Source organism: Oculina patagonica, chromosome 12 (assembly GCF_052425735.1).
Source record: "Oculina patagonica isolate OP01 chromosome 12, crgOcupat, whole genome shotgun sequence".
Taxonomy (NCBI): domain Eukaryota; kingdom Metazoa; phylum Cnidaria; class Anthozoa; order Scleractinia; family Oculinidae; genus Oculina; species Oculina patagonica.
The window spans coordinates 6,968,852-7,110,433 of NC_135769.1; the positions used below are offsets into that span (position 1 = coordinate 6,968,852).

General features: G+C 39.8%; 13 protein-coding genes across 17 annotated transcripts in view; 10 read left to right on the forward strand and 3 right to left on the reverse strand.

Annotated features, from left to right (window-relative positions):
- Positions 1-8,847: 8,847 nt before the first annotated feature.
- LOC144632543 (uncharacterized) lies at positions 8,848-10,251 on the forward strand. Its single transcript, XM_078491209.1, has one exon. The coding sequence runs from the start codon at positions 8,848-8,850 to the stop codon at positions 10,249-10,251; it is 1,404 nt and encodes a 467-aa protein (XP_078347335.1).
- Positions 10,252-10,282: 31 nt separating this feature from the next.
- Positions 10,283-11,881, forward strand: LOC144632546 (uncharacterized). Its single transcript, XM_078491212.1, has one exon. The coding sequence runs from the start codon at positions 10,283-10,285 to the stop codon at positions 11,879-11,881; it is 1,599 nt and encodes a 532-aa protein (XP_078347338.1).
- A 53-nt stretch (positions 11,882-11,934) lies between these two features.
- LOC144632547 (uncharacterized) lies at positions 11,935-12,369 on the forward strand. Its single transcript, XM_078491213.1, has one exon. It carries the CDS (start codon positions 11,935-11,937, stop codon positions 12,367-12,369), a length of 435 nt encoding a protein of 144 aa, XP_078347339.1.
- A 310-nt stretch (positions 12,370-12,679) lies between these two features.
- On the forward strand, positions 12,680-13,394 carry LOC144632548 (uncharacterized). Its single transcript, XM_078491215.1, has one exon. The coding sequence runs from the start codon at positions 12,714-12,716 to the stop codon at positions 13,392-13,394; it is 681 nt and encodes a 226-aa protein (XP_078347341.1). The 5' UTR covers positions 12,680-12,713.
- Positions 13,395-17,616: 4,222 nt separating this feature from the next.
- Positions 17,617-18,405, forward strand: LOC144632550 (uncharacterized). Its single transcript, XM_078491216.1, has one exon. It carries the CDS (start codon positions 17,617-17,619, stop codon positions 18,403-18,405), a length of 789 nt encoding a protein of 262 aa, XP_078347342.1.
- Positions 18,406-18,442: 37 nt separating this feature from the next.
- Positions 18,443-18,892, forward strand: LOC144632551 (uncharacterized). Its single transcript, XM_078491217.1, has one exon. The coding sequence runs from the start codon at positions 18,443-18,445 to the stop codon at positions 18,890-18,892; it is 450 nt and encodes a 149-aa protein (XP_078347343.1).
- Positions 18,893-19,077: 185 nt separating this feature from the next.
- Positions 19,078-19,917, forward strand: LOC144632555 (uncharacterized). Its single transcript, XM_078491224.1, has one exon. The coding sequence runs from the start codon at positions 19,078-19,080 to the stop codon at positions 19,915-19,917; it is 840 nt and encodes a 279-aa protein (XP_078347350.1).
- Positions 19,918-37,852: 17,935 nt separating this feature from the next.
- LOC144631695 (low-density lipoprotein receptor-related protein 6-like) lies at positions 37,853-61,259 on the reverse strand. Of its 2 annotated transcripts, XM_078490195.1 has the most exons (18): positions 61,081-61,258; positions 59,486-59,900; positions 53,986-54,404; positions 52,233-52,361; positions 51,638-51,838; positions 50,207-50,402; positions 49,265-49,656; positions 48,839-48,961; positions 48,168-48,558; positions 47,173-47,558; positions 46,509-46,637; positions 45,671-46,255; positions 44,032-44,235; positions 42,962-43,081; positions 42,557-42,673; positions 41,833-41,949; positions 40,675-40,809; positions 37,853-39,973 (listed from the first exon to the last, which is right to left on the reverse strand). In XM_078490195.1, exons 1-18 carry the CDS (start codon positions 61,133-61,135, stop codon positions 39,084-39,086), a joined length of 5,004 nt encoding a protein of 1,667 aa, XP_078346321.1. In that variant the 5' UTR covers positions 61,136-61,258; the 3' UTR covers positions 37,853-39,083. The 2 variants fall into 2 exon arrangements, with proteins under 2 accessions (XP_078346321.1, XP_078346323.1); XM_078490197.1 differs by lacking the exon at positions 42,557-42,673 and having other exon boundaries at positions 61,081-61,259.
- Positions 49,350-110,363, forward strand: LOC144631719 (uncharacterized). Of its 3 annotated transcripts, none has more exons than XM_078490240.1 (17): positions 49,350-49,362; positions 93,031-93,124; positions 95,088-95,164; positions 95,610-95,729; positions 97,570-98,062; positions 98,698-98,763; positions 99,218-99,274; positions 99,958-100,122; positions 101,189-101,251; positions 101,363-102,343; positions 103,053-103,111; positions 103,602-103,800; positions 104,531-104,599; positions 105,403-105,734; positions 106,710-106,761; positions 107,013-107,115; positions 107,916-110,363. In XM_078490240.1, the coding sequence occupies exons 3-17, from the start codon at positions 95,111-95,113 to the stop codon at positions 108,061-108,063; spliced, it is 2,961 nt and encodes a 986-aa protein (XP_078346366.1). In that variant the 5' UTR covers positions 49,350-49,362; positions 93,031-93,124; positions 95,088-95,110; the 3' UTR covers positions 108,064-110,363. The 3 variants fall into 3 exon arrangements, with proteins under 3 accessions (XP_078346366.1, XP_078346365.1, XP_078346368.1); XM_078490239.1 differs by lacking the exon at positions 49,350-49,362 and adding an exon at positions 89,774-89,888 and having other exon boundaries at positions 92,783-93,124; XM_078490242.1 differs by lacking the exon at positions 49,350-49,362 and having other exon boundaries at positions 91,868-93,124; positions 103,053-103,113; positions 103,607-103,800.
- On the reverse strand, positions 69,778-89,418 carry LOC144633812 (cytosolic non-specific dipeptidase-like). Of its 2 annotated transcripts, none has more exons than XM_078492685.1 (17): positions 89,346-89,418; positions 89,210-89,228; positions 87,485-87,595; positions 86,530-86,649; positions 86,050-86,091; positions 84,971-85,051; positions 81,450-81,524; positions 80,842-80,922; positions 80,083-80,156; positions 78,612-78,686; positions 78,114-78,258; positions 77,731-77,830; positions 76,916-76,968; positions 76,000-76,118; positions 71,590-71,675; positions 71,306-71,472; positions 69,778-70,073 (listed from the first exon to the last, which is right to left on the reverse strand). In XM_078492685.1, the coding sequence occupies exons 1-17, from the start codon at positions 89,381-89,383 to the stop codon at positions 70,026-70,028; spliced, it is 1,434 nt and encodes a 477-aa protein (XP_078348811.1). In that variant the 5' UTR covers positions 89,384-89,418; the 3' UTR covers positions 69,778-70,025. The 2 variants fall into 2 exon arrangements, with proteins under 2 accessions (XP_078348811.1, XP_078348809.1); XM_078492683.1 differs by lacking the exons at positions 69,778-70,073; positions 71,306-71,472; positions 71,590-71,675 and adding exons at positions 72,151-72,641; positions 73,333-73,499; positions 74,186-74,271.
- Positions 110,364-117,288: 6,925 nt separating the features above from the next.
- On the reverse strand, positions 117,289-124,231 carry LOC144631832 (NADH-cytochrome b5 reductase 3-like). The gene is made up of 10 exons (XM_078490405.1): positions 124,070-124,231; positions 123,746-123,898; positions 123,252-123,324; positions 121,851-121,957; positions 120,980-121,109; positions 120,599-120,682; positions 120,164-120,249; positions 119,341-119,437; positions 117,547-118,846; positions 117,289-117,504 (listed from the first exon to the last, which is right to left on the reverse strand). Exons 1-9 carry the CDS (start codon positions 124,085-124,087, stop codon positions 118,674-118,676), a joined length of 921 nt encoding a protein of 306 aa, XP_078346531.1. The 5' UTR covers positions 124,088-124,231; the 3' UTR covers positions 117,289-117,504; positions 117,547-118,673.
- Positions 124,220-133,309, forward strand: LOC144631883 (myotrophin-like). The gene is made up of 5 exons (XM_078490470.1): positions 124,220-124,372; positions 125,625-125,738; positions 126,266-126,349; positions 131,911-132,016; positions 133,041-133,309. The coding sequence occupies exons 1-4, from the start codon at positions 124,301-124,303 to the stop codon at positions 131,995-131,997; spliced, it is 357 nt and encodes a 118-aa protein (XP_078346596.1). The 5' UTR covers positions 124,220-124,300; the 3' UTR covers positions 131,998-132,016; positions 133,041-133,309.
- Positions 133,310-136,300: 2,991 nt separating this feature from the next.
- The window catches only part of LOC144631324 (myotrophin homolog), a 5,729-nt gene continuing 447 nt past the window's right edge, over positions 136,301-141,582 (forward strand). The window contains exons 1-4 of the mRNA XM_078489734.1: positions 136,301-136,513; positions 137,061-137,174; positions 139,625-139,708; positions 141,485-141,582. The exon at positions 141,485-141,582 is cut by the window's right edge and continues 447 nt beyond it. Of these exons, the coding sequence (XP_078345860.1) occupies positions 136,436-136,513; positions 137,061-137,174; positions 139,625-139,708; positions 141,485-141,582 (374 nt within the window). The 5' untranslated portion in view covers positions 136,301-136,435. The remainder of the gene's footprint in view (positions 136,514-137,060; positions 137,175-139,624; positions 139,709-141,484) is intronic.

Below are 141,582 nucleotides of genomic sequence, written 5' to 3' on the forward strand. Positions count from 1 at the left end.
TGATGGCATTATTGTAAAAAGACCCAAACTGTACATTTCAAGTCTGGAGTGAAAGAAGGCTTGACTCTACGTGGTGATATTTGAACACAAGGGCCCAAAATCGTCATTTTCAATGGCTCATGTTACACTTTCTTATTCGATTCTTTTGGACCTGGAGTAAAAATTAGGATGAATCCACGTGATTGTGGATTTCAGAAAAGATCCGAACTATACATTTCAAGTCTCAAAGTGGCCGGTTTTACTGGATCTGGAGTGAAAATAGGCTTTAATCTACGTGGTGATATTTGATCAGAGGGGCCCAAAATCGTCATTTTCAATGGCTCATGTCGCACTTTCTTATTCGATTCCTTTGGACCTGAAGTGAAAATTATGATGAATCCACGTAATGGCGGATTTCCGAAAAGACCCGATCTGTACAAATCAACTCTCAAACTGGCCGGTTTTACTAGATCTGGGGTGAAAAAAAGGTTCAATCTACTTATTAGTATTTCAACACAACTGCCCAAAATCGTCATTTTCAATGGCTCACGTAGCGTTTTCTTATTCGATACATTTGGACCTAAAGTAAAAGTTAGGATGAATTCACGTGATGGCATTTTTGCAAAAACACCCAAACTGTACATTTCAAGTCTCAAACTGGCCGGTCTTTCTGGATCTGGAGTAATAATAAGCTTTAATCTACGTGGTAATATTTGAACACAAGGGACAAAAATCGTCATTTTCAATGGCTCATGTAACACTTGCTAATTCGATTCTTTTGGACCTGGAGTGAAAATTAGGATAAATCCACGTAATGGCGGAGTTCTGAAAAGACTCGAACTGCACATTTCAAGTCTCAAACTTCCCGGTTTTACTGGATATGGAGTGAAAATAGGCTTTTCTTTACGTGGTGATATTTGAACACAAGGGCCCAAACTCGTCATTTTCAATGGCTCATGAAGCACTTTCTTATTCGATTCTTTTGGACCTGTAATAAAAATTAGGATGAATCCACGTGATGGCGGATTTCCGAAAAGAACCGAACTGTACATTTCAAGTCTCAAACTGGCCGGTTTTACTGGATCTGGAGTGAAAATAGGCTTTAATCTACGTGGTGATATTTGAACAAAAGGGAACAAAAATCGTCATGTTTAATGGCTCATTTGGCAGTTACTTATTCCATTCTTTTGGACCTGGAGTAAAAATTAGGATGAATCCACGTGATTGTGGATTTCAGAAAAGATCCGAACTATACATTTCAAGTCTCAAAGTGGCCGGTTTTACTGGATCTGGAGTGAAAATAGGCTTTAATCTACGTGGGGATATTTGATCAGAGGGGCCCAAAATCGTCATTTTCAATGGCTCATGTCGCACTTTCTTATTCGATTCTTTTGAACCTGAAGTGAAAATTATGATGAATCCACGTGCTGGCGGATTTCAGAAAAGATCCGAACTATACATTTCAAGTCTCAAAGTGGACGGTTTTACTGGATCTGGAGTGAAAATAGGCTTTAATCTACGTAATGATATTTAAACACAAGGGCCCAAAATCGTCATTTTCAATGGCTCATATAGCACTTTCTTATTCGATTCTTTTGGACCTGAAGTGAAAATTAGGATAAATCCACGTGATGACGAATTTCCAAAAAGACCCGAACTGTACATATCAAATCTCGAACTGACCGGTTTTTTTAGATCCGGAGTGAAAATAGGCTTTAATCTACGTCGTGGTATTTGAACACAAGGGCCCAAAATCGTCATTTTCAATAGCTCATGTAGCACTTTCTTATTCGATTCCTTTGGACCTTTAGTGAAAATTAAGATGAATCCACGTGATGGCGGATTTCCGAAAAGACCCCAACTGTACATTTCAAGTCTCAAACTGGCAGGTTTTACTGGATCTGGAGTCAAAATAGGCTTTAATCTACGTGGTGGTATTTGAACACAAGGGCCCAAAATCGTCATTTTCAATGACTAAAATAGCACTTTCTTATTCGATTCTTTTCGACCTGAAGTGAAAATTAAGATGAAACCACCCGATGGCGGCTTTCCGAAAAGAACCGAGCTGTACATTTCAAGTCTCAAACTGGCCGGTTTTACTGGATCTGGAGTGAAAATAAGCTTTACTCTACGTGGTGATCTTTGAACACAAGGGCCCAAAATCGTCATTTTCAATGGCTCATGTAGCACTTTTATTATTCGATTCGCTTGGACTTGAAGTGAAAAAAAGGATGAATCCACGTAATGGGGGATTTCCGAAAATACCCGAACTGTACATGTCAAGTCTCGAACTGACCGGTTTTACTAGATCTGGAGTGTAAATAGGCTTTAATCTACGTCGTGGTATTTGAACACAAGGGCCCAAAATCGTCCTTTTCAATTGCTCATGTAGTAGTTTTTTATTCGATTCCTTTGGACATGGAGTGAAAATTAGGATGAATCCACGTGATGGCGGATTTCCGAAAAGACCCCAACTGTACATTTCAAGTCTCAAACTGGCCGGTTTTACTGGATCTGGAGTCAAAATAGGCTTTAATCTACGTGGTGGGATTTGAACACAAGGGCCCAAAATCGTCATTTTCAATGGCTCATGTAGCATTTTCTTATTGTATTTTTTTGGACCTGAAGTGGACATTAAGATGAATCCACGTGATGGCTGATTTCCAAAAAGACCCGAACTGTACATTTCAAGTCTCGAACTGACCAGTTTTACTAGATCCGGAGTGAAAATAGGCTTTAATCTACGTCGTGGTATTTGAACACAAGGGCTCAAAATCGTCATTTTCAATGGCTCATATAGCACTCTCTTATTCGATTCGTTTGGAAATGGAGTGAAAATTAGGATGAAACCACGTAATAGGGGATTTCCGAAAAGACCCGAACTGTACATTTCAAGTCTTAAACTGGCCGGTTTTACTGAATCTGGAGTGAAAATAGGCTTTAATCTACGTCGTGGTATTTGAACACAAGGGCACAAAATCGTCATTTTAAGTGCCTCACGTAGCTTTCTTCTTATTCGATACATTTGGACCTAAAGTAAACATTAAGATGAATCCACGTGATGGCGGATTTCCGAAAAGACCCGAACTGTACATTTCAAGTCTCAAAATGGCCAGTTTTACTGCATCTGGAGTGAAAATAGCCTGTACTCTACGTGGTGATATTTAAACACAAGGGCCCAAAATCGCCATTTTCAATGGCTCATAGAGCACTTTCTTATTCGATTCCTTTGGACCTGAAGTGAAAATTAGGATAAATCCACGTGATGACGAATTTCCAAAAAGACCCGAACTGTACATTTCAAGTCTCAAACTGGCCGGTTTTACTGGATCTGGAGTGATAATAAGCTTTAATCTACGTGTTTATATTTGAACACAAGGGCCCAAAATCGTCATTTTCAATGGCTCATATAGCACTTTCTTATTCGATTCTTTTGGACCTGAAGTGAAAATTAAGATGAAACCACCTGATGGCGGCTTTCCGAAAAGAACCGAGCTGTACATTTCAAGTCTCAAACTGGCCGGTTTTACTGGATCTGGAGTGATAATAAGCTTTAATCTACGTGTTGGTATTTGAACACAAGGGCCCAAAATCGTCATTTTCAATGGCTCATGTAGCACTTTCTTATTCGATTCCTTTGGACCTGAAGTGAAAATTAGGATGAATCCACGTGATGGCGGATTTCTGAAAAGACCCCAACTGTACATTTCAAGTCTCTAACTGGCCGGTTTTACTGGATCTGGAGTGATAATAAGCTTTAATCTACGTGTTGGTATTTGAACACAAGGGCCCAAAATCGTCCTTTTCAATGGCTCATGTAGCACTTTCTTATTCGATTCCTTTGGACCTGAAGTGAAAATTAGGATGAATCCACGTGATGGCGGATTTCTGAAAAGACCCCAACTGTACATTTCAAGTCTCTAACTGGCCGGTTTTACTGGATCCGGAGTGATAATAAGCTTTAATCTACGTGTTGGTATTTCAACACAAGGGCCCAAAATCGTCATTTTCAATGGCTCATATAGCACTTTCTTATTCGATTCTTTTGGACCTGAAGTGAAAATTAGGATGAATCCACGTGATGGCGGATTTCTGAAAAGAACCGAGCTGTACATTTCAAGTTTCAAACTGGCCGATTTTACTGGATCTGGAGTGAAACTAGCCTTTACTCTACGTGGTAATATTTGAACACAAGGTCCCAAAATCGTCATTTTCAATAGCTCATGTAGCACTTTCTTATTCGATTCCTTTGGACCTGAAGTGAAAATTAGGATGAATCCACGTGATGGCAGATTTCTGAAAAGACCCCAACTGAACATTTCAAGTCTCAAACTGGCCGGTTTTACTAGATCCGGAGTGAAAATAGGCTTTAATCTACGTCGTGGTATTTGAACACAAGGGCCCAAAGTCGTCATTTTCAATGGCTCATGTAGGAGTTTCTTATTCGATTCCTTTGAGCCTGTAGTGAAATTAAGATGAATCCACGTGATGGCGGATTTCCGAAAAGACCCGAACTGTACATTTCAAGTCTCAAACTGGCCGGTTTTACTGGATCTGGAGTCAAAATAGGCTTTAATCTACGTGGTGGTATTTGAACACAAGGGCCCAAAATCGTCATTTATAATGACTAAAATAGCACTTTCTTATTCGATTCTTTTGGACCTGAAGTGAAAATTAAGATGAAACCACGTAATAGGGGATTTCCGAAAATACCCGAAATGTATATATCAAGTCTCGAACTGACCGGTTTTACTAGATCCGCAGTGAAAAGAGGCTTTAATCCAGGTCGTGGTATTTGAACACAAGGGCCCAAAATCGTCATTTTCAATGGCTCATGTAGCACTTTCTTATTTGATTTTTTTGGACCTGAAGTGGAAATTAAGATGAATCCACGTGATGGCGGCTTTCCGAAAACACCCCAACTGTACATTTCAAGTCTCAAACTGGCCGGTTTTACTGGATCTGGAGTCAAAATAGGCTTTAATCTACGTGGTGGTATTCGAACACAAGGGCCCAAAATCGTCATTTTCAATGGCTCATGTAGTAGTTTCTTATTCGATTTTTTTGGACCTGGAGTGAAAATTAGGATGAATCCACCTATTGGGAGATTTCCGAAAAGACCCGAACTGTACATATCAAGTCTCGAACTGACCGGTTTTACTAGATCCGGAGTGAAAATAGGCTTTAATCTACGTGGTGGTATTTGAACACAAGGGCCCAAAATCGTCATTTTCAATGGCTCATGTAGTAGTTTCTTATTCGATTCCTTTGGACCTTTAGTGAAAATTAAGATGAATCCACGTGATGACGGATTTCCGAAAAAACCCGAACTGTACATTTCAAGTCTCAAACTGGCCGTTTTTACTGGATCTGGAGTCAAAATAGGCTTTAATCTACGTGGTGGCATTTGACCACAAGGGCCCAAAATCGTCATTTACAATGGCTCATGTAGGAGTTTCTTATTCGATTCTTTTGGACCTGAAGTGAAAATTAGGATGAATCCACGTGATGGCGGATTTCTGAAAAGACCCGAACTTTACATATCAAGTCTCGAACTGACCGGTTTTACTGGATCTGGAGTGAAAATAGACTTTACTCTACGTGGTGATATTTGAACACAAGGGCCCAAAATCGTCATTTTCAATGGCTCAAATAGCACTTTCTTCTTTGATTTTTTTGGACCTGAAGTGGAAATTAAGATAAATCCACGTGATGGCGGCTTTCCGAAAAGACCCCAACTGTACATTTCAAGTCTCAAACTGGCCGGTTTTACTGGATCTGGAGTCAAAATAGGCTTTAATCTACGTGGTAGTATTTGAACACAACGGCCAAAAATCGTCATTTTCAATGGCTCATGTAGTAGTTTTTTATTCGATTCCTTTGGACCTGTAGTGAAAATTAAGATGAATCCACGTGATCGCGGATTTCCGAAAAGACCCGAACTGTTCATTTCAAGTCTTAAAATGGCCGGTTTTACTGGATCTGGAGTGAAAAAAGCCTTTACTCTACGTGGTGATATTTGAACACAATGGCCCAAAATCGTCATTTACAATGGCTCATGTAGGAGTTTCTTATTCGATTCTTTTGGACCTGAAGTGAAAATTAGGATGAATCCACGTGATGGCGGATTTCTGAAAAGACCCGAACTTTACATATCAAGTCTCGAACTGACCGGTTTTACTGGATCTGGAGTGAAAATAGACTTTACTCTACGTGGTGATATTTGAACACAAGGGCCCAAAATCGTCATTTTCAATGGCTCAAATAGCACTTTCTTCTTTGATTTTTTTGGACCTGAAGTGGAAATTAAGATAAATCCACGTGATGGCGGCTTTCCGAAAAGACCCGAACTGTACATATCAAGTCTCGAACTGACCGGTTTTACTAGATCCGGAGTGAAAATAGGCTTTAATCTACGTGGTGGTATTTGAACACAAGGGCCCAAAATCGTCATTTTCAATGGCTCATGTAGTAGTTTCTTATTCGATTCCTTTGGACCTTTAGTGAAAATTAAGATGAATCCACGTGATGACGGATTTCCGAAAAAACCCGAACTGTACATTTCAAGTCTCAAACTGGCCGTTTTTACTGGATCTGGAGTCAAAATAGGCTTTAATCTACGTGGTGGCATTTGACCACAAGGGCCCAAAATCGTCATTTACAATGGCTCATGTAGGAGTTTCTTATTCGATTCTTTTGGACCTGAAGTGAAAATTAGGATGAATCCACGTGATGGCGGATTTCTGAAAAGACCCGAACTTTACATATCAAGTCTCGAACTGACCGGTTTTACTGGATCTGGAGTGAAAATAGACTTTACTCTACGTGGTGATATTTGAACACAAGGGCCCAAAATCGTCATTTTCAATGGCTCAAATAGCACTTTCTTCTTTGATTTTTTTGGACCTGAAGTGGAAATTAAGATAAATCCACGTGATGGCGGCTTTCCGAAAAGACCCCAACTGTACATTTCAAGTCTCAAACTGGCCGGTTTTACTGGATCTGGAGTCAAAATAGGCTTTAATCTACGTGGTAGTATTTGAACACAACGGCCAAAAATCGTCATTTTCAATGGCTCATGTAGTAGTTTTTTATTCGATTCCTTTGGACCTGTAGTGAAAATTAAGATGAATCCACGTGATCGCGGATTTCCGAAAAGACCCGAACTGTTCATTTCAAGTCTTAAAATGGCCGGTTTTACTGGATCTGGAGTGAAAAAAGCCTTTACTCTACGTGGTGATATTTGAACACAATGGCCCAAAATCGACATTTTCAATGGCTCAAATAGCACTTTCTTATTCGATACTTTTGGACCTGAAGTGAAAATTAGTATGAATCCACGTGATGGCGGATTTCTGAAAAGAACCGAGCTGTACATTTCAAGTCTCAAAATGGCCGGTATTACTGGATCTTGAGTGAAAATAGCCTTTACTCTACGTGGTGATATTTGAACACAAGGGCCCAAAATCGTCATTTTCAATGGCTCATATAGCACTTTCATATTCGATTCCATTTGTTCGCGCCAAAACTGAACATATTGAACACGTGATCTGCGTGTCACGCAATGACCTTTGCAAATGCTTTGAACTCGTGTTGTTGATGTTTTTGTAATTTCAAGTTAACCGTTTCGTCGTCGTTAAATCAAGTTGCACCCGTCTCGAAGACCCGTCTAAACATCTGGTAGCAGAGCGAGGCTTTTGCGGCACGTAAACATTGTGTGTTTTGCTGAAATGAAGTGTTTTGAAAGCTTGAAATGAAGTGTTTTGAAAATGTAGAAAGAAAGTGAAGCCGACCACGTGCATTTGCAGTATGTAAACGAAGAAGAAATGCGGGTCGCCGTTGGGCCTAGCCGCTATGAAAACTTCAGCTCCCGAAAGGAGAAGGCCAAAAGCAAGTTATCTCGTCGAAAAGCGACGCTTACGAGGCATATTAACGTGGCTGAGAGTCTTTTGAAGTCACATGGAAGTCGAAAAAATTACGCGAGCTGGCTGGCAAAATTGAGGAAGCGTTGAGAGAACTTGAGCGTGTCAGCGAAGAATACGAATCGTTTTTGGAACTTGAAGGATTACAGGAACACCTGGAGCTAACGGAAAAGGCCATTGAAAGAGCAAATCTATGCCTGGAAAGCATTGAAATTTCGCTAAACGAAAGGGAAAACGAACCGCCCTCAGAAGCTCGTAGTGAATACGCGCCTTTGCTCCAATTTGAGGCGGCCAGCGGTCAAAGCTCATCCTCGCGCGCGAGTGAAAGCGAGAGGCGTGCACGCGTGATGGATCTGCAAATCGAACGGCTCAACGCCGACTAGAGGAGGAACGTAAACGAGCCGAAAACCTCGAACAGGAAAGACAATTACAAGAACATCGCCGTATAACAGAACTTGAATATGATGTTGAAAGATTGCGGTTAGAAGCTCAGCTTGTCATTCCTGATAAAATTAAAGGAGATCTAGAGGATATCGAGAACCGTTTACGGGACTTTGAAGATGTTGAAATTGAAACTGCTTTCCGTGACATTAAACCCAAAGTAAAGGACAGTGTTGGCGGCGATAATAATCACGATGACTCTTTACCTCTGCAAAATGTAAAGTTGCCACCCCCGATTAAATCGTCTACGTCAAACAAGCAGTCTCCTAAGTCTGACCAAGCTTATTGTGACACGGAGGAGCGCCTTGATGTTTCTTAGATCAAGGAAATCTCAGCTGAGCAGAGTCTGACAAATAGTGCAGGAAAAGTAGAGGTACCAGCGTTTTTGAAATCGATACCACGTCTAAAATTGCCGCGTTTTTCTGGGGATCCGCTTGAGTGGCCTCAGTTTGTATCCCTGTTTAAGTGTTTAATTCATGACCAACCACTCACCGATACGCAGAGAATGACCTTCCTCCAAAGAGCTTTGACGAGAGATGCAAAGAAAGCGGTTGGAGGGATGCTCAACCATGGTCATCTCTATAAAGCAGCCCTAACAGAACTTGAGGAACAATTCGGAAACGAAGAAATTGTTGCTGGAGCCTTTATGAAAACTGTACTTGATCACCCGATTGTTGTTGAGGGAGACATAGCTCAACTTCGTTCATTCTACAACACCCTACATAATGCGGTCGCCACACTGAAGGGCTTGGGATACTCACACGATTTGATGTCTTCAACCAACACTCCTGCTGTGTTACAGAAATTACCTGACCCTTTAAAGGAAAAGTGGGGTGAAAGAAAGATTGAGATGCAACCGGCCATTCCCACTCTTACCGATCTTGATGAATGGCTCCGTGCCAGGCTTCGTGCAAAGACCACAGTCTGTGAACCCTTACCCAGCTTTGGTAAGCCATCGAGAGGTGGAAGAGCTCGCTTTAGTAGACCACCGCGAAAGGAAGAGCGACATGGCGATAGCATTCGTGAGCCTCGCAGATTCTCCACCTTGGCCATGGGTGCCACAACAGGCAAACAGTCCCAACCCACAAGTAAGAACTGTCTGGTGTGCAACAGCAAGCATGCAATTGAGAAGTGTGAGAAATTCCTGGCAATGGATGACCAAAGAGCGCAACTAGGTAAAGAAAAGAGGTTGTGCTTTTCTTGTTTTGAGTCAACGGACCACCAGTCTCGTGACTGTACACGCAAGAAACGCTGCGACATGGAAGGCTGTGACAAATACCACCACCCACTAATCCATGGTGCAGCTCCTGTTTTCGTCGAAATGCCATCTGTGAACAATCCGTCTCCCGTCCCGTCTTTGAATGCAGCAGCACCTGTCTTTGTTGGAGCTTTTTCCGTTAACTGCGTCCCCACTGCTGTCTTGCTGCAGATCGTACCGATAGTAGTTGCGACCCCCAAAGGGGTTAAAATAAGTACTTTTGCGCTGCTAGACTCCGGCAGCCAAACTTCGCTTATCCTGGAAAACTTTGCTGATGCTATTGGCCTTGATGGTGAGAATGGCCCGTTACAGCTTGGTACCATAAACTCGTCTGGCAAACCCGTGCGTTCGAGAAAGGTGTCGTTTCATGTTGGTGCCACCGGGGGGTCAGAAGCCAGTGCCCAGATAGCCGTAGAAGAAGCTTGGACTGTTCCACAGTTAAACCTGCCCCCACAAAAGGTTACTCGTGCCATGATACAGGACTTTCCGCACCTGAACAATCTGAGTATTCCTGAAGTAAACTCCGAAGACGTGACAGTTCTGCTGGGAGCAAACGTTTTGGATGCGATATTACATGATGCGATGAGGTTGTCCAGGGCAGCCTGTTGCAATTCCCACAGCCTTTGGCTGGACCCTCGCCGGTTCAGTTAAATCGGTTGTCAAACCTGAGCGCGTACATGTCATGCATGTTCACCGTGTCCTGAACGCTGAAGAATCATTAAACAAGCAAGTAGAAGACTGGTGGCGGACGGAATCCTTTGGCACGAAGTATGAAGACGTGACACCCCGTTCTCTTGAAGATAAAAGAGCTATTGAGACATTAGAAAGAACAGTGAAGCATGTGTCGGGCAGATACGAAGCCGGAATGCTATGGAGAGAGCAAGAAGTGGAGTTTCCTGACAACCGTCTCATGGCTGTAAAGCGACTGGAGTTCACCGAAAGGAAACTAAAGCGTGACGAAGATCTGGCGAAAAAGTATTGTGCCATTATTGAGGACTATGTTGACAAGGGTTACGCTAGAAAACTTAGCCCTGAAGAGGCAGCCGTCCCGACCCCAAAACAGTGGTTTCTGCCGCATCATCCAGTCCGTAACCCCAATAAGCCAGACAAAGTCCGCATCGTCATGGATGCTGCTGCCAAACATGATGGAGTGTCTTTAAATGACCGACTTCACATCGGGCCCGACCTCTTGAATAGCCTTGTGGATGTGCTGTTGCGATTCAGAGAACAGCGTGTAGGCCTAGCCGCCGACATCGAGACCATGTTTCACCAAGTTCAAATCATAGAAGAAGATCAGCCTGCTCTGAGGTTTCTGTGGCGGAACTTGGAACTGCAACGCCCACCTGATGTGTATCAGATGCTCGTCATGATTTTCGGAGCTGCGTCCTCCCCGTGCACTGCAAACTTTGTATTGAGAAAGACAGCACTTGACAACCGAGAAGACGTCTTGTTTTCTGAAGATACGATCAAATCAGTAGAGAAGAATTTCTACATGGATGACTTTCTAAAATCCGTATGTGACAAAGCCACAGCAGTGCAAATGTTCCGTGAAATGACTTCTATCTTGTCCCGGGAAGGTTTCAGGTTGACCAAGTGGATCAGCTCCTCGCGTGAAGTCCTGTCACAGGTCCCTCCTGAAGAGAAAGCTAGCCCGTCGGTTGATGTTAACTTTGATGAACTTCCAATTGAACGCACACTGGGTTTGAAATGGAACACTGAAACTGATTGTTTCCGTTTCTCTGTTTGCTCAAGTCAGATGTATGAGCCAACCAAGCGAGGCGTCCTAAGCCGTGTTTCAACCGCGTTCGACCCACTAGGAGTGTTGGCTCCATACATGCTGCCTGCAAAATGTCTTATCCAAGTGTTATGGCGTAAGAGCAAAGGTTGGGATGAGCCCTTAGATGAAGAAGACCGGAGAATTTGGGAAGATTGGCTTGGTGATTTGGTAAAACTGAGTGAATTTGAGCTGCCCCGCTGTTTCTGTGTTGACACATGTCCTGAAGCTTCGATACAACTTCATGTATTTGCTGACGCCTCCGAAATGGGGTTTGGTGCTGTGTGTTACGCTAGATACTCACTTCCTGATGGTACGATTAAGGTTTCGTTTGTCATGGCAAGGAATCGTGTTGCGCCCTTAAAGCAGTTAAGCATCCCTCGTCTAGAGCTTCAAGCTGCTGTCCTAGCCGTAAGATTGTACATCCAGGTCAAGCAAGAGTTGTCTGTTACTGCCAAAGACACCATCTTTTGGAGTGACTCAAAAACTGTTGCAATACATATCTAATGAAAGCCGACGCTTTCACACATTTGTAGCAAACCGGATGTCAGAGATTCATGATGCAGCCGACCCGACGCAGTGGAGACACGATACCTGGCCACTTGAACCCTGCTGACGATTGCACCCGAGGCCTTCGGGCGGCAGATTTGGATAAACACTGCCGATGGCTTAACGGCCCCGCCTTCTTGTCCAAACCCGAAGAACAGTGGCCTCAAGACACGTTTACTGGTCCTCTCCGTGAAAATGATGACGAAGTGAAGAACACGAAGTGGTCAGGCCATGCATCTGTTACTGATCCAAGGGCATACTTTCCAGACCCTGAGAAGTTCTCCTCTTGGACAAGATTCCGTCGTGTCCTTGCATGGATATGTCGATTTGTCAAAAACTGTAAAAGAAAGGCTGAGGACCGCATCCTCTCGTCTCTAACCACTGCAGAAATCAGCAATGCAGAGTTGATTGCCGTACGGAAAAGTCAAAGAGACTCGTTTGTCTAGACTTTGAAGCCTTAAAGGCGAACAAGCGTCTGCCAGTTAAGAGCCGACTCAGTGCGCTCAGGCCATACATTGACGAAGCAGAATGCTTGAGGGTAGGTGGTCGTCTTCGTAAAGCCCCCGTTCCTCAAGAGACACGTCATCCTTTGATACTGGACCCGAAGCACGAAATAACTCGCCTTATTGTGATGCACCACCATCTTCGTTTGTACTGCACAAGTAACAAGCATGTCTTGAATGAGCTGAGACAGAAATACTGGATCCTGAAAGGGCTAGCCACAGTTCAAAAGATTTCGTCCAGTTGCCCATCGTTTCGAAGACTACGGGCAAAACCCGAACCGCCCGTCATGGCTGACCTTCCCAGTTCGAGACTGGGCTATCAACAACCGCCGTTCACGAACACTGGTGTTGATTACTTTGGCCCCATGCTCGTACGCCATGGAAGAAAGACGGAAAAGCGCTACGGAGTGCTTTTTACGTGTTTAACCACCCGTGCGGTACATCTTGAAATCGCTCATTCACTTGACACTAACTCTTGCCTGATGGCTTTAAGAAGGATGATTTTCAAACGTGGAAAGCCAGCCAATATTTGGTCGGATAACGGTACCAACTTCGTTGGGGCCGAGAAAGAGCTTCGAGAAGCTGTCAAGCGCCTAGATAGCGAGCGAATTGGTGACCAACTCTCTGCCGACGGCGTGCAGTGGCACTTCAATCCCCCGTCCTCGCCACACTTTGGAGGCGTTTGGGAGCGCCTCGTTCAATCTGCCAAAAGAGCGCTAAAGGCGGTGGCAGGAAAGCAGTGTGTCAATGATGAAACGTTACTCACGTTTATGGCTGAAGTGGAGTCCTTACTGAATGGTCGCCCCCTTACTCATGTTAGTACTGATCATCGCGACGAAGAAGCTTTGACGCCGAATCACTTTTTGCTCGGCCGAGCAAACCCTAACTTCCCGCCAGATGTCGTCAATGATAGGGACTTGTGTAGTCGTAAGAGGTGGAAGCACGCGCAAGTAATCTTCCAGCGCTGACGGAACGCCGAAAGTGGACAAATGACGCCCGCAATGTTCGTGAAGGAGACCTCGTCCTAGTCGTCGATGAGAATTCCCCTCGCGGGTGTTGGCCACTAGCTCGGTATATACTTCATGGTAGAAAGCCACGAGTGCACCCGAGCTATATACCTCATGTAATAGTAATTGTACTGTCGCTTTCTCGGTGTATTGATGGTAGTTATCGTTTTTTTTTGTAATTGTTGGTAGTTGTTGGTAGTTGATGGTTATTACTGGTTGTTGTTGGTAGCTACTGGTAGTTATTGGTTGTTACTAGTAGTTGCTGGTAGTTGTTGGCAGTTACTGGTAGTTACTGGTAGTTACTGGTAGTTACTAGTAGTTGTTGGTTGTTACTAGTAGTTGTTGGTAGTTGCTGGTAGTTGTTGGTTGTTACTAGTAGTTGCTGGTAGTTGCTGGTAGTTGTTGGTTGTTACTAGTAGTTGTTGGTAGTTGCTGGTAGTTGTTGGTTGTTACTAGTAGTTGCTGGTAGTTGCTGGTAGTTGTTGGTTGTTACTAGTAGTTGCTGGTAGTTGCTAGTAGTTGTTTGTTGTTACTAGTAGTTGCTGGTAGTTGCTGGTAGTTGTTGGTTGTTACTAGTAGTTGCTGGTAGTTGCTAGTAGTTGTTGGTTGTTACTAGTAGTTGCTGGTAGTTGCTAGTAGTTGCTGGTAGTTGCTGGTAGTTGTTGATTGTTACTAGTAGTTGCTGGTAGTTGTTGGTTGTTACTAGTAGTTGCTGGTTGTTACTAGTAGTTACTGGTAGTTGCTAGTAGTTGCTGGTTGTTATTAGTAGTTACTGGTAGTTGCTGGTAGTTGTTGGTTGTTACTAGTAGTTGCTAGTAGTCGCTGGTAGTTGTTGGTTGTTACTAGTAGTTGCTGGTAGTTGCTAGTAGTTGCTAGTAGTTGCTAGTAGTTGCTGGTTGTTATTGGTAGTTGCTGGTAGTTGTTGGTTGTTGCTAGTAGTTGCTGGTAGTTGCTAGTAGTTGTTGGTTGTTACTAGTAGTTTCTGGTAGTTGCTGGTAGTTGTTGGTTGTTACTAGTAGTTGCTGGTAGTTGCTAGTAGTTGTTTGTTGTTACTAGTAGTTGCTGGTAGTTGCTGGTAGTTGTTGGTTGTTACTAGTAGTTGCTGGTAGTTGCTAGTAGTTGTTGGTTGTTACTAGTAGTTGCTGGTAGTTGCTAGTAGTTGCTGGTAGTTGCTGGTAGTTGTTGGTTGTTACTAGTAGTTGCTGGTAGTTGTTGGTTGTTACTAGTAGTTGCTGGTTGTTACTAGTAGTTACTGGTAGTTGCTAGTAGTTGCTGGTTGTTATTAGTGGTTACTGGTAGTTGCTGGTAGTTGTTGGTTGTTACTAGTAGTTGCTAGTAGTTGCTGGTAGTTGTTGGTTGTTACCTGTAGTTGCTGGTAGTTGCTAGTAGTTGCTGGTAGTTGCTAGTAGTTGCTGGTTGTTATTGGTAGTTGCTGGTAGTTGTTGGTTGTTGCTAGTAGTTGCTGGTAGTTGCTAGTAGTTGTTGGTTGTTACTAGTAGTTGTTGGTTGTTACTAGTAGTTGCTGGTTGTTACTAGTAGTTACTGGTAGTTGCTAGTAGTTGCTGGTTGTTATTAGTAGTTACTGGTAGTTGCTGGTAGTTGTTGGTTGTTACTAGTAGTTGCTAGTAGTTGCTGGTACTTGCTAGTAGTTGTTGGTTGTTACTAGTAGTTGTTGGTTGTTAATTATGTCACCAGCTTGCTGTTTCTCTTACGTCATACCTACAGACATTGGATTTTACATATGTAGAAGTGACGTCATACCTACAGACAATCATTTTATGCATGCAAAAGTGACGAAAGGTTGTAAGCTTATAAAAGTATATTTTGCACGCGCTCTTGTCTTTACAAGTGCAGCTCAGGAATGTGCATAATAAAACAATTATTGGATTCGGTTTTCGCATGATAGCGATAATTATCAAGGCCTCAGTTTCTGTTATCAGTTTCTTTGGCCTTGATAATTATCGCTATCATGCTCAACCTCATCCAATAATTGTATAATAATAGTAGTTGCTGGTTGTTACTAGTAGTTACTGGTAGTTGCTAGTAGTTGCTGGTTGTTATTAGTAGTTACTGGTAGTTGCTGGTAGTTGCTAGTAGTTGCTGGTAGTTGCTAGTAGTTGTTGGTTGTTACTAGTAGTTGCTGGTAGTTGCTAGTAGTTGTTGGTTGTTACTAGTAGTTGCTGGTAGTTGCTAGTAGTTGCTGGTAGTTGCTGGTAGTTGCTAGTAGTTGCTGATAGTTGTTGGTTGTTACTAGTAGTTACTGGTAGTTGCTGGTAGTTGTTGGTTGTTACTAGTAGTTGCTAGTAGTTGCTGGTACTTGCTAGTAGTTGTTGGTTGTTACTAGTAGTTGTTGGTTGTTAATAGTAGTTGCTGGTTGTTACTAGTAGTTACTGGTAGTTGCTAGTAGTTGCTGGTTGTTATTAGTAGTTACTGGTAGTTGCTGGTAGTTACTAGTAGTTACTGGTAGTGGCTTGTAGTTGCTAGTTGTTATTAGTAGTTACTGGTAGTTGCTAGTAGTTGTTGGTTGTTACTAGTAGTTGCTGGTAGTTGGTAGTAGTTGTTGGTTGTTACTAGTAGTTGTTGGTTGTTACTAGTAGTTGCTGGTAGTTGCTAGTAGTTGTTGGTTGTTACTAGTAGTTGCTGGTTGTTACTAGTAGTTACTGGTAGTGGCTTGTAGTTGCTAGTTGTTATTAGTAGAAACTCAGCTGTGTTCTATTGGAAATCCGCGAATCTGATTGGTTCTCCCACTGTTTTCTATTCGCCGATAGAAAACAGTCGCGCGCGCGTAGCTCTTTAAGCGGTAAATTTTCTTGATTTTTGTCTTCAAAGAGCACAATATTGTAGGTTTTGGACTGCAATCCTTTAGAGTTTCTACTAAAACAATAAGACTACTCGCCCTCGTTTTCTATGAGCGATAGTCAACGAGGCGCAGCCGAGTTGACTATTTGCTCATAGAAAACTCGGGCTCGTAGTCTAATTGTTAATTAGTAGTTACTGGTAGTTGCTAGTAGTTGTTGGTTGTTACTAGTAGTTGCTGGTAGTTGCTAGTAGTTGCTAGTAGTTGCTGTTGTTGCTGGTTGTTACAAGTAGTTACTGGTAGTTTCTGGTAGTTCTTGGTTGTTACTAGTAGTTGCTAGTAGGTGCTGGTACTTGCTAGTAGTTGTTGGTTGTTACTAGTAGTTGTTGGTTGTTACTAGTAGTTGCTGGTGGTTACTAGTAGTTACTGGTAGTTGCTAGTAGTTGCTGGTTGTTACTTGTAGTTGTTGGTTGTTACTAGTAGTTGCTGGTTGTTACTAGTAGTTACTGGTAGTTGCTGGTAGTTGTTGGTTGTTACTAGTAGTTGCTGGTAGTTGCTGGTAGTTACTGGTTGTTACTAGTAGTTGTTGGTTGTTACTAGTAGTCGCTGGTAGTTGTTGGTAGTTACTGGTAGTTGTTGGTAGTTACTAGTAGTTGTTGGTTGTTACTAGTAGTTGCTGGTAGCCGTTGGTAGTTACTGGTAGTTTTTTGTTGGTTGTTGCTAGTAGTTGTCGGTAGTTGTTGATAGTTGCTGGTAGTTGTTGGTAGTTACTAGTAGTTGTTTGTTGTTACTAGTAGTTGCTGGTAGTTGTTGGTAGTTACTAGTAGTTGTTGGTAGTTACTGGTAGTTGCTGGTAGTTGTTGGTTGTTACTAGTAGTTACTAGTAGTTGTTAGTTGTTACTAGTAGTTGCTGGTAGTTTTTGGTTGTTACTAGTAGTTGCTGGTAGTTGCTAGTAGTTGTTGGTTGTTACTAGTAGTTGCTGGTAGTTGTTAGTATTTGTTGGTTGTTATTAGTAGTTGTTGGTTGTCACTGGTAGTGTCTGGTTGTTACTAGTAGTTGTTGGTTGTTACTGGTAGTTCTTGGTAGTTGTTGTTAGTTGTTGGTTGGTACTAGTAGTTGCTAGTAGTTGTTAGTTGTTACTAGTAGTTACTAGTAGTTGTTAGCTGTTACTAGTAGTTGCTGGTAGTTGTTGGTTGTTACTAGTAGTTGCTGGTAATTGCTAGTAGTTGCTGGTTGTTGCTAGTAGTTGCTGGTAGTTGCTGGTAGTTGCTGGTAGTTGCTCCCCGTGCACTGCAAACTTTGTATTGAGAAAGACAGCACTTGACAACCGAGAAGACGTCTTGTTTTCTGAAGATACGATCAAATCAGTAGAGAAGAATTTCTACATGGATGACTTTCTAAAATCCGTATGTGACAAAGCCACAGCAGTGCAAATGTTCCGTGAAATGACTTCTCTCTTGTCCCGGGAAGGTTTCAGGTTGACCAAGTGGATCAGCTCCTCGCGTGAAGTCCTGTCACAGGTCCCTCCTGAAGAGAAAGCTAGCCCGTCGGTTGATGTTAACTTTGATGAACTTCCAATTGAACGCACACTGGGTTTGAAATGGAACACTGAAACTGATTGTTTCCGTTTCTCTGTTTGCTCAAGTCAGATGTATGAGCCAACCAAGCGAGGCGTCCTAAGCCGTGTTTCAACCGCGTTCGACCCACTAGGAGTGTTGGCTCCATACATGCTGCCTGCAAAATGTCTTATCCAAGTGTTATGGCGTAAGAGCAAAGGTTGGGATGAGCTCTTAGATGAAGAAGACCGGAGAATTTGGGAAGATTGGCTTGGTGATTTGGTAAAACTGAGTGAATTTGAGCTGCCCCGCTGTTTCTGTGTTGACACATGTCCTGAAGCTTCGATACAACTTCATGTATTTGCTGACGCCTCCGAAATGGGGTTTGGTGCTGTGTGTTACGCTAGATACTCACTTCCTGATGGTACGATTAAGGTTTCGTTTGTCATGGCAAGGAATCGTGTTGCGCCCTTAAAGCAGTTAAGCATCCCTCGTCTAGAGCTTCAAGCTGCTGTCCTAGCCGTAAGATTGTACATCCAGGTCAAGCAAGAGTTGTCTGTTACTGCCAAAGACACCATCTTTTGGAGTGACTCAAAAACTGTTGCAATACATATCTAATGAAAGCCGACGCTTTCACACATTTGTAGCAAACCAGATGTCAGAGATTCATGATGCAGCCGACCCGACGCAGTGGAGACACGTCCCTGGCCACTTGAACCCTGCTGACGATTGCACCCGAGGCCTTCGGGCGGCAGATTTGGATAAACACTGCCGATGGCTTAACGGCCCCGCCTTCTTGTCCAAACCCGAAGAACAGTGGCCTCAAGACACGTTTACTGGTCCTCTCCGTGAAAATGATGACGAAGTGAAGAACACGAAGTGGTCAGGCCATGCATCTGTTACTGATCCAAGGGCATACTTTCCAGACCCTGAGAAGTTCTCCTCTTGGACAAGATTCCGTCGTGTCCTTGCATGGATATGTCGATTTGTCAAAAACTGTAAAAGAAAGGCTGAGGACCGCATCCTCTCGTCTCTAACCACTGCAGAAATCAGCAATGCAGAGTTGATTGCCGTACGGAAAAGTCAAAGAGACTCGTTTGTCTAGACTTTGAAGCCTTAAAGGCGAACAAGCGTCTGCCAGTTAAGAGCCGACTCAGTGCGCTCAGGCCATACATTGACGAAGCAGAATGCTTGAGGGTAGGTGGTCGTCTTCGTAAAGCCCCCGTTCCTCAAGAGACACGTCATCCTTTGATACTGGACCCGAAGCACGAAATAACTCGCCTTATTGTGATGCACCACCATCTTCGTTTGTACTGCACAAGTAACAAGCATGTCTTGAATGAGCTGAGACAGAAATACTGGATCCTGAAAGGGCTAGCCACAGTTCAGAAGATTTCGTCCAGTTGCCCATCGTGTCGAAGACTACGGGCAAAACCCGAACCGCCCGTCATGGCTGACCTTCCCAGTTCGAGACTGGGCTATCAACATCCGCCGTTCACGAACACTGGTGTTGATTACTTTGGCCCCATGCTCGTACGCCATGGAAGAAAGACGGAAAAGCGCTACGGAGTGCTTTTTACGTGTTTAACCACCCGTGCGGTACATCTTGAAATCGCTCATTCACTTGACACTAACTCTTGCCTGATGGCTTTAAGAAGGATGATTTTCAAACGTGGAAAGCCAGCCAATATTTGGTCGGATAACGGTACCAACTTCGTTGGGGCCGAGAAAGAGCTTCGAGAAGCTGTCAAGCGCCTAGATAGCGAGCGAATTGGTGACCAACTCTCTGCCGACGGCGTGCAGTGGCACTTCAATCCCCCGTCCTCGCCACACTTTGGAGGCGTTTGGGAGCGCCTCGTTCAATCTGCCAAAAGAGCGCTAAAGGCGGTGGCAGGAAAGCAGTGTGTCAATGATAAAACGTTACTCACGTTTATGGCTGAAGTGGAGTCCTTACTGAATGGTCGCCCCCTTACTCATGTTAGTACTGATCATCGCGACGAAGAAGCTTTGACGCCGAATCACTTTTTGCTCGGCCGAGCAAACCCTAACTTCCCGCCAGATGTCGTCAATGATAGGGACTTGTGTAGTCGTAAGAGGTGGAAGCACGCGCAAGTAATCTTCCAGCGCTGACGGAACGCCGAAAGTGGACAAATGACGCCCGCAATGTTCGTGAAGGAGACCTCGTCCTAGTCGTCGATGAGAATTCCCCTCGCGGGTGTTGGCCACTAGCTCGGTATATACTTCATGGTAGAAAGCCACGAGTGCACCCGAGCTATATACCTCATGTAATAGTAATTGTACTGTCGCTTTCTCGGTGTATTGATGGTAGTTATCGCTTTTTTTGTAATTGTTGGTAGTTGTTGGTAGTTGATGGTTATTACTGGTTGTTGTTGGTAGCTACTGCTAGTTATTGGTTGTTACTAGTAGTTGCTGGTAGTTGTTGGCAGTTACTGGTAGTTACTGGTAGTTACTAGTAGTTGTTTGTTGTTTCTAGTAGTTGTCGGTAGTTGCTGGTAGTTGTTGGTTGTTACTAGTAGTTGCTGGTAGTTGCTGGTAGTTGTTGGTTGTTACTAGTAGTTGTTGGTAGTTGCTGGTAGTTGTTGGTTGTTACTAGTAGTTGCTGGTAGTTGCTGGTAGTTGTTGGTTGTTACTAGTAGTTGCTGGTAGTTGCTAGTAGTTGTTGGTTGTTACTAGTAGTTGCTGGTAGTTGCTAGTAGTTGTTGGTTGTTACTAGTAGTTGCTGGTAGTTGCTAGTAGTTGCTGGTAGTTGCTGGTAGTTGTTGGTTGTTACTAGTAGTTGCTGGTAGTTGTTGGTTGTTACTAGTAGTTGCTGGTTGTTACTAGTAGTTACTGGTAGTTGCTAGTAGTTGCTGGTTGTTATTAGTAGTTACTGGTAGTTGCTGGTAGTTGTTGGTTGTTACTAGTAGTTGCTAGTAGTTGCTGGTAGTTGTTGGTTGTTACTAGTAGTTGCTGGTAGTTGCTAGTAGTTGCTGGTAGTTGCTAGTAGTTGCTGGTTGTTATTAGTAGTTATTGGTAGTTGCTGGTAGTTGTTGGTTGTTACTAGTAGTTGCTGGTAGTTGCTAGTAGTTGTTGGTTGTTGCTAGTAGTTGCTGGTAGTTGCTAGTAGTTGTTGGTTGTTACTAGTAGTTGTTGGTTGTTACTAGTAGTTGCTGGTTGTTATTAGTAGTTACTGGTAGTTGCTAGTAGTTGCTGGTTGTTATTAGTAGTTACTGGTAGTTGCTGGTAGTTGTTGGTTGTTACTAGTAGTTGCTGGTAGTTGCTAGTAGTTGCTGGTAGTTGCTGGTAGTTGCTAGTAGTTGCTGGTAGTTGTTGGTTGTTACTAGTAGTTACTGGTAGTTGCTGGTAGTTGTTGGTTGTTACTAGTAGTTGCTAGTAGTTGCTGGTACTTGCTAGTAGTTGTTGGTTGTTACTAGTAGTTGTTGGTTGTTAATTATGTCACCAGCTTGCTGTTTCTCTTACGTCATACCTACAGACATTAGATTTTACATATGTAGAAGTGACGTCATACCTACAGACAATAATTTTATGCATGCAGAAGTGACGAAAGGTTGTAAGCTTATAAAAGTATATTTTGCACGCGCTCTTGTCTTTACAAGTGCAGCTCAGGAATGTGCATAATAAAACAATTATTGGATTCGGTTTTCGCATGATAGCGATAATTATCAAGGCCTCAGTTTCTGTTATCCGCCTCAGCCTTCGGCTTCGGCAGATAATAGAAACTTTGGCCTTGATAATTATCGCTATCATGCTCAACCTCATCCAATAATTGTATAATAATAGTAGTTGCTGGTTGTTATTAGTAGTTACTGGTAGTTGCTAGTAGTTGCTGGTTGTTATTAGTAGTTACTGGTAGTTGCTGGTAGTTGTTGGTTGTTACTATTAGTTGTTGGTTGTTACTGGTATTTGTTGGTTGTTGCTAGTAGTTGCTGGTAGTTGTTGGTTGTTACTAGTAGTTGCTGGTTGTTACTAGTAGTTACTGGTAGTTGCTAGTAGTTGCTGGTTGTTATTAGTAATTACTGGTAGTTGCTGGTAGTTGTTGGTTGTTACTAGTAGTTGCTGGTAATTGCTAGTAGTTGCTGGTAGTTCTAGTAGTTGCTGGTAGTTGCTGGTAGTTGTTGGTTGTTACTGGTAGTTGCTGGTTGTTACTAGTAGTTGCTGCTAGTTGCTAGTAGTTGTTGGTTGTAACTTGTAGTTGTTGGTTGTTACTAGTAGTTGCTGGTTGTTACTAGTAGTTACTGGTAGTTGCTAGTAGTTGCTGGTTGTTATTAGTAGTTACTGGTAGTTGCTGGTAGTTGTTGGTTGTTACTGGTTGTTACTAGTAGTTGTTGGTTGTTACTAGTAGTCGCTGGTAGTTGTTGGTAGTTACTGGTAGTTGTTGGTAGTTACTAGTAGTTGTTGGTAGTTACTAGTAGTTGCTGGTAGCCGTTGGTAGTTACTGGTAGTTGTTTTTTGGTTGTTGCTAGTAGTTGTCGGTAGTTGTTGATAGTTGCTGGTAGTTGTTGGTAGTTACTAGTAGTTGTTTGTTGTTATTAGTAGTTGCTGGTAGTTGTTGGTAGTTACTAGTAGTTGTTGGTAGTTACTGGTAGTTGCTGGTAGTTGTTGGTTGTTACTAGTAGTTACTAGTAGTTGTTAGTTGTTACTAGTAGTTGCTGGTAGTTTTTGGTTGTTACTAGTAGTTGCTGGTAGTTACTAGTAGTTGTTGGTTGTTACTAGTAGTTGCTGGTAGTTGTTAGTATTTGTTGGTTGTTATTAGTAGTTGTTGGTTGTCACTGGTAGTGTCTGGTAGTTACTAGTAGTTGTTGGTTGTTACTGGTAGTTCTTGGTAGTTGTTGTTAGTTGTTTGTTGGTACTAGTAGTTGCTAGTAGTTGTTAGTTGTTACTAGTAGTTACTAGTAGTTGTTAGCTGTTACTAGTAGTTGCTGGTAGCTGTTGGTTGTTACTAGTAGTTGCTGGTAATGAATGATTTGCCACTAATCGGATCCTGTGTTTTGCGTGGAGGATTCTGGGATCGCTAGGGGGCAAACATTGCAAGTCGCTAGAAGAAAATGTATGGCGAAAAGTTGTTTTGACGCTCAAAAATACGATTTTGGAGGGAGATCAAGGCTTTTTCACCAGTATTTTATCAGAAATGGATTTGGGCAATGTTGGTACGTTGAAAGTGTTAGGTTTTGTTTGAATAACCGTGAGATATGCGATAAAATCTACCGCTTTTATGAAGGTTTACATGTATTGTGAAATAGACATCGCGTATTAAACTGGGGTCTCAAAATATTATAAAATTGGTATTAGCTCAATAAAGCCCTTTCAGTAGTTGAATAATATTTAACGTTTGCACAAGCTGTAAATTTATTATATTAGTCACGTCTTTTATAAACAAATAATTAGTATGGCTTCGTAATATTAAAGGTGACAGACATTCACAGCCTCCTACGATCGTGACTTTTATAAATTTCCCAATCGCTTTTGGATTTGGTCGTTTATTAAATCTATTTTGTTTATTACTGGTTTATAACGGGAACTATATCCTGTCAGCTGTATTATTAAGAAGTGTTTTAAGTTGAGTAGAGCCCTATCAATGTCGCCAGCAAATGTGTAGAGGTCGAAGGTCTGCGTAGTTCCCCGGTAGTACATTTTTACACCTCTGCACTGTATTTATTGTTATATGAACTTTATGTATTGGCTATTGGAACTGTTGTGATTTATCTTGGCTCATTTATATTTGCAAAATGTGCTTTAAATTTGTTCTGGAAGGACAAGATCGTAAATTTTCCGTGGGGATGTTGATTAGTACAGTGTTGCGTGAATGTGTTGCTTCGTATCGCGGATGACATGTTTATTTTTGTTTAGCCAGAGGCTGCTTAGCTTTACTTCGAGAAAGATATAACCTTGTTTTAGAGCCGGCCATGCTCATGGCAAATCATCTTTCTTATTCTTGGGCGGGTAGAGTCTTAAAATTCCATCGCAAGGAAGAATCTTTTGCCTCTCTGGGTACCTTCGATAGTTATCACATACCGCACAATGATGACAGTGATCGCTACCGGCCGGGCATATTACTAAAATTATTTGTATAACTTAGCATAGAAATAATCCTGTACACACGTAAATGCAACCCAAAAGGCTTTATTATAAATTTCCTCCCGATATATACCTAACTTATAATATTTCGAGACCATTTTGAGATGTCAATTTCAAAATAAACTTTACGAAAGCAAGGAGGTTTATCGGTAAACTTGATCACATATTTCACGGTTATTCAAACAAAAACTTACACTTTCGAGTATCAACAATGCCCAAATCCATTCCTGATAAAATACTCGCGAAAAAGCGTTGATCTCTCTTCAAAATGGTATTTTTAAATGTCAAAACAACTTTTCGCCATACATTTTCTTCTAGCGACTTGCAATGTTTGCCCCCTAGCGATCCCAGAATCCTCCACGCAAAACACAGGATCCGATTAGTGGCAAATCATTCATTGCTAGTAGTTGCTGGTAGTTGCTAGTAGTTGCTGGTAGTTGCTGGTAGTTGTTGGTTGTTACTGGTAGTTGCTGGTTGTTACTAGTAGTTGTTGGTAGTTGCTGGTAGTTGTTGGTTGTTACTAGTAGTTGTTGGTTGTTACTAGTAGTTGCTGGTTGTTACTAGTAGTTACTGGTAGTTGCTAGTATTTGCTGGTTGTTATTAGTACTTACTGGTAGTTGCTGGTAGTTGTTGGTTGTTACTAGTAGTTGCTGGTAGTTGCTAGTAGTTGTTGGTTGTTGCTAGTAGTTGTTGGTAGTTACTAGTAGTTGTTGGTTGTTGCTAGTAGTTGTTGGTTGTTACTAGTAGTTGTTGGTCGTTACTGTTAGTTACTGGTAGTTACTAGTAGTTGTTGGTTGTTACTAGTAGTTGCTGTATTTGTTGGTTGTTACTAGTAGTTGTTGGTTGTTACTGGTATTTGTTGGTTGTTACTAGTAGTTGTTGGTTGTTACTGGTAGTTACTAGTAGTTGTTGGTTGTTACTAGTAGTTGCTGGTATTTGCTAGTAGTTGTTGGTTGTTACTAGTAGTTGTTGGTTGTTACTAGTAGTTGCTGGTAGTTGCTAGTAGTTGCTGGTAGTTGCTAGTAGTTGCTAGTAGTTGCTGGTAGTTGCTAGTAGTTGCTGGTAGTTGCTAGTAGTTGCTAGTAGTTGCTGGTAGTTGCTGGTTGTTACTAGTAGTTACTGGTAGTTTCTGGTAGTTGTTGGTTGTTACTAGTAGTTGCTAGTAAGTGCTGGTACTTGCTAGTAGTTGTTGGTTGTTACTAGTAGTTGTTGGTTGTTACTAGTAGTTGCTTGTGGTTACTAGTAGTTACTGGTAGTTGCTAGTAGTTGCTGGTTGTTATTAGTAGTTACCGGTAGTTGCTGGTAGTTGTTGGTTGTTACTAGGAGTTGCTGGTAGTTGCTAGTAGTTGCTGGTAGTTGCTAGTAGTTGCTGGTAGTTGTTGGTTGTTACTAGTAGTTGCTGGTTGTTACTAGTAGTTACTGGTAGTGGCTTGTACTTGCTGGTTGTTATTAGTAGGTACTGGTAGTTGCTAGTAGTTGTTGGTTGTTACTAGTAGTTGCTGGTAGTTTTTGGTCGTTAGTAGTAGTTGTTGGTAGTTACTGGTAGCTGCTGGTAGTTGTTGGTTGTTACTAGTAGTTGCTTGTAGTTGCTAGTAGTTGTTGGTTGTTACTAGTAGTTGCTAGTAGTTGTTAGTTGTTACTAGTAGTTACTAGTGGTTGTTAGTTGTTACTAGTAGTTGCTGGTAGTTTTTGGTTGTTACTAGTAGTTGCTGGTAGTTGCTAGTAGTTGTTGGTTGTTACTAGTAGTTGCTGGTAGTTGTTAGTATTTGTTGGTTGTTACTAGTAGTTGTTGGTTGTCACTGGTAGTGTCTGGTAGTTACTAGTAGTTGTTGGTTGTTACTGGTAGTTCTTGGTAGTTGTTGTTAGTTGTTGGTTGTTGTCGATAGTTGTTGTTAGTTCTTGATTGTTGTTGAATGTTACTGGTAGTTGTTGGTAGTTGCTGGTATTTTTGGGTATTTGTCGGGAGCGGTTGGTATTTGTTTCTAATATTTGTTTTTTCAGGTTCTTGTTGGTAGTTGCTAGTGATTGTTTCTGTTAGTTGTCGGTTTTGATTTTTTTTTGCTTACAACTTATTATAAAAAGACAAACGCTTTGTTGTTATGGTATGTTTATTTGAACGTTTAAAATCTTTATCCAAATTGCGATAAATCGTCACAAATTAAGGTTATTTCCTTCGGATCAGGTTGTTTGCTTTCATTATTACGGAGACTCTGCTTACTTCATCTACAGAACACAAACTAAAATACAGATAAAGAATTCAATTGTTTTTACCTAGTTATTCTTTTCAGTTCTGAATGATTGCAAACCTACCATGTATTATTTTCTAGTTTTCTTTCCAAATTAATCAATGATAAATTATGGGCATCGGACAGAATGTAAAGGCAAAAATATATGTTCGTGAGTACACATGAGTGTACATGCATATTCGCCTAATAAATTCGGATTTATTGTTTACAAAAATAATTGAGTTCGCTAGGGTGAAATCTCAACCTGTTCAACAACTAAAGCTAAATTAATCATTTGAAGTATTTATTGTTTACTGAACCTATTTCATTAAATACGCTTAGTGACAACAAAATTAACATTTTTCACAAATACCATATTTTTTTCTTTTTTTTGGATTCCATAGCGCTGAAATTTTTTCGAAATACCATTTTTTTTTGACAAATTCACACATAATTTCAAAATTGTTTAAGTTTTGATCGTATTCAATGGACACTGATTATGATTATCGTGTAATGTTTTCTTTTAGTCTTCAAGATTCTGTTGTGTTCTTCGCACCTTACTGCGGGTCACTGTCGACGTAAGTGTTGCTTGTTCCTTTGGCCCTTTAAAAAATTCAAGTAAATTAAAAAGCAATTAGTATACGGATGCTATTTTAAGTTTCTGTTATATTTGGTAACCCTTTTAAAAACCTTTTTTACAGGTTATAATTTGGTTTAGTCTACGAGGTCACTAATATGAGGTTATCTTATTTTATCTTTATCTTCTCCAATTAGCATATTAATAACTTGAATACCTCTGGCAAGAAAAGCGCTATTTGAAAACATCGAATGACGTATTCTTTCATATGTTAATGTCATAAAACTGCTTAAGGAAAAATGCGAACAGTTCCCTCATTGTAGCACTTTATTAAAATCTGCTTGGCCGACAAATTTAACTATTTAGAACGCCATTATATATGACTTGGTTTCAATTACCTCTTTTCTTGCGTTTCTGTTTTGGTTCTTCAACCACACAGGTGTGGTCTTCGACCACTGTTGCTTGGTCATTGGACTCTGCCATTGGCATGGTGTCTTGGTCATTGGACTCTGCCAGTAGTAACAACCAGTAACTACTAGAAACTACCAGTAACAACCAACAACTACTAGTAACTACCAGTAACTACTAGTAACTACCAGTAACAACCAACAACTACTAGTAACAACCAGTAACTACTAGTAACTACCAGTAACAACCAACAACTACTAGTAACAACCAACAACTACTAGTAACTACCAGTAACAACCAACAACTGCTAGTAACTACCAGTAACTACTAGTAACAACCAGTAACTACTAGTAACAACCAACAACTACCAGTAGCTACCAGTAACAACCAACAACTACCAACAACTACTAGTAACAACCAACAACTACTAGTAACTACCAGTAACTACAAGTAACAACCAACAACTACCAGCAACTACCAGTAACAACCAACAACTACCAGCAACTACCAGTAACAACCAACAACTACCAGCAACTACCAGTAACAACCAACAACTACTAGTATTTACTAGTAACTACCAGTAACAACCAACAACTACTAGTACCTACTAGTAACTACCAGTAACAACCAACAACTACTAGTAACTACCAGTAACTACAAGTAACAACCAACAACTACCAGCAACTACCAGTAACATCCAACAACTACCAGTTACTACCAGTAACAACCAAGAACTACTAGTAACAGCTAACAACTACTAGCAACAATTAACAAATACCAGTAACTACCAGTAACAACCAACAACTACCAACAACTACTAGTAACAACCAACAACTACTTGTAAATACCAACAACTACAAGTAACAACCAACAACTACCATTAACTACCAGTAACAATCAACAACTACCAGTAACTACCAGCAACAACCAACAACTACTAGTAACTACCAGTAACTACCAGTAACAACCAACAACTACTAGTAACTACTAGTAACTACCAACAACTACTAGCAACTACCAGTAACAACCAACAACTACTAGTAACTACCAGAAACTACCAGTAACAACCAACAACTACTAGTGACTACCAGTAACTACCAGTAACAACGAACAACTACTAGTAACTACCAGTAACTACCAGTAACAACCATCAACTACTAGTAACTACCAGAAACTACCAGTAACAACCAACAACTACTAGTAACAACCAGTAACAACCAACAACTACTAGTAACTACTAGTAACTACCAACAACTACTAGCAACTACCAGTAACAACCAACAACTACTAGTAACTACCAGAAACTACCAGTAACAACCAACAACTACTAGTGACTACCAGTAACTACCAGTAACAACCAACAACTACTAGTAACTACCAGTAACTACCAACAACTACTAGTAACTACCAGAAACTACCAGTAACAACCAACAACTACTAGTAACTACCAGTAACAACCAACAACTACTAGTAACTACCAGAAACTACCAGTAACAACCAACAACTACTAGTAACTACTAGTAACTACCAACAACTACTAGTAACTACCAGTAACAACCAACAACTACTAGTAACTACCAGTAACTACTAGTAACAACCAGTAACTACTAGTAACAACCAACAACTACCAGTAACAACCAACAACTACCAGCAACTACAAGTAACAACCAACAACTACTAGTAACTACTAATAACTACCAGTAACAACCAACAACTACTAGTAACTACCAGAAACTACCAGCAACTACCAGTAACATCCAACAACTACCAGTTACTACCAGTAACAACCAACAACTACTAGTAACAACCAACAAATACCAGTAACTACCAGTAACAACCAACAACTACCAACAACTACTAGTAACAACCAACAACTACTTGTAAATACCAACAACTACAAGTAACAACCAACAACTACCAGTAACTACCAGTAACAATCAACAACTACCAGTAACTACCAGCAACAACCAACAACTACTAGTAACTACCAGTAACTACCAGTAACAACCAACAACTACTAGTAACTACTAGTAACTACCAGCAACTACTAGCAACTACCAGTAACAACCAACAACTACAAGTAACTACCAGAAACTACCAGTAACAACCAACAACTACTAGTGACTACCAGTAACTACCAGTAACAACCAACAACTACTAGTAACTACCAGTAACTACCAGTAACAACCAACAACTACTAGTAACTACCAGAAACTACCAGTAACAACCAACAACTACTAGTAACTACCAGTAACTACCAGTAACAACCAGTAACAACCAACAACTACTAGTTACTACCAGAAACTACCAGTAACAACCAACAACTACCAGCAACTACCAGTAACAACCAACAACTACCAGCAACTACCAGTAACAACCAACAACTACTAGTATTTACTAGTAACTACCAGTAACAACCAACAACTACTAGTACCTACTAGTAACTACCAGTAACAACCAACAACTACTAGTAACTACCAGTAACTACAAGTAACAACCAACAACTACCAGCAACTACCAGTAACATCCAACAACTACCAGTTACTACCAGTAACAACCAAGAACTACTAGTAACAGCTAACAACTACTAGCAACAATTAACAAATACCAGTAACTACCAGTAACAACCAACAACTACCAACAACTACTAGTAACAACCAACAACTACTTGTAAATACCAACAACTACAAGTAACAACCAACAACTACCAGTAACTACCAGTAACAATCAACAACTACCAGTAACTACCAGCAACAACCAACAACTACTAGTAACTACCAGTAACTACCAGTAACAACCAACAACTACTAGTAACTACTAGTAACTACCAACAACTACTAGCAACTACCAGTAACAACCAACAACTACTAGTAACTACCAGAAACTACCAGTAACAACCAACAACTACTAGTGACTACCAGTAACTACCAGTAACAACGAACAACTACTAGTAACTACCAGTAACTACCAGTAACAACCATCAACTACTAGTAACTACCAGAAACTACCAGTAACAACCAACAACTACTAGTAACAACCAGTAACAACCAACAACTACTAGTAACTACTAGTAACTACCAACAACTACTAGCAACTACCAGTAACAACCAACAACTACTAGTAACTACCAGAAACTACCAGTAACAACCAACAACTACTAGTGACTACCAGTAACTACCAGTAACAACCAACAACTACTAGTAACTACCAGTAACTACCAACAACTACTAGTAACTACCAGAAACTACCAGTAACAACCAACAACTACTAGTAACTACCAGTAACAACCAACAACTACTAGTAACTACCAGAAACTACCAGTAACAACCAACAACTACTAGTAACTACTAGTAACTACCAACAACTACTAGTAACTACCAGTAACAACCAACAACTACTAGTAACTACCAGTAACTACTAGTAACAACCAGTAACTACTAGTAACAACCAACAACTACCAGTAACAACCAACAACTACCAGCAACTACAAGTAACAACCAACAACTACTAGTAACTACTAATAACTACCAGTAACAACCAACAACTACTAGTAACTACCAGAAACTACCAGCAACTACCAGTAACATCCAACAACTACCAGTTACTACCAGTAACAACCAACAACTACTAGTAACAACCAACAAATACCAGTAACTACCAGTAACAACCAACAACTACCAACAACTACTAGTAACAACCAACAACTACTTGTAAATACCAACAACTACAAGTAACAACCAACAACTACCAGTAACTACCAGTAACAATCAACAACTACCAGTAACTACCAGCAACAACCAACAACTACTAGTAACTACCAGTAACTACCAGTAACAACCAACAACTACTAGTAACTACTAGTAACTACCAACAACTACTAGCAACTACCAGTAACAACCAACAACTACAAGTAACTACCAGAAACTACCAGTAACAACCAACAACTACTAGTGACTACCAGTAACTACCAGTAACAACCAACAACTACTAGTAACTACCAGTAACTACCAGTAACAACCAACAACTACTAGTAACTACCAGAAACTACCAGTAACAACCAACAACTACTAGTAACTACCAGTAACTACCAGTAACAACCAGTAACAACCAACAACTACTAGTTACTACCAGAAACTACCAGTAACAACCAACAACTACTAGTAACTACTAGTAACTACCAACAACTACTAGTAACTACCAGTAACAACCAACAATTACTAGTAACTACCAGTAACTACTAGTAACAACCAGTAACTACTAGTAACAACCAACAACTACCAGTAACAACCAACAACTACCAGCAACTACAAGTAACAACCAACAACTACTAGTAACTACTAATAACTACCAGTAACAACCAACAACTACTAGTAACTACCAGTAACTACTAGTAACAACCAGTAACTACTAGTAACAACCAACAACTACTAGAAACTACCAGCAACTACTAGTAACAACCAACAACTACTAGTAACTACCAGTAACAACTAACAACTACTAGTAACTACCAGTAACAACCAACAACTACTAGTAACTACCAGTAACTACCAACAACGACTAATAGCTACCAGTAACAACCAACAACTACTAGTAACTACCAGTAACTACCAGTAACAACCAACAACTACTAGTACCTACCAGTAACAACCAACAACTACTAGTAACAACCAGTAACTACTAGTAACAACCAACAACTACCAGTAGCTACCAGTAACAACCAACAACTACTAGTAACTACCAGTAACTACTAGTAACAACCAGTAACTACTAGTAACAACCAACAACTACCAGAAGCTACCAGTAACAACCAACAACTACCAGCAACTACTAGTAACAATCAACAACTACTATTAACTACCAGTAACTACAAGTAACAACCAACAACTACTAGCAACTACTAGTAACAACCAACAACTACTAGTAACTACCAGTAACTACTAGTAACAACCAGTAACTACTAGTAACAACCAACAACTACTAGTAACAACCAGCAATTACCAGTAACAACCAACAACTACTAGTAACTACCAACAACTACTAGTAACTACCAGTAGCAACCAGTAACAACCAACAACTACCAGCAACTACCAGTAACAACCAACAACTACCACCAACTACCAGCAACTACTAACAACTACAGAAAATAACGATAACTACCATCAATACACTGAGAAAGCGACAGTACAATTACTATTACATGAAGTATATAGCTCGGGTGCACTCGTGGCTTTCTACCATGAAGTATATGCCAAAAGAAAGGCGGTGGCAGGAAAGCAGTGTGTCAATGATGAAACGTTACTCACGTTTATGGCTGAAGCGATAATAGAAGCGATACGTGTACCTATTCACTGAGAGGGTCCGCGGGTAAACTAAATGTTCCGCTCCCCCGCACTAATTTTCTTAAAAACAGTTTTAGCTATAGAGGTGCGGTGCTGTGGAACAGTTTACCTGTCGACCTTCGGCAAGCACAAACTCTCACAAGCTTTAAATCCGGCTGCAGCAATTTCATTTTTGGCTAAAATCAATGTAAATATTAACATCACACGGCATTCATGGAAAGCAGGCATTTCTTTTATTATAACTAATTGTAGACGACTAATGTAATTAAATTTATTATGTAAAATAGGTATTAAGTAATTTTAAATTAAGTAATTTTAAGTCCTGATGATTTTTACCGTGTTGAAATAAAGATTTATTATTATTATTATTATTAAGTGGAGTCCTTACTGAATGGTCGCCCCCTTACTCATGTTAGTACTGATCATCGCGACGAAGAAGCTTTGACGCCGAATCGCTTTTTGCTCGGCCGAGCAAACCCTAACTTCCCGCCAGATGTCGTCAATGATAGGGACTTGTGTAGTCGTAAGAGGTAGAAGCACGCGCAAGTAATGACCCAGCACTTCTGGAAACGCTGGCTCCGAGAATATCTTCCAGCGCTGACGGAACGCCGAAAGTGGACAAATGACGCCCGCAATATTCGTGAAGGAGACCTCGTCCTAGTCGTCGATGAGAATTCCCCTCGCGGGTGTTGGCCACTAGCTCGTGTACTAAGAGTGCTTCCCGGAGACGACGGAAGAGTCAGAGCAGCCGAAGTCCGTACCAACAGTGGGACCTACGTCCGTCCTGTTGTTAAACTGTGTTTACTAAAAGGTGCGAAGTAGTGTTCGTCAACCTCGCCCCGCCGTCGAACACGGGGGGGGGGGAGAATGTTCGCGCCAAAACTGAACATATTGAACACGTGATCTGCTTGTCACGCAATGACCTTTGCAATCGCTTTGAACTCGTGTTGTTAATTTTTTTTATAATTTCAAGTTAACCGTTTCGTCGTCGTTAAATCAAGTTGCACCCGTCTCGAAGACCCGTCTAAACACCATTGGACCTGTTGTGAAAATTAAGATGAATCCACGTGATGGCGGATTTCCGAAAAGACCCCAACTGTACATTTCAAGTCTCAAACTGGCCGGTTTTACTGGATCTGGAGTCAAAATAGCCTTTAATCTACGTCGTGGTATTTGAACACAAGGGCCCAAAATCGTCATTTTCAATGGCTCATGTAGCACTTTCTTATTCGATTCTTTTGGACCTGGAGTGAAAATTAGGATGAATCCACCTATTGGGAGATTTCCGAAAAGACCCGAACTGTACATATCAAGTCTCGAACTGACCGCTTTTACTAGATCCGGAGTGAAAATAGGCTTTAATCTACGTCGTGTTATTTGAACACAAGGGCCCAAAATCGTCATTTTCAATGGCTCATGTAGTAGTTTCTTATTCGATTCCTTTGGACCTGAAGTGAAAATTAAGATGAATCCACGTGATGGTTGATTTCCGAAAAGACCCCAACTGTACATTTCAAAACTCAAACTGGCCGTTTTTACTGGATCTGGATTCAAAATAGGCTTTAATCTACGTGGTGGTATTTGAACACAAGGACCCAAAATTGTCATTTTCAATGGCTCATGTAGGAGTTTCTTATTCGATTCCTTTGGACCTGAAGTGAAAATTAAGATGAATCCACGTGATGGCGGATTTCCGAAAAGACCCAAATTTTACATTTCAAGTCTCAAACTGGCCGGTTTTACTGGATCTGGAGTCAAAATAGGCTTTAATCTACGTGGTGGTATTTGAACACAAGGGCCCAAAATCGTCATTTTCAATGGCTCATATAGCACTTTCTTATTCGATTCTTTTGGACCTGAAGTGAAAATTAGGATGAATCCACGTGATGGCGGATTTCTGAAAAGAAGCGAGCTGTACATTTCAAGTTTCAAACTGGCCGGTTTTACTGGATCTGGAGCGAAAATAGCCTTTAATCTACGTCGTGGTATTTGAACACAAGGGCCCAAAATCGTCATTTTCAATGGCTCATGTAGCACTTTTTAATTCGATTCCATTGGACCTGTAGTGAAAATTAAGATGAATCCACGTAATGGCGGATTTCCGAAAAGAACCGAACTGTACATTTCAAGTCTCAAAATGGCCGGTTTTACTGGATCTGGAGTGAAAATAGGCTTTACTCTACGTGGTGATATTTGAACACAAGGGCCCAAAATCGTCATTTTCAATGGCTCAAATAGCACTTTCTTATTCGATTCTTTTGGACCTGAAGTGAAAATTAGGATCAATCCACGTGATGGCGGATTTCTGAAAAGAACCGAACTGTACATTTCAAGTTTCAAACTGGCCGGTTTTACTGGATCTGGAGTGAAAATAGCCTTTACTCTACGTGGTGATATTTGAACACAAGGGCCCAAAATCGTCATTTTCAATGGCTCATGTAGCACTTTCTTATTCGATTCTTTTGGACCTGGAGTGAACATTAGGATGAATCCACGTAATGGGGGATTTCCGAAAAGACCCGAACTGTACATATCAAGTCTCGAACTGACCGTTTTTACTAGATCCGGAGTGAAAATAGGGTTTAATATACGTCGTGGTATTTGAACACAAGGGCCCAAAATCGTCATTTTCAATGGCTCATGTAGCACTTTCTTATTCGATTCTGTTGGACCTGGAGTGAAAATTAGGATGAATCCACGTGATGGCGGATTTCCGAATAGACCTTAACTGTACATTTCAAGTCTCAAACTGGCCGGTATTGCAGGATCTGGAGTGAAAAAAGGTACAATCTACCTTGTGGTATATAAACGCAACTGCCCAAAATCGTCATTTTTAGTGGCTCATGTAGCACTTTCTTATTCCATTCTTTTGGGCCTGGAGCGAAAATAGGATGAATCATGGCCACGTGATGGCGCTTTTCATAAAAGACCCAAATTGTACATTTCAAGTCTCAAACTGGCCGGTTTTGCAGGATCTCGAGTGAAAAAAAAATGTTCAATCTACATATTAGTATTTCAACACAACTGCCCAAAATCATCATTTTAAGTGGCTCACGTTGCACTTTCTTAGTCGATACCGTTGGACCTAAAGTAAAAATTAGGATGAATTCACGTGATGGCATTTTTGCTAAAAGACCCAAACTGTACATTTCAAGTCTCAAACTGGCCGGTTTTACTGGATCTGAAGTGAAAATAAGATTTAATCTACGTGGTGGTATTTCAACACCAGAAACCAAAATCGTCATTTTCAGAGGCTCATGTAGCACTTATACATTCGATTCTTTTTGCCTGGATTGAAAATTGGGATGAATTTACGTGATGGCATTTTTGCAAAAAGATCCAAACTGTACATTTCAAGTCTCAAACTGGCCGGTTTTACTGGATCTGGAGTGAAAATCTACGTGGTGGTTCGATATTTTTGTACCTGGAGTGACAATTGGGATGAATCCACGTGATGGCTCATTTTGCTTTAATCTTCTTGGTGGTATTTCCACATCACGGCTCAAAATCGCCATTAAAAGTGGCTCATGTAGCCCGTTTTTTCGATTCTTTTTGCCTGGAGATAAAATTGCGATGAATTTACTTGATGGCATTTTAATTTTGCAAAAAGACCCAAACAGTAGATTTCAAGTCTCAAACTGGCAAGTTTTACTTGATCTGGAGTGAAAATAAGCTTTAATCGACGTGGTGGTATTTCCAAATCACGGCTCAAAATCGTCATTTTAAGTGGCTCACGCAGCACTGATTATTCGATTCGTTTCGACCTTGAGTGAAAATTGGGATGAAATCACGTGCTGGCATTTTTGCAAAAAGACCCAAACTGTTGACCTCAAGTATTAAGTGGCAGTTTCTCTTAAAGCGGTCCATCGCATTTCGGGTTCGGAAAAAAGTTTTCCCTCAAACTTTGCCCAGTGAACTATCTTAGGTTGTAAGTAAATGCAACGACTTTAGTTTTTGGAAATACGTTAAAATATATTTTTTAGAGTTCTCAACAGTGAAGGCTGCAAAAGGCCTAATTTTGAGCTTGGCCAGAACGAGAAATTTCATAAGTTGACGAGCTCGCCGCTCAAAAACAACCAAACGCACCAAATTATTATTCTTATTCCTAAGTTAAGTGGTCCTTCAAAGGTTGGAAACGCATGTTAATTTTGATACATTTTGATTTACGGGTCCGTGAAAATTTAAATATCAGCAACCGTTAGATCGCTTTTTGTAAACATGCAAAAGTATGGTGTCTTCGCCGGCCTTTATTTCACGAGTCCAGACCAGACCATTCTAAATTCCAACTGAATCCTACTAAACAGATTTTAAGAAGCACAGAAATATAAAAATACCTTGCACTTTTTATCTTCCTTTGCCACAGCGACTTCGAAAATTTCGTGCTTTTCGTGCGTTTGGTTGTTTTTGAGCGGCGAGCTCGTCAACTTATGAAATTTCTCGTTCTGGCCAAGCTCAAAATTAGGCCTTTTGCAGCCTTCACTGTTGAGAACTCTAAAAAATATATTTTAACGTATTTCCAAAAACTAAAGTCGTTGCATTTACTTAAAACCTAAGATAGTTCACTGGGCAAAGTTTGAGGGAAAACTTTTTTCCGAACCCGAAATGCGATGGACCGCTTTAAGAGAAACTGCCACTTAAACTGCCCGGTTTGCTGGATCTGGAGTAAAACTAAGCTTTAATCTACGTGGTGGTATTTCAACACAAGGGCCCAATTTCAGTCATTTTCCGTGGCTTATGTAGCACTTTCTTATTCGATTTTCTTGGACCTGGAGTGAAAATTAGGATGAATCCACGTGATGGCGGATGTACAAAAACAGCCAAACTGTACTGTTTTTGCTGGATCTGGAGTGTGTTGCGCAAGAACACAACACAATAATGCATATCTCACGATCTCATATGAGGAAATCAGAAAAAGTACAAGGAATACCGCTAAAGATCGTCGAAGAGAGGTACGCAACCCTTTTTCAATTGGGATTATCTGACCGGTCATTACTCGGAGGGGTGAATTAATGAGAAATCACATCAAGGTTTGGTTTAAATGTTCGCCAAACATAGAAGGCGGCAAATAAACCTCGATTAAATATAGAGGCGTTCATTTATAGCCTGACCGTGTGACATACATCAGACGTCTAATTTGAGCCCAGTTTTTTTTTCAGACACCGGCGTTTAATCGAGATACAGTAGGAATCACTCGACCTGAAAAAGAAAACCAACCAAAAAAAATTGGCTCACAATTTTATTATTCACAAACTGATTGAAGCTTTTCACGCAGAGGATCAAACGAAGCATGGGCGCAACCTAATGGCCATGGGAACGGGTTCGTCATGTGACATGAAATTTGGCGCCCAATACAGTGTCTAGGGGTGGGCCGGGTGTTCTTCCAGAGAAAAGAATATTGTATAACAAAAGGAAAAAACACAGTCATTTATACAAACATCTTTATTAAAAATATATTAATCTAGGAAAATTTAAAAGTCATCAGCAAAACTGCTTGACAATAGATACTCTTGGTTACAGGTAAAGCACCATTTACAAATTATGTACATTATTTACAATAAATAATTTTGAAACAGTTTAAAGCCGTGTTAATGTTTCTACTTGAAAGAGCTGATAAACGCAACAGTGGAAATAATTGAAACTCAACTGACCTCACAATGATTGAACGATGATCGCCGACGATTCACCGATGATCGCCGATGATTCATTGATGATCGCCGATGATTCACCGATGATCGCCGATGATTTGCTTATGATTCACCGATGATCTCCGACGATTCACCGATGATCGCCGATGATTAATTGATGATCGCCGATGATTCACCGATGATCGCCGATGATTCACCGATGATTTGCTTATGATTCACTGATGATCACCAATGATTTAACAATGATCACCAATGAAATTTCACTGTGCACTGAAACCACCAATGATTTTTGCTAACGATTCATAAACAATAAAGACCAGCTCCACATTGATTTGATAATTCAGTGACAAAAAAACCAACGCAACTACAAAAAGCAAATTTGAAATATAAAAATTCGTCAAGGAAAAACTCAACACTACCAAACACCACCAGAACGCCAGTTTCGTGAGCTGGACTTGTATAAAAAATATTCAACCAAAAAGACTGAACAGCTCAAAGGAGCAGAAAACATTTGCAGGCTTTAAACTCAAGATCTTTGAAAATTAAGACTTTCAGAGGATTCTCCAGGGCTAACTATAGTGTACAACGAGTTGCTGTTTATTTCGATGTAACAGACTCAACTCGATACAACATGAATCATTCCCTTTCTGATTCGAGATAACGGCCCTACTGTAGCGTAGGGGAATGTTAATTTGCTTCCATTATAATATGGTTGAAGATACTTCAACTTTTTGTTAGTCGCTTGAGGGGATATACAACATCGTGGTCTTTCTTCACTTTTTCTCGCGAATAACACGCGCGAAACACGCGCACGTTACGCGTTGTTCTTTCACCACGATTGACACTCGCGCGGCCACGTACCATTCTAACTCTTGAGGTGTAAGTGAGATACGACCTGTAATCGATCAGTATATTGTACGTGCTTCATTCCTCCGAACGTGACGCGAACGTGACGCAAACGTGACAAGAGTCACGCAGGACTTCCATCCACTTTTGTACTAATGCGTTACAACACCACTGACGGAGCATCAGTCACGGGAGAAGGTGGTGGAGGGTAAGGATGCGGATGAAAGCTCCTTTCAGTCATCGTAGGAGAGGGGGGCGGACCCTCCTGATCTGAAAAATGCGTCGCCTCCGAAAGATAGTTCGTATTTGGCGTGGGAGGCGGCGCGAACAAATCTGAATCATACGCCGCCTCCGTGCACGCGTATGATTCGGACGGCGTCGTGTACCGTTGGTGCCGACACCGATTGTGTCTACGACAACGATGCCGACTCGCTATAGACTCAGCGTCCGTTGATGCCGGCGTTGGAGGCGGAGGCATTCTGGGCCGGTGATATCTGTGTGATGTACAAGACGATGGTGAAATGAGAGACTCGCAATATGGCCGTGACCGCGAAGTGTACTGGGATCGTTCCGTCACAGGTGATGGTGGCGGGTTCAAAGGCTCGTGAAGGTACGCCGTGACCACAGTAGACGCGGTCGATGAGCATGAAGCTCCAGTTAAATTGTTCCGGTCATAAGCAGTTTGTGACGCACTTGAACGGTTGCTTAAGCTCGGAGCTGTGCCGTTTGATTTTGAGCGCTTATTCGACGACCCGGCTGATCCGGGACCTTTCCGCAATGGCGCAGTCACAAACATGTCATGGCGGGAAGAAGCTGAGGACGACGATGATGCGGACGAGTGTGGCCTGGGACGGATCACTGGAGTCACGACCAATCCAATGTCGTGAGTAACGTCACAGTCAGGGACATGTTTGAGCCTGCGGCATATCAGTACAGCGATAGTTAGGAAGATGACGCAAACAATGATTGACGCTACAATCACGCCCACCATTTTACCGCTGAGATTTGACGGATGGAAAGCACCAGGGGCTCCAGGGACTGTTGAATTTCCTGAAAATGGACAGTGAGAAACATACATCAGTTCTATGGTATTGATATTGACAGTGTTCAAACTAAGCGAAGCTGCCCGTGAGGAACCCTAATCAATTCAACGCATGAGCCATGCAGCGCAACGTCTGTCAGTTGATAACTAATCCTTTTCTTTGCAAAATCTGTCTTAAATGTAAAATCCCCAAACTAAAACTATTCCTTGATATCCCGGCCAACTTATGTTGTTCACAATTTAGTAAGTTTTCATATTCTTTACGGTTTTTGGAACAAGAAACGTCAAGTCTATACGCGGGCAGAGTAGTAGGTTTTCGTAACATGAACAGCCTGCGAAAATTGCTTCTCTGCCTGGATGGAATGCTTTTCAATCGCGTTATCCCAGCTTTTTTGCCACGATGTTGGTACCCAGTTAAACTCCAGGAGGGGCGAGAGCCTGTGAGCGATAACCATCGTGAACCAGGGCTCTCACACCTGACCCCAGATGTGAAATCTCACTCGCAGCTTGAAATGCTAGTCGTAGCCTGCGAGCAGTTCTGTCTGTAACCCCAAGCCTGCTGCGGACTGGCAGCCGTTTCGACCTCAGTTTTAATCTTTGGACGAGAAGATTGATGCCATTTTAGCCCGGCTTTTTAACGTTCATTCCAAGCGAAAACCAAAACGATTGCGTGACAATAACACAATGCTGAATAATATTCCAATCATACCTTGAGGAGGGCAGTCGATTTCATCCGCATTGTCAGCGCAGTCCATCGATCCATCGCACACCCAGTCCAGTGCAATGCACTTAATAACGATATGATTATCAACACATCCAAACTGGTTCTTTTCACACTTCAATGCTAGAATGAAAAAGAAAAAAATTACGTTAAAGATTCTCGACACAGTCACTAGAACTCAATTTGTGAGTGCTTAGAAGTTGCGTCTCGTCAACGAAACAAGTGGTTCAATGAGTTACAACAGAAGCGCAGCGCCTGACCGAACGTGATTCTATTTAACAATTAGACTACGAGCCCGAGTTTTCTTTGAGCAAATAGTCAACGAGGCGCTGCGCCACGTTGACCATCGCTCATAGAAAACGAGGGCGAGTAGTCTAATTGTTTTAGTAGAAACTCTATAGGATTGCAGTCCAAAACCTACAATATTGTGCACTTTGAAGACAAAAATCAAGAAATTTTACCGCTTGAAGAACTACGCGCGCGCGACTGTTTTCTATCGGCGAATAGAAAACAGTGGAAGAACCAATCAGATTGGCGGATTTCCAATAGAACACAGCTGAGTTTCTACTAATAGATGTTGATAATGTACGTAAAATTAAACCAGCCAGGCCACCAAAAACACTTAATGACTGGCCCCAAGGGAAAGAGTAAATTTTGTTTCCCAGAAACCCCAATGCTTCGCGAGGTGGAGATTAACTGGTTTCCTGAGGGAACAGTCTTCTATTGATTTGTTGTATAGCATAACGAAGACATAAGAAGATGCAATATGAAAAACAAACGACAACGGGTAACAGGCGGGTGGCAGTGCACTGTTACCCTCTGACGTCATAGATTTTGCAATGTTGCTTGCTTCGAGTCTTTTGGCGGGAAACAGTTTTATTGTCAGATGTCATGTGACCTCGAAAAAACCAATGAGAGTGGACGCTGTCGGGGAAAAATTCATGCTATATACACTTTCTTTACGACGTATAAATTATCTTAAAATTATCACAATTATCGAAGCAAACCTAAAAATAATTGTTTTCTAAGGTAGAAAACACTAAAGAGGTTATAATTAACCCAAAAAGGGACAAGGATGGTTTGGATTGTAGAAGATTAACACGGATTACGAATGACGAATGCGTAAACTTAAGGCGCAACACTTACGGCAATTGTCCTCATCCTCGTCAGATGCGTCATCACAATCTTGTACATTGTCACACAGTTTCTTCACACTGATGCACTTGCCTCCACTACACCGATGTTCTCCTTCTTTACAGGGTGCTATTGAAAAAAAAAAAAAAAAAAAATCGTTAAGGCTGAAAGATTTCCTAGCACACGGAGTTCCCGGTGATGTGGTCTGGCCTTGTTTCACGGGTTGCTGCTTCACTTTGGGTAAACCCCATTGCGCCTTTCCAATTTGGACAGAATTGTCCTAGAAAAATTGCTATACGATATGATATATTTCTGCACAGATATTGAAGGAAAGCACACAATAACTAAACTTCTAAATTTTCCCGCATTTTAAGACGCGCTAAAATTGTGGGGAGAGCAAAAAAAAAATTGGAGGGAGAGGGGAGAAAAGGGAACTTTCCTCTCCCTTTCCCCCCTGCCTTTATTTTTGCCCCCCCCCCCCCCAATTTTCGCACAGCCAAAACATAGACACTCTTTATTCATAGGTGTGGAGAGAAGAACTCAAAAAAACATTTTTAGTTCACAGATGGGATTTGAACCCACGACCTTCTGTACACTAGTCGGATGCTCTAACCACTGAGCTACTGAAAGCTCTAGTGGTGTGCAGTGGTTATTTGTGGGCCAGGTTACACAACGACTGCATCACACAATTACACTGTAATCAGATAGCTGCAAAGAAAATAGGAAGGTAACTTACTGCAATTTTTTTCGTCACTGCCATCAATGCAGTCCTCACGGTCATCACAGAGCCAGGTGTTCCTCAAGCAAGCTCCATTGGAGCAAGCAAATTCTTCTGGTCCGCAAGTCTTGGGAGCTGTAAAGAAAAACAACATGAAAATTTGTCACCAATCCTTATCCTTCAGTCTGTGACAAAATCCTAAGGGCTAAGTTGACCCTTTTTACAGCAAGGAACCCAAAAGTGAGATCAGAAGCCAGGCATAGCTTCCAGTTGACTTCCGATTGGATTAAATCTGCACGAACGGTGGTCACACTTTTGGGCTCCTTGTTGTAAAAGCTTTCACTGCAGAGTTGAATTCTCCCGCTTATTTTCCTCTTTCTCGCACTTGGGCTATGTTAGGACAATAAAGATAAACAAACTTACCTCCACAAGTGGAATTGTCTTCACCAAGGATCATATCCATAGGGCAGGAACATTGCGCGCGACCATGATGCCCAACCAGACAGATATGAGTACAGCGGTTCCTGGAGCAGGGGTGATCAACTGAAAAATCAACACATGCCAGTTACTCTTATTATACATTGTAGTCACTAGCTGTCTTCTCATTGGCTAAGAGCTTACAGCTACATTGTAATTTTGGGAATCCGCGCAACCTACAGATTAGCGAATAATCTGCTAGCAGATTATTCACTAATCTGTAGGTTGCGCGCGCAATGCATGATTTCCAAGAGCAATGTGTCAGGCATCTGGCGGCGAAGATAAGTCATACTTCGTGGATTCACTTCTTCAATCGCGAAATAGTTTGACCAAAGTTCAAAAATTGCTGGACAGTTAAGTCTCGGAAAACACAAAATGACTAACAACAGTTGGGAAGGAACTATTCCACGAATTAGTACGACGACCAGCTGGAATTAGCACACGTTTTGAAACAGGTTGAAATCGTTTGTCATTACTTCCTTTTCCAGAAAAACAATGTATAATAAAACATTTTATTATTACATTCGGTTTATGTGATATTCAGAATAATCAAGGTCTTGGTAAGTGTTATCAGCTGAAGCCGAAGGCTGATAACACTTACCTTGACCTTGTTTATTCCGGATAACACAAAAACCTCATCCAATAATTGTTTAAAATCACTTAAAACCATTTGAATTAATTAATTGAGAATTTATAAGAACCTTTTACAATTTTTAATTGCATGCCAACCCTATTTCATCCTTGGTTATTCGCGTTTTAGAATTCTCCCTTTATTTTTTTTCAAATAATTTTAAATTCTAATTGAGATAACTTTCTTTTTCATGAATTCGAATTGTTTTACATCATTGTTAGAGTGTTATCTTCAGGTTGAAACAGATTAATCTAGGTTAGAAACACAAATTTAACCTGAAAACCAATTTGACCTACAACATGGACACAATTCTCCTGAGTTGCACAATAAAGAATGTATGAAGACAAGAATTTGTATGTAAATCAAGCACCAGACATGTCCCTACCTGTTGTCTTCCTAGTATCAACCACTATCATGTCAGACAAGTCATCAATGGCTCCTTGCACCACACGTCCGAGGACTTCACCGCTCTTCTTGATTCTCATGAGATTACGAGACATGCCATCAATCCAATACACATAGTCTTCAAATACGACTAAGCCAACAGCATGTAACACATTCACATCCACCAGAGTGGCACGATTTGTTCCTGTAAAAATAAGCAAAGTCATTAAGGCTAAACCAACTTGCTGGGAATGATGAATATTCTTTTCTTTCCTCTTTGATTCTTGGTCACAGAAGAGTCATCCCCAGGGGTTTCACGGAACAAAGGAACATTACAACCATAAACTTTTTGTGAACATGGGAACATCAAAATTGAAGAAAAACATTGTACCTTTAGGGAACAGGGAAAGACAAGGAAAATTTTGTAGGGAACAAGGACACATGGACCCCCACCCCCGACCCCCCATGGGAGGCCCTCACAGAAATTGTACAACTTGTAGCTTGACTAAGATCAGTATATTGTCTCATTGTGTGCCTTTAGGTTATACATGTTCATAAGTAATTAAAAGTCATTCTGAGAAATCACCAGTTTCATTCGAAACTCAAACATCTTTCTTATCAGAGATAATGTCATTGTGTATAGTTTACTTGGGCTTACTCAATAAAATGCTGAGAGAAATCCCTTTTACTGAGAAATGCCTGTTTTTCAAAGTAAATTGGTGCAACAAATTTCTATTGTCTACCATATTTCATATAGAAAATAGTTTGATTTAATAAAATACCAATATCAATGTAAAACTCATCTTCATAATCAAGGGTTTTGTGCTGGATGTCATTTTAAAATGGGGGCAAAAAGCAACTCAGAATTTCACTACTAACAACAAATAGCAGATATACTCTATACATAGCGAGTCGTCGACATAGCTCTTCAGTGAGCACCCGCCAGGGACAGTTGGTAGGTCGTTGATATAGATGTTAAACAATGCAGGTCCCAATATCGACCCCTGAGGAACGCCATGTGCTACTATATGGGAATCTGACAATTCACTTCCTATTCTCACTGACTGACTTCTAGCTGTCAAATAACTCCTAAACCATCTCACGGCATCTCTCGAAACACCCAGTGAGCGAAGTTTTTTCAGCAAGAGTCCATGTTCAATACTGTCGAACGCCTTTGATAAATCAAGCAGTACTAAGGCTGTAACTTGCTTTCGATCCATCGCCTCGAAGAACAAATCTGTCATAAAGATATTCAGTGTTTCTGTAGAGTGTTGTTTCTTATTTCCGTTCTGGTGTTCGGTGAGACAGTTCCTACGTATCATGTACTCTGTTAGCTGGTTAAGTGCTGCACGCTCACAGATCTTAGACAGAGCTGGCAGGAGTGAGACAGGTCGATTATTATTAGGAATCTCATGATCTCCATCTTTCAAAATTGGTACAACTTCAGATTCCTTCCAAGCTGAGGGAAAAACTGATGTTAAAAGTGAACGATTCACAATGTCTGTTATGACTGTCAGAATCACAGGGAGGGCATCCTTTATTACCGCCATACGCCATACTTTTTTTTAGCTTACACTTAGGTTCCCATAGCAACTAAAGCACTGTGAGCCCCTTTAAACTGAGAACTGGTCAATACTTACCTTTCAGATCACCATACTCAATCTTCTGCAGATCTGTATCAGTCCAGTAGAGTCTCTTGCCTTTCTTGTCTATTGCCAAGTCGCCAGGAGACTTTGCACTGAACAGCCTCACCTTGTCTGCACCACCCATTGTTGCTTGCATGATGGACTTTTTCACAGGATTTTCGTTAGTGAAGTACATTTGCCCTTTCTCAGTATTCAACACAATAGACCGGGGATACACATCCTTTTCCCGAAACACTACACCCAGGTTTTTCTTGGTCTTCAAGCTGTAAACGTTAATGCTATTGGACACAGTGTCTGTCCAATATAGTTGCTGCCCGTAGGAGTCAATGGCTAGATCGTATGGTTCAGCACCCTCATCCAGTTGAATTACTTTAGCATTGGTACCATTTTGAAATGTGCATCTGATGGTCTTGCTAGAGCCGTCAATCCAGAAGACAAGGTGACTGTTAATGTCATAATCAATAGCAAGAACATCTGACAGACCACGGACAGGTAGAACGACATCAAGATTGTCTGATGAGTTGAAAAGAATTCGGCGAATGTCCTTTTTTGTGCTGTACAGCATAAAAACGCGAGGAGCTGCCAACGAAAAAAACACATCGTGAGGGTGAAAAGTGCAAGACAGCAAATAAAAAGGCATTTTGTGTTCAAGTATTAAACTGAAAATGCAGGAAATTGAAAGACAGCTGGTTGAGCTGTAGGACATGGCAAATCTATGATTCTAGTTAGAACATAAATGAAACCAGTGCTTAATAACATGTTTCAAACAATCCTTAGATTACCTAGAAGTTAATACTTATGAAAAACATTAATACAGTGTACGTAAACTCACCTTTGCAAGTTTTATTGTCAATAGCCGATAATGTGAAGTGTGTTGGGCAGGAACACTCTATTCTGTTTCCAGGTTTAGCAAGGCAGAGGTGGCTACACTCTCCATTATTGAAAGCACAGGGATTCCAACCTGCAAATGGAGATAAAGTTGCAAACCAAATAGTTGAATCTCTGCTTTAAGCTCAGTAGTGAGAGAGTTAAACCAACCATTGGTTAATAATGAACAGTTTATGTCAATAGGCCCTTTGCAGAACACGGTCACATGATCTTGTCAATCATAAAAAGATGTGGTAGTGCAAAATGAATGCCAGAAATGGAAAAAGCATGATATAATTAGTAAAGTCGCCAACTTTGAGACTGCTGATGCTTAAGCGTGATATTTTATGGTGGTTTGAAAGTTTAAAAAAATTTGAAGGATTTGTAGGAAAAAGTTGCTGGATAGCAAGGCTTGCCATCCAGCACACAAATCCTTTAAATTTTTGAAACTTTCAAACCACCATAAAATCTCTCGCTTAAGCGTCAGCAGTCTCAAAGTTGGCGACCTTACTAATTTCATAATGCTCTTTCCATTTTGCACTATCACATATTTTTTATGATTGACAAGGTCATGTGACCACGTTCTGCAAGGGCCTATTACTGTAATGCCAGAAAATTGTTGTACAAACCTTCTTGTCTACTGCCGTGAAAAACCAGAATATCCATAATGAAGTCTATGTTGCCCTTAATTTGCGTCCTGCCCATTCCACTGGTTTTGTTAGCACGGTAGATTGAGCTAAGTTTCCAGTCTGCCCAATATATGTAATCCTTGTACTGTGTCAAGGCAAAAGGCTTTGGAAGTTCAGTTGCGACAGTTCGCCGATTTGTGCCATTTAAATATGCACACTCGATCACCTTGTTCTCACCATCAACCCAGAATATCAGTCCCAGAGAGAAGTCGATCGTCAAGCCAGTTGGACGTGTGACGTTGATGACAACTGTACGTCTGTTTGAACCATCCAAGTCTGCTCTCTCTATTTTTGGGTCTTCTCCACCATTAGCCCAGTACATATGCCTATAGCAGAAATCAGAGCAACATTAAGTCAAGACACAGGCAAGCTAGGTTAAATTTCAGAGAAATTTTGCTGGTTTGCACTTGGTACACGAAGTTTATAAAAATTAATGTTAAACTTTAGGGCCGATGAAGGTTTTTAAGACTACAGTTAATAGTGTTGTTCCAGAAAATATCCATACACCTCCCATGGAAGGTTTTTTGGTTTCAATCTCCCACACCTCAGGAAAATTCCAGTAAAGCCCTTTATTTTCCTTTACAAATTTTGGCTTTTGAGACCCCTTACCCCCTCAGAATTTCCAATGACCTTCCACAGGGTGGGTATGGATATTTTACAGAACACTACTGCACATTCTCTCAAAAACAGTCACCGTGGAAGCCAACTTCAGTTGTCCGTTTAGAAAGGTGTCTGCGATAGAGAGAGTTTGGTTACAAACAAACCAACCCCAGTATGCATCAGTTTTGATTGGCTCATTTAAAACAGAACATGGAAAGACAATGACAAAAGATGGATGACGAAAGATAGCTATGCATGTAACTCTGAAAGTGAGTGTAAACTAAAAACCAATATTAATAACCTTTAATATTGCCGCTGGTGCCCTGCGCACTTACCCTGACACTGGATCAAGAGTCAGTTCCCGCGGCTCCCACAAGTCTTTCCAAATCAACATCTTCCTGTGCTGACCATCTAGCCGTGCCACTTCTATTCTCTGAAGCTTTGAATCCGTCCAGTACAGATTCTTGGCTATCCAATCAACTGCTAAGCCATCAGGAAAGTCTAAGTCCACCATAATCAAGTGCTCTATGCTGCTGCCGTTCAGGAACGCTCTGCTTATTGACTTGAGGGTCACATCTGTCCAATAAATCTGCATGTCGTGAACACTGAAGTCAAGAGCGTTTGCTTCTTTCACACCAACCAAGGGAATTTTCATGTCATTATTGGTGTCAAGAGATATTCTTGTGATGTCCTCAGGATTGGAGAACAACAGGAATGCTTCTGGTACTGCAATAAAAACGGCAAATCAGACTATTAATGTTACTTTCTTGATCACAAGTGTAAATGCAGTGCTTTCAATATCACCAGGCACATATTCTGTTGTGAATTGCTAGCTAAAAAAAAAAATTTAATGCAGCTTCCTATAAAGTGAAAATATATCAGCCTATTTTAACGTTTTCTGATAGGTGACATGCAAAGGCAGCCACTGACTTCACATTGTATTGAAAGCCATAAGAATGTACTTCCTCTTTGCGATGACGTTGTAAATTAATTTACAAGTACTTACAGATACAATTTTTCTTGTCAGCAAGCAGCTCCATCCCTGTTGGACATTCACAGTTAACTCCCGAAGGCCTGTATAAACACAGATGACTACAACCTCCATTGTTACGCTGGCAGGGATTAGAACCTAGAGCAGAAATGCACAAATTAGCTACGTACATGTTGGCCTGTAATATGTAAACCACACTCAAAAGAGATGTAGATACAAACAAGGGATGCCTCGAGCCATGTGGCCCATACTGCCTAAGCTTATCCCGGTTTCGGTAGCATTAAGCAGCTAGAAATATTTTTACTCTCCCCTGAATGGGATGCTTGTCCATCGCAGGGTACCCCCCCCCCCCAGCATTATGTCGCTGGTACCCATTTATACACCTTGGTGGAGAGATACAAAGAAGCTGCTCTCTAAATACACTGATCATCTTTTTCTTACCATAAGTAAGGTTGAGGTTGACAGCTTTTAATCCCATCAAATCAGGCAGACTGTCGATGATAGTTTGCCTGTCATCACGGGTTTTCTTGTTCACACTTTCTATAGCCCTTCTCTGCCAGTCTGTCCAATATAGCCGATCACCAAGAACAGTAAAACCAAAGATGTGTGGCAGTTTGTCATCCAGAACTACTCTGCGATTACTCCCATCCAAATTCATGACCTCGATCTTGTCCAGCTTGGCATCAGCCCAGTAGATTTTTTGAGAAAGATAATCAATAGTGATACCATTCGGCCATGCAACAGATGTGTTGACCAAGGCAATGCGTTCACTTCCATCAAGTCCTGCTCGTTCAATCTTTGGATGTTTTCCCCAGTCAGTCCAGTACATATGCCTGCAAAAGATACATTTGCCAAATTTTAGTGTGAGAGAAGTTTTAAATCATCAAAGCCAAGGACACCATATGGCAAACAAGAACAGCAAGGGTTATGGCGTGAAACCTTCCTGTTCTCAAAAATTACATCACACTAGATTTTCAAAGCTTTCAACTGTCCATAATCTGCTTGATACTAGTATGGACATAGGACAATCCTTGCTGTCACTGTTGGTTATATTTCACATTTAATAATGTATAAAATTCAGAAGAAGTTTGATTTGCGGGGTTAAACCTTTCTTCAAAATGATGCAACATAAACAGATTTTTGAGATGGACATGGATCTAGATAAGTGGCAACTCTCATCTGTTAGTTTTTTCCAATGTTTGTAAGAATGACACTTTTTAAAAGGAAATTATATTGTTTAGTAATCAATGTTCCAGGTTTCTTGTCTTTCCCTTCATTAATATTTGTTGCAGTTACTAGGCAGCACATTCACTATCAATTAACCATATCTATATATTTGCCAGTCAAACTTGAAAAAAAAAGCAAAGAAAAGTCTGTATTTACCCATTAGCTGGATCCAAAGTTATCGCTCTAGGTTCATCGAGATTTTCACTAATAAGAACTTTTCTTGACGAGCCATTCAGCCTGCTGACTTCGATTCTATCAGTGCCTGTGTCTGTCCAGTACAAATTCCGCGCCACCCAGTCAACTGCGATACCATCAGGATGTTTAACTTCACTTGAAACTATGATCTCAACATCTGAACAAGAAAACAACAGGACATTAAGAATATAATAGCTGTGGCTGTAAATACTTTTGCCCGTTATTCTAGTAGTATATCAAACAAGAGAGGCAGTGTTTCATCGGGATATCCAAACACCAAGACGAGAGTTGAAAATATGAAGCGCAGCGGAGTATTTTTGAAAACATTCGAGGTTTTTTGATAGCCAATGAGACACTGTCTCGAGTGTTTAATATATCTTCTCAGTCGAAACAAAAACCAAGGAAACTAACAAATGAAATCATAAAAATCTATGCTAATTAAGATCGGGTATCCCAACCCTCCAAGTTTATTTTTTTCCTTAGTGGCCATTTGGCCACTGACTGCTCAAGTTTGGTCGCCACTGAAAAATTTTAGTTGCTAAATTAAGCTCACGATTCAATCCTTCTTCTCAATTTTGGTCGCCAGTCTGGCGACTTCGGTTCCAATTTAGTCGCCAGCTCCAAAATTTTGGTCGCCATGGCGACTAAAATGGTCTTAACTTGGAGGGTTGTATCCAAACCACCGTCATGGTTATGACTTTCATTGTTTTAACTTGTTCAATTATTAATGAGTTTGAGAAATATCAGAGCATATACTGCAAGAAATTGTGAACTGTGGAGCTTTTCTCCATCTCCTCAATTAGCCATGTTCTAAACAAGCAGGAGACTGGGCACGAACATATTTTCCCTTCGGTACAAACATTCAATATCGATTGAATTGAAAAATGGGGCACGTCATCTGAAAGAGCATCCAAAAATTAGTAAACTCACTAAATTTGACGGTTATTGGTTTAAACCCAAAGGCATGGTATACTTAGTATGGATTGGAGGGACAGGAGTCCTCCAATCCATACTAAGCTCTCTTATTTTAAAAGTGTACCATGCCTTTGCGTTTAAACCAATAACCATCAAATTCGGTAAATTTACTAAGTTTTGGATGCTCTTTCAGATGACATACCCCATTTTCAATTCAATCGATATTGAATATTCGTACCAAGAAAAAATATGTTCGTACCCAGTCCCCTGCTCGTTTAGAACATGGCCAATGGATCACTCTTTTAAGGTGAGCATGTAAGCTTTCCACAAAATTGTTAGTGTGGTGGTGCCTGGTGGTTGCCACTCAAGGGTTGCCATGGTTACTTGCAACTGCTAGAATTCCAAAGCAATCACTCACAGCAATCATCAAGACAATATGACAAACTGTCAAACAACGTACATGCACAATAACCTTACCTTGCCCATTCATTCGGCATCTCTTTATTTCAAGTTTCTCATCATCACTCCAATAAACAAATTTATCAGCTGGATCAAAATCGATGGCAACTGCATGTCTAATGCCAGAAACTGGCACAACTACATCAGTAAGATCGGGTGTGTCGAGTGATATGCGCCGCAGGTCCTCTTTCCTTGCCAGCAATAAGAAATGTACAGGACCTGTGAAAGAAACACACACGTATTCAGTCAGTGGATAACTATGGAACTACAAGCAGCACACTTGAAGAAAAAGAAAACCCTTTTTTGTCAAGTAATGTTTAATAAATGAGCAGCAGTGTTTTATCAAGTTTAAAACACGAGGCACAGCCGAGTGTTTTAGACTTGATAAAACACGAACTGCGAATTTATTGAACGGCTTAAAAATCTTCTGATGTAGATCAACTCATTCTTGAACTAATATTTAGATTTGGGGTTATTTTAGCCTAGAAAATTGGACGTAAAGTTAAGCCGTGTCTTTATCAGATATAAAGACACTCATTTTTAAGAACATTTATTTCTTTTGTATTTTCTTTATGGATTATTCATGAGTTTTTTAAACTACGTTTATGTGTACCTTGCTCGCATGTTTTCCCATCGGACAAAAGCTTCACACCAGTTGGGCACGCACATGAGTGACTACGAGTATTTAACAAACACAGATGACTGCATCCACCATTAGTGGTGGAATTACAGGGGTTTTCACCTGTTAACATAAGAAATTTCAGCAAAGTAAGTAACAAAATCTCCAAACATAAAGAACCCTGAACTTGCACACTTCAGAGATGTAGATTAAAGCCAGGAGCCAGGTAAAATACCGATCTGTATACCTGCCAACTTTTTCTGGGTTAAAGGCGTGAGGTTTTTATCCTAAGATTGCTAGGATTTCGGAGATGACACAACCATTTCCGAAGATTCCCGAAGATGTCCGAAGTATTCCGAAGACGTTCCGAACATGTCCCGAACACAGTCCCAAGACTTGTTTTGCTAAACATGACAACATTCTCAAAGCTTTTCTTATCAAAACTCTGAGATTTCGTGGAAAGTATCGTCATAAACTCAGTTTACATGGAGTTTTCGTTTCTCACATTGGTTTGAGTTCACATATTTTTGGAAAGTGTGCCATTTATGGTTGTAATAACTCACATTTTTCGACTAGGCGTGAGAAATTGGTTTGTAAGCGTGAGTTGGCATGAGATCGAAGTTTTCAACTCACAGGAGTGAGACTCACGCCTAAGGTGTGAGAGTTGACAGGTATACATCTGTTGCATGAATTTTACTGCTGAAGAAGGAGCCTGGTGAATGGGAAAATTGGGTAGTTTTCAAAGGCCTTTCCTTAACTAGTACTTACCTGCCTACTGCGAAGACATTTTTCACCAGTTTCCAATCTTATCTACATTCTTGCATTTCAATGTGTGCATCTTAAATGCTCAAGAATTTTTTTTAAAATTTCATGGTAAAAATGTTATAGGCCCAGCTGTCTTTAAAGGGGCTAGGTCACCGTATTTTAGGTAATTCTTACTACCGGTATTTATTTTGATTCGTAACTTAAGAGCTCTAAACGTCAAATTAGCAGAGCAAAAGTCTTTTATTGGCAAAATTACGGCCAAATAACAAACAAGAATGATTTTTGAGCATTGTATATGACACTTTCAAACAAATTGAGATACACTTGAAAAAAGTCAGGCTGACGTTTTTCAAGTTTACCCGAACACAATCCGTTTTTAATCTTCTTGAATTTTGCCCATCCATGCCCCTTTCTGTGTTTCTTTTGAGTTCTATTGTGATATTTCAGTTAATTCTATGAACAGTTGGTCAGTGCCAAAATTGCGTGACATAGCCCCTTTAAATATAATTTACCAAGAACACACAGTATTTCCAATCAATGATCTGGAGATGATTACTTTACATTATTATACGGCTACAATAGTACGCGCGCTCTGTTTGGCTACTGAGCGGGCTTTTTTTTTTTTTAATGACCGGGCATTATGAATTTTTTTTTCCGCCCGGCGTTTTTTTGTGTTGAGAAAAAAATATAAGGGGGGGGGAAAAAAAAAAAAAAAAAAACAAAAAAAAAATATATTTTTTTTTAAAAAAAAAAAAAAAAAAATATATTTTTTTTTTTTATTGAAAAAGGAGAAAAGCCCAGGGGGGTTTTTTTTTTTTTTTTTTTTTTTTTTTTTTTTTTTTTTTTATTAATTTTAAATAAAAAATAAAAAATAATTTTTTTCCTCTTTTTTTTTCTCCCCCTCTTTTTTCCCCTCCCTCTTCCCCCCCCCCCTTACCCCCCTAGTGTATGTATGCAATAATCAAAGGTCACTTCAACTTACCTGGTCTCGGCAACTGTCTTTTCGGTTCAAATGCGTGAATATCCATGGGTGAATAAGCATTTGACCAAACCATTTGACACCGTGTACCAGTATTCTTGTTCGTAGAGTGAATGCCTCTGGTTTTCCAATCAGTCCAATAAATTTTGTTCTCATATAATGTCAAAGCAAACGGATGACCCAATACACATTGACTGGGCATAGGAGTTCTGAATATTCTCTGACGGTTTGAACCGTCATAATTAGCTTTAGCTATATAAAACAATTTTGCATCAGTCCAGTATATTTTCTCTGTACTGTAGTCTATTGTTAGCCCATTGGGCCAATGAATATCTTGTCTGATTATTACTCCACGGTTGGAGCCATCCATTTCGGCTCGCTCTATTTTGGGTTGTTCACCCCAGTCCGTCCAAAACATGAACCTGAAATGATAGATACATAAAGTTAGAAATGACTGCACTTTGAAACATTTAACAAACAAACAAATTATTATAAATATAATCATAATTTGTGACTTAATGTTCCAACTATTACCAAACAGCAAAGTATTACAAAGTCGACTTAACAATACTATTTTTGACAGTACATGTAAATACAGAACAGGGCAAAATGTATATGTTGCAGCTAATTTTTGATCTCAGTTAATTTTTAATTTTAACTAGTTAGTTTTTTTTTCTAACTAGTTTTTTTTTATTCTAGGTTAATAAGTAGAAAAAGTAGAACACCCCCCTCCCTTGATATCTCATACCCCCCCCCCCATCCTTACTAACCCTTCCCTACTATCTGCTCTTATCCCCCTCCCCTAAGTACTATCATTTATTTATTTTTTTTTTTTACCAACCTGCACTGGATTTGAACTCTCAACCTCTGGATTTGCTGTCCAACCCCTTATCCACTTTGCCACGTAGGAAACGTTGGGTGAACCACTATTTTTTTTAAATATATGATACCCTTACCCTAACCCCATTATTTAACTAGTCAAAAAAAAATCAACTAGTTTGAAAAAACTAACTAGTTAAAATAAAAAATTAACTGATATCAAAAATTAACTGCAACATATATCACAATGACAGTAGTGAGTTACATGAGGAACGGGATTCAAACGAAGACAACATTTAAGCAGAAAAGTCATGATCGCTTCTGATAGCAACTGTAGGATAAAGACTGATCTAGCCATGGGTCATCTAAAAATGCTAGCCTAAGGTTAAACAAGAAAAAAAAATCTCTCTCTTCTTATGAGGATTTAATGACCATTTTTCTAGTCAACTATCTTTTTGGGTAACCAAAATTCAGACAAAATCTGGGCACTGCAAGCTTTTGAAGATGCCATGAATAGGGTATCTTTAAAAATTGCAAGTTGACCTAATTTGTTCTTTTTCTCCTAAATGGCGAAGTTTGTTTTTAATGTTACAAGTTTAGTTTGAAGGTAATTGTGTAAATCACCAAAAAATCACATAAAATTATAAATAGTTCATAAAGTGCATTGAACTCTATTTCTCAAACCTTCAAGGGAAATTAGGAGTTCAAGAAATAGGGTGAAAATGAGTTTGACTGAGTGAAGCAAAGCGAAGGGAAACGACTATTGGTTTGAGTTAGCGAGAGGTTTGAGAAATAAGGATTACACTGTATATCACAACAAAACAACGCTGGGATAGACACCAGAAGGTCGAAGGGTGAGAGTGAGATGGAAGATCACTTGAAGAAGGACTGTTGAGATTTAAGGAGAACAGACCTCTCGACCTCAAAGAACCGGAAATCTGGAGATCTTTGTCAAAAAACCGGGAGATTGGAGTAAAAACCCGGAGATTAATTAACTGACAGACAAAAATAACTAAAACCAGGTGCTAAATAAGAGAAATAGTTTTTTCCTGTTTTAGCAACACAAAAATTAACGTTATTTTCACGGCTTGTGTCTTTTATATATGGTTATCGATTGCGTGTCTAGCGAACAAACTAATGAAATACCTTTGCTGGCTACGGATTTACACAGAATTGGCGCAAGACAATCGCCGTAGTAAGCCAAAAATGACATTATACAAGAAATTGTATCCTTACAGCTTGTGACTCTGTTTATCGTGAGATATTTCTGTCTTGTCGTGAGACCGTGAGATTGAATAAAAAATCGTGAGTCTCACGGCAAAATCGTGAGACTTGAGAGGTCTGGGAGAAGTAAGGTGGGTGGAAGAGGTGGAGTATAGCCAAAGTGGTGGGCTGAAAAGAGCATGTTGGATTGAGAACGTGACGACCTTATGCACCTACTGGCATGAAGAGATGAGATGATCATAACATAGCTGCTTTTATAATAATCTAAATTCCAGTTGGTATTTACTATTTTTTAACTGCCAACTACACTTGGTTTAGAGAAGGTAAAAATTTATGACAGCCAGGGATTAAAGGAACTATGTCACGGACAACCCATCTTGAAAAAATTGGCCAAATTTTTTCAAGCTTGTCGTTCGTAATCCATCATAATCTTTGTCTGTGGAAACATCCTTGTTTTCTTTAGGTTTTTATTACAAAATTATAATTTTGAGGTTTCCATAGTATAAGTAGTAGTAGTAGTACTTTATTTAAACACATGTCCCCAATGAGCCTGGGGCTTGTTAAAAAGTGAACATGTATTCTAAAAATTACAATGTAAAAAATTTAAATATGATTATCTATTCAATAAAAATACAAAAATTAGACTATAAAATTTAAAATTTAAAAACTAGACTATAAAAATTTGAAAACTACGTAGACAATAAAATTTTAAAATGTAAACTAATCGATACAATGATTACAGCAGCAGTTGGCCTCGGTGGTCAGGTTAACATTGTTCAGTAAATTTTTAAAAATTCTAACTAAAGAGAGGACGCTCCTCTTATATTGTCAGGTAGGTTGTTCCATAAATGTGAAGTTATGTAGCGATAAGATTTATGTAAGAACTTTGATTTAAAAGCAGGCTGATTAAGCTTACAATAGCCTCTTAGATCTTAATTGCTAGAACGCAATGAGAACAATTCCTTGATGTAGCTTGGCCCCATAATAAATAAAGATTTATAAAGGAGGATTAGGGCTTGCATGTATCGCCATATGGAGACTTGAAAGTGATCAGAATAATGACCTAAAATACTGTGACATAGCTGCGTTTAAGCCTTTATTGGAACTGCCCACCCAAGTTTCTCGAAGCTTCTGATTTTTCCAAATTTAAGCAAAGGACAACGGACAATGTAGAACTTGCTATGAAACAAAATAATATTTACAAACTAAATAATAAACTTGGTTGTTTTTTCACATTGTTTCTTTTAACATTAAGAGCGACAAACAAATTATTTCTCCCCACAACAACAATATAATGTCAGCAGAAAGGTAATGGAAACATAGAAGATTATCAAACAGGAATAATCTAGTAATATTGTCTTGGCAACAATTCTCAGAGCTTGCATGTAAAAACAACATGTGTGAAAACTTAGATTAATATTTTTAGCTTGTTAAGACAATTTATTTGAGCTGTACGACTCTGAAAAGCCACCAGTGTAACTGAAACTTTAGAAACCAAAAACAGTTTTTATTAGGACTAGTCTACAAGTAACACACAACACTCTGACTAGAGGAACTAAATAGTCATTCATACCGTTAAGTATTAGGTACTAAAGTAATGAAACATGATGTCAAATTAGCTAAGGGTCTTTTCATAACTTATGACTGTTATCAGACAAATTTACACTTTATTGTATGATTGAGAATTCAAAAATGACCCCCAATTTGCAATACACAAATTCCAGACTTGAAAGAATAAAGACACATCAATTTTAATCTGACAGGTCAAAGAGGCAGAGTCTAATATTTCCTCTTTCCTTCCTCCAGTGGAGAAGATCTACACAACTCGTCAATTTTCCTTTAATGGATTAAGCAAGCAAAATGGTAACATCACCCAAAAATAACAAACTTGCCAAACACAAGGTGGCCGAAATCTCTTAATAGGATAATAAACTTATCAAGCCCTTTAGCTTTCCCCAAACAAGCATAGCTCTCCCATTTACTGGCTGTCAAAATTTGAAAGAGCTTTTAGCAAAGGTATGCCTGGTCAGATTCAATGGTTGGGCATTTAAAATAATTCTGTAAAATGTATTTGACCCTTTAAGATACTTGAATAGCAAAGAACACACGACTATAGAAAAAAGTATAAACATCGCAAAAATGCATAATTTAAGTGAAAAATAGACAAATAACTATCTTCTCCACTGCCAAACAATTTGTTGAGAAAACACAAATAAGACCAACTAGTGTCTTAATAATAATGATAAAATGTATAATAAAGAATGGCTTAAATTTCGCTTCTTAAACAAATCACAATTTAAGATTTTATCTTCAGGGCCCTCAAAGAAAAGGAAAATCATGTCAGAATTAAGGTGTTTCATAGATTTGAAATGAAACTAAAAACAAGCTCTAAAGGTGATTATTGCTCATCATCAAGACAACATTACATATTTTTCTCTCCTTCCTACTAATTTACACGACCAAATTTACACTCTGTTATTACACAGTGTAAATAAATCCTCTGAAACAATGGATAATTAGGAAAACATTCATTGGACCTTGATTTAAGAAAAGGTCAAATGAAACGTTGGGCTGGCCTATTGTCTTTAACCATTAACAAAGCCTTCTTCAAAGCCCTTTTTATATGGGACCATAGATTACTCAAGAATGGATATTGCACGTACAGGGATTTTCAACAAAAACCCAAGCCATTTACTTGTGCTAAGGATTTTTTCACAGCCAAACAGCCACTCATTAGCAAGACAGAGATGGAAAGGGCTTCCTTTAGAGCACAATCAACACTGAATTGCTAATTAGCCAGTACAAGTGATTCTGGCATACAGAATTTTCATTCTCTCTCTCACTACTTCTGACAAATAACTGAGATTTTTTGGTTTAAAAAAAAAACACTACGAAATGATTCTTTCTCAAACAAACTCTCAACTTCAACTTCTCTGTCATAAAATGACACTCTCCTATAGCTAGTCAGTACAAAGCAACGGGGGGTTATTAAAACAAAGCAAGCTTAAATTCCAGTAAAGATTTGTAAGCTGGCTTCAAAAAAATGGTATTGAATTCTAATACTCAATGCCTGCAATACATTCCTTGTGGCATATTTATGGCTTAACAGATCTTCAGTATGAAACAACCAAGACAAGATTTATGATCAACGAACAACCCTAAAAATAGGTCAGCGAAAATATGCTGAAAGATCGCTGTTTGCTCACTGAAGCTCAAAGCTTAATGTATTTTTAATTGAGCATAGTTCATTACTCCATCCTCTTTAAACTTTACGAGTTCAAATCTCTTAAAAGCACAAAACTATTTAATGCTACCCAAATTACAAGCTCTGCCAAAGGCAAACCGAGCGCATTGCAATCTGCTCCGGAAATTGCTGAATATTTTTAGTCAGAGCAGTGCAAAAATACCACCAAGCAAGCTCAATGTCTTCAAACCAGCAAAAAATATATTTTCAACTTACCCTTTGAGTGGATCCACAACAATAGCCCTTGGAAGTCCCAAGTCTTTCCAGAAAAGAACTTTGCGATTAGATCCATCAAAATTTGCAACTTCAATTCTATTCGTTTCCCAGTCAGAATCTCGACAGTCAGTCCAATACAACTTTTTCGCTATCCAGTCTACAGCCAATCCCTCGGGTTTCTTCAAACCCACCGAGATCACATCCTCGACTTTTCTTGTATCTCCTGTGACACGAATTCGCTTGATTTTCTCCAAGCTAACATCGGTCCAAAACACAAATCCTTCCGCAAAGCAGAAATTTACAGCGATGGCATCTTCTAGGCCATCCACTACTATAGTTTCATTCTGGTTCTTGTTGTTCGTACGAACTATTCTAATGTCTTTTCGGTTGGCGTATAAAAGCCTCAGAGAATGAACTGTGGAGAAAAAAGACACTGAATTAGCAAAGACGATGGTATAAAGGAAGAATGGAATCGAGAATGTCAAATGCATTATAACTGATTTCACAAAGATGAATCGAAGATAATCGAGTTATTCACCGCGTTTATCGAAGGGAAGCGTGAATGAATAATTTTCTTGTCCAACCTAACGGCTAAAACTTATTAAGCAGCTAGAAATCTGGATGAATACGTGCCAGAAATGTTTCTATAAACGAGCACCATTGCCCTGTACTAATTCATCGCCAATGTTCTCCGAGGATTTGCTAAATGTTCTGTAAATAAACATGATAATATAAGCCTACAACTTTTCGGACACGACGCACGTAGGAACTAACGACCTTCGCTCAAGAAATCACTCAAATTAACTGGCTTTCTTTGACCCTGATTTCTTCCACGAAGTAAGAATGAAAATTCTATTTCCTTAGTTCGAATAATACCGTGAATGGGAGAACAAGCGAATGCAAACGTTTAGTCTAAAATGCTGCATACCAAACTAAGAACGATCGATCGAACTTCGCGTGGCAAGGAAACGGGTATTCTTGTAACATAAATCTTCAACTTTAATGCCATCACGCAATTAGGAATTATACTCAAATAAACCTCAAACAAGCCTTTCGCCCTCGTTTAACGTTATTCTGCATTCCTAAGCAAGTATCCGAAACATACAACAAGCGAAAATGCATTAAGATACCACGTGCAAATAAGTTTATGAGCGCAATGTTGTTGTTGTTATTAGGTTATTCGGAATGCTCTCGTTCGCTTTTACTGGCGCTAGAATTTTTACATGCAGGCCAAAGAGTTTTGAGACATCCAAGCTAAAGTTTTGGCACAAACAAGGCGAGAGATCGCGATCTAAAGCAGCTGTAAGCACGCCATTTACAATCTCTACACGTAGTTCAATGACGGATCAATAATAGAACAAAATGGACGACAACTGCGGTGTAAATTACAAGTTTTTAAGTACTAAAGATTTCTCAAAAAGGATCTAGTTCCACCAGTTATGAATGCAAGTGCCTTTCTTTGTTCCAAGGAACATTTGGCCTCACATGAAAATCAAGTATTCATTACTGAGAGAGAAATCTTGTACTCAAAGCGCAGCAATATCATCAAGCAGCAAAGAACAAGCTCGCATAGATACCCTTTCGAACGCACTTACCTAAACATATTCTGTAGAGTAGGCAAACCAAGCAAATTAATGCTTTGAATTTCATCCTACGCTATCGGTTCGGTAGCTTCACCATTAGAAACAGCGGTTGGATGCTCCGAGAGGCGAATTAAACCACATACAACCATGAATCGGTTTTCAAGAACGAACGCAAATCAGACACAAATAGCTTTCTACTCGGGCGGTTCAAGAGCCATTGTAAGATGACGAACGCTTCCGACCAATAACGACGCTCCTTTCGGCTTGAGTCACGTGAGCCGATCATGCGCCATTGGTCCGATCGGGCCCGAAACGGGGGGGTGTATGAAAATTGTATTACAGGCAAAATGCCAGACAAAATAGCGACACAAAGACAATCTAACAATGACTTTGCAAATGCAGCAACATATTTAGCTCAGTATTTGGAAGATTGAGCAAAGAGGCTTTTTTTTCTAAGGAGTTTAAAGATGCCTGAGCTACAACCAAAGTAAACATCCTTTGATGTGCTAATTGCGTCCTCAGCATAAGAGTTCCGAAGTCACGTTTGTGAATGGGCAATAGGGAACGGTCCAATGAAATTCCCAGAAGTACAGTCTTTTTACTTGTGCTATTATGCTCGCTCAAATCCTCTCGGGAGCACAAAAACAAAGGAAAAATGCTTTCTTCAGAGACACAAAAATTACCATCTGCAAGACTTGACAAGGTTTTCAGCTAATGAGAAGCAACTTCAAAACTAACATGTCCTAGAAACTCGCTATAAGCTACAACAGCTTTTAGCATAAATCACTTTTTTCACCGTTAATTAGTGAAATATTGCCGCACAACAGTGTATAAAAAACTCTCAAAAGTTTTCCGCTTAGTTTTGAATATATAATTGCGCGCCAAAAGCCGGCCACCGAGCTAGAGCGGCGAAATCTGTCAAATTATCTTACAGTAAACCGCTTTATATGCGGTTTTATAAGCCGTGAACGGCGTTGATTCTTTGGCGATGGTAGATATTTTGCTAAAATGCACTTTGAGAGCCAGGCTTGTCGTGTTTTGAATAGCCAAAGAGCTTTCGTGTTTAGCATTGACCCACGTACGACGTACGCTTGCTTGCTTCACAAGTAGAAGGGGCGGAGAATAGCAAGTGTTTTCATAAGAGCTCTCCAAACGCCCTCGATTGTTCGCTAATATGTTTGGCAGGTTGAATAGAGGCAGCAATTAGCTAGCGATGCGGGCTTAAATGATCACGGTAAACTGTGTTTAGAGAAACATCAACTAAACTGAACTAAGCGGCTTTTGTTGTGTGGCAAAAAGTGAAGTGATTTGGGTAAATAAATGACTTACCGCCCTTTGCAAATAATTTAGAATATTTTACCAGTAACAAAATATCAAAATTCTTTTTTTATCGACTGGGAGGCAGTGATATATCACCTGCCGATAGAAGAATATAAGTTATTCAAAAGTCGAAAAAAGTGATATTTTACATCGCGCGGGGGTTAATAACGAGCAACAATTTTTGTTCCTCAAAACACACACCAGTGAGAAAAAACATTTGCTTTTAATTCCGTTTAACTGTCGAGATCGAATGGAACGAAATTGTAATGATATAATAATAGACTTCTTGCGTATTTGTTGTATTTTTTATTCAGGCTTAATTGCGCGATATGGCTACATTCATGAATTTTGTATGTGTTATATACATCATGATCGCTATCAGAACGGGCTAAAAATAGTTTTTAAGTTTAGAAGCTTGAAAGCTGGTATTTGAGTGCATTTGAGACAGTACAAGTGAAACAAACTATATGTGGTCAGTTTATAAGAAGAAATTGACACCGTGAATGAAACAAACGAAATGCAATATACACGAAAAATGGAACTAAAATCCTCTCAAATTGAGGTGAAAAAAATGAGGTGTCGAAAGCACAATATTATTTGGATAGATAAAATCGCATTCAATTCTATGTGAAGAAAGCGTTATGCAACATTTTTCATAGGTGGTTTATTTTAGTTCAGTATGCGGGAAAATGTTTACACTATTTTTTTAGCTCAATTTAACGTCATTTTTATATTAAACAAGTTTATTCAGTTGTTCAAAAGTAATTTAATGCACTTATCAGTTCTCTACATCTAGCGATCAAGCGTTAACTATATTGCCTACGGAGAATATAGTTCCAGATTTTATCACAAAGTTGTCCGTTAATCTCCGGCTAAAAAGTGAGCAAAAAGGTTGAGATAGTTTTTCACCTGTCAAAAAGAATTAATTTTATCTGCTCTTCTTTTTTAGCTACCCAAAAATCAATCACCGAAAGATATTTTTAGTCATTTTTCATTTCACAATTATTTGTAAGCTCCTTACGATTAGAAATAAAGGGCGGGGCTTACGATGCGACGAGGCCAGGGTTACAAATTCCACGAGGTGTAAGACTGGGATAATATAAAAATATACCTTTATACCTTTGTAGTTTGTGATTTGTAAAAATTGATCAAGAGTTTTACATTTTCGTTCACCTAAGAAACAATTAACAGGTGAAACGCGACCCTCACTTAACTGCGGCTTTATCCATCGTGCTAGAATAATCTAGAATAAATCCGACACTCTTTGGATGTTATGTCGAACTAATATTATTATTTTGAGTTAAATATCGCGCTAAGATATCTTTATGCGTCACTTCTACTTCGCTATCAAGTTTGAACGGTTTCTTTCCTTTTGCGTCAGTTTCCTCTATCGTGCCGCGCCGATGGGACTAAATTTTGTATTAATCCGGATTCCAAAAGATTAGTCGGCCCTTTTTGATGTCAGGCAGGACCTGTTTGGGCTCCTCGTTTCGGCAGCGGCGATTGCCAATCGGCAGAAACGTTGCCGAATAAAAAAAACAAGCACAGGTCTAGCTGTCGCCGTTTAATCTCTCGCGTGGCACTGCTTACCACCACCGGAATGTAGTCAGATGTTGAAAATACAAGAAAGTAAAATGTCAAAAATGCTGCTAAGGTGGGCGATACAATGTAACCAATATTAAAAGCGTTATCGATCACTGCAAAACGTAGAAACATGGTTTCAATCTTAGTGATTGAAGACTGAGCTGGAAAAGAGGGGGTGGGGGTGAGGGGGGAGGGAAGAGGGAAGAGGGCTAGGGTGCCGGTAGGAACGTCACCTGATCCCAAGCGAAACGTGTATTTTTTATATTCCCCATTTCAGAATTTTATTATAACCCCATTCCATGGCGAAATTGAGAGCCAGGAAAATTACGAAATGGGGCATACAAGAGAGAAAAATGTTGTTCCTTCCTTCGCGTGATGTTACATCACAGATTTATTTTTAAAATAAGCTAAGATAAGTAATCAATACTGAAAATAACCAGCTAATTATGTTGAACAATGGCAAGTTTAATTTCCTTGATCCCTTTTTTAAGACTTTTGACATGGACTTGGCACCAAACCTACAAAACTTGGGAACATCGTTCCCAGAGCCCTCTCAATGAGGTTGGGGGGTAATGGGCTTTGCACTAGTAGCTTCCTTGAACACGTGATAAAGTTCAAGCCTTGTGCGATCTAGATATAGACTCAAAGATTTACATGGGTCAGGGGAGTTAACCCTCTCTTGCGGTCAGTTATTGCGAGGTCTGACCCTTAAAATTAAACCAATTGTGTTTGGAAATCGACACTGCCTACTAACAATAAGATTATGTGCTCCAGATTCCTATGAGGCCGTGATAGTTGATTAGGCCGAAGGCCGAACCATCTTTCACCTTATAGGAACCGAGACCGAAGAAGAAGAGAAGAATGGTTAACAATAAGTTTCCAAGCTCGTTGGTAGATGATTCGTATAACTAGGAGCGTATATTCCTGGCAATGGTGCTATTTTTAAAATTGTTCCCGAGAACTGTGTGTTAGGTTCGGAACCATTTTCAAAAGTGACTCGTTACATGCTAACAACAACTCATTGTCTTACTCTTAAATTGTAAATTGACTAAGGGTGGTTCACAGGAGCGATGCAAATGCAAACGCAACAGAGGCGGCGGAGAGTTTTGGAACGTGTGTGTGTGTGTTTGTGTGTGTGTGTGTGGGGGGGGGGGGGGGGGTGGGGGAGGGGCTAAGACTGTCCCAAAATTACTTGGCAGGTTTTCATATTTGCAGCAACTTTTTTTGTTCTAGCAACGTTTTGTATTCTGAGCAAGTTCTAGACAGACGATTTCCGAAGATTATCTGATTGTTGTTCGGCAGCAATACGAACGTTTCCGATCATTTTCTAACTTTTCCGAAGATAAACGAAATTTCCCGAAGACTCCCAAGAAAGTTTCGAAAATGTTTGAACTTTCGATCGTTCAGCATTAAAATTCGTCAGCAGACAAGACGTCATCGGTTTCTTCACGATTGGTTCCAGTGAAAGAAAAAAAAACTTTAATTTTACAAGTTTTGGACTAAATTTTTTTAAATGTCAGTTTCGACGATCCTACTTCATGGTGCTTCTTGGATAGCTCTTTTGTCCTTGGAGGGCAGAAAATGTAGGCTCTGAAATTGCAAATGTCAAAGATAACGTCGAAAACAATCTAAACAGTTTGTGGACCTCTACTGGTGCCGTTCTGGAGAAAGGAGGTTTGTTGTCCAACAACATATTTATACTTCGCCAAAAGCAGTCCTGTTGAAACGATTTGCGAAAAGATCGCGAGACGGAATTTTACCAGTTTTACTCTGCGCTCGCTTGCTTGTGAACGAGTAGCACAACGCAAATGAAAAAGCAAAGAATGGAGAATTGTCCTGCACTTGCATGCACTTGCACTTTCTTCACGTTCGAACATTGCTAACGCAAATGCAAGCAAGCGAAGTGTGATTTGTCCGCAAACTTGGAAACAGACTTCAACTGCGTGTCAGTGCGTATCTCACGTTCCTTACGTCTGCGTTTTCCACGTGAACGTCGTTTGCACTTGCGTCGCACTTGTGAACCACATGTTATAATTTTTCGTGCACTGTGCCAAGAAAAAAAGGCCAGGCTCCCGGCACGTTTTCTTGATGTGGACGTCTGGTTGAGAACACCAGTCTGTAGTCCTGTGGTGTTCAAGATCAACTGAGAGCCGTTATTGTAATGTTAATCCTGGATTAAAAGCTGATCCTAAACAAGTAGTTCTACAGTTCTGTTTCCAGCTTTTCCTAGTTTTATAGCCTACGTAGCAGGCGCCTATGTAGTTTTGGAGTGCGCATTAATTTGGTAAGTGTCTTTTGCATTTCCCAATAAAACAACACAGGCTACCTGTTTCTAGACCTGACTTATTTAAGTCGCGCGTGGTCAATCCGTTTTGGGTCACGTGGTCTGAGTGAAAATGCAACCGTTTTGGATACGTCACGAGATGAATTGACCGTGAAGGCGTGAGAGAAAGAAATCCGGCGACCAATATTTGGGGAAGTAATATTGAAAAGGGCATTAACTTTAGAACGTCTATCCTCTTTCTTATCCTATTTCAAGGTTAAAGTTTCAGGTCAGGGAAAACAATAGAGTAAAATCAGTATCTTGGATAAAAATGTCTTAAAATTGGGTATAAATTGACCGGGCCTAATCCAAAAATTAGATTAACCCTGATTCCAACAACGGAACTCTTTTGCGTTATTGATCTTGGCAAGATCTCCTGCGCACATTTAAAACGGGATAGGTCACAGTTTATCTAGGGGATTCTTTTGCTGCTTATTCAAAACATCGAGTATAAGTAATTTTTCTTTAAAGTCAGATCCTCGGCTTCGTTTCCAACAAAGCGTTTTACATATATTTTCTTGCATACATCTCGGTCAAAAATGTTTTGCCCCTCCTAAACTGTTGTCGCCACGAAACCAAGTTGAATTTTGCAATGCGTGTTTCAATCTTGACCAAGTTATTATCATTTTTAAACGCCCAGATCCTAGTACCTTTTCAAGCTATTAGTTATAGCCCAGACAGTTAAAGGAAACATATTTTCTCTAAAATAAGTTCTTTATTCTTTTCTTTATTCAAAAGACAGGCGGGCAGCATACCCTGGTCTCAAAGGTTTTTAATTTCTTCTTTCTTCAACTGAAGCGGTACTATTTTGTCGACGTTTCTTGGCTTCAGATGAAAAGAAGATCTCTTAGTCCAGGGAACGAGTAGCCTGCGAATACAGCCGCCTCTCCGCCCTCCGACCCGCTTGTTGCGTTCGTTCCCCTCTGAACGCAACAAGCGGGTCGGAGCGCGGAGAGGCCGCTGTATTCGCAGGCTAGGGTACGAGCAGCATGACTCAACGACCTTTTAAAACTAGATTAGAGGCTGTCAAGAAGGTGCCGGTATAAGAAAATGCCGCCTAATATTAGAGAGGTTAAGCAAACGGCAAAAATCGAACTTTTGGTGTCTGATTTTAGCCGTTTGTACAATTTAGGGAAATTGTTTGCATTTACTGTGATTAAGGGATTTTTTTCCGATTTTTCGACTGGCTTTATTTAAGTGCTAAACAAAAAGCAAGCAAAATCAGAATTATTTTTGCCGTTTGCCGTTTGCCGTTAACGTCATGCTTAACCTCTCTATTATAATACGAAAACGTCTTCTTAAATTCATTAATAATTCATGAAGTTAAAACAAAGAAAATCATAACCGTGAAGGAGGTTTGGATACCCGGTCTTTTAAACTAGCATAGATATTTACGATTTCATTTCTCCGTTTACTCTTTGGTTTTTGTTTCGATTGTGAAGATATATCAAACACGCGAGACAGTGTTTCATCAGCTATCCAAACGAAACATCTCTCTTCTCGGAGTTTGGATATTCCGATGAAACACTGTCTCTTGTGTTTGATATACAACAGCAAGATTCCGTTTTCTTTGGTTGCAAATATAAAATGATTTTCTTCAGAAAGTATCCAGACAATGAAACAAAGCCTTTTTTATTTCACATAATAAGATTTATCTAAGTACAATCAGAATTAACCAAATCCGATTTAGAGTAACTTCATAATCGGACTTTATGAATTACTAAAACTCTGAGGTCTTCCGAAAATTGTTGAGTCTCTGAACAAGAGATGGACGGAAATCGTACCAAATCATTAGAATCAGTTTTCCGAAGTCATTAAGGAATTATTAAAGAAAAGTTAAGAAAGTGAGTGAATTACCGACTGGGGTCGTGTCACCAGCATACTGGCTTATTTTCAGTACTGGCTACAGTACTTTTGTCATTTTAGTTGTTGACCTTCAGTCCGGAAATCGTACCAAATCATTAGAATCAGTTCTCCAAAGTCATTAAGGAATTATTTAAGAAAAGCTAAGAAAGTGAGTGAATTACCGACTGGGGTCGTGTCACCAGCATACTGGCTTATTTTCAGTACTGGCTCCAGTATTTTTGTCATTTTAGTTGTTGACTTTCAGCCCGGAAATCGTACCAAATCATTAGAACCAGTTTTCCAAAGTCATTAAGGAATTAAGAAAAGTCAAGAAAGTGAGTGAATTACCGACCGGGGTCGTGTCACCAGCATATTGGCTTATTTTCTACTCCTCAACAAGTTCTTGTTCTACTATTATAATTTCCTCATAATTCAGGGTCCAATTGTTCAAAGGGTGCTATCTATCAGATAAATCACTATCCAGTGGATAAGTATTGACAAAACAAATAACGCTAGCTACTAGACTGTGATTTAGAGTGATTTAATTAACCGTTTTTCTTTATTTTTTTTTTTTTTTTCAAAAATGGAACTGGTGGATGGCATCATCTACCCCTTGAACGACTGGAGCCGGCATTTCTCGAAAATATCAACTTTCGTCATTGCGAAATGTTACAGTTTATAAGGAAGGCGGTCCAAAGTTAAAGTGCATATATACAGTACATGTAGGAAGCTAAGGCTTTTTCAACTCTGCGATCAGCAACTAATCCCCTTTTAGATTAAGTCTCGACAAAAAAAAAAAAATGGTGGCGTTGAATGAAATGAATTTTGCGATGAACCTTTGTTTGTGTGAATTCGTTTCGGATCAATCAGCTTTCGAAATATTTAGATTTAAAAGTATGCGACTTTCATTTGGTTTCCAATTGCTTTGATGGAATTTTTGTGAATCGCAATTCAAAAGAAGATAATTGGCCTCCAGTCCGGGTTTAAATTATAATCGGTTTTGCCTTTCGTTGGGATTATAAAAGATAACATTCTCATAATTCCCGGTCTTTGAGTTACAAATTGTTGAGTTACAAATTGAAAAACTGTTGATTGCATTATATCGCCAAGGGTAGGGAACAACATTCCAGAGCCCTTTTGAAAATTTGTCTTCCGGGAAACCGTCTATTAGAGTAAAATTAATTTTGCAGTGTCCATTGCAGCTAAGCTAATGGAAAAACAAAATTCGGAAAATTACAACCTCGTTCCCAGGGCTTTTCCCTTGGTGATTTGGAGAAAAGCCCTGGGAACGAGGTTGGGAAAAGTACAGAGCTTTGTATGAGTCCGCCATATTGGTGTTCCACTTTGGTACACCAACATGGTGGCCAAAACTGTCTGCGAGGAGAAAAATGATTTTGCTGCCAAAGTCATGCGTTACACTTCGGAATGCTTTGGTTATCATTTTTAATTTATAAGCATATCTGAAAAGCATTTTAAACGTGTGGAAATCTTAGTTTCTGCAACATCTGAGATCACTTTGTAGGTTCAATAGTTTTGAATTTAGAATTTTGATGAGGCCACATAAAACTGGCTCTCTAAACTAAGCTCAGGGTTAAGCATCTCCAACGAAGACAAAAGAAATGTTTTACACAACAGTCTACCGAAGTACTTTACTTTTATTATTCATTTCACATTATTTTAAGCAAAAAGATGGCGTCTCAAGAACAGCTTTTTCTACAGGCACTCGTATCCAGGCAACGCTCGTACACATGTCAGATCATCCTTGCGCATGCGTCTGCCCACTATTCAAGCGTTTTTCACTCTAGCTCTGTTCTGCTTTGAATCGTTTTTAGAATCATCTTGAATTGTCCTCAAGTCTACTCTATCTGGTTCTTGGGCTTCTCCATTACTCTATTTTAGCCACTTCCTCCATGTAGGCGGCAAGAACTTTGGTCTGTTGATAACAAAAAAGACGTCATGATGGCTATGCCCTCAGTATTTTCGTACAAAATATTCTGAGGTTAGATTGCGCTTTTAAAAAACAATAAACAGCTTACGTAGTTGACAACTCAAGGCATTGAGTACCTATTCCTAACTTACTTACCACAATAATGAAACCATATTCCATAATTTGGCTTTCAAATACGACAATGGTACAGCTACTTCATTATTATACGAGCATATTCCCTAAGGTTTGCCCACTAGTAGATCACATGGCTTATTTTGATGGCGGCTATTATGAATATGGTCTATTGACTTTTGGGAATTTAATTCATTTTTGTGACGTTATTCCTTTCAAACTGAAGGAAACCTTAAAAATAGTAGTTGGTAGAAAATCACCAGAAGAAGTCAAAATGAACCAAAATAACCAAGAATAGCTACGACTAAGAAAAAATTGAGGCAGATTAAAAAAAAAAACTTGAAAAAATTGGCCATTTTTTCAATATTCGCCGTACGTGACCCCGGTACCTCAAAATTTGCTTCCTCAGAAATAACAGGCTTAACTTGCATTCAAATGTGAAAACAAACATGACGGCTACCTTGCACGAGGCCTAGTAATATGCTTTTACATTTTTTTACAACCACGTTAAAAGAAGGTACGTGAGAACACTTTGAGAGTAAGATAAAGTCTGTGTCCAAGCCAAGTGGCTCATACCGCCGGAGCTTATCCCGGTTTCTGTAGCATTAAGTGACTAGGAGTATTTCTACTTCCCCCTGGATGGGATTCTAGTCCATCGCAGGGTTACTTCCAGCATTAATTTGCCAGTAGCCATTTAAACACCTGGGTGGAGAGAGACACCATAAGAGAAAAGTGTCTTGCCCAAGAACACAACACAATGACCCCAGCCAGGGCACGAACCTGGCTACTTTGAGTTTCATTTGAATCTGATCGCAGGTTAGTTTTTTTGGTTGATTTGTGTTCTGTTTTTAAATTATTTCTGTTAAAATGAGGCAAATTTCGAATGATAGCCATAGGCCACCAAACAAAAGATAATAGCTGACATAGACCACTAAGCTCAAATGCAGACTCCACCTTTACCAAACTTTGAGAAAGTTTCTCAGTGACATCGTCGGTTATTTCGAAGAAAAATTTGAACAAGCAACAGCGCACCTATCCTCGTTCCGACGCGGGAAGTACCGCGGGAAGGAGAAAGGAGATGATTGAACACAGGTTACGATACTCACTCCCTCGATGTAATTTTTCCGGTCCATCTTCTCGTTCTGTGAGTGCGCGCCATCGTCACACGCTCCAAGTGGTAGCAACATGACATTCTTTCCAGTGGCTTCCTGCAAGGTCAGGGTCACGGGAATACTTCCCCCTTCTCGGGTCATGTCGGGCTCAGTTTGAAATACTGCAACGGAGAGAAGCAAACAAGGTGTTGCGTTACATCAGTTACTTGCGTTACATCTGCTACTTGCATTACATCTGCTACTTGCGATTGTGTGACTTAAACTCTGTCACGCGTTACCTGTTTTCAGAGCATTCCTCGCCGCTTGGTAGTTTCCGTGGTTGTAGTCGCTCACCCATGGTCGGCCTCCATGACCCATTGTCACTCTGAAAGAGATAAATAGGATAAATAGTCTGTCCCCGGCGTTTAGCTAATTGGGAAGCAGCGCGTAAAACAGGATTAGGAATGAACAGCGAGTGGATAAAATGGCGAGGGGTCTGGGCTGCGGTGTGGGGGGGTGGTTTGGTTCATTGCCGTTCTTTGCGCTGCGCTAACATGCAGTATTGTTTACGGGCTTTTATTTCCTCAGTCGTTTTACGTCTTTTGTGTAGTGGAGAGGCACAGAGGCGGGGGGGGGGGGGGGGGATGCGAAAGTTAAGAGGGTGGGTAGACTACGGTTGGCCGTAGAACCCTCCGCTACTTGCACTCGAACATTCTCCGTTAGACACAGAGGAAACAACAACATGTAGATAAAAGCACACCTCAAAAAAATCACAAACGTACTTTTTTAAAAAGCAGGAAATCGAGTTTATTGCAACATTCCTCTTATTATTCACACATATTTCAATATTTATTTATTTAATTATAAATTTGCCACGAAGTACGACAATATCTTACTACTCAATTACGTAGAAAAAAAATAAAATTTGATGTTAATCAATCATTCACTTTAAAGTGCAACCCGACATGACCAACATATCTGATCGGTTTTGATCGAGCTATCCTCGGTTATCTCCTGTGTGTGTGTGTGTGGGGGGGGGGGGGGGGGGGGGGAGGGGGACTTGTGACCGGAATACTTTTTGTTCGCAGACAGATGGGGCTATAACCAGAGGAACATATAAAATAAAGGATTTATTACTGGCATTTTTTACTGGATTACGATTCAGAAAGTGTCTCTGTCATATCGGGATTGTACAGTACTTCTTGGTTTGATTATGAAAACTATTTTTCTATTTTCCTTAGGTCTATTTCAAATCACAACATTTTCTTAATATGTCAATGTTCCAAGATAAGCTTTTGAACTATTCTTTAAGTTGACCTAGTTCTTCTAGGTACGCAACCAAAGCTTTAGTCTGCAAAAGAAAGGAGATTACAAAAGGAAGACATTTAATATTTTGACATAATTAATCAGGTATGAATTATTAACTACAATACAGAGTTTTGGGGTAGTAAGGCTAGTTTTGCCGTTGGCCACCAAATTTCTCAGCTAGTCATTTAGATAGAGAAATCATTCATTTGAATGATCACACATTACGATACACAGACTGAAAAGTTAGAACCACATTGTTCAGCACGATGAACGGTACCACATGAAAGTACTGCTCAACAGCTATCATTTGAATGGTCACACACAAGGGTTTCATCCACAGACTTTAAAGCTGGAACCCCCTTGTACAGCATAATAAACAGTACCGCATAAAAGGCTCAAAAGCGTTCATCTAAATGGTCACATACTAGGGTTTCATCCACTGACTTAAAAGTAGAAAAACCTGTACAGCATACTAGCCCCTATGGTTTCATTTACACTATTAAAAGTTTCAATAAAGATATACAATTGGCCTGAGCACCGAGTCTGGCTCATAACCCCCACAAATTGCGTGTATGGTTGTCCTGCCGGCGTTTTGGCTGTTTGTCAAAAAGGGACAGTCGAGCGTCCGACTCGATAATGCTGCGCTCCTATTGCGCTGTTGGTGTCAAAACGGAAACAATCTCGTCCAATTCCTTCGTCTAATTTTAACTGAACAAAGACGAAGCACCACTCACCCCTTGGATGTAGTTAATGCGATCAATCTTCTCATTCTGCGAGTGCGCGCCATCGTCACAAGCTCCGATCGGTAGAAGTACGATGTTCTTTTGAAGGGCTTCCTGCAAGGCCAGTGTCACAGGGATACTACACCCGTCACGTGTCAAGTCGGGTGCCACACCATGAACTGTTCAAAACAAAAGAGGATATCAAAACTTACGCTGCGTTCTTTTGATTTACACGCTATTCCCAGAAGGGAACCTAGCAATAATGACTTGATTTTCTGGAACAGAACTTGACAAATGAAAGGAACTCATTAGGAAGTGACGATGCTTGACGATGGCGAGGATGGAAATGGATTGCTTGTGATCTTTAGTGTGACTACGAGAACGACTACGAGAGGGTACCACTATATCTAGATCACAGGAGACCCAGTAATGATTTTCGGATTTTTGTATAACAGTACTCGACAAATGACAGGAACGCATAAGAAAGTGAGGATGACTAACAATGGCGAAGATTGCCGAAGCGCATTAGTGTGGATAAATATGAAAAGAGGCTCACTCTTTAAAGTTGGGCTCGACATTCGTTGAAATTTTGAAACAATCCTTAACATTCCATCAGTTGGGAGGGACCATTTTGCTATCAATTGCTTGAATATGGAGCACCTCGACAATCCCCACACCAAACCCCCAACAACCAACCTTCAGCCTAATGACTAAAAAATTTTATGTTGTACTTTTCCATCTCTATACCGTTTAAGAGCAGGAGCCATTATCAGGATTATGCTAGCTTAGGAGTATTACTACTTTACTTGCGTTACACTAAAGGCGTCACGCTAGTCACAATGAAAAAATATCAACTGTCACTCACCGGTGGTCAAGGCTCTTCTGGCCGCTTGATAATTGACGTGGTTGATGTCACTGACCCATGGTGGACCACTGTGGTGTAAGCTGACCCTAAAAGTGCGTCATGCACACTGTAAGGTCTTTTGTTAGATCCAGGATGAAAAGGAGCATCCTGGTTGGTTTACTGGGCGGTCCAAAATTTTGCAATTCACTGAACGTTCCGCTAAGAGGAATTATTTGGCCGATTTTCATTTTAAACACATTTGTGTATAGGAAATAGGAAAAGGAAAACCTTTTGTCCGTTATGCCTCCGACGGGCAGTTTTCGATAAACTTTTCCAAAGTGATTGAAAAATTTAAGTTTGTGGTTAAGTTTACCGCGCCCGTTTGCCGAGAATGGATGTATTTATAGTAGTTGCCTTTAGTAGTTGCCTTTATTTATAAACACGATATGGATAAAAGCTTACAGCTTGTGGGGTCGTGTAAATTAAAATAGAAGAGCCATTTATAGCACAAATTTTACCAATACATAGAGCTTGTTTACTCAGCATTAGGAAATATTGGTCTCACTACTCAGCAGTTCATCATCTACGAAAAAGACTAACATAAGCACTCTGGGCTGATCATAGTTGGATGAAAGCTTATTCGCAGTGCCATGCACAAAACGAATCAGTAAAGGGATTTATCGCTGAAAGCTCGCTAGCATTCTTCACTGAAGAACGTACTCTGCCTTCTTTTTTATTCTCGAGTTCTTGAACTGGTACAAAACTGTCAGTGCCAAATTTCCGACGACAAGAGTAAAGCTGTGCTCTTAAAATAATTGCAGGGTGCCCGAAGGTTCTTCTGTAAGAAATCTTGGGTACCCAGCTCTTAGAAGCTTTCATGATAGAAAAGCTATATAGGTAACCCAAAGGCAAAAGTAAGTCGCCTGAGGCAACTGGGCTCTGCTAGAGCACAACCCTGAAGAGGCGGCGTATCCGTCTAAGTCTTCCCTTATTCTTGTATGGTTTACTGTTTTCATTGGCCTTCAACCGGAGGAAATGTTTATTTTGACACGTCCTCCTATCTGGGAGGTAATTTTGTTCATACCATCGCAATAATGTGGCATAGACCTTCTAAGAGAGGAGAAGCAAGGTACGCCAAGCAATAGCAAAGAACAACGAGAATTGCCGATTGAGGAAAGTGGAGTAAATTCAAATATCATGTAGTTCCACATATTACAATACAAACCTTACTTTTGAAACAAAACAAATGGCAATATTTACTGACAAGTATATACCTGATTGAAGAATCGTTGACCCATGAAAGCAAAAACCATGACAGATGCGAAACAAATGTTTAATGGCAAATTGGATAAAATAATCGTCGTATGTGACAGAATAAACACGATAATAAGACAGGTTGCATAAACATGCTCTTAAGGCTCTCAAAGGAAGAAAATATCTTAAAAATATTGCTTGGCTTACCAAAGCTGTCTACCCAGAATACCATTAGGTCGTATCTTTCATGGTTTATGCTATTCACAGGATCAACGTTTCTTCAATTAGGTATATTTATGTACGCCATGAAGATAAGACTCGGACCAAAAGAGAAAGAGAGCTGGCGAGGTTTAAAGCTAATCTCTCATTTGGCCTGAACTCTGGGCGACTCTCGTGCGCTCCCATCAAATTTCTCGAGAGTCGTCGCGAGTATTCTCTTGTTTTGTCCATGCATGTCGAGAGTTAATAGACATCTTACAACTCTCGGCGAATCATGTTCTCGTTTGGCTCGGCCTTTAGAGATAGAATTAATAAAGTTGACTGTAAACCCTACTGTAAAGTTACATAGTTAATTGACTTACTTTAAAGTATTTGGGCTCCCTCTTTTCTGGTGAAGTTTGGTTAGATATTCACAAACGTGTTTCTCGACTGTAGCCGGAGTCATATCAGGCACCAAGCGGATGGAGAATTTGCCGATCACCTGAGGAACAAAAAACACAATAAAAATAACCAAATCAAACATAATTTACTTCGCTAATGTAGTAGTGTTGCACAGAAAGGAAGAGAAGACACTTTGGCCTGGTCCACACTTACGCATTTTCTCCTATCGTCTACACTGATAAGATGGAAAGCACAGTGTGTTTTAAAGCCTCCGTTTTCCCCGTCCACAATAGGGTTCCGTTTTCGATTGTATTAGCGTGGACGACAGGAGAAAACGCGTTAGTGTGGACGGGGTCTTAGGACTTGTAGTTGGGGTCAGTCAAGAGATTAAATCTCATTTGTACGGTCTCCTGTAGAACCAGTTCTACGAGTTCTACGGGGCGCGAGGCGCGGGGCGGGGTGCGGGGCGGAGGGGAAGGGGTACAGTTTACCCCTAGGTGCAACGGCTTAAAGCTGTTGAAGACCTTAAAAGAAAAACAGAAAAGCAAGAAGGGGCATGGAGTGACAACATTAGAGGCAGGCCTGGATAGGCGCTATAAAAATATATTTATTATTATTATTATTATTATTATTAAAATTAAAACGGTTTGCATTTGGGTAATCTTGAAAACATTGGCCCATCTTTTCTCAAGTTTATCTCAATTTGTATTAAATGTCATTTGTAATGCTCGGAAATCATCCTTGTTTGCAAAATGGCTATGATTTTGCCACTAAAAGACTGTTGCTCTGCCAGGTTGAAAGTTGAAGTAATATCTTTGATCTAAGCCCCTTAATCAGTGCTTTCCTAAGATGCGACCAAGAACAAACTAAAAAACATCTACATGTAGACATACAGACCTTCCTGGGAATGACAGTTTTTGAACCAGGCTCGTAAAAGGCCCCTTCGATGCCTGAAACAGAAGAAGATTAGAAAAGTCAGAAACATCAAAATACATTTAACATTGTTAACTTTAAAATGTTTTGAAACTGATGTGAAAACGTTAAATTGATCTTATAAACACTTTTCAGAAACTAAATTTTCGACTCTCTGTTGCCTTCATCAAAGTTAGTTTCAAAACAGTGTCACTGCATGCATAATCGGTTCTTATTTGCTGCTGGTCTCCAAGGATGCTGCTAAAGGTAAATAAACTTGTGGGAATTTTTTGTGTTTGTTTACGGAGTTGCAGTCCTGGATTGAATGCAAAGCTTCCAGTAAAAGGCATTCTTGCCACGGAGGCAAGCGTGGCGGTGTTTGGGGGGGTTTTTTTCGGGGCCGGGGCCCCCCTCTTTTTGCTTTCTTTTTTTTTTTTTTTTTTTTTAATAAAAAATTTTGCCTATTGTTCAGGTTCCTTTCTAGAATTTCAAAGTAGTCTAGATGGATGCCGTGATCTGTTGTTTCGGCATGGTGCCTAATAATTGCACATTATTGCTCCCATTTAGTTTCTGCCATGTCTTGTCATGTCAACGTCATGTCATGACGTTGACAGTCATGGTAATGCAAAGCAAATAGTCAATGCAACGCAAATAAAAGTGCAGTTTGTTCCTCAATTTGGTGACTTACCAAGCATAAACTGGAGAGGAAAGGCACTGCATATACAACAGGTAATTGGAGGGCAGGGTAAACTTTAATGCTATTATAGACTGAATAGAATGCAATAGTGATTCCTATGTACCATGTATAGAAAGAGATGGATAGCGCCAGCGATGCATCAGTACTTCCTCCTTGGTGTCATGAATCAGTTTGTTATGACCAATGTCTGCACGGTACTCTTCCTGAAAAAATACCAGTACAAACAATTTTGTATTGTCAATATCCCAAGCACTGAATAAATACCATAAATGAAGTGAAATGCTATGCCAGAAGTGCAATGATGCCCTAAGGCTACTGAAAAGCGAAAACATTAAGAGAAGGATCGAATAACAAAGGGGATAGACAAAGGCTGACGAAATGCTCAAACTTGCCCACCATTTTAACTCACAAGTGCTTTCATTTGAACCTGCTAAGAATCTTCAAAAGTCAATGCAGTTTCCTCTGACTGTTAAATTTGTTACCAACCTTGTCAAAATCAATATCTGTGTACGTTGCTCTCTCGTCATCAGTCAAAGGAGCAACATCTTCGTTGATCTTCGGGATGATAATATTACCCTTAAGGTCAACCAACTGGTCTAGCAGGTAAATAAGGTCAGACATTGCCTCATGTCTGTGTAGAAGTACATGAAAAAAAAGTGCATGATCAGAGTTTTAATGTAGATCATTATTAACAAACGATATACTGGTATCAGTTAGGGTACATATAAAAAAATAACGTTGTCTTTTTCCTGTTTTAGTGCCATTTAGTAACACTTTCACACACAAAAAAAAAAACAATAAAGAGTAAATGTGGAGTCGTTACCTCATTTCTTGTTTATAAATTACCATGACCTACTTTCCAGGGAAGAGGGGGTTTATGAACAACAATGAACTTCCAGATGGGGATTAGAGGGAAGGTTTAAGTTTACGGTAGTTGAGAGCCAAACAAAACTAAACTAAGACACTTGAATTTACAGTACTCACACAGTGCCGCCAAAAACACCAGAGTGTAGATCCTTTGCTGCACAAGCAACCTCTGCATTGAAGTAACAGATACCTCTGAGGGACAAAAATAAAGACAAAGAAAATGAAAAATTTGTATTTTAAAGCAAGATCACTTCCTACAGTGTATATTGTGCACTACTACCACTGGAGACAGTTAGAATACTGCTGATTCATATGTTGCAGTTAATTTTTTGATCTCAGTTAATTTCTTATTTAAACTACAATAGTTACTAGTAACTTTTTTCTTACTCTTTTTTTTATACCAGGTTAATAAGTAGAAAAAGTAAAACACCTCTCCTCCCTTGACGTCTCATACCCCCTACCCCACCCACCACCACCCTTACTAATCCTTCCCTACTATCTGCTATTATCCCCCTCCTTTAAAGGAGAAGTTCACTCCAGAATGGCCATTTACTTTCTTTATGCCAATAAAAAGTTTATACAAAGATATGTTACAAAGATATGTTATTCAGCCTGAAGTTTGGTGGGAAAATTTGAATACTCAAAACTCCCTGTTTCTTTGTAGTGGCTTTTATTTGTCAAAATGCCTGTTTGTGCAGCTCCATTTTGTTCAAAGACAGCTCCAAGAAATACAAAAAACAAGGAGTTTTTACTATTAAAATATTCCCGCCAAACTTCAGGCTGAGCTCTTTGACGTCATGCATACATTACCAGCTCCAAGATGGCGGCGTTCAGTTGTCGAGTTTTGGAAAAGATTTCATAGGGTTATAGCGCACGTTGGAGGCTGAAATTTTGGTGAATAACATAATAACATATCTTTGTGTAAACTTTTTATTGGCGTAAAGAAAATAAATGCCCGTTCTGGAGTGAACTTCTCCTTTAAGTACGATCATCTTAGAGTATTTTCGCGATTTTTTTTTTTTTTTTTTTTCGTTTTTTTTTTCCTATTTATTTTTTTTTTTTTTATTTTAATCTTTTACTAACCAGCACTGGATTTGATTTCTCAACCTCTGAATTTGCTGTCCAACCCCTTATCCACTTATCCACCGTAAGGTGACTCCAACCCATACCCTAACCCTAACCCTATTATTAACCTAGTTCAAAAAACAACAACTAGTTAGATAAAACCAACTAGTTAAAGTGCATATGAAGCGAAATGTTTTAATGCATATTTTTAAAGTTTAACATCTTATAAGAAAACCCTGAAAGTTTGAAGAGAAAAGAAAATAAATTGACGATTTTACAACCCAAAAAAGTTGCAGCATTTGGCTCTAAAATTGGCCGGAAAATCAGATCAAATCAACTGCAACATTATATTAAATTCTAGTGGATATAGAGGACTGACAGGAGAAGAACGACATGATCTGGGATTGAGTTGCTTGAGTGAGAAGAAAATATTATTCCCATAATTCTTGAATTTTACCTTAACTTACAAGAATTCAATTTATTTATTTTAATAAAAATTCATTAGATGATTCAGTACCCTCACCTCAAGCCATAGGTAATGCAAGGCTTCTTTTTACCCAACCAGTAGTTGTCAGATATACAAACATAATCAACAGACTGGAAAAAAAAAGAAGTGACATAGAATGTTATGTTTGAAAGTATGGAAATCACTAGTTTTGTGCAAAGATGCATGTTAACTAGCAAAACAAATGAATTATTGTAATGTGACAAGTAACAGGTCATTCTTGCATGCATCAAGTTCATAAAAAGCAATAGTCAAGGCAGATCTGAGTACATTTTGATTGGCCATGTGTTTTTAATCTACAGGACTGATGCATGACTGTCTGATGACAGTATATTATGTGATGCGGCTTATGTATTTGACCTGTTATATGGGGCTAACTGAAATTAAGCCAAGGTTAAACTCGAGACAATTGGTGGCCAGTGGTCGCTCTCCCTAATTTGGAGAGGTCTCAGGGTTTTGTCAGGGCTTCAATTAATTTACAGCTCTCCTGTGGAGGTCAAGCCATTTTACTTGCATAATGCCTTTTCAAGCAAGTGCTTCCAATCGCCTTTCATTCCCACCCTCCCTTTCCTCTAGGTAAGTATCAGTAAGTATTTAGTCATGCCTTCCACTAAGTTTTTCTCTCAGTGTTGCTGCTCACAGGGTTGTCATGGTTACCATCCATGCTCAATGGCGGCTCTCACATAGATTCAGGCATCATCTCCACACTCATCTAATGGTGACTTGTTGATCTGGCCCATTTTGCAAAGCTATTTTGCACCATTTTATTCAACTAACCTTGAAGAAGGTATCCTTCCTTGCAAAGATCAGATCATCCAAACCTTCACTGCCAGATTCTTCCATTCCTTCAAACACAAACTGGTAAAAAAATAGTTGGTCAACCTGTTTGTTGGCAAAGTCCCCAAAGGGCAGAGGAACTTTTGAATACAAAAGAAACCATTTGTGCTATGATAAGGGAAACCTAGGTTTTCTAGGGACACCTTGTAAAATTTATTGCACCAATCTAGCAATTTTTATTTTTGGAGCAATGCCTTTTGTGAGGTCCTGCAAGAAGGGGAGGGGATGTTTAAGCTATGCCTGTTATATATAATTTGTCTTGGTCATGTTTTTCACTCCTCAGCCTAATGGAAATTGTCAGGTTGATATATAACCCTTTCCAGAGGCTGTGGAGCGATTTAAAAGGTGTGTGTGTGTGTGTGTGTGTGTGTGTGTGTGTGTGGGGGGGGGGGGGGGGGGGGGGTGGTCATCGTACTCCAAGCCAAGTGCATCAAAAACATATTCATTTGTGAAAATATCCAAAATGTTTAGATTGAGAAAAGGTATGGTAAGGGTAACCCAGCCAAGCAAAGAAACACCAAGAGTCTGGTACCAAGGTTTGCTCTTACCCTCAGGTTGATTGGCAGCTCATTACCAGTCTCCTTGTAGGCTTCAATAGCATTCAGCCATGCAAGCACTGGACCCTAAAGACAACAAAAAAGAGAATTACATAATGCAAAATAATTCATTAAAAACACCATTGTGATGGCCAAGTCAGGCTTAAGTCAGGCTCCCAAAGAAGGTAAAGTTAATATTAAAGGGTTCCTGGTCTCTGACCAAAACAAAACATGGTGCATGGTTCCAGGACTCCGCTGCATTGCCTCAATGAGAAATATAGTCCATTTTACAGTTGCCTGCTCAGTGACATGGCCGTTGAATAGAAGTGAGGCTGGATCCGGAGGTGACCTTGTTTTGATAAAGACCTCACTGCTTTTGTTGTGTTAATCATGCTGTTTTGATGCAAACTAGTTTGCATTTACATGATAAAGCAGAGACGTTTGTATCAATGCAAGGTCACCTCCAGCCTCACAACCATTCAAAGGCCAGGTCATTTGGCAGGCAACTGTAAAATGGACTATTGGAGCCTTGAGCTCCAGGCTCTAAAAGTGGCTGAATACCACTGTACATGCAGGTGGAACTGGCAGGTATACTAAGAAGGCTTCTTGGCAAATGCACTCAAGAGCCTTAAATCTGTGCATTCCACCCATGGAGAGAAGTCATACCCAGGGGGGGGGGGGTACTAGAAAAAGTTTTGTATGGGGAGGCTCCGCCCGGAGATCCAACCCCTTACCCTTTTATATACCATTTTGATAGTCAGAAAAGGTACCCCTTTTTTCGACTTTTTTTGCTTGTTTACAAGCAAAAAGTAGGAGAATAGCGTTTACATGGGCTAAAATCTGAACCGGAAGGGATCGCATTCTAATGTTAACTCTCAAGGGACTGTTTTCATTTCTCAAGGGAATACTTTCCGCTGTGGGTGATCAAAGCGCGTGACTTGTAAAGTGTCACTCTATAGTTGTGCTTCAGCACTTCCGTTCTTGTAGAAAAAACGTGACTTGTCAATTTACAAACATTATATAAGAATCAAAAACGTGAGTAGCCCAAATCTTACGTCACATAACCAATTAAGAATGTAAGGGGTTCAGCGCTCGAAGGCAGCGAAGTTTAAAACGATTAAGAACGCAATTTTTAATAGTACAAGTCTTTAGGCGCTAATATTAATTTAACCTAAAACGATATAACAACACAAATTTGTACTCGTACAAGTCTTTCACATATTTAAACGTTGCTAATAGTTAACCAAAGGGAACTCATTTCGTGACAGTTGATTATTTCTGCTGAGTTCACAATTTAGAATTGCAACGTATCTAGCGAAGCGCACTATTACTAAAAATAGATTTCGCCACATGATACCCCCCCCCGCGTGAGTCGAACAACAATTTTAGTTTCGGCAAAGGCTTTGTATGGAGGGGACGCACCCTTGACAAGAAAAAAAGGGCGAGAAAGGCACAATTTGAGGCCGAGATTCTCGAAAGGCTCGAAAAATGATAGATTCCAAACATTTTTGCTTTAGTAATTGAAAAACAGATTGAAGGTATCCAAAAAATGGCCCAAAATTGAATTTAATAGTCGAAGATCCGGCAATGACACCTTGATTCCCACTGCAAAATTATTCAGGCTGCCGAGAAATTTAAGCGGCGGATAGCGAATTACTATCGAATTATATAATTGCGAAGGATAGCACTTGTATGTTTGCTTCATTTAGGCCCTGGAAAGATCGTCGGTTGCAAGAAATTTAGAATTCTTCCCGAATTTGACGGCACTGATCACCGGCCATCCGATCTGTTTCGACACATGATAGATAGAGGGCGAAAATATTAATATGCTATTCAAACGCCTTTCTAATGGAATTGACGGGGGGTTTGATTTTAATAAAGCTGTTATTTATCCCCATTACTATTACAGACTGCAGCTACAGCTGCCGAGCTCGATCAGTGTATATTAAATAGTATTTGCCGCGACAATTGTGTAACGAAATTGACCTCTTTAAGTATTCGGGTCAAGCAGGGGGACCGATCGGACGAGCGTTTCTTTGTGTAATTTTGTGGTGGCATAAATCTGAGGTTAGCTCTGTTGTGTTGCAAAATGTGCCACTAAGAACAGTGTACTAAATGTTTTGCATTTCTCGTAAAAATAAATGTTTTCTTTCAGCAAATCCCGGCAGCAAATCGAGCCTTTATAAACCATTCAATAACTGAGAGTAAAACATTTTACACATTTATTGAATAATCGCTCTGTTTGACAAACCTTTTGTTTCAAACCACGGTTTGAGCTTTCTACGTTGCACAGGTAAGGCTTTCCGAATTCCGAGCCAATTTGGCCATGGTTTTGTGAAACAATCGCTAAATATGCCTCCAAAGTGGTCGCCAACCATACATTGCTCTTACAGAGAGCGGTTTGTTTGTCCGAATTTTATCTGACTCACACCGGGGGTCAAATTCTGTGACGTCATTAGTGCGCTTCGCTAATTGCAACATCATTAAATGTGTTTAGTGATATTTATAAGTGTTTTTGTAGCCTGTTGTGAAATTACTTCCGGTGGAAACAGTAAACGTTAAACGTTTCTTCTGTTCAGAAGTTAATGCATCGCCATTAGAAAAATAAACAGCAACTGTTTTGCTGGAAATGTAGTCGTTAGAAATGGCATGTGTAGCCGTAAGGTAAAGAATAACGCGAGGAGAAGCGGCTTTTGGTAATATGCAAACGAAAATTTACTTCTCAATGTGGGGTTAAGATTGCGTGACGAGACAAAAGGTAACTCTGTCGTGCTTAACCTAACCTGCGATCAGGCGTTATTTTTCTGCATTAAGCCGAGTAGAAATCTTTCTAACTCGAAAGGAAACAACTATTTCGATTAAACATGTTAAAGGCAAATGTCAAAGTTTACCTTTTTTAACCAAGCCAAAGTATATGAGTCGCAAAGCACCCAGCCGTCGCGACTGACAAATACAGCATTTACTCCGCGAAAATAAAAAAAATGCTTGAACTGAAAGACGTTTGAATTCTTCCATGATATATTCGAACAACAATGCCCAGGATAAACCTTCTACTCATACTAACTTCATGCAAAAAAAGTCGATATCTCGAAGAGATCTTTGATTATACCTTTTATTGCAAAAAGCCACCCCTTTCATATACCTACACGATGTCACATTTACCAAAAACGGGAAGTTTTCTTGTCATTTTTATGTAGCGCTTAATAAATTAAGACGATACAGCCAAAAGTTGCGTCTGCTTGAAATATTTAATGTATTAAAGGCCTTTTAAAATATCATTATGGCAGATTTCCCTACCCTTTCATATACCTATATTTGTGAAATCCCTACCCTTTTATATCCCTGGAGCCTGAAAAAGGTACCCCTTTCAGGCGGAGCCTCCCCGTATAGGCCATTATAGGGAGTAACCCCCCCCCCCCCCCCCAGAGTCATATTAATTTATTTTTGGTACCAGAACTGCCTCAGGGCATGACAACTTTGCATGATCTCTTTTCATTCTTTTGAACAGCTTTATATCTGACTGTATCTTTTACCTTATCGTCAGTCGATCCTCTGCCGTACAGCTTGCCATCAACTTCTGTCAACACAAAAGGCTCTGTGTCCCATCCATCATCCTAAATAAAACAATTAAACAAGAATATAATTTATCACAAATAAGCTAATAAAAGAGTGTTTTAAAGTACATATTTACTTTCATTCCATTTTACTCAAAGCTGCACTGTTGCTGTAATAGTATGTGTAGGGAGGGGGAGGGGGGAGGATAATCAAGAGTCCACTTTCAATATTAAATAACTAATAAAATCAATTTAAATAATGAAGCCTTTGCCATTTTTCCCCTATCTTCCATCTTCTCGATACAGTCTTAGAAACACACTTACTGGCCCTCCCTCTTTTTAATACCTTGGGCCTCCTGCGTGCCCCTTTTCTCTTGGGCTCCCAACCACACCCCCTTCCCCCAACTGAGCCCCTAACTTTCCAAAAAGAATGTCATGCATGCGCAGGTCTCTAGATTTCCATCTATAGGTATTTGCAACAAATTTGAAGTCAAGAATGATAACTAGCGATAACACAAGGATCCCAGTGACTGGAACTCAAATTTAATTTATGTATTTTTCCTTGTATGTGTAAATTATGGCAAGTTTGTTTTGGCTTCCATAGGCAGCAGAAACAAAAATTTGGGGGGCTCACCCCCCCCCCCCCCCCCACGTTTTGGTGCCGAAAATATCGCAAGTGCATTGTAAAATTGGTTTGTCAGGTTATACCGTCTCAAGAGTGAGCTCAAACATCTTTGAAACTTACTTGGAAGTCTTCGGGAAACTTCGTTTATCTTCAGAAAAGTTCGAAAAATGAGATCGGAAACGTTTGTATGGCCTTCGAACAACAATCGGATAATCTTCGGAAATCTTCGGTCAGAAAATAAAAAGTTGCTCCAAATTTTAAAACCCGCTGAAATTTTTTTGGATAGTCCTAGCCCACCCACGTTCCAAACTGCTCCGCCGCCTCTGTCTCCATGTTGCTGTGACACATCCCTTTGTGTGTCAGCAACTTAATAATGAATAATAATAAAATATTATTGTGCAAAAGAGATATTAAAAGTACAGGGTGTACTTACCAGCTTTGCTGGTTGAACATCAAGATGTCCATAAATGCACAGCTACAAGAAGCAAATTAATTAAATTGGAGATAACTGAAAAATTTAATATACTGGTGCTTTTTTCATTAGTTATCAGTTAAGACTTTGTATGAGCTGAAAATGTGAAACTTTACCTTAAAATTAACAGACAGTAAAAATTACTTTAAATGAGAATTTTTGTTTAGCCATTAGATGGGTCATGTAAACCCTAAAATTCATTTGTAACTAACTTTAATGTCTGCAAGGCAGGCGGCCAGGAGGCGACAGAAACGAGGCGCAGAAGGACAAAGGGAAGAAGGAAAAGCGTACGCGTAACTTAGCGACTAAAGTTTTTCATTCTGGCAACCAAACTTGGTGGGTCCAGGGTTAAAGGGAGAAATAATCTTAAATTATTTTTAGCATGATAATGAGAATCTCAGGAAAAATATATATTTAAAACTGCTGACATTATGAACTTACTGTTTTCTTGGCAGGATCCTTTCCAAGTATTCCCAGGAGAACAGGTGGCAGCTGAATGCCAACACCATGCTGAGGACCAAGGTCAGCCAACTCAACTTCTCCACCAAGACGAATTATTTCCTGTTAAAAAAAAACAAACAAACAAATAATAACGGTAAGACATGCCTGTCCTGCAGACCTTTATCAACAAATGCCTGAGATCCATCATGGGCATCCACTGCCCAGAGGTCATAACAAATGAAGAGTTTGGACAAAAATGAGGAGGAAAGGATCAACATCCAGATAAGAAGGGGAAAGGGGGTTGGTTGGGGCCCCCCCCAAAAAAAAAATCAAAAGGGGGAAACAAAAGGGAGGAGGGGGGGGGGGGCCCAAAAAGGGGGGGGGGGGGGGAAAAAAGCATGCCTGTCCTGATCATAAAGTCCTGAGTCCTCCATACCTGGCCCAGCGGGAAACCCATGGTATCTCTTTGGTCTTTGCGACATACATAGACTTGAGCAGTTATACCCCCAAAATGTCTGTCTGTCTGTCTTCCTGCCTGCCTGCCTGTCTGTCTGTCTATTGGTCTGCCTGTCTGTCTGTCCATCTATTGGTCTGCCTGTCTGTCTGTCTTCTTTGGTCTGCCTGTCTGTCTGTCTGTCTGTCTGTCTGTCTGTTTGCCATCACAATTTATAGGTAGTTTTTTCCTTCACATATGAGAAATGGGGTTGGATTTATGGTCAAGGTTAAGGATTAAGGGTAAGTCTGCAATCTGCATTTTATACCTATCAATTTGTCTTTTGTCAATGCAATTCTGTCAATATGTAATGTGTTTTAACCTCTATGAATAAATGTGATTTTTCGGTGCTCCATGTCTCTTCTTGCAATGTTCATGGTTAAGGAAAAGCATGGCACATGCATGGATCTTTTCAGTTTATTGAGTTTATAGTTTTAATAGAGAAAACAAAGTCATACATACATCTTTGGCATGATTGATCATCTTGACAATCTCATCTCTATAGGGCCCCTCTGTCCAAGCTGACACACTCTTGATAGCAACAGCATCACTGAGCCTTTTCACATATAGGTCCTATAAGTAATAATTATTTCCTTGATCAGAATTTACTTTCTCCTCAAGATATTCTAACCAATACGGGACGTCAGGTCTATAATGTCCACCTAATGTCACACACAATAGGAATTACCAAGACCCCATTTATGTGGGAGAAAGGTCCTTTTACCACAGGGCAAGGCCAGTACTTAGGGCTAGTGTCAGCGAGTGGCATATAAGACTGGGGGATGGGTGTCACAAGGCACAGAGGCAGGGTAGCATGTACCTTTGCCAAGCCCCTGGAGGGATGATAGCAAGGGGAAGTGGATGTGCCCACCGTTTCTCACCCAAGCTAAGGCAACCCAGGCATCCCTTCAGTGTGGGACTGAAGGGTTTTAAAACAACAACTAAAAACGGTATAACAAGATACATTTCTTTTTAAATTGACATAATGTCTATATAGTATAACAAATGGAGCATTGCGATACCAGCCTATGTAACAATGCTATGTCTGAGAGAAAAATCCTATAGATGTGAGATAAAAGTGGAGGGTGGGTGGGGAAATAAAGGCTTGAGTCAAGGGCAAGAAACTGAGCTGTGAGCAGAGATCAACTGTGATCTATGAACTTGAGTGTGAACAAGGTGAGTCGACTTGGAGCTGATTGGCTGGTGATCTGTAAACATGTGTAGGCTAAACTTTTTGATTGGGCGATAAGGATAGAGGGGGAGACCCAGTGGATATTTGCATGTTCAAGGCACGGGAAATTGATTACCAGAAAAACATACTACCGATAGTAGACTTTTTTGAGACGCACGAAACAGTTGCCGTTGGCGAGACTCGTCTTTGAATTAAGCCCACGTGATTTACAACTAACGCCACATTGGTATGCGCACGTGATCACATTCCTGAGGCAAGAGAGATGGGGTTTTCTGTTAATAGCAAGGGAAGTCTTTTATCCGTGGAAAAAGTATAGACGACAGCCTACGAGGCAGCATAGTCAATTGCATTATAGCTGAAGGAGGGGATCCTCCATCGGGTTATTTTCGAGGGCATTAGGAGTAGCCATGTCGAGTCACAGGTCCGTTCGTTTCAACTGGGAAGCGCGAGCGAGGACAAGAGTTCACAACGAGTGAAGGAATGTGCTAGTGGTTTCCTTTTCACTGACAGCTGTAACCCACTTGACCCAAGACACACGTCGTCGCCAACGGAACTGTTTCGTGCGGCTCCGAAAAAACAATCTACCTAATTCGGTAGTATCTTTGGCAGGGTTAACAGGGACACCCACCCCAGACCTAGGATGTCTACCATTACTCATCCCATCCTGAAAAGCATCCCCACCCATTTTACATTGGACCCTTTCCCCTCCCCCTCCTCCCCCTGGGAAACACCCCAGAAGAATATCCTGTCACATACATTTGAAGAGAATGGGGCTTATCTCGTGACCATAATGAGATGGAGACCATGCCAATATTACAATATTAAATTCGAGATAAAGGACATTTACTCTGTGAAGTGGCACATTTATTTTTGAAATGAGGCTTTGTTGTATTTTAACTACTCACACTTCTCTCGGTTAAGTGGTTTGTAAATGCAAGATGATAAATTGTAATGCATATAACTTTAAATCAAATAAAATTGAATGACTTAATCACCTGATGGTTGTCCACGTATCTATGGAAAATAAAATCAAAAACCGTTACAACGAAGAACAAGAAATATGCGATTAAAAATTTTACAAATTGTCTTCTTATTTACGCATTTTGTTATGAACAAATCCACCAAACTTACTTGAAAATGGCCTCGAGTTTTGGAGAGAGCGACGCCATCTCGTGCCAGAGAAAGAAGGAAGTCCCGTGAAGAGGCCGAGCTGAATGGGGTTCAATTACGTATTTGCTAGGGAGGGGTGGTGTAAAAATTTTTTCGGTGGGGAGGAGGGGGGATGAAAAACGTCATTATTTCTCTAAGGGTTTCACTAAGGCTAAACAAGTAGATAGAGAATATACTAAGATAATTCTTATCCCTAGTAGACGATTTAAAGTGTAATCCTACATTCCCTTTTTGGAAAATTTTAGCAAGTAGTTTTTCAGACAAGTATGTCAAAAGCCACCCCCTCCCCACCCCAGCTCCTTAGATTTTTCCGCAGTGAAGCCTCGTTTTCACGTTCCCTCGTGACAAGTTCCCTTCCCCTCCCCGTTGGAAAATTGTCAATCATCAAAAAGAAGGCCGCCATCTTGGAAGCGTGGAGTGAATGATCGAAGGGAAAAGCAAGATTTCTTCAGCATCCAGCCATCAAATAACCAATCTATTCAAGTCCCCGCGGAAGGCTTCGAAGTAACCAACCTTTTTTATGTGTTTTTGTAGTGTTCCTAATGGCGATTTTTGTTTTCTGCGGCTTTCCATAGGTGAATTCTAGATCGTAGAATTTGTTTTCAATGCGTGTTCGCTTGTTCTGCTGTTGTTTTCATATTATTAGTGAATGAGCAATAAGTCGTGTGTCTAATTTTCGACGATCTGTTAACAACGATCTGGCCTGGGGTATCTAATTCTATAATTTAAGCTTAAATTTTGCGCTTGTGTGTGAGTTTCTGAGTGTGGAGCAAATTTTTCAATATTTGCTCGAAGCTGCGTGATCAGCAAAACATGGACAGTTCATTACTGCGTTGGTTGCTTGCCTTTTTGTTTCACTGTGTTCCTCCTTAAGAAAAATGATTTTTGTGGTTGTGTTCTATGTTTATATCGCTTTTAGTGTATAAAAGTGGCTAACATAAGCTTGGCTTCAAGAATGAAAGGTTTTGGGGGGCAAAATTGAACTTTACTTGAGTGGTAAAAAAGGCAACCTCACCTGAACTAAATTGAATGAGATAACGGTAATTTATTGTCGCAAGGAGTGTAAGATCTTCATGATCTTGTGTGTGTATGGAGTTAGCCATATTTCATTTCCCTAACAATGAATGAATTCTGTTACACTGTATGCAGAGATGCCACCCTGTTTTGCACGGAGATACTTGATCTCTTCTCTTCCATTCAACCACAGAAACACAATAAACATGTACACTCAAATAAGCCAAAATATGTGAGAAAAAATGTACTTAAAGAAAGTCTTTCCATTTCCCTTTGTATCAGGGAGATTTAGTGATCTGTATAGGAGATAGTGCGATATGTGGGTAAGGGTACCAATGGGTGAGGACCTTTTAACCATAGACAGGAAAAAAAGAACAACAATTCAAGCTATTGTGTAACAACATCTCTTGATTTGTAATCTACAGATATATGTTGATGCATATAATTCTATTTTATTTTATTAGAATCTGGTTTGTAACGTGGGTGCTAAATGTGTGTTCTCTGTACATTATGTAACCAAATGTTAACTGTGGTGTGTTGTCACTTAAGCTTTGTTTTACACATGTTATTGTCTGGTACAGATGTAGTTATCCAGCTTTAACCTACTCCTAGCAAAAAACCTTACTATTAATTATAGTCATTTTTAGGGTGCTTGTAGGCGGGAGGCTACAGGCAAATGTTTGCATGTTCCACTTATAAAAATTATTTCCTTTGACAATTCGGCCTGCCAAAAAAAAAAGTCCCTTTAACTAACACCTTTTATTTTAAAAGTCTTAGTTTGTATGTATTTAATGTTATAGAAACAAAATTAGTTATTTTAAGCTCTTGTTCCCTTTGAGTTGTGATCCTCTTGAATCTCTGTGGTAAAGGCACAAGCTAAGGAAAGCTACCTTTATCAGAGAGATTGAGAGATCAATTCTTTCAGGCTGCTAAAATGAATAATTACTGTACATTCAGTTGCAGAAAAAAAGTTCTCTAAATAATAGGACGGGCGGATAATAAAAAAATAATCATGTACATGGCGTGGTTCAGTTTAACCCTTGGTGTAATTTGGTGTTTCCATTGTTATGTATACAGCTATTTCAGATAACGTTGTCCGGATCAAAGCTTAAAGACAAGACTGAAAGGGAGTATGGGTAGAAGAAGAGAGCAACTGTACGTGCTGAATATTAAAATATATATTGAATGAAAAGCGATTTTTTTTTTTTTTTTTTTTTTCGGTTATGTAAAAAAAGGTGTTTTTGGCCACAATGATTTAAAAATATTTTTAAAAAAAAAAAGAAAAGGAAAAAAAAAAAAAAAGTAAAAAAAAGGCCTCCGAAAAAAAAAAAAAATTTTTTTTTTTTTTTTGCTGTAAATAAATATTTTTTTTTTTTATTTATTTTTTTTTTTTTTTTTTTTTTATACCCCACCCCCTCCTCTTTTTTTTTTTTTTTTTTTTTTTCCCCATTTTATATAAAATGTATGTTCATTATCATATATTATGATACACAAGAAGAAAGAAAATACCAAATTGTACCAAGGATAAAATTGTACCACAACATATACCTTATAAGTTTACTTGCTGACTTTTACATACATGTACATACTGATTTGATTTTAATAGTGCTTGGGTGTTAATTTGATTTTGGAGCTCAAAGAAGGATGCTTGTTGGAGGCAAGCACTTTTGTCAATTACAAATCAGATTTTGGTTTTGGCTACCGGTAATTGATAATGGCTAAAAAGTGATGCCTGAGAACAAATCATTTGCAACTAAAAATAAGTTAAAACTCTACACACAAGTGTTAGGTATACAGTGGAGTACATATTGCAAATGTTCATATTATAGGGGGTATCTATTGGAATGGGGCTGTTATTTCAAAAGACGGCATGCTCATTTGAAAAGGGGTGCTTGAAAGGAAGGTGGGCAGTTAATTCAATCATGGTACACATCACTATGTGAAGTATTGCGTTATAATGATGTTTGCATGTTTTTCAAGTTATTTGTTACTTGTCTGTACACTTGTTTGGTTAGTTGAAAATTGTGATATTTTTGTCAAGTTGGCTTTTTGAAAAGTATGGCAAGTTGTTGGGAGAGTGGCAAAGGGCGGGGGAGAGATTTCATTGTGAATTAGCTGTTGCATTTTGAAAAGTGCATTGTCATGTGATGAGTTGATGTCAATCCTGTTGTCAAAGGGAAAGGAGCTTTAGGTTATAACCAAAGATCATTTTACTGGACTCCTTGCTTTTAAAGACAATTTTACCCTGTAATTAAATTGAATCATGGACTCGCTTTCACCTCGCTTGGGCTGTGGACTCCAAGCAATGAAGTTCAGGGAGTCAGAGCCGCTTCAATGGAGGATTATTTGGAAGAATATGTTGCCATCAGCTTATGTTTTGTTAGCCAGGAATTAAAAAGACTTGTGAATTTCTGGAGAAGCACTGAAGATCAGCATTTCAAGGACGTTTCCAAGACCAGTGTATTCAAGAATCAAATAATGTGCATATAAGATTGTGTAACAACAAAGGATCATCCCTGTGACATAACTTGATTGCCGTCATCTGATCTGTAAATGAAAGTAATGGCCTCTAAGCTTGCCAGTTGTGAAAAGTGTTATCAGTAACTCATTGTTGGAAGCTGCTTGTTCACACCTTCTAGCTACATTAGGTTGAAGTCTTCATTGTGATTAACTTGTGTTGTTGCTTCTGGATTCTTCAGTCTTCATAGGATAGCTGGGAGAAGCAGGTAAGAAATACTAAAAATAAAATTTTGTGGTACTTGTAATTAATTTTATGTCGTCGAAATTTACTTGAAATACAATGATATCCTTCTTTTTCTCCCCATTTCTTGAACAGCCTTATTTTTTGAACCAATTTTCATTTCCCTCAAAAGTACGAAAAATGGGATTCCATTGTAGTTTCAGCAAAAATAATTATGATGGTTTCAAAATAATTGTTTTTGGTTTGAAATTTCAAACAACTTACTGGTATTTTTCTTGTTGTCAGATTTTTTATCTTCATCTAAAACAAAGGAAAACAAAAGTCAAACAGGTTTTGAAATACCAAACCAAAAACAAATTTAACTAAACAACATGTACGTAATAATATGTAAACAAGTGTTGGCTACTGTAGTCAGCTGGTGCCATCTGTAAGCCATCAGTTGTTACGATATTAAGGTCATTGCCCTGTATTGCATTGCGCATCCTCACTGCGCAGAATTTTACGCGTAATAAGCGCGCGCACATAAACAAAATGGCGGCTTTTTTCTATGCGGCTTAGTCCGCGAGAGAAGTCAATTGTCGCTTTCTCGTAAACGAGTCTGGTAACCTATCAATTTTTTCTCATATTTTGGGTGTAGCGATCAAATTCTTTCTGTAAAATGAAAACAGATCAATTTTTGTGTTTGAAAAATAAATTACTGCTAAAAACGTGTACTTTGCTGGTACTCGCAGAGGAATTTTAAAGGAATTATATGGAATATACAAGGTCTTCCTGCTCCTAAACGAATCTGGTGACCCCCCTTAGTCAGTAATAAACCAGTAGGCGAAGTTTGGTAAAAAAAAATTGTGTTCAGTTCTATTTCAGGGTAATGACCTTAACGTTGAAGTAAGATGTTTCTTTGGTGGTGTTTTTCTTCTCACGTATGTACAAATAGAGTACCGTTATTTAACCCCTTGCCTACCAGAGCCAAACACACTAAGCGACCGGCGGCCATATTGAATTTTTAATGAGATTCTAAATTTGGCTAAGCAATGACATATTTTCAGATAAAATATTAAAGTACACCTGGATTAAGCATTTAAAATAAATTCCTCTCCCTTTTCCGCATTCTCTTACTGTACAGTTGACTCGTACAGCTCCCTAGCGAACTCCTTGACCATGTGCATTTGGAGGTTCAATTTCTTCGATCGATCGAGGCTTCTTCTTCGCCACTTTCTTCTTCTTTTTGTTAAGACTCATCCGAATCACTTGGCTCAAACTTGCTGTGACTTAAATCGCTTACATCAAAGTCGCGATCGGCAAAAATTTCAGCAATAGCTTCACCTATGTCCATTCGGCCTTCACGCACACGAGCCGCCATTTTGAAAATTGTCCGAACAGAAAGTAATTTTATTGGGTCAGCGGTGTTTCGAAAGTAGTGCCAGACCTTTCTCAACAACCGGGGATGATTTATTCAAGGCATCGCAAACAACCAGGCTTTCAGTGGTGTCCTTTGGTTGAGGACGTATATATACGTCCTCGGTCGTTGCGTGACAACAGAGGGGACGTATATATACGTCCTTGGTAGGCAAGGGGTTAAAGCCTTTCAATTCTAGGGAAAATGGTAGACAGATTATTCAGGGATGTAGCTAAGAGAACACTATGCCAGCTCATCAACAAGCCTAGCTGGCCCTTAGCGACATCCCTAATTATTGTAATAAGTAACCTGATCATCTCATGAGAGATCTTGTTTGAGAGCCAAAATCTCTCCAAAAAAATATTACTAAAAGCAAGTTTTAATACGGTAACCAATTAATTTTTGGCTCCTAATAAGACAAGAACAGAATATTTCAACTGAGACCACTGATTCCTATCCCACCCCACCCTTGGGCTCATAATGGCTTGTTTCGCACATTTCTCTCATACCATACCTTTAAATGAATTATGCTGTATGCCTGTAGTGTTCTTGTTTGTTTTAAATTGCCATATGTTACCAATGTTATTGTCAGCCATTATCAAGAGGCCTGTAGTGATGACATCACAAGGGGATGACTGTTATTTCTTTTACTACTCCACCTGTGCCAAGGTATGTAACAGATATTTAGGGGAGAAAAACAGATGTGAGGAATTCAAACAACTGTAGCTTATGTTTGTATGTTCAGCTGTAGTAACAAAGCTGTGCTCTTAGAAGAATTACAGGGTGCCCGAATGCTCTTATGTAAGAAATCTTGGGTGCCCAGCTCACACAAGCTTTTATGATTGCAAAGTTATACAAGTCACCCAAAGACAAAAAGAGGTCACCTGTGGCACCGGGGCTTTGCTATGAGTTAGATTAAGATTGAGCTTGATTAGTGAGAGGTTTCTGCTAAAAGATATAATAATATTCAGATACATATTGTGAGTACTCTTTAAAGAAATAACGCCTTACGGTAGGTGTTTACTTTAAGGGGTGGGCAAAACATGTCAATTTGTAACAGTAGCTTGTTACATTGTACATGTACCTGAAGTTTGACAAAGATTGATTTTTGTAGGGAGATGAATGTCCATTCCGACATGAACCAGCCGCATTACGAAATGAGTTTACTTGTGAACAGTGGGAGAAAGGAAGATGTACAAAGCCAGTCTGCAATTTCAGACATATGGTGATTGAGGTACAGTACAGTATGTTGCTGTTCATGAATTGCATTCTACACTCTCATGCCTATAATAGTACTAAGTCGAGCTTCTTTTTGTGGAAAAAGCAATGACTTGGTTTTATGTGTTGAATTAAACACAGTTTTTAAACTTAATGACTGGTCCACTCATAATGGCATGGCCTTGCTAAAATGTACTGTACTACCTTATTACATGAAATTTTCGCGACACGTTAATTTCGCGATTTTGAGGTGCGCATATTTCGCGACACTTAAATTTCGCGATTTTGCGAAAATTTTATATTTTGAATCACATTAATTTCGCGTTTTTGAGTAAGACACAATTTACATTTCTTTTAAAAACGACTTCATTAGTGAAAAAATAACGTCAAAATTAACAAAAAAGCAAGGGTGGGACTAAATCTCGGCAATAGCTACAACAGAGCAGCTAATGTCCACAAGTAGGTCATGCTTGTATGTGCATGAGTTATTGTTCTTAAGTCAATTGACGACAACGTCCATTTAGATTGGTAATTCCTTCCTTCAGTGGCACTAAACTTATTTTTTCTTAATTATTGATATAATGTGAGTCACTTAATTTTCGCGTCATGTTATGTTCGCGACACTTATTGTTCGCGAAATTAAAGTGTCGTGAAAATTTCATGTAATAAGGTAGTCTCCAAAATTGTTAAAAAGTGGTGTGGCTATGGATGGGTTGGAAGAAAGTGGCCTAAAACTTGAAAAAGTTGGGCTGGCATTTTCACGTTGGTAGTGTTACTTGGAAGAAAATCACATAATTTAAACAATGATTGGGGTTTATTCACACCTTAGAGAATCAATTATGTGCCATTCTTTTATTTTCTTAAAGGAGAAGTTCACTCCAGAATGGCCATTTTTTTTCTTTCACTAATAAAAAGTTTACACAAAGATATGTTATTCACCAAAATTTCAGCCTCCAACGATCGCTATAACCCTACAAAATCTTTCCCAAAACTCGACACCTGAACGCCGCCATCTTGGAGCTGGTAATGTATGCGTGACGTCAAAGAGCTCAGCCTGAAGTTTGACAGGAAAATTTTATTGTTGAAACTCCTTGTTTTTTGTATTTCTTGGAGCTCTGTTTGAGCAAAATGGAGCAACACAAAGAGGCATTTTGACAAACAAAAGCCACTACAAAGAAACAAGGAGTTTCAAGTATTTAAATTTTCCCGCCATACTTCAGGCTGAGCTCTTTGACGTCACGCATACATTACCAGCTCCAAGATGGCGGCGTCCAGTTGTCGAGTTTTGGAAAAGATTTTGTAGGGTTATAGCGCACGTTGGGGGCTAAAATTTTGGGGAATAACATATCTTTGTATAAACTTTTTATTGGCGTAAAGAAAATAAATGGCCATTCTGGAGTGAACTTCTCCTTCAAGGTTATTTGTTAATCAAGGTTATTGTTGATCAGTGAGTGTACCCTCTTAGTTCTAGTATAGTTTACACAAAACTTAGAAGACTTTTTGTGACACTGTTCCTTTACACCCGCTTTCAGTGTTTTGCGCATAGAGGCTTTTGACATCCATCTTTTAATGTGCTAAACAAACAAGACGGAGCAAAATCCGCCAATCACAGCCCACTTACATGACCTTCTGAACTTGTGGGTGCATTTGCATGAAACCAACATCGATTGGCTCATTTTAAACAGCACGTTGAAAGAGGATGTTGAAAGATGGATATAGACAGATAGGTATGCATATAACACTGAAAGCGGGTGTAAGCAACTAAAGTTAGTTTTGGCACTGTCTGGTCAAATCCCAAAGGTTAAAACAGACTTTATCTTACCTTTCTATTATTGTTACTATTATTATATTTACAGAAACACAGATCACAAACCCCATGTTACTGGGAGTCACAGCCAACTGGTTGCCTAAAGCCATTTTGTCCCTTTTTACACACCAAACCAAGACCCAATGAGCGCCCACCCATGAATGTCACTGGAGTTGCTCCTGTTGTACGCCAAGTTCCATCCCGCTCAGTCGCACCTGTGTCCGTTACCCCAGTGCCTGTTGCCCCTTCTTCAGTTGGTCAACCAGAAGTGAGGAACATTCCCACCATATCGAGTCCTCCTAGACCAAGACCGCCCATGCCGCAAAATGTTTCTATACCAAGGCAACCAGTAGCACCCATTCCATATTCTGTAGCCACTAGCAGGCCTATGTTAGTGCCGCAGCCGCAGCGACCACCGCCTCAGATGATACGGACACCTCAGTTTACTGGACCTCCAAGACCAGCAGGGATGGTACAGCCAGTACCAGCAGGAAGGGGATTCCCGCCTATGCTTTCAGGGGTTCCAGTAAGATATGGGAGAGGTATGGACTATATAATTATAAAGGAGCACATGTACTATGCTTGTTGCTCAAAGTTTCAAACATATAGGCTTGAAAAGACATAAAATTAAACTGATTGCAAATTATTAGTACAGTCCACATGTAGAACCATCAATGCTTAAGAAAATTAATAAGAATCTTGTGCACCGTAAAATTCTGAAAATAAGCCCTAGGCTTATATTTGCTAAATGTTCAGTTCTGTTATTATCAAACACACAAAAGGAGAGAATTGTGAATGCAAAGTACAGTGGAGTATTTTTGATGAACTTCTAAGTGTCTGGAAATGTGATGAAACACTCTTGAGTGTTTGATATATTTTCTTCATCAAGACTAAAACTAAGTAGTAAATTGGAGAAATGAAATCATAAAAATCTGTGCTAATAAGGGTCACAATCCAAACCACCATTGTCACTGTTCTGATTTTTGATTTCCTTTGTTTTATTTTGTTGAATTATTAATGAGTTTGAGAAGTAGTACTGTTGTTCAAAACCTTCCAATGTTGGTGTGCCATGCGTGAAACTGCTTGTACAGTACACTATTAGGGATAGGATCTGAACTGCAAAACGCTGTGTTACATGTTATGTAAATGACCACACTTCATTTGGTTTTTCCTACAGCCATGCCAACACCTCATGTTCAGCAGTCATATCACCATCCTCTGATGTACGCTGGAAGACCAGAACGTAAGACAACAGATTTACATTGTTGGCTGTTGTATTGCTAGACTTTGTAAAGTGCGATGTTACAAGGACAGCGCCGCAAATAACAGTTGGTCATCGGACAGTGGCCGACCAAAATTTGCTAATGTCTGACAAATTAATCCCAAGTGTGGAATGACATGATGTCCAGACAATTTTTTGATCATAAATCATTTTAGGCAATGATGAATAAAAATCTGTCCGACCACATTTTTGTTTTGTCCGACCGAGATGGTGTCTTAGTAGGACATATGTCCTTTCAAGTGAAAAAAATTATTTGCAGCCCTTAAAGATGTTTTTGTTTTTCATCGTCTGTCGGCGTAATAATGTATGGAAATTACTTAAAAATACATGTATGTTAGGTGTTGATAACAATGACTCTTAGGACCCCATTTGATTAATATCATAGTTAAATTATTGCCTTCAATTTTTCTTTCAGGTTCAGCAATGCCATTCCTACCGACTAAAATTCACGAGGACAAATTTGACCACCAAGGTATCACACAAAGTCTAGTGCATATTTTTTATTAAATACTTATATATAATGCACTGATTGAACTGCCACACTGTAAGTGTTTTGCTTGACAAAAAGTAGTCATGGGTATATTGTAAAAAAGTAATAGAAAAGCACTCTTCTGTGTGTTTTCACAGCATGATTTTTCATTCAAAACTCTCTCCATTAAAACTTTTGATTCCTACCAAACTCACTTTTATTAAAGGGACTATGTCACAGATTTTAACTGATTTTTGAACCGCCAAAATTTATATTTCTGTCACAGGAAACCTAAAAATAATAATTCGTTTTTATTAAAAATTGCTTTATTAGAGCAATGAAACTGTTAACAAGCATCTTTGGTTGCGGATGGCTCGGATGGAAACGGATTGCAATTTGAAAACTTTAGGCAACCGCTTTCAAATTGTTTCTGCACGTCTTCGAAATATCGATATTTATAGCCGTAGCTTGATTTCTATCCGAAAATTAAGGTTGTATTTCCTTTAGATGTTCAAAGATAAGGTTTATTTAGGATTAAGTTGCCTATCACTAATTTCAGAACAGTTTAGAACACAAATCTGCGAAATCCCAGTGACACAGTCCCTTTAATGAGCTGTGAAGGGGAATTGGAAGGACAAGAGAAGGTTATGTGTCTGTGTGAAACCCAAATCTCTTTGCACTTTTAGATTCTGACTCGTACTCCAGCAGTGAAAGTGATGATGAGAGGAGAAAATCGCATGAAGCATCTCATCGAAGAGTACGCAGCAGTTCACACAGAGAAGTCTTTGCAAGCAATAGGAGAGAGATTCGCAGTAACAGGAAACAGCAGTCCAACAAACAACGTCATGAGAGTGAGTTAACATGTTGTGTATTTCTATGACAATGCCAATGGCATTGTGATTATGAAGAAGCTGACAAACTTTATTTTAGTGGAAACTGATACAAACTCAGCATTTAAGGAGAAGTTCACTCCAGAATGGTCATTTATTTTCTTTACACCAATAAAAAGTTTATACAAAGATATGTCATTTACCAAAATGTCAGCCTCCAACGTGCCCTATAACCCTACGAAATCTTTCCCAAAACTCGAGAACTGAACGCCGCCATCTTGGAGCTGGTAATGTATGCGTGACGTCAAAGAGCTCAGCCTGAAGTTTGGCGGGGAAATTTTAATAGTCGGAACTCCTTGTTTTTTGTATTTCTTGGAGCTCTATTTGAGCAAAATGGTGATGCACAAACAGGCATTTTGACAAACAAAAGCCACTACGAAGAAACAAGGAGTTTCAAGTATTTAAATTTTCCCGCAAACTTCAGGCTGAGCTCTTTGACGTCACGCATACATTACAAGCTCCAAGATGGCGGCGTTCAGTTGTCGAGTTCTGGGAAAGATTTCCTAGGGTTCCAGCGCACGTTAGAGGCTGAAATTTTGGTAAATAACATATCTTTGTATAAACTTTTTATTGGCGTAAAAAAATAGATGGCCATTCTGGAGTGAACTTCTCCTTTAAAAAGGGTTTTTTTATTGAGTGTTGTAAAACCAAAACCAAAGTTATCACTCTGACCAATTACAACGGACACAGACAATCCAGTGAACCAATCAAAACTCAAAGCAATTACATGTAGCTGTTACAAAGTGTGTGAAAGCATGTGTTCAAGCGAATCATGATTAGTTTTTGGTTTTACTTCTGATTGGTTGAGAGAATGGCTCAATTTTTTTCAACCTATCAGCGCTAAGCGCAGCAGTTCAAATCAAAGTAAACATGAATTACTTTCAGCACTCAAGTGAATATCACTCTAACACTTCCCTCATTGGACTGTATACAGTTTATTGATTTATCTTGTCACATCATTTTTTTTCTCCAACAGGATTAGGAGAAACCCTTCTTTTATGTTTTTTCCTTTACTCTTTATTCTTAGGGTACAAGAGTAGTGAACGTAGAAAACCCAACGTGTCAAGAGACAAAAGCAAAGATTCTTCAGGTATTCTATTATCTTTTTTTGGAGATTCACAATTTGTTTTTGTTTTGTTTTTATCTCACCCCTAGTGCTATTATTATTCACTCATCACGATTTGTTGACTTTTGTTTGTAGAGGCTGAGCGAGAAAGGTCTAGAGCAAAGAGGAAGCCTTCAAAAAGATCTCGAGACGAGAATGAGGAACTAGACAGGAGGGACAGTAAACAAGAAAGAAGGACTAGTCCAACAAAAGACGAAAATACAAGCGAGAAAGAGGACAAGGAAGAAGAAGAAAAGTCAGATCAGGCAAAAGATGCTAGTAGTCCAGGTATCAAAGTCAAAACACTTGAGGAGATATTACGTGAGAAAGCACTGAAGAAACTTGAAGAGAGAAGAGCACAGGGCAAAGTACAGAAAGATGCCAAAGAGGGTAAAGTAGAGGACAATTTGAGTGAAGGTGATAAGGACACTGAAAAAGCTGATGAGGAGGAGTCTAGTGTAATAGAAACAGAGAGTAAAGAGAAGTCTCCTGTTACAATTGACGGAAAAGACAATGACAGTATTGATTCTTCAACAGAAAAGTTGACTGCTACAAGGAAGGTTTCAACAAGTGACAAAAAATCTCCTGTGAAGAAAGTTATCAAAACAAATAAGATTTTATTAAGTAAGGACAATAACAGTGTTGAATCTTCCACTGAAAAGACATCCGCCGCAAAAAGGGTTTCAGCAAATGCTGAAGACAATGAAGGTGGTGAAGGGAAAGTAAGCAGTAATGAACCTCCTTCTCCCTTTCAAGAAGTTAGGGTGAAATCATTTGAGGAAATAATGCAGGAAAAAAGGAAAAGAAAATTAGAAGGAAGTTCGAGAGGATCGTCTGAAGATGTGAGTGAAGAAGTGCAGGCTAGTGTTCCAGGGGAAGCGAACAGCAGTACTGCAGCTGCGTCGTCAATTCCTCCAAAGAGGTTAAAAAGATTAGTGCGGAAATCATCTGGTGATAGTGACAAGGAAGCAAAGGTTGTGTCTTCATCTGGTGCAGAGGACACTGTGAGCAAAGTTAAACCTGCAAAGAAGAGAATGGTTTATGTCATGGATAAAGCAAGTCCAAGCAAAGAGAATGGTGTGTATCTATGGGGTTATGTTCACTTTGTTAAGACTGGCATTGTGTGCAAAGAAAGTCCTGTCCAACAGCGCAGGGCTAGTGGATTTTCCTTTCAGGCTAGTTGATTTTATCCTTTACCTGCCCAAGGGGCAATAAACATTTTTGGACTTCTCATTTGGTAGATGAAGTAACGCCACTGAGAAAAGCCTTCAGGCTAGCACACAGAGTTTCTAATTTGCCTGACAGTGAAGCCAGAGAATCCACTTTCTTTGCACCCTGCTCTCAGTGATTTTCATGCCTTATTAAGGATTGCCAACAAGGATGACTCCTTGTTGGCAATCTTTGTTTCTACTTGAACAAATACTATGCAAACAGCTACAATGTACATTGTGTCTGCTTGCCAGTATAATTATTAATAAAATTATTTAAAGTAGAAATAAATGAAAACTAGTCCGCCCTTCGCTCCTTTATCAAAAGAGACCATTAGATCAAAGTACAAGTATGATCCACAGAATCTCTGTTGCTACTGGGAAAACAACATGTACTTGTAGCTGCACAAAGAGGAGTAACAATTTGTACTTTGATCGAAAGTTTCTGACTAATGGCTTAGCAACAGCTCAGGTTTGGAGTACCATCAGTGCCATTTACCACAGATATCCAGGCATACGTGATGACATTTATAATAATTATATCACATTTTTTTACTCCATGCTTCTTTCGCTTTCAGGTGTCTCCTCCACTGCCAGTAAGGAAGACAACAAGCCAAAGCAGATTACCTTGAAAAAGGTAATTAAAAACTTTTTTGTGTGTTTAAAAGGAACCATGTGTCCTGGAACAATTATTGTAAAAGCTGATGGAGTAACCCTATTTAAATAAAGGCTTTCTTTTCTCTCTCTTTCGAGAAAAAAATCATAAAAAAAGCCTTCATCGTTAAAGTTCATCAAAAACACAGCTTGTACCTTTGCAATCCATTTCAATCTTTTCCAGATTTAAATATCCTAATTCGTTAATGTCTTTCTGTCACATCTTTGGTGTTTTTTCATCCTTTTCAAACTGTTTTTTCAGATTTTCTACTTTTAAGTAAACCCTTATGTTTTAATTATAAAAAATAACTTGATATTCCACAACATTGCTCCCAATGGAGATGTCCTAGTTTTCATGCTACATAGCAGTATCATGTGGAGAAATAAAGAAATGCAACAGAACAGGACTTTTTTTAACCAAAGTGAGCAGTGCAACCAAAATTCCTTTAACAAACAAGGATATTTTTTATTAGGCTGCAGTCGCTGAACGTCTTGAAACACAGCAGGTCAAGGTGAAAACCTTTGAAGAGATAATGGCTGAGAAGAGACAGCGAGCATCACAGGAGAATATTGAGGTTCAACAGGGCAAAGAAGTTGCTGATGAAGATGAAAAAAGACCCAGCAATATATTGTGGAAAAGCAGACAGTCTAAGCCGTTAAAAACTACAACAGGTAAGAAATGAGGATACCTAAACTTCAAGCCAGGATTCGAGCCAGGATCCGAGCCAGGATTGAGCCAGGATCCGAGCTAGGATCTGAGCAAGGATAATTAAGAATGGCACTGAATAATTAAGCGCTTCGGTTAGCCTGAATGGCACTCCGGTTAGCCTAAATAGCGTTGGGTTAGCCTAAATAGCGTTCGGTTAGCCTAAATAGCGCTCTGGTTAGCCTAAATAGCGTTCGGTTAGCCTAACTAGCACTCTGGTTAGCCTTACTAGCATTCTGGTTAGCCTAACTAGCACTACGGTTAGCCTACTTTAGCTTGGGTTTCTTGCGGTTAGCTTTTATAATAGGGTTAGGATTTCTATCTGAAAAAAGGTTGGCTCCTAGCTCTGATTCTAGCTCAGATCCTGGCTTGAATCCTGGCTCGGATCCTGGCTCGAATCCTGGCTCGAATCCTGGCTTTATTATTAGTTTATCTCGTAAGAAATTTGCTGAAAATTAGCTCTTGTATGTTGTTGGAGGAAACAAATTTTAGAATTATGTTTTGTTTTACAGACCTAAATTTACACGTAGTTAGCAAAGTTACGTGGTTAGCGTTCAAAGGCTTGTCTTGATTTTTCATGAGCAAATTTAACACTTGTACTTATTCTCATTACTTGCTTTTGTACTTAAATTTCCTATTACAATGCTTTATAGAGAGAAATTCCCAATTAATTTACATTAATTTATAATATTTTAGCACATGTAATAAAACCAAGAAGAATCAAGGTCTGGGCACAGGGAGCTTCAAAAGTGAAGGCAAAAGAAGGTGAGATGACCCTTGATTTCTTTTAACCCGATTCTAAAGTCACTCAAATATTAATGTGCAATTCTGAAATCCAAAGTTGAAATTGTTGTTGTTTCAAAGTGTGACACCGTCCAAAGTACAAGATGTTTTCCCTAAGCAGTGATAAAAGGTTTGCCGACCACCTACGTTATTAAAACTAAATTGAAATAATCCTGCTTTAAAATTAATGACCAGGCCCTAAAGGTGACTTTGAAGTTATTTTCCCTTACATTGTACATTGGTGGTGCAGTGGGGTAATGGTTAGTGCACTGGCCTCCAGATCAAGCTTCCTTGGTTTGAGCCATGGCCAGGGCTATTGTGTTGTTAATAATGATAATCAATTTATATAGCGCATTTTTCATATGTTCAAATGCGCTGTACACATACTGTAATTTACTACACAAAGACCAGACCACAACACCGGGAACTTCGTGCCCTACTCTTTGCGAATAGTGTGTGGGTTCTTTAACTTCCCCTGTTATTAGACTGAGGATACAGGAGACGGGACCTACGGTTTATCGTCCTTTTCCGAGAAGACTAGAATGTCCAACCATTTGCAGATGTAATTACAAAGGCAGCACATTCTCCTCAGTTATTTTAAGACCCTGAGTGTTGGTCCGGTCTGGGGTTCGAACCCAGGATCTCCCGCACAGCAGTCTGGCGCTCTACCAACTGAGCTAACCAGGCGGCGGTTTTTGTTGTTGGGCAAGACACTTTACTCTCACAGTGCCTCTCTCTCTAAGATCTACTTGGGTTTAAAAAGGCTTTATGTTGATTTCGTTTAGATGATGTAAGCAGTAGTACAACAGATGTATCACCAAAAGAATCTGAATCACAGGATCAAGCTGTTCCAAGTGCCATAGAAACATCAAAATTGTCCAGTCTTCAATCTGAAACCAGCGAGGCTGAATCACTGGACAGTCCTGGACTTTCACAAACAATGGAACAAACACCCATTTCTGATCAAAGCATTCCTGAAAGAGACAGTTTTGGCAGTGATGCTACCCCAAGTGTGAATGCCAGTGTTAGGCTTCAAGAGTATGCTGATGATAAGGACGTGGTGGATGCAGCAAGTAAAGAGATGGAGCCTAGTCCAGAGATCACTGCAATGGAAGAGGTAATTGTTAATCTTGATTTCAAGAACTTGATCATAAGAAAGCCAACAATAATAGTTTAACTAAGTTGAATGAACTCTACAGTTAAACCCATTACATACATGCAAAGCTGTGCTCTTTTTTTATTTTTTATTTTTTATTGCAAGACACAAAAAAGAAGAAGTTACATTACATTGCATTACATTACACTACTTACACAAAAACGCTATTTACAATACAACATGTTACATTACTCTAATTACGATACTCTACTTACAATATAGTATTTAAACTTATTACACCTAATGCTTATAATTACACCTTTCAGTTTACACCACACAGTGACACATATAGACAATGCAAAAACCCAATTAAATTCTCTTACAAAAATTAACGAAAACAACTTAATAGTGTGTCAAATATTTAAGCTTAATAAAACCAACGGACATTCCATTTCTTTCCTTGAATTAAAGTTAATTTAAGATTACAACAGAAGTTCCCATCTTGTGTTAAAATCGCGAAGCTTTTGGTTCCTTATTGCAATTATCTTTTCGACCTTGAAAGCAAAGTTATACTAGTCGCCAAAAGACAAAAGTAAGTTGCATGTGACACTCAGTTCAGTTAGAGTGCAGCTCTGACATGTTGGTAGTGAGGATGGTTTATGAAAACCTGGTTGGAAATGTACTACTACATGGATAAACTTAAAAATGCAAGGATAATGTTTTCAAGTTAAGATGAAGAGACATGGAGTTTATTTTAACAGCTTATGTCAGCTGCTACTCGACAATACCGTGTGTACCAAGTACAGTGATGGAAAACTGGAAACCTGTATTTTTAAATGGGTCAAATTAAAACTTCATGTCAGTAAACCTCAGTCAGTAAGCAACTTTCACATGTATGCGTATTACATTTAAGGGACGGCGGGGGGGGGGGGGGCACCCCCCCCCCCCCCCCTTATGCACAAGTGAAATTTATGATGGGCACCTTCTGTTTCTTAGGAGCCTGAAGGAATATCCAGCAGCCTCGATAAACCACAAGATTCATTGACAGGTAGGGTACAATACAAGTAATGATGTTACATGTATGTCATTCCAGGAAAGTGTTGTAAGAAAGTTGTTTGGACTGAAATTCCAGACCACGATGAACATTGTCTGATTTGATCGTGAGTTTAGAATTGGAGAATGCTGTGCTGTTAAGCCTTGACACCAACATACAAGATCTCTTTGTGGTTCTATCTCCATACGCTTGTGATAGTTTTGTTTATATGGAATTCATAATGTGATCACATTTATTCCCCTTAGATCATCCTGTTATAGAGAACTCAGACCAGCCAATGGAGCTGCTATCAACTGAATCAAAAGTTTCAAAGGAGCCGCCATCTTATGACGAGATCAAACAAGCAATGTAAGTGAAGTAGATATTCTGTCTTTTTTGTGCTTGGATAATCATATTTACGTTGGGTCTTTCTCCCAGAACGGGCAACAAGTAGTCTGTTGTCATTCAGTGGTTACTGGAGACACAGAGAACTACAAGAGACGAGATGTCACATCATGTGTCCAGTGTTCATACGTCCCCGTTTTTATCGCACATTTCATTTTTTGCTCGAGGCAGTGATGCTTCTTACTCAACAGGGGGCTATTCATAGTCTACATATCCCTGTTTTCTTTAGCGCCCTCCTTATGAGGTACATATGGGAACAAGCAGAATTGCTACACCATTGCAGCTCATGAATGAGATGCTCATATATACATCATAGGTTATCAGGGCTGCAAATAATTTTTTTTCACTTGAAAGGACATATGTCCTACTAAGACACCATCTTGGTCTGACAAAACAAAATTTTTGTCGGACATCACCAAAAACAAAAAGTTGAAATTTATTCATTGTTGCCGTAAAATGATTTACGATCAAACAATTGTCCAGACATCATGTCCGACCACACTTGGGATTTCGTCGGACATGAGCAATTTTTGGTCGGCCAATGTCCGATGACCGACTGTTATTTGCAGCCCTGGGTTATCCTCCAACCCACACCCAACCACAGCAGAGGGGGGAAGAGGCATTGTAGAAGTAAAGTGTTTGCTCAGTGACGTAGTGTTAACACTGGTCAGATTCGCCAAACTTTTGAACTGGCCTGTCTTATATTCTGTAGTTACTGCATTGTGAAGTGTATTTTAAATATCAGTGTCTTTCTCTTTTTACAGAGCGAATGAAATGTCCAAGAAGGATGACTTCTTTGCGGAGTTTGGTGCTGATATTGATTTGGGAGAGGACGATGGGGATGTGGACTACGCGTATGACGTGAATGAGGACGATCTGCTCATGGAGCTGGATGAAATGATTAATGATTAGTGATTAGTGAAGAAAAAAAAGACAAAGGCTTCCAAGGAACTAAACAAGGTCACAAGAAGAAGCTTTTGGCTTGAGAAAGAGTTGCTTTGAAAATGTGATTAGATGGTTGACGATTGAAAACAAAAATTGCGAGAAGCTAGACAGTATTAAGCGTTTTAACACGTGGGATAGATGCTATAATGACGGATGATAAACGACTGATCAAAGATGATGATTGACCAGTGGTAATGATGATAATTGACCAATGACGTTGATGATTCAGATTGACAAATGATGGTGATGATTGGCCAACGACGATGATGCCTGATCAATGATTGTAACGATTGACAAATGACAATGATGGCGATTGACTAATGATGGTGATCTGATGATTGTCCAATAATGATGATGATTGACCAATGATAATGATGATTGACCAATGATGGCGATGATTGACCAATGGTGATGATGACGATTGACCAGGATGATGATGACGATGATGATGACAACAATAAAAAGTACATTTACCAAAGGCTAGCAGAGATGGATGTGATACTTGCAAGTTATTTATATGAAGAACATGAAGACCCCGTGTTACCTATTAATGAATCCAGACAAATGCAGTGTTTAACTTGCATGACTGACTGCTTGTCACATGATCATAAATTGAAATGAAAAGTAAGCTATATACTTTGAAACAGTTCGCCACTGTGAGCTAGATCCCTTTATGTAATGGGAAGTAAACGTACTGCCTAACACCACCATGGAACTATTGTGTAGTTAGTGAATTTTTTGACCATGTTGTGTTGCGTTAGTTGACTATGTTGTGACCTAAATTGAAATGAAAAGTTAGCCACTACTTTGGAACAATTCGCCACAGAGAGCTATATTCATTAAGTAATGGAAACTAAACGTACTACCTTACACCACCATGGAACTATTCTAGAACTTGTGATCTTTCATATGGCTACTCCGTCTTGTTGACCATGTTGTGTTAGTTGACTGCGGATGTGTATTTGTAAAAAGCGATCTCTATTAAAAACGCCAGACTGCACTAATTTAGTTGGAATTCATGGAACGCTGCAAGCGATGGGCCTTGTCAAGGGATAATGCAGTTTTCAGTCGCTTGGGCAAAATTGCCGATCAGCTATTCACGAATGCAGTGATTAGAGAAGTGTGAAGATGCAACCTGCAGTATTTCAATTAATTTCAAAAAGATACGGCTTAAATATACGACCTGTGCTCAAGCCTGGTATCCCCTTCAACAATGTGTGCCCTAACTTACGTACCAAGCTATTTGCCTCACGGACACATCTTGCCAAACTGCTGCCATCTGATGCGCAAGATTGTATTTTACCGTTTACCAAGATAGCTCCTTGTCGCTACCAGTCTAGACAACTCTGGCACAGTCTATCGCCCTTACAACAGACCTAACAAAGTTAGCAGGCCTGTGCTCCATGTTTGATGCTGTGACATCATCTCCTTTCAAGAACAGATCAGCAAAACCTCCTGCATTACTGATTAATTTACACTCCTTCTTATCAGTTGATGGCCCTCCTGATCCTCTTTTCACGGTTCAAAGTAGTTGATGTACTTGCGTGACACTGACACACTTAATTTACCAAATTTGCATAAAGTATCTACTGGCGTGACACCGTATTATCGATTGACGTGACAGCGAATTATCTGTTGGCGTGACACCGTATTATCTATTGACGTGACACCGAATTATCTTTCGGCGTGACACACTATTATCTTGCCATGACATATTTTGTATTGGCGTGACACCGTTTCTGTATCGGCATGACACTGTTGTATCATTTAAAACTTTACAAGAAAGGGAAATGGTCCCTGATATACATGGAACAGTTCAAGTTATAAACATTGTGATCATGGTATTGAAGTAAAGAACTTTCCTGAGTTAAACCAACAGTTATAAACTTCCAAGCCTGATCATGCCATATCGCCATCCCATTCATTCGTCAGTGAGTCTTGGTCAATATAAACTTGATTTGACCTGTTCAGCGCCCGAGTCATTTGGACAGCATAATAAATATGCTCTTTACACTGTTTACCGACCAAGATACGGTTCTCATTGAAGAATTAGAAATAATTGGGGAATCAGGATTTGAGCTAACGCTATTTTTTGTCAAACACATTGCTACGGAAACTAACGTAACGTGGACGTCAAAGAGATCTAGGACAAGACATTGACATTTAAAGAGAAACATATGGGATAAAGTCAGAAGACATTATTTGAAGACAATTAATTGTAAAAAGTGCGATTGCGAGTTTATGCTATTGAAGTTATGTACAGTTTACATGTAAAGGAAAATGTAGTGCAGAGTTAATGAAATGTTATATTTTGAACACGATTTGTTGCGTAGAAACGAAAGAATAAGTAGATTGACCACATTGAAATTAAAACTAGGATATCGTGTTTAAAGAAAAGGTTCATAAATCTTGATTTGACACTAGAAGTTTTGCATTTGGAAGTAACATTGCAAATACTTACGACTTAAAATTCTTGTACAACGGTAGTTAAAATATTTTAATTTTACGGATTAAAGATTTTTTGGAAGATTGTACATAAACCATATTTCACCTAAAGTTTAGATTTTTGTGGATTTGGTCAAGAAGCAAAAAAAAATCAACACAAGATGTAAATAGATCTCTTAACATTGTGAAAGCATAAAGTTATCATAAAGGCAGTTCTGCCAAGGAAACGGTCTCCAGTCAAGTTTTTCTTATTTTACTAACTCAAATGCAAAGAAACTTTTATAATTCAGTGCGTGAACAAAACAAAGTAAATCAAATAAAATGGCAAATCTAAAGAAAAGGAAAACACTTTATGTGGAGAAGAGAAGGTGTTTTTTATTTGTTAATCTTATATTAATACGTTCGTGAGAGAACGTTACAATATAAAACTACATTTACGTTTAATTTTCTATTGTCGAGCTTGATATGTTTGTAACTGTTAGTTACGTTTGGACTCTAAACTTGTACTGTTCGTTATTTCATTTTTGAGTTTGTAATGCCAACAGAACTTCTCAGACTTGAGTCACCAGTTTTTAAGGTGATGACAATAAATATTGAAAAGAACTTGAAATATGTTTGACTTGCTTATCGAAAGGGGTGGGGGGCACTTTTGTGAGGCTCAAACGGAGATGCAAGTTTTCAGCTTGCGTCTCCGTTTGGCCAGGCCTTGAGGTTTATTTGCGTTCACTTTGGTGGAGATCGTTTGGACACCCAGCGCAAGTCAACGCAAGTCTTGCTGTTTACTTCAAGTACTGATTTGCAGCGCGCGCAGTAGCATTGAAATGGATCCCTAGTTAGTGAGTTCCCTAGTAGTGAGTTCCCTTGTAGTGAGTTCCCTAGAAGTGAGTTCCCTAGAAGTGAGTTCCATAGTGAGTTCCATAGTAGTGAGTTCCCTAGTAGTGAGTTCCCTAGTAGTGAGTTCCCTAGAAGTGAGTTCCATAGTGAGTTCCATAGTAGTGAGTTTCCTTGTAGTGAGTTCCCTAGTAGTGAGTTCCCTAGAAGTGAGTTCCATAGTGAGTTCCCTAGTAGTGAGTTCCATAGTAGTGAGTTCCCTAGTAGTGAGTTCCCTAGTAGTTCCCCTTGTAGTGAGTTCCATAGTAGTGAGTTCCATAGTGAGTTCCCTAGTAGTGAGTTCCCTAGTAGTGAGTTCCCTAGAAGTGAGTTCCATAGTGAGTTCACTAGTAGTGAGTTCCATAGTAGTGAGTTCCCTAGTAGTGAGTTCCATAGTGAGTTCCCTAGTAGTGAGTTCCATAGTGAGTTCCCTAGTAGTGAGTTCCCTAGTAGTGAGTTCCCTAGAAGTGAGTTCCATAGTGAGTTCACTAGTAGTGAGTTCCATAGTAGTGAGTTCCCTAGTAGTGAGTTCCCTAGTAGTGAGTTTCCTAGAAGTGAGTTCCATAATAGTGAGTTCCCTAGTAGTGAGTTCCATAGTAGTGAGTTCCATAGTAGTGAGTTCCATAGTAGTGAGTTCCCTAGTGGTGAGTTCCCTAGTGAGTTCCATAGTAGTGAGTTCCCTAGTAGTGAGTTCCATAGTGAGTTCCCTAGTAGTGAGTTCCATAGTGAGTTCCCTAGTAGTGAGTTCCATAGTGAGTTCCCTAGTAGTGAGTACCATAGTGAGTTCCCTAGAAGTGAGTTCCATAGTGAGTTCCATAGTAGTGAGTTCCATAGTAGTGAGTTCCCTAGTAGTGAGTTCCATAGTAGTGAGTTCCCTAGTAGTGAGTTCCATAGTGAGTTCCCTAGTAGTGAGTTCCATAGTGAGTTCCCTAGTAGTGAGTTCCATAGTAGTGAGTTCCCTAGTAGTGAGTTCCATAGTAGTGAGTTCCCTAGTAGTGAGTTCCATAATAGTGAGTTCCATAGTGAGTTCCCTAGTAGTGAGTTCCATAGTGAGTTCCCTAGTAGTGAGTTCCATAGTAGTGAGTTCCCTAGTAGTGAGTTCCATAGTAGTGAGTTCCCTAGAAGTGAGTTCCATAGTGAGTTCCATAGTAGTGAGTTCCATAGTAGTGAGTTCCCTAGTAGTGAGTTCCATAGTAGTGAGTTCCCTAGTATAGTCTGGGAGCAATGGTATTCCGTGGGATTTTCGTGAAGATTTTGCCGACTAGTTTAGAAGTGTTAAGGGGGACCTAAGGAACACGATAAATGTTGTTGGCAATCTTGTAACCCGTGCAAAGGCCTTCAGAAGGGGAATTTAAAAACATCGCCTATTTGGCTTAGCATGAAAACGAGGCTGAATGATGAACTTCACAAAAATGTGGTATTTATTGGTATTTTAGAATAACTATTAGCAGTTTCGATAGACTGAGTTGTCCAAAAGAATATCTTAACTGATATGGATAGTCTCAATCACGTGACCATGAAATCGAGGCGGCATTTTCTTGTGGTTCATTGAATCTAGAACGGACCTGGAACCATAGTGCCTCTCATCCCCTCGCCAAACAGTTTCCAAGATATGTCAGTAGGAATCAATGAATGTCCCGGCGTTGGGCAATTTAACGAAATTTATAGGTTTTGTATGGTCTAGTGACGCTAGTAAAAACCGTCTTTTCAATATATGTAATATGCCTACAGACTCTCCCATTCCCCCTCTCAGATTGTAGCAAGTATTGTAGATGAACTTTCTACGTATCGCTACAGTCGTCCATTCCTCCTCCCTAATTTTTCTAGCCGTAACCATCTGGCTGTGGTAACTTAGGACTGCATACTCTGTCGTTGTTAAAAGCGATGATCTGGTTTTGGGTACAGAGAATTGCTTCATAAAGTGCACCCTGCGTAGGTGGTAGCCTGTTCTTTTTGCACATCTACCACATGAGGTCTTTATCATCATGATTCGAGATGCTTGTTCTGAGCTAAAAAGTCTGGCAAACATACTGCTCTACTATTATTGCTGTCTTCTATTCTGGATACAGCGTCGTTCCAAGACATCCGAAAGCATTAATTACGTCCTTGTCTGTGTCTCTGAAGGCTTTTCAGCACGCAGGAAAAAACTTCCAGTTATGTTAATTAGCCTGCGAAAAAAGCCGCCTCTCATTCGCTCCCGCTACAGTAGCGGGAGCGAATGAGAGGCGGCTGTATTCGCAAGCTACACATAGTGCTGCAATTTTAGCACTGCCAAGAGCGCTAGCAATCGACCCAAGTTCAATTACCTGGTGGTTCTGGCCAGTGCCAGTGACTATGAACAGTCTTTGATACCGTCTGACCTATCAAGGTACTGCAGCTCTGCCATCTTTATAGCGTCAACAGCAGGGACTCGTAATTGCAGTTAAGGCTCCGCGTCCACATTTATTGTGTCATCGTCGTTATTCTAAGTAGCCGTGTTCGTTCTCTGCTGCGATTCACCTCCATGCTTGTAAAGAATTATCATTAACGAGCTCTTTGCGGAACAATGGAGCATCATACCGTCGGGTGCAAACATAGATTTCGGGACCACAGTAGATTCATTAGTCGTGAAACTTTATCCTTGCAAGATACTTTGATACCTTTCCGCTGTCTTTCCAAGGAAGAAGTTTGCGTTTATTTGTTCTGGGACCAGCGGTTCACTATGTTCGAGTGAATTCTGTCTTTAGCAAAGATCTTACAAAGTGCCCTCTCTCTCTCACTTTTATGGCAAAGATCACTCTTCATTGCTTCAGGTATGATCATGACTACTTTGGCTACTACAATTTTTAAGTTCTTTAAACGGGGTAGCAAAGTTCCGCATTGTGGTCAACAACCAATCAATAACTCTGTCTTCGCAATAACTCTGTCTTTATGAAAAGCTGCATCACTGAAGACATCGCAGCCATTTGCTTTGCCTTACGAAAAACTTTGCTCTAGCACTTAGGTTTAGAGTGATCCCAATAAGTCCTCCTGCAACCTCCATGCAACGGTTGATATGATCGAGAGTGGTATCCCATCCGATCGCGGTTTCTTGTTCACTTCCCTGTTGCCATGAAAAAAATCCTATAGACCTCAAGGCTTCTTAAAGTAATAACAACGGTTTTTTTTTCTACCATTAATTTTCACCCGGTTTTCACTACGTAGACATAAAAGCAGTCTAGTTTTGAAACACCTTAGAAACAAAAGTTCAATAAATGATTGATTTTCCTCTTTGTTCACGTTCAGAGCCGAAAGACTCGCACTTCATTCTATTAGGACATTTTGCAAAATAATGGGCATCTTTGACCTCTTATAGTTCACACCCAATAGGTTTCTGTTGCTGCAGTTATTGTTAATTTTAAACTTAACATGTCGAGGTTTTAACAGTTTTAAACAATATACAAAAGTAATTAATATCTAAGAATCTTAATTTGATATTGGAAGTAATCAGTTGTTTCAAAGCTTGCCATTCAGGGCAGCTTTTTTTTCTAAAAAAAAAACCTAGCTCGGCCCTTCAGACCGGGCTTTTTTGGACCTTCCTGGACCGAGGGAACCCCTGCACCCCACCACCACGTAGCTTCTAGAATAACTTTCGGCAATCACAATAAATTTAATAGGATGTATATATGTCTGAACATCTATCTTTTTGTATACTTTACGAGGGATGACTACGTAACATCACGTACAATTCAAGTACATCACAATGTCAAACAGCCGCCATATTGGATCCGCCATCTTGGATTTCAAAAATTTTCCTAAACGCAAGAAAACCACCCAAAAGTACTGCAAAGTACTTAAAATCAATAAAACTGTGCTTACGAACCGTAAAAAGGTTAAAATATTTGTATTTAAGTTAATTTTCATTAACAGAAACACGAAATTACATATTTGGAAAAACATGCCAGTCAAAATGCCGTTGCCGTGGTGATGTTAAGTTCCTGAAACAACAATCTATCCTACGAAATTATTCTCGGATAAATTTTAGATAATCTCGCAAAGTTTGGCAGCGTTTGGTTAAACCCTGAAAAAGTTATAAGCGTTCGAAGTCAGCGCAGGCGTGAAAAGCCCCCTCCCCCCGGGTCTCAATAGGGCTAAGACCTGTGACAGTATAATTAGTGCAAACATAGTATTTTCATTTCACAATTTTAAGGACTAGGAAAATTTCATCCTAAAATACAAAAAACGGCAATATTTCAACCACTTTAGAGCTTGCGCGAAGCAATTTAGAACTCCAGCCTCGTTTTCATGCTGAGCCACACAGGGCACATTTAAACGCCCCATAGAAACCCGTCTGCACGGGTTACAAAAGTGCCAACAACATTTATCGGGTCCCTTAGGCCCTCCACAACACGTTACACTGGCGGCAAAAATCCAGATCCCACGGACCTTTTTAGCGACATTGCTCCTGGACTAGTAGTGAGTCCATAGTGAGTTCCCTAGTAGTGAGTTCCATAGTGAGTTCCCTAGTAGTGAGTTCCATAGTGAGTTCCCTAGTAGTGAGTTCCCTAGTAGTGAGTTCCATAGTAGTGAGTTCCCTAGTAGTGAGTTCCATAGTGAGTTCCATAATAGTGAGTTCCATAGTGAGTTCCATAGTAGTGAGTTCCCTAGTAGTGAGTTCCATAGTAGTGAGTTCCCTAGTAGTGAGTTCCATAATAGTGAGTTCCATAGTGAGTTCCCTAGTAGTGAGTTCCATAGTGAGTTCCCTAGTAGTGAGTTCCATAGTGAGTTCCCTAGAAGTGAGTTCCATAGTAGTGAGTTCCCTAGAAGTGAGTTCCATAGTATTGAGTTCCGTAGTAGTGAGTTCCATAGTAGTGAGTTCCTTAGTAGTGAGTTCCCTAGTGAGTTCCCTAGTAGTGAGTTCCATAGTGAGTTCCATAGTGAGTTCCCTAGTAGTGAGTTCCATAGTAGTGAGTTCCCTAGTAGTGAGTTCCATAGTGAGTTCCATAATAGTGAGTTCCATAGTGAGTTCCCTAGTAGTGAGTTCCATAGTGAGTTCCATAATAGTGAGTTCCATAGTGAGTTCCCTAGTAGTGAGTTCCATAGTGAGTTCCCTAGTAGTGAGTTCCATAGTAGTGAGTTCCCTAGTAGTGAGTTCCATAGTAGTGAGTTCCCTAGTGAGTTCCCTAGTAGTGAGTTCCATAGTGAGTTCCATAGTAGTGAGTTCCCTAGTAGTGAGTTCCCTAGTAGTGAGTTCCATAGTAGTGAGTTCCCTAGTAGTGAGTTCCATAGTAGTGAGTTCCCTAGTGAGTTCCCTAGTAGTGAGTTCCATAGTGAGTTCCATAATAGTGAGTTCCCTAGTAGTGAGTTCCCTAGTAGTGAGTTCATAGTAGTGAGTTCCCTAGTAGTGAGTTCCATAGTGAGTTCCATAATAGTGAGTTCCTTGTAGTGAGTGCATAGTAGTGAGTTCCCTAGTAGTAGTCCTAGTAGTAGTCTAGTAGTGAGTTCCTTGTAGTGAGTTCCCTAGTAGTGAGTCCAAGTGAGTCCCTAGTAGTGAGTTCCATAGTGAGTTCCTAGAAGTGAGTCATAGTAGTGAGTTCCTAGAAGTGAGTTCCATAGTATGAGTGTAGTAGTGAGTCCATAGTAGTGAGCCTAGTAGTGAGTTCCCTAGTGAGCCCAGTAGTGAGTTCCCTAGTAGTGAGTTCCCTTGTAGTAAGTTCCTTATAGTGACTTCCCTTTTAACCTCCCTAGTGAGTTCCCTTTAGTCCATTATTTGGTAATTATAAGAGTCTGTAATAGCGGGACACCTCTTTGGCCAGGGATCCGGATTTTGCCCGTTTTAGCGGGTGTCCCTAATGGTGGGGTGTCCGCAAGGCGACAGATGAGATTTCTCTTGTTATTGGATAAAAGTCTTTAACAAGATCAACAAATTGCAAAACATTTTATTTTACAACTCAAACATTCTGATAACCTGAAACAGGTCACATGAGTTCACAAACAGATCGTGTAGATTCTTTAAACAAAGCTTAAATTAGCCCTCGAGGTTTACAACTGGACTTTGTAACCACAACTAAGAACACGTTGGGACTCAAATGCACTATTTCAGTGTGGATGCACTATAGTGTGCAAAGTCTGGATCTGGACTCTGTGTACCGAGTGTAGCCACACTCGGTACACAGCGTCCAGATTAAATAACCGGCCCATTAACTCAATAAAATCATTATGACAAAGCTTTAATGCTCCTATGAACTTTGTTTAGTTGAACTAATATGTATTCACTTTTTTCAGTTTGGTTAATATCAAGACTACCTAGTAAACCACTGTTATCACATAATTTTAAAATTAGAATACACTGACTCTACCTACTTTGCCGGAAACAGGCACACGAGTTATTGATACAACACAACACGAACGAGGACAATTTTTATTAATAAAATATTAACTATTAATTGCGAAAGACGTCATCTACAGCAATGTCATCTTTATTATACTACTTGTGCTAATCTATCAGAGTCCCCTCATTTCTTTGTTTTAACTTTTTTTTCTTATTTCTAGATTTCAGTCCTAATAGCAAATTATATTAGTAATATTATTCCTAACTTTTGCCATATATTTTCTTGGTAGTACAGCGGAACCTCGATTTAAACGGAACCTCTCTATATAGCGAGGTCCTCGATATAGCGAACGATATTCTTCGCCCCAGTAATAGTAAAACCTATGGAAAAGAACCTCGATATAATGAAACCTCGTTATAGCAAACTAATTTTTCCAGTCCCTTGGCCATTCGTTATATCGAGGTTCCACTGTACATGAAAAGAAAAGTGTGTGAATAAGAGTTTGATCAAAAAATCTTGCGAGTTAACTTTTTTCCTTTTCTGTTAGAGATGTCAAATACAGTAAAAACCCGCGTGTAAGAACATGCTTTTTTAGAGTTTGGCAAAACAGGTTCTTATATTTTGGGGTACTTACTGGCATTTTTTAGCTTCCCTGTGCAATTCTTGATCTCTAAAGACATCCTTTTTGATAAAATACAGTTATTGTATTATAAATAAAATAGTTTAACCCCACATATAAGAACCTTTTGGGGTATTAAGGAAGCAAATTTCTGCAAGGAGGTTCTTAATTTCTAGGTTCTTACACGCGGGTTTTTACTGTATATGCCCAAGAGCATTTCTCCTTAAAAAACGTTTTCTGATAGTTTGGTTCTGGTTTCACCATCTGTGACTGACACTCGCGAATAGAAAACTTATTATACATGGTTAATAACATAAACAGAACTCTAACATTCTCATTACATCACTTTGCTTTCAAAATGGAAAGTACATATCAGGGGTGTAGCCCAGTTTCTCCAAGTTAGGAATACAAGCATAGTTGATCATGGGCGGCGGTCCACACATCAGTATCTGGGTATCTGATCCTGGTGGTGGCATGTGTTCCTTGATCATGACATCATTAATAAATCCCGAGCTGTATGGCCAGCCTATCAATTGAAAAACAATATAAATTAAATTAAAACCAAAGCAAAGTGGGTTTATTTATTTATTTGTTTGTTTGTTTGTTTGTTTATTCATTTATTTTTTCTAAGCAAAATTTAATCTTATCCCCTGAGGCCACAATGCTTCTGGTTGTGCAGGGATTGGGACCTCTGGGCTAATCTGAAAGCCCACCGAGGACAGGCGAATCTGATTGGCTGTGGAAAACTTGTTCGTTTAACCACAATCTCCGGCACACACCCACAATCAAACTGGAAGCTGGATTTCCTGGTTCGGGTTTTCGATTAGCCCAAAGCCGTTGAGTTTCCCAACCGCTGGTCATGGGGAACGCAGGCTCTGAGAACAAGATTAAGCGAGCTTTGACAAGTTCTTGTCATTGCTACTCAATAAATTATGACATGATTCACTGCCAAACGTCACATATACTGCTACATGTACCTTAAATAATTATTAACAATAACAACTAAAATATTGATTATACCTTCAGGTGGATTGTCGAGGGTATACCAAAGCTTAAAATTCTCACACTCTTTAGCTAGCTCTTCCAACTCAGGTCGTACTAGGATGTCTTTCTCTGTCTGAAACCCACAAAAAGGCATATTTTGATTCACAATAAAATTACACAAAGATTATCAAGCTCTGAAGTTTGTAGTTAATTCACCCAGTAGATGTATTATGTCACATGGGACTCTGCAATCAGTACCAGAGATGTGATTCTGGCTGAAAATATCATTTAGCATCGGCTTTGAAAATAAATCCCTCCCTGCCAACTAGGAAACACAGTGGCCTAATGGCTAGTGTGCTGGACTCTGGATCTAGTAGTCTGAGTTAGAGCCCTGACTGGGGTCATTGAGTTGTGCTCCTAGGCAAGACACTAGTCTTTATTACTCTCACAGTGCCTCTCCCCACCCAGGTAAAATGCTAGGGTAACCCTGCAATGTACTGCATCTCATTTAGGGGGGAGTAGAAGTGAGGCCTTTCAAGGGGGTTTCTAACATCGCTTTGTTGCCTGTTTCCTACCCACCTGTCCACTATTTGGCAAGGGAAACATTGCCGTTGTCGCAAATATACACCCTTTCAGTGCTGTTATTTTTCTGTCGGCTGTTGGTTTTGGAACAAGATTGTTGCTACAGTTTTAGTTATTTTGGAGCAATGTCACCACCTGTCGCCAAAACCCCTTGGAAGGCCTCAGAAATACACCAATCACATTAAGCTATGGAAATCAGAGGTAAGTGCCAGCTGTTTGGGCCAAGTTTTTAAGAGTCCCTATTCATGTCCATTTTTAATGCAAAAACCGTCCGCACCTGGTTAGCAAACAGGAGAGTTATATTGGTTTTATCCTCACTGTCTTTGATCACTGCACTGATGATCTGTAACATGGGAGTTATGCCTGTACAATAAAAAAAGTAACAAATTAAAATAATAACATTGTGTGAAAACAAATGATGCATAGATATGCTAAGGTTGGTAGAGAAACGAGAAAGACATTAAAAAATTTTCATGATAGTTCTCCCAGAACCCAGATCTCAGTTCTCCCAGATTGATCATTTGCAATTATTTGCCTTTAGCTTTGACTCTGGTCACCACTGACAAATCGCAATATTTTGCTTGACCATGTCCAATAATCATTAATAAAATTAAAATGTTAAAAAATCGTTACCCCATGGACACAAGATTATCATGTCTGTTCTATCAGGAGCTCAATTTTACAACAAATTTAAGTAAAACTCTTTTCTTACCAGTTCCTCCTGCAATCAAGCCAACATTTTTAGCAGTTCTGAACTGTACAGGTTCCTTTGCATTTTCCTTGATTCCAAATTTTCCTGCAGAGGTGAGCAAATGATCAGTTCACAGACAAGTGGACACACATTTGTTTTGTTCGTGTAGGGATAAAGATTGTTGCAAACTGTCATCTATTGTGAATCAAATTACCTGTTCTAAGTTAGCACTTAATTTTTCCACTTGCACTATAGTTTATGTTTTGATCAAGAAGAATGATACATCAAACACTTGAGACAGTGTTGGTACTTGAAAATGTGATGAAACACAGTCTCTCGTGTTTGATCTTGACTATTACTTCTCAACAACTACAGTTAACAAGAACTAACAGAAAAACTCACCTCTCCCGAGGTAAGTCAACTTTCCTGATGGTCCTCTGATATCAACAGTGTCACCTATCTTTAGAGAATCAAGGTACTGTGACATTTTGCCACCATCTGGATACTTAGGATGAACATTCTTGAAGTAAACCTACAACACACAGCACAACACTGTAAGCATTCAGTCTGATGTGTAAAAAAAGAAAGTTTAAGTTAGGCATCTGCCATTAAATGAGATGCCAATAAATTTTTTACTGGAAAGTATCCAAATTTGGCTCATTAGGTGCCTAAAAAATGAATATATGTTTGCGATAAAAAGTTTGCTATTAATAATATCTTTTTAGGGATCTGGAAGTAACAAACAAAATCCCAGTATCTCAAATTATATGTGCTGAATCTTATCACAAATTTAAAGTTCTGTCCATTCTTATTTGAGTTCTTTATCATAATTTACCTTCCAGGAGTGAGTTTGATTCTTTAGATTGCATAATTATAGCTGCAGCACTTAAATTCAGAAAATCAACAACAAACAGAAAAAAAAATTGACAGATTGTTTTCAATAAATTTATTGTAAGTTGTTCCTTTATTGTGTCTGAGACTGGAAACTAGTTGTTTTGTTAAGTAACAGAGAAATTGTACAATCAACATGTGATCGGATGCAAGACTGAGGGTGAGCTTCAAAAAATTGTGAGAGATTAAATCCTTTAAATGTGGTCAATCTGTGATTTGTGGTTCAACTTTGTAGCAGAATTGGGTTGATCTAAGAGTTAAACAGTTTGCCTAAAACTTTTCTACCACTGCATGTAGAAATGAAGGAAAGAATCACACAATTTCTTCCTGCAACTAATACTTCAAGGAAAGTGTGAAGGTTAGGAGAGGATTTGTTGTGTACCTTGATGACCAGCTCAAAATATCCGACCTCGTCATCAGATGTTACTGGTGTGTACGGCCTGATAACAAGACTGCCATCAACTTTGGCACTGAGGTACATGTGGTTTCCTTAAAAAGAAAGTTGAGCAAGAATGTGACTTGATTCAAAAGAAAGTATTGAGCTAAAAAGGTTGTAAAGATGAATTCCAGTCTGTACTGCGCAATCTCGGCTGCAATGCTTATGTGAGCCTCACACGAAGGAATGTTGACAAGCAAAACTAAAAATTCTGTGACAAACTTACCTTTTTCTTCATTATTAACGCCAGATATCCTTGCAGAACAAATAATAACGAGTAGAAGAACCTTGACACTATTTCAAACGGACGTTTTAGCTCATCAGAAATTCTTGAACGAAACGAACCCTAATGGCGTACTAAAACACATCATGTATGCTGTCACCGAAGTGTAACGTTTCAACGAATTCAAAACAAAAACGAAAACAAACCCCGAGTCTGCGCAGTACGGACTGGAAATCAGCTTTAAGGCTACTTATGCTAAAAAATAAAAATAGGGATTACATTGACTTCTGTATAATTTGCAACATTGTAGAGGATGTGAACATGACTTAACTAACTTCAACACTCTTCTTTTTAAATCCTGTGGCCCTTTTGTGAAGCAAAGGTCAAAGAGCATCCATTGCCATACACCAGACAGTGCATTAATTTGTGAGTCTGGTGACCCTTTACCAAGACACAGTTCTCGATTAGTTGCCTTGTGTCGAATCAACTTTGGACTCCATTGCTCCTTTTTTACTCTGGCATGGGTTGGTTGAAAAGCACAGTCTATGAATTTTTCTGTAATCAAGACATTTTGTCGGGGAACCTTGGAAGCCACACTCAACCCCCAACCTAAAATATCTGAGGATCACACTTTACTTGGTCTCCATGATTTTACCTGTTTAGCCTGGGTGGCTATTGCTGAAGAACAGGAGTGATTCAAGCCCCATAGCTCTAGAAGGTAAAAGGCGTTTTCCATTTGCAAAAAATTCCGAGAATTTTCGTTGGAAGTTTCCGATCGAGAAGACCGCGTTCCATTTAGACACTAATCTCATTCGTTCTCAGGCTCCTCTCTGTTGCCCCCTCGAATTTCCCAAGGATGGTTTAACTTAATTATTATACCTTATTGTTACTTATTTTCGCGGGACTTAATTTTTGCGATTTCCAAAAAATCACGAAATTAAATACCTGCGAAAATTTGTTTCAAAAGTTTTCTATTGTATTTTTTATGTTAATTTTGTATTTTTGGCCAAATCGCAAAAATTAAGTCCCGCAAAATATGCCCGTTCTATTTTCGCGAAATTAAGTTCCCGCGAAAATAAATAACAATAACTAAAGGTAATATTTAAAAAAAAATCTAAACGTACCCACAGGCAGCCCAAGTATATGCTCTGGTGATTGCAGTTCAAATCGGAACCTTCTTGTATCATGACTTACAATCTGCAGCAAAAAATAATCACATTAATATATTTGCTCAATTTCCTCCCAATTCTTAAGTGTACAGTGTACGTACATGTATTTACTATTCCTGCTCCATGTATTACTTAAGTTTTTCTTTTGTTAAATTTGCAGGAAAGATGGAATCCATTTGTGCATTAGGAGTGACATGGTAGTCTGAATTTCTGCCACTTTGTTAGTACTTTTATGTCTTCTTTTTGATACATTTTTTTAAAATATTGTGCAATGTTCATATAATTATCTCCTGGTTGTTATCTTACCTTGGGTATTTCACTTCCCACCTTTCCATTCCGTCCCTCTGGTAGACTTCCCCCCACCCCCCGCCTTTTACTCCAAGACTTCCTCCCCCGGGTCCCCCTCTCCAACTTGTATAACCACAAACAGTGTATTAGTAGTACAGTACCTTTTTGTCAACGAGTTTGAATGGAATCTTTTTCTGAGGATCTAGAGCAACTGGTCTCTTTTTCTTTCCTTTTTCTTGACTTTTAAACAGGTATGTTACCACACCAAATGCTACTGTAACTAATACGACGCCAAGAGCAACAAACACAGGTTTCTAGAGAGGAAAATTGGACAATAAGTTGCAACATGTGCCGTGCTCTCTACAAACTGCAAACTTTAGTTGTCAAAACAGAGCCAAAGAAATGTTGTATTTCAAAAGCAGCACTTCATAAAAAGAACAAAAGAAAAGCAGAAAGGCGCAGATTCTTTTACAAACACTTCTTACCGTAAATGGCTCGTCCATGATTTAAAAGTTTCGCAAGAAATAATGTAGAACCAGCAAAGTTACACACCTCAAAGAAGTCTTCTGCAGTAGTGACTTCTTGTAAGAACCCGCGATTTGTCCTTCGAGGTGCCGAACAGATTTATGGGTATTCCACTCCGGACACGAGAAGTCGAGAATCGGTCGAGAAAGATAGTCTGGTTTAGAAGGTATTTTTCACTTTTCTCGTCCAGTATGGGAGAGGAATTAGTTTGGGCCTGCAAGAATGGAGATCTGGATCAAGTAAAAGCCATCGTAGATAAACCGGTGAGAAATAAGTTATGCTTCTGTAGAATAACACTTTGTTATGGGCTGTGGGTGTGTGTGTCTGATCTTTGCGTGTGTCTTTGCACGAATAGCTCCTTTGTAAACTTCTAGTTTTCTAAAAATTGCCAGATTGGAAAACATATATTTCTAAAAGGTCAGAAGATCATCAGCCCAGAGTGTTTTTCAAATCTAGACCTGTACACCAAAAAAAGTTGGAGAAATCGATCTGAAGAATGTACAATGTACACGGCATGTAGGTTTAGATAGCTCAAGCTGGATTAAAATTAATCTTTTTGTCGTGTTGCTCGTCTCATATTTCGAACAGCTTATTCAAATGACAAAACGATTGATTTAATTCAGACTTTACACTAGAGCTGGCCCGTAATTAGTCACGATTACCTTTAGTTTAAACTGAAAACTTGTACGTATGCGAGAAACATGTTTTCGGTTTTCTATGTTTATAAGCCCTTAGCTTGTTTGTTTTTAAGTCGTTGATCTTATTCGGTATTGTACAGCAAGTGTGCTTGAAGTCTAAAAGTTACTGTAGTATTTTAACTTTTCCATTCAATTTGGACCAACAGTTCAAAAAATATATTTATTTAATATCGTCTCTTTTACAAACTTTAGAAATAACATTTTCCTTTGCCCTTTCCTACACTTCAACTTGTGAAATGCATACCCTTTGTTATTAAAAAATAACAATGGTAAATGCAATTCCTGTGTTTTGATTGGTTAACAGGCAATGGTTATGAGCTCATATACCATTGACCACAAAAATGGTAGCCAATACACGTCTGAATGAAAACAGCTGGGGAGCTCAAATATTGCAATTCTTTGGGTGTTTTTAATAAAACAATTATTCCACTTGCACTTGTTAAATATGAGATTGTTATAGCCAACTCAGTGCTACGCGCCTTGTTGGCTATCTACCATCTCATATCCAAAATGCGCTCATGGAATAGTTGTTAAATATACCTCCAGCACAGTGAAAAAAGGTACCCCCTTTTTGTGAAGCCTCTTCATATAGTCCAAGACAGGAAGTTCCTTGGTCGTGATTATGCTAATCGTTTGCTCTGGATGTCTGATAAAATAAATAAAAATGTACAGCCAAGGCTTGAGCCCAGACCACCTATCCGGAGTCCAGCGCACTAAATATCAGGCTACCACGCCTCCCTACATGTACATGTATGTTTCCACAACTCCTTGGGGAGGCAAACATATGTGTTAACATCATGCCATCCTTTCTTTCTAGGGTTTTAATATAGATGGAGAGCTCCTAAATGGAAGAAATGGCCTACACTTTGCTGCTGATTATGGACAAAAGGAAGTGATTGAATATCTTCTTTCAAAAGGAGCAAACATCAATGTGAGTTTCCTTTTGTACTGAACATGAATACAGAGTGTGGTCAGTTAGTTGGTAATGTAGAACTTAGTTTTTTGCGTCAAACAAAACATATCAATCATTGCATGAACACTGCTCAGTAAAGAAGCTGTGTCTTCTTTGTAATGTGTTGTTTCAGAAAATATCCACATTCACCCGCAGAAGGTTGTTTGATTTAAGGTGTAGTACCATAAATTATTTATACCTCCCTCACAGATGGGATTTTTCCTAAGACCCCCCACCCCTGTGAAATTTCCAATAAAGCCTCATATATTTCCATAAAGGTTTTGGCCTGTGAGACCCCTCCCACCCCAGGAATTTCCAATCCTTTCTGTGGCAGGAGTATACATGTACATATATAGTATACATATATTTTCTGGAACCATACAAGGACGTTCACGCAAAATTTGTTGTCTAGTTGATAGTTTTTTTTTTTTTCAATTTTTTTACTGCTGTCAAATAATGAGTCACTTGTGTCTTAAGTTAATTTTGCATTTTCTCTATATCCAAAGCTTCCAGACAGACATGGAATAACTCCTTTACTGGCAAGTATCTTTGAAAGTAAAACAGCCTGTGTCCAGTTGCTGCTTGAAAAGGTAATACTGCATAATAAAACGCCAACTGCTGTTTTAACAGAAAAAAATATAATTAATGTGTTCACACCTGTAATATCCAACATCAGGTTGCGCATGCGCGTGAACATCTTTTGTAGTGCCACGTGCAGATGTAGTCAGGACAGTTGTTATTTAAAGCGTTATTCAAGAGAAAGACTCGCGGTTATTACACTGGCGACGAGGAAAAACACGCTCGACGAAGCACCAGTAGCAGAGAAGAAAGCAAGAGAAACCTAAAAAGAGAGGTTTGAAGCCCAGCGAGAGAGGCAAGCAAGAAAAATACTGCAACGCGTGAATCAATCGATCAACAAACATGCCTGACCCAGAAGAAGCACCCGCCGCTCAAGCAACTCCAGCAGCTCCAGTGCAATTTATTACAGCAACGAGAACCCTAAAATCTCAACCATTTAACCCAGGAGACGATCCGATAGCTACAGGACAAGCGTGGGACGACTGGCTCGAAGAAATCGAACGGGAATTCAGATATTTTAAGATTACGGAGCCACTCGACAAGAAAGATGCACTCATCATTTATGGCGGTAAAGAAATCGCTCGCCTGGAGAAAAGTTTGCCAAACCCGACAGATGGCGGTGACGACTACGGAAAGTTAAGAAAGAAGCTGAATGACTACTTCAAGCCGAAGAAAAATAAACACCACGCAAGATATGTATTCCTCAAAATGAGACCGGCACATGGCGAAGCAACGAATGCGTATGCTGCTCGTTTAAGAGAGAAAGCCAACGACTGCGAATTCGGAGCTAACTGCGATGAACGAATCTTGGAACACCTCATCCAAACAACACAGAATCGAACTCTTATCCAAAAAGCCATCAACAAGAAATGGGATTTGACACAGTTTTTAACCGAAGCTGCCCAAATCGAAGATACATCACTTCAAATAAGCGACATGAAAATTCCTCAAGATGTAAAGAAGGTTGGAGGACAGTCTGGAAAGTGGCGTCCACCCAAGAACAGACAAAGTGGTCGGAGAAAACAACCCTGCGGATACTGCGGACAAACAGGCACACACGAGGAAGGCAAGAACTGTCCAGCCTATGGGAAAAAATGTTTAAAATGTCAAAAGTTCAATCACTTCAGTTCTGTGTGCAAGTCTGAGGGCCCACCTAACAGCAAGAAGTGGCGAGAGCAAAGACCCAACCACAAGCCTCCAGAAAATCCAAGGTACAAGCGCCGCGTCAAGAGAACCACTGAAGAAGAAGAAGAAGAAGATGCTGACGACTCAACAAGTTCGGATGATGAGTTCTTTTGCCAAGCCGTAAGGCACCTGAAGCAAGTGAAGAAAATCAAAGCAGCTGGTGAAGACAAAACCATATCGGTGAAGATAGAAGATGTTGATGTAAGAGCTGAGCCCGACAGCGGAGCAGAAGTAAATGTCTTGGATGAGCACCAATTTAAAGCACTGACAAACCGATCCAGTGTGGAACTTACACTACAGCCAAGCAGAGTAAAGCTAAGCACCTTGCAGAGTGAGCTACCTGTGAAAGGAGAGTTTACAGCCACTGTAAGGAACCAGACCTGTGGAGCAGTTGCAAGATTTGTTGTGGTCAGAGGAAGAATCAATTCTCCACCCCTCATCAGCAAAAATACCCTTCAAGAACTGGGTATGTTACAGATCAGAGAAGATGGCTCTTTCGCCGAGACCAATGACCTGAGAATCCAGGAAGAACCACCAGATATCAAAAGTGTCAAGCAAGATAAGAACCTTAAAACTGAAATCAAGGAGATCACCGATAAATACAGTGACGTATTTAAAGGCATCGGAAAGATCAGAGACATCAAGAATGGAAAAGAGTTCTATGCAAAGTTCAGCATGAGATCAGAAGCAGTCCCCGTAGCTCAAAGACCGAGACCAGTGGCTTATCACTTGCAAGAGCCGTTAAAGAAATGGCTGGAGCAGTGTTTAGAGGAGGAGATATTCGAAGAGGTACCTGAAGGTGAAGCAGTGACATGGTGTTCACCCTTGGTGGTTCAACCAAAGCCGAAATTCAACGCTGTAGACAAGGAGAAACTTGAACCGCACATGATCAGAGCTAGCGTGGACCTCAGGGTACCCAACCAATTCATGGAGAGACACAGGATCACCCAGGGACCCATTGTTGAAGACTTCATGTACAAATTTCATGACTGTACTGTATTCTCCAAGCTTGACATGAGACAGGGGTACCACCAACTCCTGCTCGATCCAGAATCCAGGAAGATTGCCACCTTCAGTACACCTTGGGGGAACATGCGACCGAAACGTCTGATCTTTGGAGCAAAAGCATCACAAGATCTCTTTGATGAAGCTATCTACCGAATATTTGGAGACATACCAAAGTGCCTCAACCAACGGGATGATATCCTGCTAGGAGGAAGAAACATGGAGGAGCACAACAAGACGTTGGAAGCAGTCCTGCAGAGAGCAGCGGATTTTGGAGTCACGTTCAACCCAGACAAGTGCCAGTTTGGAGTCGAGGAGATAGAATTCTATGGACACAAGTTCACCAAGGATGGGCTAAAGCCAGACCCAGAGAAAATTAGAGCTGTAAAAGAAAGCAGCCCACCAGAATCAAAAGAAGCTGTAAGAAGTTTTCTTGGCATGACCGGATACCTATCAAAGTTCATCCCAAGATATGCATCACTAACCGCACCCTTGCGAAAGCTGACCCATAAAGACACAAAGTTCAATTGGGGAGCAGAAGAGAACGAAGCATTTGAAAAGTTGAAGGCAAGCATAACGAGTGAAAGCACAATGACATACTTCAACCCAGCTAAACCAATCGTTGTGAGAGTTGAAGCCAGCTACCATGAAGGACTCTCAGCCGGATTATTTCAGGAGACAGGCAGTGGTCTCCAGCCCGTCCACTTCATTAGCCGCACTATGACTGACACAGAGAAAAGATACAGCCAGACAGAGAAAGATGCCCTGTCCGTACATTGGGCAAAGAACAGGTTCAGCATATACCTCCTTGGAGCACCAAAATTCAAGATCATCACAGCTCATAAGCCACTGCTCCCGCTGTTTAACAAGGCGACCATGCGACTCCCACCGAGAATCGAGAAGTGGGTTATGGGAATGCAAGATGTCAACTTTGAGCTAATCTATGAACCTGGAAAGGACGATGCAGATCCACTCGACTTCTTATCAAGACACCCACTGCCAGAGAAAGGAAAGGATGCTGTAGAGAGAGTAATCAAGTACGTCGTGACAGCTGAACATGCTGTTGTTATGGATCAAATCAAGGAAGAAACCAGCAAAGATACCCAGCTTCAGAAACTGTCCGTCAGGATACTTACCGGAGACTGGGAACAGCACAAAAAGGACCCAGACATCACACCGTTTTACAGTGTGCATAGTGAGTTGTATGCTGTGGATGGCCTACTCTTCAGAATGAATCAGATCATTATCCCCAGGAGCCTACAAAGAAAAGTCATCAAAGCTGCACACCACCTTGGACACCTGGGAATGACCAAAACAAAGCAGATGATAAGAGAGAAGTATTGGTTTCCAACCATGAACAGTATGATCGAACAGATCATAGGTCAGTGTTATGAATGCCAGGTTACCACAAAGCAGCACAGACAGGAACCAATCAAAGTCACAGACATACCAAAGAAACCGTGGGACGTGATAGCTGTGGACTTCAGTGGACCCTACCCTGATGGCCATTACAATCTAGTAGCCATAGACAAGAGAACAAGATACCCTGAAGTTGTGAAGACCAACTCGACAGCTTTTCAACCAACCAAGGAAAAGCTTAAAACAATGTTCGCCACTCATGGCACCCCAAGACAGCTCGAAAGCGACAACGGACCACCGTTTAATTCCAGAGAATTTGCAGAGTTTGCCAAAACAGAGGGATTTCACCATCATCGAGTCACCCCGGAACATGCACGAGCAAATGGCGAGGCAGAAAGCTTCATGAAACTGCTTAACAAGACAGAGCAGATTGCTCATCTCAACGGCAGAAATGGCAACACAGCTATTCAAGAAATGCTGACAGGCTACCGCTCAACACCACACCCTGCCACTGGAGTAGCACCATATGAAGCCCTCATGAACAGACAGGTCAGAACCAAGTTAGACCATCAAATGAGAGAGAGTAGTGAGACTGCTCGTGACACGGCCATTAATGAGAGGGATGAGAAATACAAAGAAAAGGGCAAACAAAATGCTGAGAACAGGAACACTAAGGAACACAACTTCATTGTAGGAGACCATGTACTGTTGAAGCAAAAGAAGAGGAACAAATGGTCCACAGCTTATGAACCAGCATTCTACATTGTAACTCGAACCGACGGATCAAGCATTGCAGCACGAAGGATCATGGATGGACGAGAAGTGTATCGAGATGCAAGCCAGTTCAAGATTGCTAACGCGTTAACCCAGGACAATGCCAGCGAAGAAAGGGACGACCAGGAAAAAGAACCAACCTCAGAGGATTGGAGAGAGAAAATCCTGCTTAATGCCAATCCCCAGTCAGTCCATGAGGAGACCATAACTAGCAGAGAGGAGATCATTACTAGCACTGCTGAAACTAGCAGCAGCGACAAACCCGCAGCTGTGACCAGACCAAGGCGCGATCGGAGACGACCAGACTATCTAAAAGACTATGTTACCTAAAAAAAAAAAAAAAAAAAAGTGGAAACACGGAATGTTGAGACATTCTCTATTAAGCTTAGGACGTTGGACATTTAGGACATTGTTTCTAGTTGAGTTTCTTTTTCTTAAACAAAGGGAGAAATGTAATATCCAACATCAGGTTGCGCATGCGCGTGAACATCTTTTGTAGTGCCACGTGCAGATGTAGTCAGGACAGTTGTTATTAAAAGCGTTATTCAAGAGAAAGACTCGCGGTTATTACAACACCCTGCTTTTTGTTGTTGTTGTTTTTGTTCATCCTCTTTTTTTGGATGGAAGGAGGGAAGGAGGAGAGAAGTCTCCATCCCAGTGCTGTTTGGTTCCACACTCGATGCTTCTCCCTAAAGACATGGTAAAACAAGGAAACATGTTTCCAGAAACACACCTAGTGTACACATGTTTCCTCAATGTTTCCCAGTTTTGCTACACGGAAAGCTTTGTTTCCAGCCTCAATATTTGTCTCCAAGAAGCAAAATTTGCTTCTGCTGCACCGCAGAAACATGCTGTTTGTCTTTGCAGCATGGAACCACGGCAAAGTAAGGAAAAAATTATGAAAGCATATTTCCTCGTTTTGCAGGGCCTTAACAATCTGAACTCTGGTGTTGTATATCAGAAATGATTTAGTAGGTTTGAGCCTATAAATGGCCTCTTCACACCTCTGTGGAGCCATCTGTGGTCAACTGACAGGATCCTATTCTTAACCAGGGAGAGGTGAGGTAGTCTTTGTGATCTTGGTAAATGGGCTGTGCATTTATATAGTGCACTGCCCCCTCCCCACACCCCCGTTGAGGAACAGTGGGACTCTTTAGTGATTTGGGGGGGGGGGTACTCATCCTTTAGTTCTGGCTCAATATGTCAATAGGTTTGAAGTACAATGTACTTTGTTGTGTTTTTCTGTTAGGGTGCAAACAAGAATTTAAAGGCTCCAGATGGTAGTTCTTATTTTGATTGTGCTGAAACAGATGATATTAAAAGTCTTCTGAAATAGATAACAAGTAACCAAAAAGGTATGTACACATCATAATGTTTTATTGCTCTTTTATCCACACAGTTTGGAGAATTTTGAACACAGACAACTTTCTTAAGTAGTAGATAAAATATGAGCAGGAGATCTGTATGGGCATTTACAATGGCGAGCTGATAGGCAAGCCATTGTAAACGGCCATACAGTTCGGACATGATATTTTATTCTACTTGTGGAATGAAAACATTAAATTGAATGCAAAGTATTATTATGCGATTCGGTAGAGATCTGTATCAAAAGTAAATGAATACTAATTAGCTGAGCAGAAGTTTGTATTAAAAGTTAATTCTATTGTTTGATTTGTATTGGGGTTTACAGTTGTGTACATGTGATCTGAATACTGTGTTGGGATTGGTTTGCACCATCATGAGTAGTTAATGATTTTTACAAGAGTAAATAAAATTGAACCCCCAGAAAAGGGGTACATCACATAAGGGACCACTTAGATGTGGTCCTGACTCACAAATACAGCACATTTTAACCCCCAACAAGGGAACACCTTACATCGGGGGACACTAAGATGTGATCCTGGCCACATAAGGACTCCTATTTAAACCCACAGCAAGGGGACAACTCGCATGAAGGGACACTAAAATGTGGTTCTGACTACATAAGGACACTCTACTTGAACCTCAGCAAGGGGACACCTCACATCAGGGGTCATGTACAGGGTGATGGTTTAAAAGAAAAGGCTGTGACGTGATCCTGGGCACATACAGTTTGTAGAACATGCTATTTGAACCCACACCAAGGGGACACCTCACATACATTTGTAAGGGGTCACTGAAATGTGACCCTTGCCAGCTAAGGGCATACCATTTGAATCCCCACCAAGGGGACTCTCTCGGGCCACTTGTGGTCTGGTGGTGCGATGTGGTCCTGGCCACATACACTGTAAGGACATGCTATTTGAACCCCCACTAAGGGGACTCCTCACATCAGGGGACAATTAGATGTTGTCCCTTCGGTTCCCTACTGTATTAAATTTTCCTTCTTCTTTTCAACAGAATAGAGGACAGTAACAAGAATCCTTAGTGATGCCTATAATTCCCCTTGGTACAGCCAAAACGGGATCCTACATGTTACCCTGGTCATTAATAATAGATTGGAGCATTTTTGTACAAAGAGTAAAAGAAACAGGGAAACACAGTGTCATAAAATTTAATTCATTTTAGGAATTTTGACTTTCATGTTTTATTATCAAGAAATTTAGAATCCATAATGAAATTTTGATGGATTGTATTAAACGCTAGAAGCGAACTGTTAAGTTTCTGAACCTGTTTGTTGTGTTGTTTTATAGTCTGTGTTTGAACCAGGTGGCCCATTAGATCGTAGCTTATCCCAAGTTCTGTAGCATTAAGCGACTAAGAGTATTTCTTCTCCCCATGGATGGGATGCTAGTCCATCGCAAGGTTAGCCCCAGCATTAAATTCATGGGTACCCATTTATACACCTGGGTGGAGAGAGGCACTATAAGAGTTTATTGTCTTTTGCCTTTGATTTAGTTTTCTGTGCCTGCATTGCATTGTGCCCTTGCCATTGGTGGCCGCGTGTGTGCATTGGGCTCATTCGATCAAGGCAGTACTATAATCATTGAAAATTGTTGTTTTTTTCTTTTTTTTTTTTTTGTTTTTTTTTTTTCCCCCCTTCCCCTCTTTTTTTTTTTTTTTTTTTTTGGGGGGGGGGGGGTAAAAAAAAATTTTTTAAAAGATTTTTTAGTACTAGTTGGGTTTTTTGCAGCAAGACACTTTTCTATCACTGTTACCTTGTTTCCGGAACTGGGAACAAGATTACTTTCACAGTGCCCCTTCCGAAATATAAACGGGTTCTCATTTAAGTGCGAAAAGAGATTGCTTTTGCTCATAAATAGGGAACGAATTTCAGAGGTTAGGTCTGAAAAAAACTATGGAAAATCAAGTACTTATCTATAAGGTGAAGGTTTTGAGCACCGCAGAACAACCTTGCATTATGTCCCAGCAACAATTTCGTGGGAATACTACAAACGTCTTATCCATGCCCTGTGTTTTCACGTGAAAATGTCGTCACACAAGGAGAATTGTTGAACGGTTTGTTCTTCATCACGTTCCTGCGGTAACATACTTCGTTTGAACACTTCAGAGGAGTTATCCCTTGGGTTATTATTTGCTCAACGACCATTTCAGGCGTGCTTATTTTCTCTCCTTTTTTTCGGGAAGGGCTTGTATTTCGGGTGTAAATTTGCACTTGAGTTTCAATTGGGTTTCTATTTCATAGGCGGCGGAGCAGGGGGGGGGGGGGGGGTGGGGGGGGGGGGGGGGGGCAGGGTGGCTGTTGCTCGTAACTGAGTTCAAACATCTTCGAAACTTCCTTGGAAGTCTTCGGGAAACTTCGTTTATCCTCGGAAAAGTTCGAAAACAACAGTCGGAGAGTCATCGGAAATTTCGGTCTAGAAACTGCTCAGAAAACAAAAAGTTGCTAGGACGAAAAAAAATTGCTCCAAAAATGAAAACCTGCCAAGCATTTTTGGAACAGTCTTGGACCCCCGCACCCTCACCAAACTCTCTAAACGCTATAACACTCGAAACAAGTCTTGTAGTCCTTCTGAGCATTCTCTAACAACGTAAATTACCAAACAAGCTGTACAAAGGGGGCTTACAATCGTAATATATTATCTTTCTATAGAGCCATCACTGAGTATGGCCCATGGGTTTATATTCGGGTGTGCTCATTTGGGTCTGAGGTTTAGGGAAATTATTTTTTGGGGGTGGGGGGCTTGTTTTCGGAATTTTACCGTGTGTGTCCAATTAGCCAGTTTAAATTAAATTTGGGTTTTAGCTGATAAGCAAGTCAGATCAGAACGATAATTAAATTTCAATAACAATCATTTGTTTGGAAAATTTCTTTTTATGCTATGACACTTAAAGAAGATCTGCGTCAACCAAGTCCACTTGTACTACAATCATACGTACGCGAAAATTTTCATGACGGACTCTTTTTTTGCCGGTCGACTTAAACTTAACACTAAAAGCTATTAAAAAGTATCAGATACATTTGGAAATCTTTTGGGCATATCTTTCCTTCTGTCAGATTCCCGGTGATATATAAAATGTGTGCCAGCATGTTGAAAGTCCAATTATATATCGGGTTCCTAATTTCACCCTGAAGTTCATGGCGGAAAAATAAGATACTACTCCCAATCAAGCGTAATTTTAAGCGCTGTATTTATGCAAAAGAAAGACGTGAACCTTCAAATCTGGGGAGCAGACCTGGGGACGTAGAATATCACCCATACATTCTAGCTAGCAAAACTCAGTCGAGCTCTGAGAGTAGACTATCACTGCCTTGAGATTAGACACTTGTTACAGATGTTATGAAAAGGAAGTATACATCAAATACTTAAGATTTGTCTTGATTGTAGATATCGTTTTAAGTCTTTAAATTCTTGAGATTTGAAAGAGGGATATCTACATATAGAAAATTTTTGAAACCTCTGTAAAAGCAAAACTGTACACAAATATGCAGAGACGTAAAGGGGCGATGTGACCGACAGCACGTCTTGAAAAATTGAGCCTAAATTTTTCAACATGTTCGTTCATAATGTACATCCAACTCAATCTTTACCAACCTAATCAGTAGTGTTTCTATACCAAAAGGTTTCCTTCTATGGCAATGCAATTTTTACATTGCAAAGAAAAATTTCGTGACAGAGCTGTCTTAAAAGGTATAAACTGCTTAACTTTCGGTATCATTCTGGTGACGTATATACGCTTTTGTCGGACTCCACCTTCTTAATTCTCGCTCATGCAATGTTTTTGATGTCTGGACCTCTAAGTATAATATTAAAAGTTATTTTACCATATTGGGCCTGACTGACTCGAATCTATTCTGTAGCGCTTATCATATAGCCTTTCAAGGAAATTTTTTCCCAACTGCAAGGCGTCGTGACGTCACAAAAGAAACAGCAAAGCGACGTGACATTAGATAAGCTATCTTGGACTCACCCTGTGTTCGTTAATAAACGTTCTAATGATCTTCACTCGACGCCTTGTCAGTAAATAACAGATTTATTTCATGTCCCAATGAACAAATTCACTTCATCACAAGGAATCGTCCCTCTATATATTCATACCTCTGTGATATTTATTTGTTTACACGCGAGGAAACAAAACTCATTAATGTCCTGTCCGCCATAAAAGAAAAACAAAAAAGTTTACAATGCGATCCTTTATCTTGACATTCAATCAAAATTGTATGGCTGAGTGCTTTTCGTGGCATGCATGACCTGTGCTTAAAGAATTTAATAAATAGCGCTGCAAACAATCTCACTTAGAACGCCGTACGTGAATATATCTGTTAGTTAGTTCGCCGACATCCGACGGTGCCCAGAAGAACTTTTCGACGCTTTTTAACAATTTTTAGCATCATGAGCGCCAGTGAAACGTTTATACTAGCTATCCAGTCTGGGGACTTGGCCTACGTAGAAAAGCACCTTAAAAGACCAGTAAGTATTGCATCTGTTGTTCAAACTGCGAGAACCAAGTCGGAATAGACGCGGCAAAGTTGTTACGGCTCACATTGGCGCTTGCCTCTGTTTGCTAATGCTCTTAAATTAGGGATGTTTGCTGTGTAAAACTACATTAAGCTACTGTATTTAAAGTCTAGGAGTGCGACACGACGATAAAAGAACTTGCATGAACCCAAAATTTTTAACAGTTTACTCGAAATATTTCAGCAGTTGAACGAGACTGATAACTGGCCGAGCTAGTAAGTATTGTTTAGAATGAAATCTGTTGAGCTCTCTGGAAAGACGTAAACTGTTTACAATATGTGTTAGAGTGATGGATACAGAGTTTCATTTAGTGTCGTGTAAGGGGAGGGGGGGGGGTGTGTATTCTTTGCAGAAGTGATTTATCACCGACTGTAGGCTCTCGGAAACTCGTTCTTTTTTAACAAAAGGTTATTCAAGGACTCCCCCCACCGGCCTCGTTACCCCACCCTTCCACCCCCTTGCATTTATTTCTGTAACAGTTTCACTCGTTGTTTTGTAGGGAACTGAAATTAACGCTGAAGTAAGACACGGACGCAACGCACTCCATTACGCCGCAGATGCAGGCAAAGTTCCGATCGTTAGGTTTCTGTTGGAAAATATGGCCATCATAGACGTAAGGGATTGTTTCTTGTGTAGCTAATGGCAGTATAATGTCTGATTATAATCTTCTAATTACAGACGTCTCAGAGCTTGGCTTAGGTTGCTGGCGGGCTTTGTCGGGCCTTTATGAGCTGCAAACAACTGATAATGGGCTAGTCATGTTTTAATTGCTTGGGTCATGGCAAACTAAAAATTTCAAATCTTTTTTTAGCTGAGTTGATCTGAAAAGCGTCTCGGAAATTAATCCAGTTGTTAACAGACCACCCCCTCAAGGTCCTCAAAGATACTACCTTGATATATAAAGCAGGATAGTCTTGTCTTTGTCTAAACCATTAATCCGTGAGTGCAATTTGTTTGACCCCTGGCGAAAACCATTGATACAGAAGACTACGGTACTTGATTTGCTGAGACGTAAACGCGTGATTCAGTCGAACCACACACCTACTTTGGGTGTGGTTTGCTCTAAAGTAACAGAATAATCAGAACGAATTTCCGTGCAGTATGAACGTAGACAAGTGTTCTCATAGGACAATATTGGCCAGTATTAGCAGTATTTTTGCTTTCAATTAAGTGCATTTTGTTTCAAACAATTTTGTACAAAATATTACCATCTAACCTTTCCACAACTAAGCATTTTATTTTGTCGCAGACTGAGTCTCAAAATAGCAGTTCATCGACAAAAATACATCTCGGGTTAATTAGAGTCAGACAAGTGTGATGCAACCTCTAATTTGCCTGATGATAAAACTCAATTGAGACAATATACAGGCCTTTTTCAGCAATTGGTGAAAAAGAAGGGGAAAGATCGTCGAAAATGTTAAAATCGTACAAGTATGCGTCAAAAAAAGGAATTTGCCCTTTTCCTATTCTCCTCTTTGAGCATTAGTGACGCTTCCTTAACCCTTTCACTCCTAAACGCGCATTCAGGCGCTATTTGGAGGTGCAGTCATTTATTCACTTGTGACGTCATCAATAAGCACGTCAGTGGTGTTTCGTGATAAGAATCTGACAGAGCTTGGATCGACCTTTCTACAGGACTGTTCATTTTGAATATCGGTTGCATTCTGATTCTGACGGAGCTAATCAAAGAAAACCACAATCCATTTTTGGTGCAAAATCGTTGCTTAAACAGGCCAGTACACCTGTAATTGGTCAAGGTCCCCTTTTCAGTGTTTTCCAATGATAACGTCAAAACTTTTTTGGCCAAAAGAAAGGATATGAAGAGTAGAAACTTAAAGTAAGGAGAATAAGAAGGCAGAAAAAAAAGGAAGCAAAAGGGGCAAAAAAAAAAAATTTGGAACGGTTCAAATTTTGGCTTATGCGCATGCACCAAAGTAAAATATGGTGCGTTTTTACACAGAATCTTTATCAAAATGTTGCTGAAGTGTAAAAAAGATCTTCTTTAGCAAAGTTGAGGTAAATTCAAGACCGTAGTACCAAAATTTCAGTTTAGCGGCTAAAAAAAGCGTTTTTTTGGGAAAATTTGGGTGTCAAAGGGTTAAAACCTAAAATACTTTAAACGTGCTATTTGTGCTATGTTTGCTCTTCAAACAGTTCTAGGATTCACGCCGCCATCTTGTATTTTCGATTCCCCTCGCTTTCACAATGCATTGCAACATAGTTAGTACTAGTAGAGTATTGCAAGAATAGGGTTGTCAGGTAACCCAGTCACATTCAGTTAAGTATCACGTGATGTGATCCACACGATCTCTTTAACAATAAATCGTGTCTGTTCTAAATTCGGTGCCGTTCACTTATCCCTAGGTAGAAATATCGCAAATAAACCGCGGTGAAATGAAAATATTCCAGTCAATATGTTAAAAAAGAAGCATTTCCTCGCATTCATTTCCATTCATCAGTTAGGGGGAAATGTTCGAGGTTAATGACGAAACCCCGCCTCCGTGACCGAACTAAACCCGCGATGTTCGTCCGATAAGTTGCTAAGCAACATGACATATTTGTTCGAACGATTGCTTTCGCAAGTGCTCACGGTGTTCGCGCTCGCGCTAGTTTTTGATTGGATGAAATAATTCGGAAACTCTTCGAGTGCCTCAACAAATATTTGCCAAAACTACTAGCACTTATTCCCCCGACTGTCATGCACTCAGGTAATACCGTAAAAATCCGGTTATAAGCCCCCCCGGTTATAGGCCCATCATTATGGAAACAAAAAATACATCCGATTATAAGCCCCCCCGGATATAAGCCCCCCTCTACCGGACGACAGTACTAAATAGGGCTAAATGTTACTTTATTATGCGTTTTTAACTAAAAAAACGTATTTCCATCAACACTCCCGTGGTTCGTTTCGAAACGTTTTTTTCATTCCGCTTATAAGCCCTCCCGGATATAAGCCCCCTCCGCTTATAAGCCCACTGAAAACCCCTTACGAAGTTGTATAAGCCCAGGGCTTATAACCGGAATTCTACGGTATGTCATTAATTTATTTCTTTTCTGTTCCAGTACCAAGATATAGACGGCATGACTCCACTCATGGCTGCCGCTGACAAAGATCATTTTGCTACAGTAGCCTTCCTCTTGGAAGAAGTAAGTGAGGGGTAGTACATAATTTCCCAAACGTTTAGGAAAAATGTGTAGCAATTGTACTTGGAGTAAGACTGCATATAATGTCCCGAGCGTTTAGAATAAATGTGAGCGCTCGAGCTTCCTTACACACGAAATTCTTGCATTTTCGGCGAAAATTTCAGTGATGTCGAGAAAAGCAAGTGGCTTAAGTAATAAATCATTTTAGAGCTATAATATTAATTAGATATAAGCCCATAGACATATTCGGGGGGGGGGGGGTTGCGTCTGAGATTTGAAGAAGGAGTGGGGGGTGCGGCTTTTGGGGGTATTCTCGATGAAGCTTTTTTCCCGCCAATTTTTACAGAGAGTGAACTGTCTTAGTTGTGACCCCGGCCAGGGCTAGAACCCAGACCCTTCGCTCTGGAGTCCAGTGAGCTAACTATTAGGCCACCCGTAAAAGTTTTAGTATGTAGGTCTCAAATGTCCCAAAGTGAATTATAGAAAATACAGTTGACTCCCGATAACTCGAACCTCCAAGGGAAATTGAAAATGGTTCGAGTTATCGGGAGTTGAAAACAAATTACCGGAAATAAGGAAAAAAGGGTGTTTACTGATTTTCTATTCATAGAACAGTGTAGACCAGTGTACATTTTAAATAAACAATTTTAATTAGAGTATAGATAAGCCGAAAGAGAAAGGAACAACATTTCTCTAAATAACTGTCAGGTATACATCAGAACGTAACGTAAAACAAAGCAAATTTAATAGCTGCGACCTTTGCAGGTTTCAAAGATAGCAACGCTAGTGCTATAGGCTACTGCTACAGAGTTTATGCGATTTACTTTTCGAGAAATAGTCAGTTAACTCACCCTGGCGATAATCCTTTAAAGTTTTCTAAGGTCGGATTTGGAAGAATCGCTATCAACCTCCACAAATTTTTACATTTTTACCCGGGCCTCCACAAAGGAACTGAACGTCTGTATGGCGTGGCACAGTTCGTGTTTTGAGGGGCGTTTTAACTCGTGTACGTTTATTTCAAAAAATTTTCGATGTTTTGGACTACAGCACGCCGTTTGTTTTGACTTGTCATGTATTGAGGGTAAAATTATATAGAAAATGACCTGAAGGAAAACGAAAGTTGGTTCGAGTTAGCGGGAGATTCGAGTTATCGAGGGTTCGAGTTACCGAGGGAAAAATTACAGTAAATGTATAACGGAAATCCAGAGGAAATCGATTTTGGTTCGAGTTAGCGCCCCCGGGGGGGGGGGGTACTCAAAAAAGTTTTATACGGGGAGGCTCCGCCCCAGGTTCTAACCCCTTACCCTTTTATATACCATTTTTGACAGAAATTGTACCCCTTTCGTATACCTTTAACTGAAAAAGGTACCCCTTTCATATACCTAAGAGACATGGCGTGGACTTAAAATACGACGTTTTTTTTGTCATTTTTATGTAGCGCTTAATAAATTAAAATAATACAGCCATAAATTGCCTCTGTTCGAAATATTTTAATTAAAGGCCTTTTTAAATAGCCAAATGACCGTGATTTCCATACCCTTTCATATACTTAAACTCGTGAAATCCCTACCCTTTTATATACCTGAAGCCTGAAAAAAGGTACCCCTTTCGGGCGGAGCCTCCCCGTATAGGCCATTATAGGGAGTACCCCCCCCCCCGGGGGGGTTAGCGCCGAGGGTTCGAGTTCGGGAGTCGACTGTACTTTGAAAAATGTAAGGAAAATTTCACTGCAAACATCTTTCTTCTTCTAATGACTTTCTGCTTTTCCTTTGTCAACAGGGCGCTGACCCAAAAATAGAAGACGAAACAGGGAAAACTGTTTTTGATATTGCCAAAGACAAGAATTTGACAAGGATCATGGAACTCTTAAAAAACAA

Bases quoted from the DNA above. Each gene is read 5' to 3' on its own strand.
- LOC144632543 (XM_078491209.1), top strand. From the start codon at position 8,848: ATGACCTTCCTCCAAAGAGCTTTGACGAGAGATGCAAAGAAAGCGGTT.
- LOC144632546 (XM_078491212.1), top strand. From the start codon at position 10,283: ATGCATGTTCACCGTGTCCTGAACGCTGAAGAATCATTAAACAAGCAA.
- LOC144632547 (XM_078491213.1), top strand. From the start codon at position 11,935: ATGCAGCCGACCCGACGCAGTGGAGACACGATACCTGGCCACTTGAAC.
- LOC144632548 (XM_078491215.1), top strand. From the start codon at position 12,714: ATGGCTGACCTTCCCAGTTCGAGACTGGGCTATCAACAACCGCCGTTC.
- LOC144632550 (XM_078491216.1), top strand. From the start codon at position 17,617: ATGGATGACTTTCTAAAATCCGTATGTGACAAAGCCACAGCAGTGCAA.
- LOC144632551 (XM_078491217.1), top strand. From the start codon at position 18,443: ATGTCAGAGATTCATGATGCAGCCGACCCGACGCAGTGGAGACACGTC.
- LOC144632555 (XM_078491224.1), top strand. From the start codon at position 19,078: ATGCACCACCATCTTCGTTTGTACTGCACAAGTAACAAGCATGTCTTG.
- LOC144631695 (XM_078490195.1), bottom strand. From the start codon at position 61,135: ATGAAATTCAAAGCATTAATTTGCTTGGTTTGCCTACTCTACAGAATA. The intron at 51,839-52,232 runs GTACACATAAAC...TTTCTTTCACAG, and splicing joins TGGGAAAACATGCGAGCAAG to GTCCTGTACATTTCTTATTG. The intron at 43,082-44,031 runs GTAGGGACATGT...TTGATTTTTCAG, and splicing joins TGATACTAGGAAGACAACAG to TTGATCACCCCTGCTCCAGG.
- LOC144633812 (XM_078492683.1), bottom strand. From the start codon at position 89,383: ATGGCGTCGCTCTCTCCAAAACTCGAGGCCATTTTCAA. The intron at 80,157-80,841 runs GTTAGTTGAATA...TTTTTTTTCCAG, and splicing joins GGAAGGATACCTTCTTCAAG to TCTGTTGATTATGTTTGTAT. The intron at 76,119-76,915 runs GTCTGTATGTCT...TTTGTTCCTCAG, and splicing joins AAACTGTCATTCCCAGGAAG to GTGATCGGCAAATTCTCCAT.
- LOC144631719 (XM_078490240.1), top strand. From the start codon at position 95,111: ATGACATCACAAGGGGATGACTGTTATTTCTTTTACTACTCCACCTGT. The intron at 98,764-99,217 runs GTAAGACAACAG...TTTTTCTTTCAG, and splicing joins GTACGCTGGAAGACCAGAAC to GTTCAGCAATGCCATTCCTA. The intron at 106,762-107,012 runs GTAGGGTACAAT...TATTCCCCTTAG, and splicing joins ACCACAAGATTCATTGACAG to ATCATCCTGTTATAGAGAAC.
- LOC144631832 (XM_078490405.1), bottom strand. The intron at 120,683-120,979 runs GTGAGTTTTTCT...TCACCTCTGCAG, and splicing joins GTTGACTTACCTCGGGAGAG to GAAAATTTGGAATCAAGGAA. The intron at 119,438-120,163 runs GTGCGGACGGTT...TGTGGGTTTCAG, and splicing joins CTCTCCTGTTTGCTAACCAG to ACAGAGAAAGACATCCTAGT.
- LOC144631883 (XM_078490470.1), top strand. From the start codon at position 124,301: ATGGGAGAGGAATTAGTTTGGGCCTGCAAGAATGGAGATCTGGATCAA. The intron at 124,373-125,624 runs GTGAGAAATAAG...CTTTCTTTCTAG, and splicing joins AAGCCATCGTAGATAAACCG to GGTTTTAATATAGATGGAGA. The intron at 125,739-126,265 runs GTGAGTTTCCTT...CTATATCCAAAG, and splicing joins CAAAAGGAGCAAACATCAAT to CTTCCAGACAGACATGGAAT.